Source organism: Sorex araneus, chromosome X (assembly GCF_027595985.1).
Source record: "Sorex araneus isolate mSorAra2 chromosome X, mSorAra2.pri, whole genome shotgun sequence".
NCBI classification, from domain to species: Eukaryota; Metazoa; Chordata; class Mammalia; order Eulipotyphla; family Soricidae; genus Sorex; species Sorex araneus.
Genome location: NC_073313.1, coordinates 42,638,042 through 42,782,220, shown reverse-complemented (window position 1 = coordinate 42,782,220; position 144,179 = coordinate 42,638,042). Strand labels below are relative to the sequence as shown.

General features: G+C 41.7%; 1 protein-coding gene across 7 annotated transcripts; it reads right to left on the bottom strand.

Moving 5' to 3' along the window:
- Window positions 1–28,534: 28,534 nt before the first annotated feature.
- Window positions 28,535–133,761, bottom strand: USP9X (ubiquitin specific peptidase 9 X-linked). 7 transcript variants are annotated; one of them, XM_055119687.1, is made up of 46 exons: window positions 133,495–133,761; window positions 107,640–107,893; window positions 106,091–106,236; window positions 103,741–103,820; window positions 101,061–101,173; window positions 99,813–100,031; window positions 97,177–97,292; window positions 96,583–96,834; window positions 96,366–96,504; window positions 95,794–95,946; window positions 94,897–95,001; window positions 91,504–91,710; window positions 90,256–90,392; window positions 88,383–88,531; window positions 77,744–77,831; window positions 75,586–75,928; window positions 73,528–73,623; window positions 72,897–73,108; window positions 70,970–71,210; window positions 70,511–70,660; window positions 68,648–68,768; window positions 64,376–64,506; window positions 63,934–64,212; window positions 62,610–62,735; window positions 61,419–61,544; window positions 60,188–60,354; window positions 57,293–57,401; window positions 56,823–56,969; window positions 56,150–56,296; window positions 54,011–54,233; window positions 51,914–52,134; window positions 50,316–50,411; window positions 49,588–49,778; window positions 47,930–48,103; window positions 46,235–46,376; window positions 44,230–44,983; window positions 43,790–43,913; window positions 42,347–42,572; window positions 41,810–41,939; window positions 39,508–39,693; window positions 38,363–38,583; window positions 38,186–38,274; window positions 36,056–36,212; window positions 35,655–35,897; window positions 35,076–35,171; window positions 28,535–34,801 (listed from the first exon to the last, which is right to left on the bottom strand). In XM_055119687.1, the coding sequence occupies exons 2-46, from the start codon at window positions 107,733–107,735 to the stop codon at window positions 34,664–34,666; spliced, it is 7,806 nt and encodes a 2,601-aa protein (XP_054975662.1). In that variant the 5' UTR covers window positions 107,736–107,893; window positions 133,495–133,761; the 3' UTR covers window positions 28,535–34,663. The 7 variants fall into 7 exon arrangements, with proteins under 7 accessions (XP_054975662.1, XP_054975663.1, XP_054975664.1 ...); XM_055119688.1 differs by having other exon boundaries at window positions 88,383–88,516; XM_055119689.1 differs by having other exon boundaries at window positions 35,685–35,897; window positions 133,495–133,758.
- Window positions 133,762–144,179: the final 10,418 nt, after the last annotated feature.

Sequence of the window (144,179 nt, the reverse complement as noted above, 5' to 3'; positions counted from 1 at the left end):
CCTCTTCCTAAGTCAGTGCTGGGGACCATGGGGGCGCAGGGCCTTCACATGCAGACCACGATTGAGCTCTCCCTGGGTTCTGACCCTTTCTGTTTTGGGGGCCACACCCAGCAGTGGTCAGAGCTTACTCAAAGCTCTTCTCAGGGGACCCTACCGTGTGCCGGGGATCAAATCAACTTTCCACGCTGCACTATCTCTCCAGTGGCTGTGCATGTTTTAAAACCATCCCAGGGCTGGAGCCACGTTCCCCACCAGATGAAGAAGGTAGTACAGGGGGCTGGAGTGATAGCACAGCGGGTAGGGCGTTTGCCTTGCACGCGGCCGACCTGGGTTCGAATCCCAGCATCCCATATGGTCCTCTGAGCACTGCCAGGAGTAATTCCTGAGTGCATGAGCCAGGAGTGACCCCTGTGCATCGCTGGGTGTGACCCAAAAAGCAAAAAAAAAAAAAAAAAACAAAAAAACCCAGTTCATCATATTGGCTTGTGCATTTCAACTTGCTTTTACCTTTCTTTTACTTTTTTTTTCCTGGACATTTTTTTTGAGTCAGTCCTGTTACTTCCAGTAAAGTGTCCATGGTTTCTGAGTGCTGGTGATATTGCAGGTATGTCCTCAGCAAATGGAGCCTCAGGCAATACATCCCCAGGGGATGGTTGGGCACCTGCACATCCCTGCCTCTTTCCCACCACAGCCCCCAACAGTGCGGCAATGGCCCCTCAGGAGCAGGCATGCCACCGTGCAGATAGGCCTGCAGCTTACCTGGGCCTGCGTGTCCTCCCCTCCTGCCATCCCCACTCCCAAAGGCTCCTCGCTGGGGGCTGGAGCAATAGCACAGCGGGAAGGGCATTTGCCCACCCGAGTTCAATTCCCAGCATCCCATAGGGTCCCCTGAGCACCGCCAGAAGTAATTCCTGAGTGCAAAGCCAGGAGTGACCCCTTGCATCACTGGGTGTGACCCAAAAAGCAAAAAACAACAACAAAAACCAAAGTCTCCTAGCCGACATCTGGGAAGTCCGATTTGGATTTGGGGATAATTCCCACCCGAGTCCTCCTACTGAACCAACAACATGGTTTTTGTTAAGAGTCTGGAATTGGGGTTCATGAGAGGCAGAGGGTGCAGAGGTGACTAAGCCCCCCCAAAAACACTAGGGCTAGGGCGGGGCTGGAGCGATAGCACAGTGGTAGGGCGTTTGCCTTGCACGCCGCCAACCTGGGTTCGATTCCCAGCATCTCATATAGTCCCCTGAGCACTGCCAGGAGTAATTGCTGAGTACAAAGCCAGGAGTAACCCCTGTGCATTGCCAGGTGTGACCTAAAAAGAAAACAGAAAACAAAAAACCACTAGGGTGCTGAGTCTTCATTTTTTTAAAAAAAGGATCCCTAAAGGGTCCCTAGGCCACAGCACAGCAGGTAGGGCGCTAACCTTGCACGTGGTAGACCTGGGTTCAATCCCTGGGAACCCATTTGGTCCCCCCAGCCCACCAGGAGTGATCCCTGAGTACAACTGGCTGTGGCCCAAAAACCAAAAGCAGAAAAACAAAACAAGGATCAAAAAGCATCCCTGCTCAGCAGCCTCTCTCATGTTTGGTCCCCAGTCCTTGCCAGGGGCTGCAACGTGTCCTGGGGGACAGGAAAAGGACCCTTAGAAACCTGGGCCTGATCCACGGATCCATCTTGGACTTTCCCCCCGCCCCTCACCCCAGCTCTGCATCGGTTCCCCTGGAGCCATGGTCTTTCTCTGGGGTCATCGCAGCCCTGAGAACAACTCTGTGGAGCCCAGTGATTCACTGAACTCGGAGGGGGCTTTGGGGATGTCCAATTTGGGGAATCCTAACACACAGGGCCAGGAGGGGACTCTCGGGGTCCTAGGGAACGTGCGGAGTAAGGCGGGGCGGGCTTCCCGCCTTCCCCTCCCTGCCTGCCTTGGAGGATCCAGCCGCAGCCTCTTTCCCATGCCCTTTGCCCTTTGCTCTCTCTTCAGACCTGGTAAATCATTCGTAATGTGCTGGCCCGTGTCAGGGAGCCTCTGCCCTTCCTGGCCATTCTCACCCTGCCTTTGCTTTTCCGACCAAGCGTGGCTTCCAAACGGGCGGCCCTATTCACGGACAGAAATTCCCATCACCTTGGGGAAGTTTCTAGACAGCCAGTGGGAAGTTACCTCCGAGGGGAAAGACAAGGGGTCCCACCTACCAGCAGCCAAAATAAAACAAAAGTTCGGTGTCCTTTTGGACTTTAGAGGCGACACCCCATCACCCCTTCTCCCCTCCCCTCCCCTGTGGCTCTGATCCAGGTCCAATGGAGGCAGCAGTTCTGAGGAGCCAAGAGCAAGATGGGGGGGTACTGCCAAGGCCAACGCTATGTGATCACGTGCCCTCAGGAGATGGCTCAAAGGCTAGACCATGGGGGCTGGAGCGATAGCACAGCAGGTAGAGCATTTGCCTTGCACGCAGCCGACCCGGGTTCGATTCCCAGCATCCCATATGGTCCTCTGAGCACCACCAGGAGTGATTCCTGAGTGCAGAGCCAGGAGTAAGCCCTGAGCATCGCTGCGTGTGACCCAAAAGGCAAAAAAAAAAAAAGGCTAGACCGTGTGCCTGGAATGTCCAGCACCCTGGGTTTGATCCTCAGCACCACATGGCCTCCTGAGTGCCACTGGGCATAGCTCTGGTGGTGTCCAGCACCAGGGAGGAGGCCCCTCACCAAGCCTTTGGCTCACAGGGATCCTATCCAGAGGAGAGAATCGCACACAGACATCCTGAGAGAGAGGAGCTGACAGTGTGGACACCCAGCTTTCGTTGGTGTGCATGTGGTTTGGAGCCACCCCCAGTGGTGCTCCAGGCACTGTGTAGTGCCAGGGAATCAAGCTTGGGGCTCCCTCATACTGTGTGTACTCACCCTCTGAGCTGTTTCTGGGCCGTGATACTCTTTAGCTTTGATAAGAAAATGGTTGTGGCTTTTGGGCCATACTCAGCAGTGCTCAGGGCTTACTTGTGGCTCTACACTCTGGGATCACTCCTGGCAGTGTTTGGCGACCATATCGGATGCCATAGATTGTACCAGGGTTGGCCGCATGCAAGGTAAACGTCCTGCTCACTCTACTCTCTCTCCAGGCCATATATTTTTTTAATTGAATTACAGTGTGATAGTTATAAAGTTGTTCATAATTGGGTTTGGGTCATATAATGTTCCAACACCCATCCCTTCACCAGTGTACATTACCCATCACCAATGTCCCCAGTTTTCTTGATGCCCTCCCACAGATATATTTTGAAAGAAATGGTTACAAAGGTAGCATATATATATGTATATATACATACATATATACATTTATATATATATATATATGGGGTGCCAGGATTGAGCCCGGGTTGGCTGTGTCCAAGGCAAGTTCCCTACCTACTGGATTATCTCTCTGGCCTATGTAACTATAACATTTTTTAAAAAATGATAGTATCGAGGCCAGAGTAATAGTTCAGCGGGTAGGTGCTTGTCTTGCACACAGCTGACACAGGTTCAATCTCCAGCATCCCATATGGGTTCCAGGGCCTTGTTAGGAGTGATCACTGAGTGCACAGGCAGGATTAAGCCCTGAGCACCAGTGGGTTGCAAGAAAGAAAGAAAGAAAGAAAGAAAGAAAGAAAGAAAGAAAGAAAGAAAGAAAGAAAGAAAGAAAGAAAGAAAGAAAGAAAGAAAGAAAGAAAGAAAGAAAGAAAGAAAGAAAGAAAGAAAGAAAGAAAGAAAGAAAGAAAGAAAGAAAGAAAGAAAGAAAGAAAGAAAGAGGGAGGGAGGGAGGGAGGGAGGGAGGGAGGGAGGGAGGGAGGGAGGGAGGGAGGGAGGGAGGGAGGGAAAGAAAGAAGGAAAGAAGGAAAGAGAAAGATGAAACAAGGAAGCAAGCAAGCAAGCTAGCAAGTTATCTTAGCTTGTGTGTATGTGTGCGCATTATCCAGGTATGGAACCCAGGGCCTCACACACGCTAGGCAAGAGCTGTACAGCTATGCTATGTGCATACCAACTAAGTGGACTTTCTAAGAGCTCTGAGTGCATCTTTTGCTTTTTTAGTATTAAAAATATCCATTCGCATGGCAGAGCCTGGCAAGCTCTCCGTGGCATATTCGATATGCCAAATATAGTAACAATGATGGGTGTCATTCCCCTGACCCTGAAAGAGCCTCCAATGCGACACTGCTGGGAAGAAAGAGTAAAGAGAGGCTGCTAAAATCTCAGGGCTAGGACGAGTGGAGACGTTACTGGCGCCCGTTTGAGCAAATCGATGATCAACGGATGACAGTGCTACAGTGAAAAATATCCATGAAGGGCCAGAGCAGGTAGAGCACTTATCTTGCATGTGGCCAACCCAGGTTCAGTCCTTGGCAAACCATATGTCCCCTGGGGCCCGGTCAGGAGTGATCCCCAAGTGCAGGAATAAGCCCTGAGCGCAACTGGGTATGGCCCCCCAAACAGAACAACAACAAAGAGGGAATCCGTGGAGGGCCAGCAAGATAGTATATCAAGAAGGGCACGTGCAGTACATGCAGCTGACTCAGGTTCAATCCTCAGGACCCCATATGTTCTCCTGAGCCTTTCTAAGAGTGATTCCTGAGCACGGAGCTTTTAAAAAAAAAGTACCAAAGGGGCTGGAGAGATAACACAGCGGGTAGGGTGTTTGCCTTGCATGCAGCCGACCCAGGTTCGATTCCCAGCATCCCATATGGGTCTCCTGAGCACCGCCAGGGGTAATTCCTGAGTGCATGAACTACGAATAAGCCCTGTGCATCGCCAGGTGTGACCAAAAAAGAAAAAAAAAGTATCAAAAATACGGTACGCAAAAAATAAAGTCCATTTAAAACATCGTTGGAAGACCAGCTTCTGGGAGAAATCTGTCCTCGTTGGATTGACTCATGTCCTATTTTACAGGGTGCTGGGCCACAGAGGGGCTACTCCCGGCTCTGCTGGGGGGTCCATCCTGGCAGTGCTGAGGGGACCTTGTGGTGCTGCTAGCCCAATAAGTTAGCTCTCCTGCCAGGGTGTCTATAGAATGCCTGGGGATCTAAGGCATTGCCGGGCGACCACCATCTTCGCGGGTTTTGGGTCGCTGTCTATTGTCACGTCGAGCAGGTTTATGGTTTCCCAAGGACAAGCTCTTTTTGTTCTCTTCAAAGCCACAGGAAGGACCGTTCAAGATGGCCTCCAGTGATCCCTGCTCCCGGGCTTACAGTCTCTGGAGCAGGACGGCTGAGCGAGGGCAGGACTGCACGGACAGCCAGTGACGGATACTGACGGTGTGACACGGGCGGGCGGGAGTCTGGGTCATAAAAGGCAGAGTGGCACCTTTGTGGTCCTCTCTCCCCCCCTCCCTCCCTCGCCCTTTCTCCGCGGGTCCCTCGCTCTCCCTCCCGCCCCTTCAGGCTTCCTCCTTCTCGCAGCCTCACCCCCTCACCCCCCCCTTTGTCCTCCCCTCCCCCTCGCCCTCTCTCTCCCGTCCTTTCCCCTCCCCGCCCCTCTCCTCCTTCTCCAGCTGCACCCCAGTTTAAAGAGACGGGGCTCTTCGCCTCTGCCCACCCACCGTTTTCTCTTTCCGGCCGTCTATGCCTGGCTAAGGAGAAGCTTGGCTGGCCAGCCCCTGGCGGCCGGCGTCTGTTCCCAGGCCCGGCGTCGCTGGGAACGGAGGGGGGTAGGGAGCGGGGAACGGGACGGGAGGAGGGGAGACGCACAGCTGCTGGAGCCCATCCTGCCGGGGAACAATGTGCAGGGTCGCGGGAGGGGTGCAGGCAGGGGGTGCAGGACGGACCTGAGCCGGGCCGAGGGTCTTGCGGGCTCGGGAAGGCGGCTTGCTCGCCCTGTCGCGGGAGGCGGGTGCGGCCGCTGCGGGGCGGCGGGCAGCGGGGTGGGGGTGGGGGACCCGCTTCCCCGCCCCGCAGCCGGGATCCCGCCTTCTTATGTAACTCCGCGGCAACCCGAGGGGGCTGGCTTCCCCACCCCCACCCCTCGTTCCCGGGCTGTGGTTTGCGGAGGAATTTCGTGGGCACGAAAGGAACAAAGGGCGGCGCGGGCAGATCCCCAGGCCGTCCTGGAACCGCCGCGGCCGCGTCCCGGCTCGCGGGTTTGGGGGGGAGGGGACCGGCCCCGGGGTGGCAGCATCTTCCGCTGCGGATGTGACGGCCACTGCGATCGATTCTTCTTCCTCCCTCCCTCCCCGGGCCCGCCAGTTTCCCCCCCCCCCCCGCCCCCGCTCCGCGTGCTCTGAGAAAGGGGTTTCGAGGCTGTTTCAAAAGCCGGGCAGGAAATCGACATTCTAGACGGCCACGAGGCGCTCCCCAAAGCCCGCCCCGACACACTTCCGGAGCCGCATCGGCGCCCCTTTGGGGTGCGCGTCCCTCCCGCCCGCCTCTGTCTCCCTCTCTCGGGGCTGCGGGCCCGGCGGCTTGGATCGGACGGTGCCCGACTTTCCAGTCGTCGGGGATCGGGGGGTGGGGGGTGCAGAGTTCCCCGGAGAGTGGGGCTGGGAGAAGCAGAGCTTCCGGCCCCCCGCAGCCGTAGCGTGGGCCCCTCCCTCGGGCCCCGTGGCAGGAGCGGGCTGGAACTGAGGCTCGAGAGATGCTTTCCCGCGGGACAGGCTCCGGGCCCTCCGCAGGGCTGGGCGATTTGGCCGCAGAGCCTTTCCCGCGCCTGACGCCCTCTCCCGAGGCCCCCGCCGCGCCCGCGCCGACGCGGGAAAGGAGGAAGCGGGGTGGGGGCGGGGGCCAGGCAGCCGGACCGCTCCCTGACTTTGTTCCACTCCCGCCGGGCGCGGGCACACGCGGGGGGAGGGCAGCGCCGCGGGGCCCCGCCTGGCCGGGCCAAAGGCGCCTTCCGAGACGGCTCCGGCTCCCCGGGGAAAGCGCGCGCCCCATCCTTGCTCAGTTCACCACTCGCCGGCTCCGCACCGACAATACTCCGAAGGCAGAATATGGGGAGTTAAAACACGCCTCTTTCTTTCTTTCCTTCTTTCTTTTTCTTTCTCTCTCTTTCTCTCTTTCTTTCTTTCTTTCTTTCTTTCTTTCTTTCTTTCTTTCTTTCTTTCTTTCTTTCTTTCTTTCTTTCTTTCTTTCTTTCTTTCTTTCTTTCTTTTCTCTTTCGTTCTTTCTTCCTTCCTTTCTTCCTTTCCTCTTTCTTTCGTTCTCTTTCTTTCTGTTTCGTTCGTTCGTTCGTTCTTCCTTTCCCCTTTCTCCTTTCTTTCTCTTTCTCTCTCGCTTTTTTTTTTTTTTACGGCGGATAATGTGTGTCATCGGGCTTGCTGTGATGTTATGACAAAAGAATTAAAGACAAACCATTAGGGAAGGGGTTTACTACCATTTCCCCACGCAAATCTTCTCTTTTACTTCTTACTGTGGGAAATTTGCAGCCGAGGTAAAAGTAGCTGAGTCAATAAGAAACCCCAGCTCAGCAATTAGCCAGGACGGCCCCATTTTCCTCCACCACCTCTACCCATTTAGCCTTCCTAGTTTGTAAATAAAATTAGGGGTGGGAACACCCAATTGGAGGCAGGCTGGGGTGGCGGGGAGATGGGATGGGGGGAGGGATACTGGGTTTATTGGTGATGGAGAATGGGCACTGGTGGAGGGGTGTGTTTGTGAACATTGTATGAGGGAAAAACCAGTTCTAAAATGTGTGAATCTGTATCTGTACCCTCATGGCGATTCACTAATTAAAGAATAAAATAAATTTAAAAAAAATTAGGGGTGGGATGGGGAACAGTATCTCCCGACAAAGGGTTGTGCACAGGGAGACAGGGAAGACAGAAAGTACAGGGGCCGGGAGCATTCCCCGGGTTCGCTGAACCACATGCCCCCCCTGCGTCTCAGGGTGTGTGAGCCCCCCAAGGGGATGCACGTATTTGGGGGACGCCATCCCCACTGGTGCTCTAGGGGGCCCTCTCCCTGTGGTACTAATCTAAGCCAGGGCTCCTTGAGGCAAAGCATTGCTTGCAGCCCCTTGAGCCAATTCCCTGCCCCACACCTGGAGGTCTTAATGACGCACACCTGCAACTTGTTCCATGCTAAAATGCAACTTTCCTTCAGTGAAAAGAAGGGCCATTGTTTCTAAGTGGGCCTGAGGCTGTGGCTCAGGGAATGGCCCTGCCTTGCATGCCCCAGGCTTCTACTTCTGCTCCAGCACCCCCCCCCCACACACACACCTGGCCTCATCTGGATGAGCGCCCCCCTCAGCGCTGCCCAAGTGATCCCACAAACCAAGACAAATGTGACCCCGGCATCACTATTGTGCTCCTCAGAAGACCCACAAGTGTGCAGTGATCCTCAATACTGTCAACAAGCAAGGGGCGAGGGAGGGAGGGAGGGAGGGAAGGAAGGAGAGAGAGAGTGAAAATCAAACTATTTGGAGGGGGGAGGTCAGGGAGTTGCTTAAAGAGCTTCAGCGCATAGTATAAACTATGAGAGAGCCCCAGGTTCCAGCCCAGGCACTACATAGTCCCCCGAGCACTACCAGAATCAATCCCTGAGCCCTTAGCAGAGAGTAGCCCTCAAGCACCGGCGGGGTCTGTGATAATCAAACAAGTGACTTTCGGGGGCTGGAGAGATGGCACAGCGGGTAGGGCCTTTGCCTTGCACGCTGGGTTCAACTCGCAGCATCCCATAGGGTCCCCTGAGCACCGCCGGGAGTGATTCCTGTGTGCAGAGCCAGGAGTAACCCCTGTGCATCGCTGGGTGTGACCCAAAAAGCAAAAAAACAAAACAAAACAAAAACGAAAAACAAAAAAAGAAAGTGACTTTCGTTTTTTCCCTTATTGCTTGATGGACTCAACGTCTTTTATTTTTATTTTTGGTTTTGGGGACACACCTGGTGATGCTCAGGGCTTACTCCTGGCTCTGCACTGAAGGGATCACTTCTGGTGGGCTACGAGCACCGTATGGGGTGCTGGAGATCAAACCAAGTGAGTGAGTCCTGTGTGCCGCCAATGCCCCACCTGCTCCAGCCCCTTGCTTTATTTTTAAAACCCCTCTTATTGAGGTTCCGGGATTTACAATATTGTTTCTTATACTTTTGATGGAAACGTTATTCCAACACCCATCACCAGAGCCCGCATCCCTCCACCAGTGTCCCCAGAGCCCCACTCACCCCAGCTGCCATGTAAGCTCATTTCTATAGGTAAAACTTAGTTCCGATGATTTTGACCATTTGTGGTTCCCTTACTACGTTTCTTTTTTAATCCCATATTTAGCATCTCTCTCTCTCTCTCTCTCTCTCTCTCTCTCTCTCTCTCTGAGGTGATGACTCAACCTACACATATAGGTGAATATTGCTAACCTTCTGGAACTCCACAAAATTGTGAATCAATGACAAATCAATATCTTTCCGTTTACTCTTGTTTTAATCTGTTACCGCGAGTTCAGAGGCTGCAGCCTGAGGGGAGAAGATACCTAGTCCTTGAAGGTCCAATAACATCCTTGTCAGGGGGGAGTTTCTAGCCCCACGATGGTTTTTTCCTGTCAGGCTGTACTAGAAGAAACATAAGAGGCATAAGGGTATGCCAGATGGTGCAAAATAGGGTTACAGCACCAAAATAGTGTTGTTTTTATTTAAAACTAGGCTAGTATTGAATGCCAGAAGGCGTGAAACCCAGCTCTGAGTAAGAACCGCCACATTTAGCATTAATCTTGGCCCAGCTGAACCTCCCACCAGAGGAAGCAGGGTGGACCCACCAGCCTGGCTGGAGGTGGTGTCGCTGGGCTGCCCACACAGGATCTTGAAGGACCATGGGGTGAGCCAATGGCATCCATCTTGGAAGGTCAGCTTGATACTCCACTTCCTTCCCCACTGCCCCAACCCCCATCAACCCGGAAATTTTTTGTCAGATATTTCTCACTCATCCACCTTTCCTTCTAGACTCTGATGTTCAGGAAATTAAACCTCTAAGAAGTTCTGGGCTTCTTCAGCCTCACTGAAGGGAACTCCCAAAGTTTTTTCCAAAACCATTAGCAACTGGTGTCCCTCAAGTTGTCCAGTGTCAAAGAAAACAGCATTCAAAAGGCTTTGGCTTCTTCTTCTGGGTTTTTGTGTGTGTGTGTGTGTGTGTGTGTGTGTGTGTGTGTGTGTGTGTGTGTGTGACACCTGGCGATGCACAGGGGTTACTCCTGGCTCTGCGCTCAGGAATTACTCCTGGCGATGCTCAGGGGACCATATGGGATCCTGAGAATCGAACCCAGGTCAGCCGCGTGCAAGGCAAACGCCCTAACGCTGTGCTATCGCTCCAACCCCGGCTTTAGCTTTTTTTTTTTTTTTTGCTTTTTGGGTCACACCTGGCAATGCACAGGGGTTACTCCTGGCTCTGCACTCAGGAATTACCCCTGGTGGTGCTCAGGGGACCATATGGGATGCTGGGATTCGAACCCGGGTTGGCCGAGTGCAAGGCAAATGCCCGAATATGCCACACCCGATTAAAATAATTGATAACATTCAATATTTCAGCACCACCATTACAGCTTCCCACCACTATTCTTTCAAATTTTCACACCACCACTCAAGCCTGCCCCATAGGTAGATGCAAAATAATTTATTTTTGCTTGTTATGAATAATATGAGATGTCACACAGCCACTTTTGCGGCCGCACAGTCCTAAAATTCTAACATTTTAAATAATTGGCATCCAAAGACATCTCTGCAGAGAGCTGCTCTCTTCCAAGATTCATTTGTGAGTCTCTGGAGCACGTACTAGTTTTTTCTAACTCCTCTTTCACCCCTAAATCTACTCTCAAAAGATAGCAGAGCCTTTAACAGAAGATGTAGCAAGTACTATCTGTATCTGCTTTGTTCTGTCACAAACCTATTTGGTAGTAGCTAAGTAGTTAGTTCTCTGTAACAAAATTTCTTTCTTTTGTACTGTAACACTATGATTGACAAAGTGGTTCATAATACAGTTGCTTTAGGCATTCCGTGTTCTAACACCAATCCCACCACCAGTGTGACCTTCCCTCCAGCAATGTCCCCAGCTTCCTACCCACCCCGCAGACCTACCCCCTTAGCAGACACAGATTTACTTCATATTGTTTGAAGTAAATTTACTTCACAGTGTTTTTTTTTTAAATTTTATTGAATAACTGTGATATAGTTACAAGATACTTTCATGTTTGGGTTACAATCACACAATGATCAAACACCCATCCCTCCACCAGTGCACATTCCCCACCACCAATATCCCCAGTATACCCCCCTTTTCCACGCTCCCCCTGCCTCCATGGCAGACAATATTCCCCATACTCTCTCTATACTTTTGGGCATTATAGCTTGCAACACAGACACTGAGAGGCTATCATGTTTGGTCCATTATCTACTTTCGGCACGCATCTCCCATCCCAACTGGTTCCTCCAGCCATCATTTTCTTAGTGATCCCTTCTCTATTCCATTTGCCTTCTCCCCTTCACTCATGAAGCAGGCTTCCAGCTAGGGGGCAGTCCAATGGCCCTTGTATCTACTGTCCTTGGGTGTCAGCCTCATGTGCTGTTATTCTATACTTCACAAATGAGTGCAGTCCTTCTATGTCTGTCCCTCTCTTTCTGACTCATTTCACTTAGCATGATACTCTCCATGTCTATCCATTTATAAGAAAACTTCATGACTTCATCTCCCCTAAGAGCTGCATAGTATTCCATCGTACTTCACAATGTTTACTTAAAATAAAATGCTCTGCACTCACAAGTGACTCCTGGGGTACTGGGGTGGGGGGGGAACCATCTGAGATGCTGGGAATAGAACCTGGGTTGGCTGCCTCTAAGACAAACAGCCTATTTGCTGTTCTATAGCGCTACGGCCCACAGTGGAGTTTTTGGTTTTATTGTTTCCAAGCTCACTGAGCTTGGTGATCTTCTACGAAACTTTCTTATCAAAGTTGTTGTGCTCCAGCCGCGCCGCTGGTGTAGTGGTATCATGCAAGATTCCCAAAGTTGTTGTGCTCCTCTTGGGCTGTCGGTACTGTGAAATTTGAAAGCATCCTAGGGCCACATGTGCAACCCTGCACTTCAGGAGTTACTAGAATGATTTGGTGCTTTGGCAGATTGATGAGGATCAGTTGTGGAGCTGCATCATTTATATGCCCCAGGAGTTGGGGGTGGGGGCGGGGGCTGCCGGACCTTCTGGCAAATAGGTGAATCTGCTTGTCCCCTGTTCTGAGAAAGCCCCAGCCTTGTCAGTCCACCAGACCAGTTTACCTGAGATGCTTCAGTGGCTTGGCTTTCTTTCTGAGATTAGTTCTAGAGCTGAGTGATTTCTATGCCCCTGTAACTGACTTCCTTAATCAGTCTTCCCAACAAGTGCAAAAATCAAAAAGTATTTTTTCTGCGTGGATTCATCTTCTTCTTCTCATTAGGTGCACTAGTAAACAATTCAAAAGTCCACATCCTAGTATCCCTGCTGGAAATAGATCTTTCCCTTGTTGTAAGGTGGGGCTAGACAGGCGCTATTTACTGCTCTGGGTCCGAACAGATTCTTTTGGTCACATGCTTGAGAAAGAGCAGAATTTTATAGGGAGATTGGAAATATGCTCACTGTATTATTGATAATATTCTTTGATTTTATTTTGTCAACGATGGAGGTTTGGGGCCACAGCTGGTGGTGCTTGGAGGTTGCTCCTGTCTCTATGCTCAGTGCCCTGTGAGCCATAGGGATAGGGACAGGAACCCAGGCCTTCCTCATATGAAGCAAAGTTATTTCTCCGACCCTTCAGTCACATTCAATCTATCTCTCTGGCCTCAATGATATTTTGAGGGGTATTTTTTAGGTCACATCTATCAGTGTTCATGGGCTCCTCCCAGCTGTGTGTGTGTGTGTGGGGGGGGGGGTAACTCCTGGTGGTGCTGGGGATCAAATCTGAGTCTCCTGCATGCAAAGCATATGCTTAGCCTGTTGAGTTATTGCTCTGTCTCCCCATGATATTCCTTTGCTTGTTTCTGAACCACAGTGGCTGTGTACAGGACTTCCTCCTGGCTCTGTGTTCAGGGATCACTCCTGGCAGGGCTCAGGAGACCCTATGAGGTGTTGGGCATCAAACCAGGGTCAGCTGCATCAAACTAGGGTCAGCTGCATGCAAGGCAAGCACCCTATCTGCTGTACTATCACTCGAGCACCCTGACGATATTCTTGTCAGGAATAACTTCTGTTTTGATCTGCTTACATTCCCCCTTATCTCCATGGTGGCAAGAATTTCCCACAGATTCACTCTCAGCTCTGTACTTTTCAATCCCTCTTTCTCATCCGCCTCCCACGTCGCAGCTGCTGTAATGCCCAATGTCAGGATGCCAGGTGGGCAGTGGGATTATTCCTGGAAGTTGTTTCTACCCAGGACAGCCAGTAACAATGATATATTGTTGTGAGCTAAGACAGACTGCTGCAGGATGTGCTTAAGGGACATGCTTATGAAGCTCTGATCCAAGAATGCCATTGTTTTTCATTTGTTTGGGGGCCACACTCAGCAATGCACAGGGCTTCCTCCTGGTTCTGCACTCAGGGATTACTCCTGGCAGGCTCAAGGGACCATATAGGGTGTTAGGGATTGAACCTGGGTCAGTTGCATGCAAGGCAAGCACCCTACCCACTGTACTATCCCTCCAGCCCCCAATGATGTCATGGCAGGGGGGCTTAATTCTCTCTCTCCCCCCCCCCCCGCCAGGAAATCTCAGTTGGAGAGGTGGCAGACAGCCCCACCTTCCAGCCTGAGCACCTAAAGGTCCGATTTTTTTTTCTTTTTTTCTTTTTGGGTCACACCCGGTAATGCACAGGGGTTACTCCTGGCTCTGCACTCAGGAATTACTCCTGGCGGTGCTCAGGGGACCATATGGGATGCTGGGAATCAAACCTGGGTTTGCCGCATGTAAGGCAAATGCCCTACCCGCTGTGCTGTTGCTCCAGCCCCTAAAGGTCTGATTTTGATGCCTGTATAAATGAGCCCAGCAAACCCTCTCCCCAGCTTTTTAAAAAACTTTTTTGGTGTGGGGGCATGGGTTTGGGCAATACCAGACAATCAGTGCTTGGGCTGCTCTCGGTGGTAGGTGGCACAAGCACCTTCACCCCTGTAATATCTACCCAACCCTCAAATTCCTTTTGCTCTCCATGGCAAGTGTTTTATGTTCTTCCACTGCTAGATACGGAGCCCCCCTTTCTAAAATTTATTTTTAATTTATTTTTTAGTAATTCTACCGAGAGTATCCCGCCCGCACAGCAGAGCCTGGCAAGCTACCTGTGGCGTATTCGATATGCTCAAAACAGTAACAAGTCTCACAATGGAGACGTTGCTCGAGCAAATAGATGAACAACGGGATGACAGTGCTACAGTTATTTTATAATAACTAGGGACTGGAGAGATAGTCCAGCAGATAAGGCTCTGGTGTGTTTTTTTTTTTTAACTCAAGATTTAAGGAAACATATATTTTTTTAAACCAAGTCACCATGAATTACAAAGTTATTTATGAGTTTCAGTCCTGCAATGTTCCAACACTAATCCCTTCAACAGTGTCCACTTCCCTTTATCAATGTCCCTTGTTTCCATCCCGTCCCCTCTCTGGCAACACGGAGGGCATTTTTTTTCTTTGACTTTATCTTTTTTCTTTTTGTTTCTTTCCTTTTAGGCACTGTGGTTTACAATACTGTTGCTGCTGGTATTCTGCCTGTCCTTTTCCCTCCTTCCCTATCATTGCCCTATGGGGTCCTTTCCCCCACAGTGGCAAGATTCCTACTAAGGACCAGTTCTCTCTCTCTCTGTCTCTCCTCTGTCTCTGTCTCTGTCTCTTTCTCTCCTTTCTGGGCCACACGCACTGGTTTTGTACTTACTCCTGGCTCTTCGCTCAGGGCTCATTCCTGGCTGGTTTGGGATACCAAATGGGGTGCTGGGGATGGTCTTGGAGGGCCACGTGCAAGGCAAAGACCCTACCCGATGTACTACTGGCCCGCCCCTCTTGCTCTTCCTTTCCCTTGCCTCTTTAGAGGCTCCCTCTTTAGAGAGCAGGGCTGGTTAATATTTTAGAGCTGGTTTCCCCACCCCCGGCCCTTAATTAAACTTGGTCATTTTCTCCTTAATCTCTCCTGCGTCAATTTCATTCTTTTCCAGCACCTAGAACCCAAGGACGATCTGCTTCCTCCTCAAGAATACGTAAACAAGACCCCGTTAGGTCACAATAAATGTTTTCCCCACTCGGCTTCCCCTGGGCTCCCCGAGGCCCGGGCCTCTTCCTGAGGGGAAGGGGACAGTGGGGCAGAGGTCGGCCATGTTCATCCATTCCCCGGGAAACAGCCTTTTCTTGTTTGGTTTTTTTTTTTTTTTCCCTTGTCTTGGGGCCACACCCAGTGGTGCTCAGGGGTTTCTTTGGCCGGGACTGGGCGGATCATGTGGTGCAGGGAATTGAACCAAGGTCCTCAAACAAAGTTTAGCTCCAGCGGCTGGAACCGAAGCCTTCCCTGCAGGTTGGCTCCTCGGCGTTGCGTGGGGCCCCAAAGCACTGGCGTGGTCTCCTCTCGGCGGCTGGAAGCAGCCCCTGAGCTTCCCTAGGTGTGGCCCGAAAAGCTACACAAAAGCCGAAAACCAAACAAAAAGTTTCATAAAAGGAACGGTACATTCCCCTTTGTTTTGTGTGTTCCCTTGCTTTCACTTCAGGGGATTCCCGTCTTTCTTTCTCTAGCAGTCCCTGAATTAAAGTCATTTTCACTCCCACCCCATCCCCCATCCCCCTCTCCGCGCGCGCACACAGCACGGGCGCACGCACGCGCGCGCGCGCACACACACACGCACACACACACACACACACACACAAACCGCGCGCACACACACACAAAAACTCTTCAGCAGCGTGCAGATCCTTTCGGTAACTTGTTCAAACATCTCTGACCACGTGAGCACGTTTCACACGCTCTTCCGCCCCCCCCTCCTCCCCCGGGGCTTTATGCAAACCCGCGCGTCGGCCGGGGCGTCAGTGCGAGCGGCAGCGCTCCCGGGACCGCGCGGCGCCGGGACTCCAACCCTGGCCCCCGGCTTGCCCACTCGGAGCCGCAACCCTCTCAGCTCCCCCTCCTGGCCTGCGAGGGGGCTTCTGGGGGTCCTGCTTGACATCCGGCAGCTGTCCCGGAATACCAAGGGGCCGCCTCCCCTCCGCGTCTTCCTGTGACCTTGAACAAATTGTTTATCTCTCCGCGTCCCGCTCAAGTCCGCGCCGCCGAGTTTCCAAACACGGACAAAGGTGCCCCCTAGTGCCCACCTGGTGGCCGGCCGGTGACTGCGGCGGCCGCCAGGGGGCGCTGCACTCCCGTTCCGGCGCGGGGCCGGCCGAGCCCGCCTGTCCCGGCAGGACGCGCTTCCCCGGACGTGCCACGTTGGGCGCGATCGTGTTCCGCGCGGCCCGAGAGGAGAGCGGGGAAGCCGCGGGCCTTGCGCGGGGCGGCGGGAATCGGAACGGACGTGCTCTGGCGCCGCGGGCGCCGCATGGCAGCCGGCTGCTCCCCCTAGCGATCGCGGGGCGCCCCCCTGACGTCCCCGAGAGCAACCTCGGGGCTCGGCCGCCCCTCCCGGGCACGGTGGCTTGATTTGGGGTGTCTGGGAGGGACGCTCGGTGGGATCCCGAGCCGCAAGTTGATGGTGGGGGGCATCAGCTGCCCGCCCCGCTCCAAGTCCCCAGTCAGTGGCATTGCCCCAGCAGCTGGGGAGCCAGAAATGACGGCGCCCCCAGATTAGGAACGGCCTTGTGGCACCCTGTTTGCTCAGGCAGCTGTGGAGCTAGCTCGGGTTTGTACTAGAGTTTGGCATTTTACCCTGGGTCTAGGGGCAGGAGGGTGCTCCTGTTTCCGCAGCCTGGACAGAAGGGGGGGGGGAGGGGAGGGAGGTGAGTGGGGGGTGCACATTTGCAAAGGCACATGTGTGTGTCTGCACTTTGCACACAGGTGTACGTGCAGACCGTTCAACGGCTCAGAGCTCCAGCTGGCCTGCAGGAGCTGGGGGCCACCGGAAATCACCCGAGTGGTGCTTGGTGGCTCATGTGGCAATGGGGATCAAACTCGGGGTCTCTTGCACGCACCTCCGCCCTTTGACTTCTCTACCCAGTCCCCCTTTTTTTTTCTTTTTGGGTCACACCTAGCAATGCACAGGGGTCACTCCTGGCTCATGCACTCAGGAATCACCCCTGGCGGTGCTCAGGGGACCATATGAAATGCTGGGATTTGAACCTGGGTCGGCCGCGTGCAAGGCAAATGCCCTACCCGCTGTGCTATCACTCCAGCCCCTCCACCCAGTCCCTTTTGTGAAATCCTCAATGCTGTCTACTTCCAATCCCTGGCAACCTCCGAATCTACTTTCCTGTCTGTACGGCGTTGCTTCTCCTGTGCATCTGATATAGGCGCAGTCCTCCAATCTGTGGGTCTGTGAGTTTGGTTCTCTCACTCGGCACATTCCCCACGTTCAGCCAATGCACAAAACATATGTGTGTGTGTGTGGGGGGAGGATACTGGGAACATTGATGGTGGAGAATGGGCACTGGTGGAGGGATGCGTACTTGATCATTGTATGACTGAAATGTAAACAGGAAAGCTTATAAGTCTGTATCTGTACCTCATGGTGATTCATTTAAAAATAAAAGAAATTTTTTTTAAAAAGCGCTTGTCTCTCAGTACTTGGCTGCTTTTTCTGCCTCAATAATACTCCATTTTGGGGATGTGTTGCAATGTGTTGATCACTTTATCTTTCTGGGACAGTTGGCTGTTTACGTGTGTGTGTGTGTGTGTGTGTGTGTGTGACGCAAAACAAAATATTTTTTATTTACTGATCCTTACTTAAATGCGAGGAAAGAAATACGTGTTCAAAAGAGAATATGAATTTAAAAGCAAGCAACAGAGAGACAAGCAAGATATGTGTTCAAAGGGAGGACATGGGCCTAAGGAGCAAGCCTCTACTTTTCTTTTTTTTGGGGGGGGGGTCACACCTGGCGATGCACAGGGGTTAATCCTGGCTCTGCACTCAGGAATTACTCCTGGCGGTGCTCAGGGGACCATATGGGATGCTGGGGGTAGAACCTGGGTCGGCTGCATGCAAGGCAAACACCCTACCCACTGTGCTATTGCTCCAGCCCCCTTTTCATTTTTTTTTTAAACACTAGGTCAATTTTCACTTTGTTGTCATTGCTGGGGAAAACAAATCACTGTATCACTGTATCACTGTCATCCCATTGCTCATCGATTTGCTCGAGCAGGCACCAGTAATGTCTCCATTGTGAGACTTGTCGTTACTGTTTTTGGCATATAGAATACGCCAAGGGTAGCTTGCCAGGCTCTGCCATGCAGGTGGCATATTCTTGGTAGCTTGGTGGGCTCTCCGAGAGGGACGGAGGAATCGAACCCGGGTCAGCTGTGTGCAAGGCAAACGCCCTACCTGCTGTGCTATCGCTCCAGCCCGGGGAAAAAAATAAAAATAAAACTTTCAATTTTGTTATCCCCACTTCTCTCATTCAGCCTCATTTTGACCAGACAAGTGCTCAGAGGTTAAGGTTTGAACTTTTGGGGGGATTGCTTTTGTTTTGCTGCCATACCCAGCAGTGCTCAGGAATTATTCCTGACTCTTTGCTCAGGGATCATTCCAGGCGGTGCTCAGGCGACCATATGGGGTGCTGGGGGGTTGACTGTGTGCCAGGCGAACACCCTACCCACTGAACTATTGCTAGAGCCCTAGGTTTGAACATGATTTTTAAAACAAATTATTGCAGGAGCCAAAGCAATACTACAGTGGGTAGAGCGTTTGCAAGAATTGATCCCTGACACCTCGTATGGTCCCCTAAGCCCATCAGGAGTGATCCCTGATCACAGCCAGAAGTGAGCCCTGAGCACTGCTGGATGTGGCCCCCAATACACACACACAAAATACATAAATAAATAAACACAAAAACCCGGAATAAATGTCAAACTCTAATGGGTCTATTAAATGATTCATGAATATGGTCGCTGCTATCTAGCTAATAAGCTTTCCCCAAATGGAGGGTTTTAGAGTCAGAAAAGGGGAGATTTGTTGCAAAATAAAAAAATTATTTCCTGATCACTCTGGACAAGAACTGACTGCTCTCAATGGAAATAAAGTGGTGTACATGATAACCTTTCAGTCACTATATTGTAAACTACAATGCCTAAAAGGAGAGAGAGAGAGAGAGAGAGAGAGAGAGAGAGAGAGAGAGAGAGAGAGAGAGAAGAGAAAAGTGCCTGCCTTAGAGGCAGGCTGGGGGGGCAGTGGGAGGGAAACTGGGGATATTGGTTGTGGAAAATGTGCACGGGTGAAGAGGCAGGTGTTGGAATATTGTATGTCTGAAGCCCAATCATGGACAACTTTGTAACTGTGTGTCTCATAGTGATTCAAATTTTATTTTATTTTTTTGCTTTTTGGGTCACATCTGTCGATGCACAGGGGTTACTCCTGGCTTTGCACTCAGGAATTACTCCTGGCGGTGCTCAGGGAACTATATGGGATGCTGGGAATTGAACCCGGGTCGGCCGAGTGCAAGGTAAACGCCCTACCCGCTGTGCTATCACTCCAGCCCCGTGCTTCAATTTTTTTTTAAAGATTATTTTTGGAAGAAAAGATTTCAGGCAAAGGTGCCTTCCATCAGAGGAAGGAAAGTAGATCTTCTCTGCTCTGTTCTGCAGTGCTCAGGGGGCTGCTCTCAGGGAACCTTGCAGTGCCTGGGACCGAACCTGGGCCCTCCAGAGTGAGGAACATACACCCAATCCATTGAGCGCTCTTGCCTGCTGGGCAAGAGGGATCTTCTGGTGCAGATTACCTCTCTAGTGCTCACTGGGAAACTCCAGATTTTACAATTCCACTTTTTGGAGCAGCTGAAACTGCAATTAGGTTAGCTATGACATCTTGGTGGAGCCTGGCATGAACAACTCAATTTTGGGGCCTGCTGTTTCTATTTTTACAGGGACCAGCCTGGTGTTAGGAAACACTCTCTGGATCCCTCCTGGGAATTTTCCATTTGATTCTCTTGTCTCCTAGTATTTTCCCAGTTTTTTTTTTTTAACTTTACATTGAGAGGTCAGAGAAATATCACAGGGGTTGAGGTGCCTACCTTGCATGCAGGCGACCCCCATTTGATCCCTGATCCCACATATGGTCCCCTGAGCACCACCAGGAGAAACGTCTGCATGCAGAGCCCAGAGTAAGCACCGAGCACCGCCAGAGGTAGCCCCCCACCCCAAACAAAACAATATTTTGGAATAATGTGCAAGTATAATTGTGTTTATTAAAGTGTATAACATGATGATTTGCTGCCTGCATTCATCACAGAATGATTGCTAAGATCAAGATAATGAACCTATCCATCAGCCCACACAGTTGAGTCTGTTTCGTTGTTTCATCACCACACGCTAATGAGCACATTTGCAGCGTAGTCTCCAGCTCATGGTACAGCTCCGCCATGGAACACTGCTGGGCTCTAACAACACATTCAGTTCTGCGTTTCCCCACGACTTGGATGGAATTGGCAGGCGACGGGCGAAGCAAAGGGAAGCAGAAGGGGAAGCACAAATACCTGCTCATCTCACGCCTCTGCGGAGTACAAAGAAACACGGTAAGGGGACAGACAAAGGCTTGGGAAACAAGCCCTGCGATTCAGCCAACAGAACTGAGGCTGCCAGTGGCGGGGGCGGGGGGGGGGGGGTTGCGTGGCGGGGAGGGGGGGCGGGTGGCTGTAACTGAGAAGGGTGTATTGAAACTTTTTTTTGCGATTTGGCCCCATCTTCCCCAGCCGCGGAAAGCTTAGGAGTCTCTGACCTTAGGAATGCTGCAACACACTGGCCTGACGCTTGTAGCGTGCAGAGTGCAACATTCTACCGCTCCGTGGGACAAACTGTCCTGGGTTCGGTCTCCCGGCGCTGATGGGCCCAAAGCGGAACTCGGGGAGCTCTTGCACTGATGAGGTCCCCGGGCCCCTGGTCCGACAGGACCGGCCCGTGGAGACTGCGCAGTAGAGCCCTTGCCCACCCCTCGTCTCCTTGCGTTTCGTGACCGTACTAACCATACCCCCAAGGCGTGTCTCTGTCCTTTTCTGGGCATGCATGCCATGTATGTGCCTTGTATGTTCCTCAATTGCACACGCGCGCTATTCTCCTCATGAAAATGCATGAGCTGCCTGAAAACTACTAGAATATGTATCAGCTGTGATGTCACCCTAGCTCTGTGGGAAATCAAAGCAGATCTGTGTCTCCTTGTCTTTGCTCTGTTCTCCAGTTCTGGCGGCTGGATGTCCTTCCCGGCTCAGGTGCTTTCATGCCAATGAAGGCTAGTTTGAATGCCAGACCCAGGGACAATGGTGGTGGTGGTGGGGGAGTATTGGCACATGTGGTGCAGCAACCCTGTAGAGCCTTAAACCATGAATACCATTATAACATAACACATGGTACTTCCACTTAAAAAATAATCGACTCTCAACAATGTTCAGCTCTTCAAAACCGTATTATCGACCGCCTTCATTATAATCACCATGCCTTTATATGGAAAATTTGTACCCTTTGACCTACATCACTCCATTTCCTTCTCTCCCATTCCCCCCTCCCCCCGTTTTCTGCCTCAGGCGCTCACGGGTTCTTTTTTACTAATTAGAAATTCTATTACACGCCTAGTTTCTAGAAATGTCTATTAGTGGTGAGCACCCTTAATTTTTCCCCATGAGAACCAATTGGGGCGGGGGGAAGTGATGCTTATGAACTGCGTTTATTTTCATTCCAAAATGGAAATAGCTTTAGAGTCCCATGGGGTGGGGACGAATGTATTTCCGTGCAGGGTGGAATGCCTGTGCAATCAAGTGGATTTATGCTAATGAGCAAACTGGGCTGCTTTCCAGTTACTAAAATGTTAATATTGGGCAGAGTTGACAGCGAGTCCCCTAGAAGCAGCTTGCTAATTTTTTTTTTTACCCTAAAATTAGTTGACATGCTGAAGGCACAGATAAGTAGAAAGGCACACAACCATTTATGACCGGCAGTCGACATCATTCTCTTTCTTTGATCAGTTACATTGCTTTGGGTCCTGTGCAGGAAGCCAACTTATTACGAATCCTGACTTGTCAATTTACTAAATCGCAAACTGTACATTTCAGTTAGAACTCGAATGGTTTGGAAGATTTTTTGTTGTTGTTTGGGCCATGCCGGTCATGTTCAGGGGTCACTCGTGATTCTGCACTCAGGAATAGCTCCTGGCGGGGCTCCTGAGGACCACATGGGATGTTGGGGATCGAAGCTGGGTCAACTGCGCGCAAAGGCAAGCTCCCTACCCATGTACTAGTGCTCTGACCCTGGTTTGGAAGGTTTAACTCTCAAGGTCAGTACTCAGAATAGCTGCAGTGTTGAGTCAGGGATGTAGTTTGGAGGACTGGAGGACATGCTTGGTGGGTGGCAATCCTGGACCGGATTCCCAGTACCAGTGCAGCCCCTGAGCATCACTGGGTGTGACCAAAAGTGGCCGCGGAGAGGTAGCACAAGGGCTTGGGTGAAGGAGCTATAGGCTTGATCCCTGGAACTGCATGGTACCCTGAGCACAGCTGGGAGCGACTCCTGGGAACTGAGCTGGAAGTATCCCCCGAGTGCTATGGAGTGTCTCCCCCAAACCCAGCCAAACCAACAAACCCAACTAGCAAAGGCTTCTTAAAGGGGAAGCAGAGGGACATCACAGAGATAGGGCGCTTGCCTTGCACAAGGCAGACCCGGGTTCGATCCCCGGCACCCCATGCGGTCTCCAAACATCACCAGGAGTGATCCCTGAGCATGGAGCCAGGAATAAGCCCTGGGTAAACCCACGTGTGGCCCAGACCCACCACCCACCAAAGAATGTTTTAAAAATAAGTGCCTATATGCTATCAGGCAGAATTTTATTATTATTATTATTTTGCTTTTTGGGTCACACCTGGTGACCATATGGGATGCTGGGAATCGAACCTGGGTCGGCCGCATGCAAGGCAAATGCCCTACCCGCTGTACTATCGCTCCAGCCCCTATTATTATTTTTCAATCAGGCAGAATTTGATATACAACCCGTAACTCAAATTATTGTGTGTATTAAAACACCTGTCTACTGAATCACTCAAGTCAGTCCTCAGTGATCAAAAAGCCACAATGCAGAGAGGTGATAGGCTTGTCCTGAGGCGCCATTGACAGGTGGACATGCTTGGCTTTCCTGCCAGGGTTTGAATCCTTGAGAAAATGCTGGTAAACTCATTTAGTTGCTCCTTTCTCACGCTCCACAAAAGAGAAGGACTCTGTTTGCAAGAACTGTTTCTGCAGCAGCAGTAAATACATTCAAACAAAATTTATGCAGAAAGTCACCCCTCTTTGTTTCTCCTGCTGGCTTCCTTCAGGACAACAAGCCCATTGTAAAACCTGTTACAAAGGGGACCAGAGAGATAGACCAGCATGTGTGTGTGTGTGTGTGTGTGTGTGTAGTATTTTTTTATAACGTGTGTGTGTGTGGCTGGGTGGCTTACCTTGCACACAGCTGCCAGGGGATCCAAAATGTAAGAGTGTTAAGACTGTCCCCTAGAGAATGCCCTGCCACAGAGGCAAGGTGGGGTGGTGGGGGATGGGGTGGGGGTGGTGAGAGGGACAGTGGGATCATTGGTGGAGGTGAATGGGCACTGGTGGAGGGATGGGTAAACGATCACTGTATGAGTGAAATGCAAACACAAAAGTTCTTAAGTTTGTAACTGTACATCACAGTGATTCTCTAATAAAAAAATTCTCAACTGATAAAAAAAAAAAAGACTGTTCCCTAGAAAGGGGTATGGAGGTGTTGATACTTTATTCAAAGTATCAACAATTCTAGCTATTATTTTCCTTTAAATGTGCTTAGAAAGGTCTCCCATTTTCGGGGGGCAGGGAGAGGTTTGGGGCTACACTCAGTGGTGCTCAGGGCTTATTCCTGGCTCTGAGATCAGGGATCACTCCAAGTGTGCTGGGGTTGGGGGGCACCGTATGGGATTCTGGGCATCCCACTCAGGCAAGTGCCCTACCCACTGTTCTATCGCTCTGGCTACCCAGGGGACTCCTATTAATGATACAGTGGAGGAGAAAGAGACAGAGCACACAGATCAGGGGAGAAATGAAGTGACTTAGGAACTGCTTCTCAGTTCATGTCCTCATGATTGCAGTTTCAAGCAAGGATGCTTCTTACCCTGGCAAGACTAAACAGAATTGTCTGCCAAACTTTGACTTTCAAATTGATTTTCATTGTTCCAAAAGGACTGTAAAATTCCTGCCAGTGCAGCTTTCTCTGGCACCTGCCGATCTTGAGATTTACTAGAGGTCATGAGATGTCCAGAAGCTGGACGCTTCTTTCAGTCTATGCATTTCCAGTTTACAGAATTTGATCAGATTTTTTTCTGCTTTGACATTAAATCGGAAAGCAGAAAGGGAAAAGATGACATATTTTAAAGTACCACACACTAGGGTTCAGAGTGATAGTACAGAGCGTAGGATGGCTTGCAGGTGGGTTCGATCCCTGGCATCCCCTATGATTGATCTTCAGAGCTTCTCCAGGAACGATCCCTGAGCGCAGAGCCAGAAGTAACCCCTGAGCACCACTAGGTGTGGGCCCCCAGACAAAAACAATACAACAAGTTAGGGCTGGATAGATAGTCTAGGAGGTTAGGTACTTGCCCTGCACCACATCGGGTTCCCCGAGGAACACCGAGAGATCCCTGAAGCAGAGCCTCACCCCAAACCAGCCCACCTACGAAGCAAGAAAACAACACTGTCACTGTATCACTGTCATCCCGTTGATCATCGTTTTGCTCGAGCGGGCACCAGTAATGTCTCCATTTGTCCTAGCCCTGAGATTTTAGCAGCCTCTATTTACTCCTTTCTTCCCAGCGGTGCCGCATTGGAGGCTCTTTCAGGGTCAGGGGAATGAGACCCATCATTGTTACTGTATTTGGCATATTGAATACGCCACGGAGAGCTTGCCAGACTCTGCCGTTCGGTCTCGGTACCTTGCCAGGTTCTCTGAGAGAGAGCTAGGCTATAAGAGGTTGAGGCCGCACGCTTCCAGGAGTGTTGTTTTATAGTCTCTTGATCTTGGCCGTTGATGGGATTACACGGTGCCAGGGGCAGTTTGTGGGTGTGGTTGCTTTGCTTTTTTTTTCCTTTTTGGGTCACACCCAGGGATGCTCAGGGGTTACTCTTGGCTTTGCACTCAGGAATGACTCCTGGCGGTGCTCGGGGCACCATATGGGATGCCGGGGATGGAACCCAGGTCGGCCGTGTGCAAGGCAAACACCCTACCTGCTGTGCTATCGCCCTGGCCCCAATACATTCTCTTTCATTCACCAACATCTATTGGTGATGGATTTAGCCACTGCATCTTAATGCTGTTGTCTTGGAGAACATGTATAACCTCTGTGTATAGCGGTAACCCTGTGGGGGCAGAATTAAATAGTGAAGAGTAGCCGCCAAGCTGTGAAACACTAATAATTTCAAAGAAGTCAAGCCATATCTCTGTCCTTGAACTGGACTGTGAGTTCACTGCCCAGTGTCCCGATAAACCAAGCACTTTTTTTTGTTTCTACTATAGTCAGGGGACTGATCATATTTGCTTCCTGCAAGAAGAGGATGGCTTTTATTTATTTATTTATCTATTTTTTAATTGGGGGATCCCACCTAGCAATGCTCAGGGCTTACTCCTGGCTCTGCACTCAGGAATCACTGCTGGAGGTGCATGGGGGATCCAGCCCAGGTCAGCTGTATGTTAGGTAAGCCCCCCACCAGCCGTTCGCCTATCTCTCTGGTCCTGTTTGTAACAGCTTTATACCGGGCTTGTCCAGAAAAAAAAAAAAGCAAGAGAAAACAAAGAGGAGTGAGGGGTTCTCATAAATTTTGTTCGAACGTATTTACTGCCACTGCAAAAAGCAGTTCTTACAAAGTTATTCTCTTGCAGGGAGCCAGTTTATCAATGTCAGATCTCCTCATCCCTCTTCCGCCATTTCCAGGAGCCCTGGCCCTGGCTGCCACGGCTTGCTTGAGCCGCAGTGCTGCAAGGGGAACATCTCATGATGCAATGCTGACAGAAGGCACCAGCCCTGCTCAGAAATGCTAGAGTCATTCACAGAGCCGCTTTCCAGGTTTATTTGACCAATCGTTTTTTTTGTTTTTTTTTGTTTGTTTGTTTGTTTGTTTTTTTTTGCTTTTTGGGTCATACCCAGTGATGCACAGGGGTTACTCTTCACTCAGGAATTACTCCTGGCGTTGCTCAGGGGACCATATGGGATGCTGGGATTCGAACCCGGGTCTGCCGCATGCAAAGCAAATGCCCTACCCGCTGTGCTATTGCTCCAGCCCCCTGACCAATCTTTTTTTTTTTACCACACCCAGGATGCTCAGGTCACTCCTGGCTCTGCACTCAGGAATTACTCCTGGCCATGCTCAGGGGACCATATGGGATGCTGGGAATCGAACCCTGGTCGCTGCGTGCAAGGCAAACGCCCTACCCACTGTGCTATCACTCCAGCCCCTGACCAATCATTTAATCCAAGGAAAACAATCTCTTGGGGGTTTTAGGGTTTTATTTTTTTTGATTTGTTTGTTTTTAGTTTGGGGCCACACCCAGTGATGCTCAGGGCTTACTCCTGGCTCTGTACGCAGGAATAAGCCCTGTGCGTTGGTGGTGCTCAGGGACCCTGTAAGATGCTGGGGATCAAACCAGGGCCTGCTGCGTGCAAGGCGAACATCCTACCCACTGTACTAACGCTCAGGCCCCAGAATCTCTTTTTTTCTCTCTCCCTGCTGAGCAATCCAGAAAAGCACTGATCTGAAATTACTTCACATCTAAGATGAGGTTATTGGAGTTGGAGGGGTTGGAGGGGTTAAGGAGCTTGGTTTGCATGACCGAGGTTCAATCACTGACACCACATAGGTGCCCCTGAGCCCTGTCAAGAGTGATCCTTGAGCACAGAGCTGGGAGTAATCACTGAGTACAGCCGGATGTGGACTAAACACTGTCTCTCCATCTCTCTCTCTCTCTCTCTCTCTCTCACACACACACACACACACACACACGCACACACTCCTGTCCCTCCCCAAATATGAGTATATTTCATGGACCTCTTATTATTATGAGAAAAATGAATCTGGTACTGCTTGCAGAGACCTAGATATTTTCACCTTTACAGTCAGCCCTATTCTAAAGACAAAAGAACTATGTTGTGATATCACTGAGCAAATTAATAGGGGGGAAAATGCCCCCTGAAAATTCCCAAAGCAAACAGGAAGCAAAACTAACCATGATTGACTATCCAGGAAAAGTCCCCCCCACCCCCCTCATCCCACCGCGCCAGCATTAGCAAGAATCACTTGGTGAACTAGTCAGGTCTATGTTCCAGAAGATTCTTATTGCTAATTGCAGTCGGAAAGCCCAATTTAAACAGAAAACAACCCCAAAGCTGTGACACCCCCACAATTTCTGTGTTCTTCAAAAATGGGAGAGGCGTCTCAGCAGTACCAGAGCACCCGGCATCTGTTGCTCTAAAGCAAATCACACGTTACCAAAACATCTTGGATAAAAATAGTGTTTCTTTCTCAGATGAAAATTGCTTTTGGCTGCTCTCCCAAGCATGCTTTTTGCGAAACTCTGTGCTTTGTTTTTGCTTTTTGCTGAAGCAGGTTTATAAACAGCAGAGGCAAAAGGCACCGACTTCAAACAGATGGCTTCAAGTGCTATTTCACTTGCCATTGTTCGTTCCTGGGAACAGTGCAAAGTTGGGCTGCTGGAACTGCAAACTTCCAAGGAATGATCGTGAGTAGAATCCAAGCCCTCCAGGTGCAGTGCTGGAACTCAGTCCTTGGCTTTGTTTTTGTTTTGTCTTGTTTGGTCGGGGACACGCCCCATGTTGCTCAGGGTTTACTCTTAGGCAGACATCACTCAGGGATCACTCCTAGAGCACTCAGGGGACCAAATCTGGGCCTGGTGCATGCAAGGCAAGTGCCTTCCCCACTGTACGATCCCTCTGGCCCCAACATCAATGGACTTTTACCCATGAGTAAGAAAAGGTCCCTCTTGAGAGGTGAGCCACCTGTCACTAAGTAAATACAAGTACTTCATTGTACTTCAGTCTGTTGGTTTTCTTTTTTTTTACTTTTTGGGTCACACGCAGCGATGCACAGGGGTTACTCCTGGCTCTGCACTCAGGAATTACTCCTGGCGGTGCTCGGGGGACCATAGGGGATGCTGGGAATCGAACCTGGGTCAGCCGCATGCAAGGCAAACGCCCTACCCGCTGTGCTCTCGCTCCAGCCCCCGTCTGCATCTTCTGAAGATGCCCACCTAGATAGCATACCTGATCTTCTCATTCCAAGCAATGGGTGTATGCAACCTCGCGTTTGAGCTACCAGACATGTTAGGACAGGGCCTGGGAGATGGCCCAATGAGCTGGGGCATACACCTGACATGCACAGGGCCCTGAGTTCCATCCCTGGCACTGGATGGCCTTTTTCAGTGTTGCACCTGAATTCGCCCAAACTCAGTGAGAGCCATGGAGACCACACTGGAGAGACGGACAAGCAGCTTTATTCATCTGGCCCATACACTGCACAGTGGGTTGGGCCTGGAACCCTTGACATGTGACTCAAAGACTACCATCATATTTTTCCCCTAAAACTACATTCCAGCGTGGAGTCAAACAAAGCACTGATTAAAGCATGCAAGATTTATTCAAGCCTTGGGGCTGAGTGATAGTACAGCTGGTACTTGCCTTGCATGCAGCTGACCCGTTTAGATCCCTGGCATCCCCTATGGTCCTTCAGACCCACCAGGAGTGTTCCCTGAGCACAGAGCCAAGAGTTAAGTCCTGAGCACAGCCGGTGTGGCCCCAAAACAAACAAGCTAACAATCCCCAAACAAGCAAACATCAACAAAAAATAAAGCATTCAGGACTAACTTCAAGGAAGCATTGCGCATACTCGACAAGATAGCAGGGAAGTAAGATGAGATTAATCATGTGATTGAAAAGGGAGACAAACTTCTTTCACACGGCTCAGAGTCAGAGCATATTTTCCCGTGTCTTACCAGGGAGCCTTACCAGAGTGTCTCTGGCAAACTCCAGGGGCTAGCAAGGAGCTTCAGAGTTGAGTGAGCACAGCTGGGTGCAAAGCATGTACCTTAACTTGGCCGAACAGTACGTGGACAGTATGTGGCTAGTTTTACTGTCAGCAGTCCCAAGGTTGGTGTCTAACAGGAGCACTGTCTGCTCTGGTGCAATGTAGCCCTGGGGGCCCCCAACACAAAAACAAAAAGGAAATGTGTCAGACTAAGTGTTCAGTGTGCTTCACTGCCAGTGAGGGTGGGGGGGGGAGCCGATTATTAGTTTGTTTTTGGGAGTCGCTAAGGGCTTACTCCCAGCACTCAGAAATTACTTCTGGTGGTGTCGGAGGACCATTTGGGGTGCCAGGGATCAAAACCAGGTCAGCCACATGCAAGGCAAGCCCACTGGACCATGCTCTGGCCTCTGCCTATTAGCAGTTTTAGAGTTGTTGTCCCACCTCTGATTCAAAAAAGCGGCTCCCTAGTGGGCGATCAAGCTGCCTGGCTAAGAGCTACTCTACTGGTACACAGCGTGTCCGAAAGCACAGATGGTCTGGGCTGGAGCGATAGTGGCGCAGTTAAGGCACTTGCATGCACACAGCCAACCCAAGTTCGATCCCTGCTACTCCCTATGGTCCGCTGAGCCCACCAGGAGTGATCCCTGAGCGTAGAGCCAGGAATAAGCCTTGAACACCACTGGCTATGGCCAAGTAAACAAAGCCAGAAAGAAAAGAAAAAATGAAAATGAGGTTTTTTTTTTTTGGTAGTACTTGAAGTAACCTGTAACCCAACTTGAGGCAAACACGGTTCTTACAAGGCTTTTTGAATATAGCGTCTTTTCAGCACTATAAAACAGAACACACAGTTTGCTACTTCCATTTTTAGGTAAATTCCCATTTTTCTAAATCTCTTCAAATGATGTCCTGTATTGTGTTGGTTTAGTGTGCAAGTGTCACTGCTGGGCAGTGCTTCGGGAACCATGCAGTGACCAGGACCAAACCCGGGCTCCTGCATGCAAACCATTTAGCTCCAATCCTTTGAGCTTAGTCAAATTTGGGGGTGGGCAGGGAGATTTACACACCTAGCTGTACCAAAGGCTGATCTAGAGTCGAGGGAACTACCTTAATCCCTGTACTTTCTCTGGTCCTTCCAGATCCATTTTAGACGTAAATGGACTCTTTGGAGAAACACTAAAATGTGTTTAATACATACTGGCTTTAGAACCCATAAGCAAGGTATTAGATGCGTCACATCCGGCAATGCACAGGGGCTACTCCTGGCTTTGCACTCAGGATTCACCCCTGGAGGTGTTTAGGGGGCAATATGGGATGCTGGGAATCAAACCTGGGTCAGCCGTGTGCAAGGCAAACACCCTACCCACTGTACCATCACTCCAGCCCCACAACTATTGTGTGTGTGTGTGGTCATACCTGGTGTTCAGGGATTACTCTTGGCACTGCACAGGGATCAAACCCGGGACAGCTGTAGACAAGGCAAGCGCTCTACCTGCCCTGGCCCCATCACAACTTTAGAGGGGGACCTCGGGAGCAGTGCTCGGGGCATTGGGGGACACTCTTGGCAATTCCCGAACAACCTGGCTGGCAGTTCAAAGGGCCTACGGATGTGGTGCTGTTCAGGGACTGCAGTGAGTCGGAACGCCAGGGTCACCTTGATGGTGCTAGGGTCCCTGTGCTTCCGCAGGCTGCACTAATATGGACGGGCACACGTGTGCTCGAAACCTCTATGATATCTGGCCCAAATTCAACTTTTGAATTTTGGTCTGAATATAATTTCAGATTTAAGTTTCCTTTGACCTCAATCCCACCTGTATTACCTTTATTTAGAAATTTTCTTTTAATAAACAAAAGGGGAAACCGAAATTTAATTTATTAAGTTTTATTTCTGTATATGTGCTAAATCTTAGGAACTGTGGACAATCTTCAGTCTGTTGGCTTGTAAAGGCTGAGAAGTGTATGAACTGGGTGGTGAGATTTCCATTTAGGAATCTGGGTTAAAAAAAAAAAAACCTTCCATTTCGCAATTTTTAAAACATGGTACACCTTTCCCCTTCTTCTTATAAATTTCAAGGAAAAGTGCAAACGTAAAATAGTTATAAATACAATCGGCAGCAAGTTCTTAATACATTTAGCACTTATTGGTGATTTATCACATCCCAAACCTTACTTTCAAACACTAAACACTCATTGTAGGTGCAGGACCAATTTTGGTTGAACCCTACTATGACACCAGTACTGAATGGTTAACAAAAACTGGGGGAGCAGGTGGGGGAGAGTGTTGTTTTAGTTTCTCGGCAGTACCTTCAAACAGGAGACCAACATTGGGCACTTATAATGAAAAGGCAATTTTCTTATCCAGTTATAATTCTAAATAAGGCAGGATATATCCACCAAATTAATCACAAAATTCAGCAAAGAGTTCTTATGGGAGAACATAAGCTGGAAAAATACTATTAGAAAACTAAAGAACTATTTGGAGTAGTCATCTGAATATTCACATACTGTTGCTTTCATTTACAAATGTAATTCAAATAAAAAAGGCTGCTCGTCTTTTTAGCTACTAAGACTAAGACTACTTGTTACTTGTTCACTAATAAACGTTAATCATGAAAAAAATAGAAAACATTTTAATAATAGTTCTAAATTTGTATACATAACAGCTAGAAGACACAAGGTTGGGAAATTATCGGGAAAAATCAATGACAAAAACTCCAAATGATTAGGTTCTTATATCTGCCTCTACAATGCTGAACATGAAATTTTGGTTGGTGGAGGGCTTAGAAACAGCAGCAATATGTTTTTTTGTTTTTAAAACCAACTTGTGCACTGAAATACTTAGATCCAACAGGGCAAAAGCCCTTGTTTCATACAGATTAACCATGAAAATATTTTCAGTCTTTGTTAACAGATTCTACTGTCTTCTATAGAGGAATCATGCCACTTAGAATTCTGGGGGTACTTCTTTGAAAGGAAAACTAATGATTCTGCAACCAACATTTAAAATAGGAAATATATATGGCTCAAGAAATCAGTTGAGGGAGAATTAAATAATATTTAGGCACTTTGAAGACTTGAAGTTTAAAATGTGCCATTTATGTTCAGAAAAAGACCTCAAAATCACCACTATGTTGCTCTTACAATAACATGCATTTTAAAATTTCCGGTTATACATTAATGCTTGCTTAAGAGTTAAATATAGAAAATAATTTGCACAAACAAACAGAAACAACTCTCTTCACTTTCCCCAGTTCTAGGCCACAACACAGACCGCTCTTCCTCAGGTGGAGGGGAAAATGATTCCCAAGTCCTCTGGGCACAAGAGGACTTGTCGATTCAAAGCAACCAAGGTGGGATCTCCCTCCAAGAAGAAAAATTCACAGCCTTTTAAAATGTCAAGTTTTTCACATCTAGGAAAATCATAATTTTAAAAATTAAGTACATTCTACACTTTTGTTAAGGAGCAGAAAATATAAAATCACCTCTTGGATGGAGAGGTGGTGGTATATTTTAACACAATAGCAACAAGTCCAAATAAAGTTAACTCGCTTTCCTCGATGTTGAGGAGAAGCAGCTTGTGGAATCTTAAAGTTACGATGATCAGTTGGAATTGCAAACACTGTGTAGGACTTTTGCTCACACTTAACAAATTCAGATTAATATTCTTAAAAACAGGATCTATCTGGTGCCAAATTTTCCTATATTGCAGAAAACCTAGAAGCACAGACTGCAAATAAGATACCCAAAGCTTTACCTTAAATACCTGCCCCCTTTAATCACAAAATAACGCAATTCTCAATTCTGCTTCTGCTTTTCGTTCCAACTATAGCCTTTTTGACAAAACATTTCCCTATTAACTAAATTGTAAAAAATACAACCAAGCTTGTGCTCATTAAATATACATGTATATAAAAACATACAAAAAGTACAAGATTATGTTAGGAAACTTTTACAGTGTCAACATCCTGTTTTTTCCCTACATCTTTAGAAAGGGCCAAAGGTCAAATCTTTTCTGTGCACAAAAAGCTCAATGTGACTGAACTCCTGAAATCAGTATGTCATGCCTAGGCATGCCATGCACAGAAGTTTAGTATGTAGTCCTTAAAAAACAAAAACAAACAAAAAAAAACAACCAAAAAACCCAACAGGACAGAAAGGTAACAAAACAAAGACACCACAGGACAAGTTCTTCTTAAATCAAATACTATTTGTGATTTCGGCAAAATAAAAAGCAAAGTATTTAATAGAATAGGATGGACTGTTTGCAGGAGTATTTGGTTTTTAGACAGGTTCCCAAAAAATTACACATGTTCAAATGACCAATGTCTTTTAAATACAGTATTAACTGATGAGTTCCTTATCTTTAATTAAGTGTTCATTTCAAAATGATGATCTCAATTATGACTAACCAGTAGGTTTTTGAATTAGATCCTGCTTTTGATTGTTATCATTTTTGGAATGAAAAAGGACCTAGGACAACTGTTGCTTTCAAGTAAAATTGTGAGTGAGCAGAAACTCACGAGACATCCTGGTGCAGTGGTGCTCCCAAGGACTGTGAGATTCTGATGCCTTCAATGAACTGGGATCCAGCAGAAGGAAAATTTTAGAAAATTCACCTAGTAAACTACCAAACAAAACAAGAACACCAAATACAGCTTTCTAATATGCTTCGGACATTAGCATCTCCAATTTCTGTGTATTCCTTTTAAAATTCCCAATGCTGATACTGTCCCACCCAGAGATTCAACTGTCAGACATTAGGTAAGAGCAATGGATGTGTAACTGCTTGTTCTCATCTCTCCCCTTGCTTTCTATTTTAATTCTAGGTGTAAGAAGGAAAAGCTCGAGCAACACAGCTGTCACATCGGGACAACCATAAGTCATTATGGAAATTTTTCCTCAGTGGCTACACTAACTTGGTGTGAAGCCATGCTAAATGTTACAGCATAACTACAGCTTCAAAGTGATTAACCTAATATCAGAATAAAAAGTCAATGAAAAAGATCTAGAAACAATGTTACATCACCAATTTTCCACATCAAATAATTTAAAGGTTACCAGCCTTACATTGCTCAGAGTAAAACTGACTCCAGTGGCAAAGAATTAACATGAAACTATAGGTGTGGTGACATGGATGGGCTCTGATTTGTTACTGTTGGTGTATGTTGTGGTTTTGTAAAGGAGCTGATCCAACTGCCATCAGGCAGGCAACACTGGTTGCAGAGTGCATTGAGTATAACAAGAAAATTAACTTTTGTAGTTTTTGTATATCTGTGTGTCTCATCAAGAAAAAAGGTTCTTGCTTAAGAATTAACAGTCAAACATTAATATACTATATACACCTTTGCCATTTACACATTAGCATCAGGCCATTTATTACAAAACACTATACACTTTCCACTGCAGGCGGGTTATATATTGACAGCAAACTTCTGCAGGTAAGACAGTGAATAACTTCCCACTACTCCGTGTTGATTAGGAATAGTTGTTCTAATTTTAAATATTAGCCAGACACAGAAAAAGGTGGACAGTAAGGCCTGGGTGCACAGTCTTGATGAAACCAGCTAATGATGTACATTTTCACTGATCCTTTGTCTGAGGTGGGGATACTTCTTCACTGCCTTCATAGTTCTCTTGTGCTCGTTGGCCAGTTCTCTGAGGGTTGTTCATGTGATGCGCTGCAGGGCCAGTATATGGCTGTCCATGCACGTGGTTATTCTGGGAGAGGAAGAGAGAGCTGCCTGTTAAATCACTCTGTTGTCACACTAATGATGCCCAGCACCCCATCTAGGCCCCTGAGCCCCACCCTGTGAGTGACCCCTGAGTGCAGAGCCAGGAATAAGCCCAGAGCACAGCCAGGTGTGGCTCAGAAACACCCCGGGGCCAAGTTCTATCATGGCTCATAGGATCCCACACCCGCATATCCTTTAGCTCATGTCCCTAAAGCTCGTCTACACGGTTCCTTTAGAAACTGCTTGCGACCTGCATTTACCTGCTGATACTGAGACCCAGGAGAATGGGGATACAGTGGAGCATCTTCAGGTGGAGGTGATTCGTGCTCATCTGGGGCCTCTTGGTCATCTGGCTCCTAGTTGTAGACGTTTCAAGGCAAACAATTATGTAGACAAAATCATTAATACTTTCTATTTGAAACACATTTTAAAAAATCCACAAAATTCATCAATTAACAACGTTTTAGTCTTTAACCGGAGACAAATCAAATTAAAAAAATACTACAGTAATAATATTCTCTCATTAATTAATTACGTATCAATCAGTATCTTTACTTATTTTGTTTCCGAGCCACACCTGGCATGCTCGGAGCTACCCGCCACTTTGCTCAGAATGAAACCCAAACTGTAAGCGCATGCAACTGCTGAGCCAGCTCTCGCGGCCCACAGAAATTACTTTAAAAGAACGATCCCTCATATGTAATCTCACACACAGTAAACTTAAAATCAAATATATAAACACATATGCATATATACAGTGAACATTACAACAAAACCGCAACGGAACTTTTGGGGATTTGGGGAGGGGGGGGACATTATGATTACTAGTAAAGAATTACTTTGTTCTCTTCCATTCCTTTTTTTTTTACCTCCTCAGGACAGAGCTCGCAAGCTTTTGCAAGTGTCATCCTTGCACTATGTGATCTCTCTAAAAAATAACCATTTGATGTCTCATTGCTTTGTACTGGAGGAGACCAATTATTATAAGTGTACTGAGGATTGCCAGTGTATGGTCGTCTTTCAAGTTCATCTCCAAGCCATTCCACTGCCCAGGTCCACTTTCTTTTAAGATCTCCATTACCCTTCGAAAGAAAATAAAACTAAGTGAAAAGACTCAGGATATGTTTTAAAAACTAACTTGAAACGACAACTCCAAATTCCGTTCTGCTGATTCTCTTTTTTTGAAAGCACAATCCTTAAATCAAATTCAGATTACTCTACAAAACTAAAAAGGTCTCACCTGCAGAATTTGGTAAGCAACAGGACAATTGCTGAAGAGAGCTACCATACATTTTATACACTGGTACGCTCTTTTTTGATAGTGATTCTTAGAGCGCTGGATTGTGTCAAATAGTCCATCTCGGTCATCTGGGATTCCTTTAAGTGCATTGTGGATTCTGAAAGAGAATCAGATATAAACTAAATTCCTCAGGCAAGGGATGTAGCTCAACAGTAGAGTGTTATTCTTGCATGTGAGGTCCTAGGAGTCAACCCCTGCGACGACATAGTAATCAGCCCCCAGACCCCCAAGGGCAGAAGCAGTCCCCTAAGCACTGAGCCGGGAATAGAATCTGAGTGCACCGTAGTCTCTCCAAATAAGCAGCCCCTAATCCAAGAAAGAAACAAAATTCTGACATAACACATACTATGGATTAGCCTTGAAGACATTATATTAAGTGAAATGAAATAAGGCAGAACTATGGACATATACTGTATGATACCACTCTTAAGAGGGATTAAGAACTCCCCCCACCCCTTTGGGTTGCCCAGGGTACCCAGACCACCCTGGGATGCTGGAGGCCTCTAGGGCTCAGCAGATATGCTAGAAATCAACTCCTGGGGCAGACACATGCACCCTAATTGCTGTACTATCTCTCCCCCCCCCCAGACTGTTTTTAATGTGGGGGTGGCGAAGGGAGGGCGAGAAATTCTGGAGGAAATACAAGGAACAGTAAAGCTGTGTAACCTAATTTCTAATTAAAAAAACGAAAAAGCCCAAAACAAAGCATTTTAAATTCCCTTTAAATATTTTTCATTTCATTAAAAAAAAAATACAGGGGCTAGAGTGATAGCACAGTGGGTAGGGCGTTTGCCTTGCACGCGGCCAACCTGGGTTCAAATCCCAGCATCCCATCTGGTCCCCTGAGCACCACCAAGGGTAATTCCTGAGTGCAGAGCCAGGAGTAACCCCTGTGCATCGCCAGGTGTGACCCAAAAAGAAAAAAAAAACAAAACCAAAAACAAAACCCAACATTTAAGATGCTTTAATGGTAATGTGTACAGTGCAAAGATTTTGAGTTTTATCTAATTGGCAAGTTACAAGGTGAAATGGAGCAAAGTGGTAACTGGATTCCTTTCACATCCTTCATGCTATTTGTCAGTGCCACCTTTTCTGAATTTGTGTTTTTTTTCTTTCACTGTTTAGAAAGTTGCAGTGGAGGTTAGACAGACAGTAGAGGGTAGAGTGCCTGCTGTGCACATGGCCGACCTGGGTTTGATGCCCTGAAACCCGATCATAAGTGTGCTCCTTAAGCAGATAGCCAGGAATAAGTCCCCAGCATCACCAGGTGTGGCCCATGAGGGGGGGAGAGAGGAGTGAGGGGAAAGAAAGGAAGGGGAAGAGAGTGAGGGAGGTGAAGAGAAAGACAGGAGAGTAGAGAGGAGAGAATAGTAGAGAGAGGAGAGAGGAGGGAGGGAGGGAGGGAGGAGAGAGGGCGACAGAAACCAGGGCTTGCCTTAGAGATAATGAGCTCTAAGTTTTCTTCACACAAATCATGAATTCATCGTTAGTGAACACAGAATATTAAATGAGATTCTTTAAGCAGAAAATACATAGTCATAAACCTACTTTAAAGTTAGTTACATACTGATAGGCTAGTAAAAATATAACCAGCGAGATCAGTGGTTCACTATTTCCATCATTCAGTGACTTAATAGAATCTAACATGATTAAGGGGAACAGACTTTACTTACTTACTGAAGACTTTTAATGTTATGTGATAAAATTGAAAACCACTGCAGGGAGGGATACTGGGAAAACTGATGGAGGAGAATGGGCACTGGTGGAGGGATGTAAACCAAATACAAACATGAAAGTTCTAAGTTTGTAACTGTACCACAGTGATTTACTAATAAAATAAATAAATAACGTTACTGCTAAAAAAAAAAGTAAAGAAAACCACTGCAACTTAATCCTAAACTAACCCTGGGTCATAGTTAAAGTAAAACACGTATAGAAATTAAAAATAAGACTGAAGGTCAGGGATGTCGATCGCCCTGTGTTTAACCTCTGGCACTGCAACCTAACAGTAGTGATGGGGAACTTCAGTTTTGTCTAAAACCTGGACAAAAAAAAAAAAAGGTTATCTACCTGTGAGTTTGCCAAGAGTCTTCGATCAGTAAGATTTGCAGAAGCAGATCCAAATAGGGCCGGAGTTCGTAAGTGTAGGAATACGCAACCTGCAAACAGGTAAAGACACGGTGAACAAGCATTCTGGAGGAACGAGGAATCAAATTAGACAAGATGTACAAGGTGTTTTTCTTTGACCTGCCAGAGCAGTTCACTGAGGACAGTAGATGAAAACTGAGGATTTTCCCAACAGCAAAAGCGAAGCAACTTGATGGTTTCCTCTGAGTTACTGCAGTCTTCAATAATTTTCTTCACATAACTTGTTCTTACAAATAAAATGTCAGCCACATTCTGCTGAATTGGCATTATAGGCTGTGATAAGTTTGCATCACCGAAAGGATTGGGAAGAGGAGGATTGCCTAGGAAACAGATGTGTAATAAAAAAAATGAATATGCTTCTCTATCGCAACACATACAACCTTTTACCATAGGAAATACCTGACATCTTAAATTTTAGAAAAACATTTAAAACAAAAAAGTTGCCAGAGGCCAGAGAGCTAGGTAAGGCACTTGCTTGCACTTAGTCCCCAGAAGAGCACCGGAAGTGAGCCGTGAGCACTGCCAGAGTGGCCCGAAAGCCAAAAGGAAAAAGTTGGTAACAATGGCATTCATCTATTTAAAACTCTCCAGGGCTGCAGGGACAGTGTAGTAGGTAGGGTGCTTGTCCTGCACCTAGACAACCTAGGTTTGATCCCAGCACCGCGTATGGTTCCCTGAGCACAGGAGAGAAATCTTCAGGGGCAGGAAGATGGTATAGCACGTACACAGTGCTTGCCTAGTAAACGACGGCTGCGGGCTCTATTCCTGGTACCATATACAGAGTGATGCCTGAACACAGAGCCAGGCGTTAAGTCCTAAGCGCTGATGGGTGTGCCCTAAAAACAAAAAAAGTAAAGGCGGCCAAAAAGGTAGCACAATGGGCTGAACACATGCTTCGCACAGGAGAAGTTCAGGTTTGATTCTGGCACTGTCCTGTAAGTACAGCCAGGGGTGAACCCTGATCCTGGAGTAGCCCTTAATACCATCCAGTGTAGTGTAAAAATAAAGTAGAACGTGGGCAGAGATGCAGCTCAGCCATAAAGCACCTACTTTGTATGTAGGGCCTGGGTTCAATCTAGTCAAAAAAGAAAAAAAGGGGAAGGTATGACTCAAATCACAACAAAATTCCTACGCATGAACCTTTAGACATTTTACATTCAAATTTGAAAAATTATACCAATCAAATACTATAAATGCCCAGTAGTATTCTAAAACCAATGTAAGGAATGAAACACTCTAATTACCATTGATTGAAGACTGCATTCTTGATGAGACATTGCAACAACGGATCAGCTGTGATACTACCGAGTATAATTTGCCTAATTCAGCATACTGGTATTTGATTGGAGGACCTGGACCTTCATCTAAAGACACAAGCATGAAGGTAGCAGGAACACTCAATTTTAGGAGCTGTGTCTTCTCTGCCACCCCTACAAATGAAGAAGGAAGAGGAGGGAACAAGTGGAGAATGAGAAATAATTAGGGTAGAAAGGATTTCATACAAATAGTCAAATATTTTTCTGTAATCTTTCCCTGGATTATCAAACCAATACGAATACCATCAAATCCAATTTTAGTTCTGATAATTCAAAAATAATTTCAAGAAAATACTTTTCTATTCTACTGGACATCATGTAGGATCAAACTCAGTTAGCCCAAATGAACTCAACTTTCTGCTCATTCAAGTTCTTTATTACTTTCCTCAGTCTGTTGCTCAAACATAGAAGGTCTGAGTATCTTCTTCCAGTGGTGCTCAGAGGTTGCCCCTGACTGTCCTAGGGATCACATTTGATGCTCAAGGACTAATCTGTTTGGTCTTATGCAAGGTTAAGTAACCTGACCTGTATGCTATCTCTGTGGTCCCACCCTGTCTTACTTTTCTTAAATTCAAACATACCTGAACCCCAAAGTACATCGAGGCTTAAGGATATCATATTAGGGGTGAGAAACATGGTTCAAAGAACTGGGGCACACGCTTTAAATGCAGGAGAGAGGGGAGCACAGGATTAAATCCTGGGTACCACATGGTTTCCTGAGTACTGAGCCGGGACAGGGCCCAGAGCACTGGTTTAATTCCCATTAAAGTTTATAGATTTGTTTTTAAGAGGGTAATTTTAACTGACATTACATTACGGACCAATGACTTATGCTTTGTGACCAGGGACTATTTACAAAAAGAGCTGAGTATGAATGCTTCAAGTTGGCAGTTCTAAGTTTGAAATGCATTTCAACTAAAGCTTGTTAGTATAATAATAATAATAACAATAATAATTTCCTTCTCAACTACAAACAAGAAGCATGTCCAACATGGAAAAGGAAAAAGACAAATTTAAAGTGGAATGTTTCTTATTAAATAAAGGTTCATAGATGTATCAGTGATTAATCAGTATGTTAAAGGCCCATTTGATCAATCAGTACACACACACGTAAGGAGTAATAGTGTATATTTGGCTACAAAACCTTAAAAAAAAAAACCCAAAGCAACTTTATAGATGTTTAAAACAAAGTCTGAGTTCCTAATATGGTCAAGTGAGCAATCATTACTACGGTTCTAAATGGACTGTCAGAAACTTAAGTTAGGAACTGGAGAGATAGTATAGCAGATGGGGCTTGCAAGGTATTACCTTGCCAACAGCTGACCCAGGTTTGGCCCAGCGTTCCATATGGTCCCCAGAGACTGCTGTGTGTGATCCCTGAGTGCAGAACCAGGAGTAAGCCTGAGGACTGCTAGGTGTGCACCCCCCCACCAGCACTAAACAAAACCAAAAACAACAACAAAACTACACAATCACTGATTAGTGCTGTAACACCTGATTAACATGCAGTCTAACCCTAAAGTCAATTAACAAACACCAAAATGACAACAGAAGATTTCTGATGATCTTCATAACAATCCACCTATTCAATCAACAAACATTTATTCAGCACTATTATACAAAGATCAGATCTTTGCCATCTAGTCGGGGAAAACACCACAAAACTTTCAACATTATTAAATGAGCAGAACAGGTGATCTTAGAAAGAGCAGGATACTTTGAGAAGGAGAGTGAGATTATATAGGTCTTATAGTAATGATAGGGTAATTTAAATCCTTGAATATTTTTATTATCCCCAGTTCCAATTTTAGTTTGCTTGGACAAAAGCTTATATACAGACCAAATCCTTTACCCAAACTTCATTAGCAGCACAATCATCTAGTAAGATTTTGAAAATTCCTTGTGCTAGATTTGAGTTCAATGAGTGTGGGATGGGTATAGCAGTAAGTATTTTTTTTTTTAAATACAGGTATGGAGGAACCAGTGTTTTAGGAAATAAAGACATAATTAAGGTAAGATTCTGACCTGTGCCTACAATAGAGGTAAGACACATGCACAATTATCATAAAGTACAAGGTGTAAAACAGTTTACAAAAAAATTTCAGATTAAATTCACAATAGATTTTATGGAATACTGTTTCTATTTTAGACCAGGTCATAGCTCATTACTAAATGTAAATAACTTCATCACTCAATATATTAAAACAAAAATAGGAAAACAAATTCTTACCTAAATTGGCATACATTACAAACAGGTTGAAATACTGCTGTAAATGACGCCCATGCTCAGAAACTTCCCTTCTCAAAAGATTTAGTACTGCTCTTAGTAAGTGATCGCTCAGGCTTAAGTTGTCATAAGCCTGTAAAGGATAAAACATTGGCTATTTTTTGGCAACAAGGTGCAGCTACATACAATTTTATTTGCCTATAAAAGGGACATGCACACATATGTTGAATAAAGGCAGGAATTTATGGAAGTACTAATCACACAAGAAACTATTAAAAAGGGTTTCTTCTTAGGAAAGGGACAAAAGAGGTGGGTTTCATTTTAGAGCCTACAAATTGTAATTTTTTAAGATGGAAGTCCATTTTTATAGACTTAAAGTGGAACTTGTAAAACTGAAGACATCAGAATTTGTGGTATGTATGCATGTATACACACATTAGATAAACAAATCAAACAAATATACATAGATTTACGTTACGACTTCAACTTCAGGAAATACATTTATAAGCATCTAATCATTAAGAAAGCTCTGTAAATTACCTGGCTGGAAGGTCCAGGAGAAGCAAAAGGTGAAGGACACGGCCCATCTTGTAAGGAAAAATGTGCAATAAAAACTATAAGTTTTGCAAATGCACCCCTTACTTCTGCACTTGGGCACTCCAGAAGGTATTCAGAAAAGCGATTTGAAACATTAAAGAGGACATTATGTGCAAACCAAAAACGCACGTTCTTGCTGTGACGAAGGAGGATACATAATGCATCATACCTAAAAGAAAACAAATCCGTGAATATAATTTCAGTGGCAGGTTTCTTAGAGAACAACAGATCTCTGACCCAAATAAAAAGCAAAGGTATTAAACAAAACCTGAAAGTACTGGACAGAAGAACCCAAAAATGGCTGATTCTAGAATGATTAGTAAAACTAATAGTACTTGGTCGATTCTCAGAGGGGCATGAGAGAATATCTATCAATGATGGGTTAAGACATGGGTCAGAGGCTCAACTCCCTGCCCTACAAGCTGAAGTTTGATTCCTGCAAGCCATTTTCAACATGATGTACCACTAACGAGTGCAATCTTGGTCAAGTACGTGAGCACCGTAACCAAGTGTTCCATATATGGGGATGGGGATTAATATAATCAAAACAGCCATTTTACCATAGCAATGCAGAGATTTCGACTACCAAATTGATTCTTGGTTCAAGGACAAAATACTTCCCCTATGGTAACTTTTCAAATTAGAAGCTTCTGAAACTCAATTTTACATTTTCCTTCCATTTGAATTTATAACAGAATTTAACCCAGAATTAAACTTAGTAGTTCATGATTCAAAAATCAATGTAAGGGGCTTAAGAGCTAATACAGCAGATAGGGTGCTTGCTTTGCTGGCAGCAGACCTGAGTTTGATCCTGTTCTCCCCCATTATGGTCTCTGAGCACTGGCAGGTGTCATCTAAAACAAATAGCTGACTTAAATGTCCTCTTGCTGTACTGTGTGGGGCCTGGGAGACTGACTGCTCAGAGTATACAAAGTGAACAAGCATGCTGGACATGCAATACATTTTAGCCCTTTGAGATAGGTCTCTTCCCGACCTTGAAACTGTATCACTGTATCAATGTCATCCCGTTGCTCATTGATTTCCTTGAGCAGCTGAGTAACATCTCCATGTGAGACTTTTTGTTACTGTTTTTGGTATATCTAATGCCATGAGGAGCTTGTCAGGCTCTGCCATGCGGGGCGGAAGAATCGAACCCGGGTCGGCCGCGTGCAAGGCAAACGCCTTACCTGCTGTGCTATCGCTCCAGCCCACCTTGAAACTAAGAATTATTTTTAGTAATTTCTCTCTATTGGAACTGGGAATATTATTTTTAAACTCTGCATTTCAAATGTGACACGAGATCACCACTGGTTTGAAAAATAAAATGAAGCAGCACAGTAATTACATATTAGTACAGGAATGAAAATTAAAGCAATGTATACGAACCAATCACTGGCAGAGCCACGGACTATTTTCTTGGTATGAAATCCTGTGGTAAAAAGGAACCGAGCAGCAAGCTGAATACTTATCATGGTGATTTCTTCTGCTTCAGGCAACAGATGATCCTGTCCTATAGATAAAATGAGAAAAAAAAGTTGGAACAGATGTCTATGTCTGATCCCCATTTTCAAACAAGAATTTCCCTTCTGCTAAGTTTTCAAATGTCCCTTTACAACCCTAAGAATACTTGTAAAATAGAAGCTACTTCACTATTTTACTGAAGTTACTGACTAGTTCACTAAAGTACATTTCAAACTAATGTTTGAATCCAAATAAAGCTCCCTGATCCAAAGGCACTCTATACTGTTCAAATGAATATCAAAAGTAAAAACAAAATAAAACCACACACTGCTTGCTAACGACATTGCAAGTAAAATTATGCTTACCCGGAGGAGGATTTAAGTATACACCATTGCATGTTAGCAGTTTTTTCATAAACTGAAAATATTCCAAACTATACTGCATTCGGTTATGCATGAACTGCACATTCTGTTTCCGTACACTTCTTTCAATGGCTGACGGCATAGTTATCTGATGGGGTCTTGCGGAGACGGCAAGCTCTGATATGTATCTGATCAATTCATCACCTTGGTCTATTGTGTCCAATCGTTCATAGAAAAGAATATAAGCATTCCACCACCTTTTCTGACGTCTGTAGGACATACGCTTCATCATATGATCAAATACTTCTCCCATGTACTCTCCACCAAAACACTGGTTTTTCATTTCTTCGTCATCATCCATTTTACACTCTGTCACATCTCCATCATCAAATTTATACCAGCGATTTCTCTCACCATCTCCACCATTCCTTTGAATAATGTAAGAATAGTAATGTCCTCCACTTGCTTGACCACTGTGGACGAGCACACCTACAAGTCTGTACTTTGTGCTTCCTGCTGCCTCACTCTCAGACTGCTCATTCTGTTGTATGAGCTGACTCTCAGGGTTTACATTATCTCCTTCCAGTTTTGCAACACCTGCAACTGTGTATGGTTCCATGTCTAGCTCTCGAGGAAATTCAAAATAATCATTGAACTTGATTGCACATTCTCTTTCCCAGTCATAATCAAATCGTTTAAGTTGAATAGCAAGAACAGGAGGCAACTTTTTAATTAGCAAGCGCTTTACAGTATCAACCTAAAAGAGACACAACAAATTATTGGATGGTCTTTAGTAATGTAATAAACTCAAAAGTTTTATTAAATTCTCTCTAAAGGGAAACTTACAAGTATAATCACACAATAACGAAGATAATATAATTCTATATTTTTCAAAATATCAATCAAAATAGTATGACAGTGGCTTGTACCACTTATTGCAAACTGCAAAGATGTGTGGTAGAAACTACTCACAACTAGTTTTGACATAGCCACTATTATTCAACCATTACTACTTGTTTTAGTTTATTGTTACTTTAAATTTAAATTTACTTATTTTTAGACTTGGGGCCAACCTGGTGGTGCTCAGGGCTTACACCTGCTCTGCACTCAGGGTTTGGCTGACCATAAAATTATGGGGGATCACTTGAAACCAGGTAGGCAGCTTGCAAGTCAAGTGCCCTACCCACTGTACTGTATCTCTCCAGCTGCTTGTTAAATGACAGTTTTGAAAAGGTAGACTGCCAAGAGCACACTGAAAAAACGAAGTAGCATATAAAATAGTCAGGCAATCAAGTAGCCAGGTAATAAGCTAACACTAGCCCAAGTAGTAAATTTATAAACAACCTATCGAACAGTTTTAACTGAATCTCAAAATTAAGGATTAGTAACTTGCCTCAAGTACTTATCTCTGGACTAATGTGTAAGTGGTATGCAAAGTCAAAGCAATATAGGTGTGTAGGACCCAAGGAAGATGAGCATTATTTAATGCACATGTGATATACATGTAAATTGTTTCTTACAAAGAGTTAAGAAAGTGCAAACATGACTGGGGATGAAGGGGAAAAAATCTGATTCACACGGCTTTTTGGGGGGGGGTTTTGGGCCATACCTGGCAGTGCCTACAGGGTGTCAGGATAAAACCAGGGTCAGCTATGTGCAGGTTAAACATGCACCTTAACTTCTCTAAGTATCTCTCTAGCCCCCAAAGTCCTGGTTTTGGCAAGTAATTTTGGAAATAAGTAATCTTTTCTCTTATTCTTTCACATTGAAGAGTCCAACGGTATGTTATTATGACTTCCAAAATGATTCACTTTACCTGATTTACCCTGTTTTTTCCTAGTCTGTCTGACTGACTGACACTATTTGTTTCTAACCGCACAAAGACTTTCAGATACTACCTGTTACCAGTATAACAAAGAAGGGAAGGAAATACATTAAGTGTAGTAATTATTTTATTTATTTTTTTAAAGTGTAGTAATTATTCTAAACAAAACTGGACAATCCATACCTTTTTGTTGCATTTTTCACAATGATATGCATTTGCACCTTCTAATAAATCTCCTTTGACATATTGTTCCAAAGAATCAAGAAGATTTTGGTGATTTCTAATGTCTACATTCAAAGTCGTAAAAGATTCTTCACATTCGTATCTGAAGATATTATTTAAGAAATGGTCAAAAATAATTTATTCCTTAGTTTCCTGCACATTCTAGTCATACACTTAAAAGTAAGACTACAATTGCAATATTTATAATAGAACAAACATTAAGTTACAGGAGGCTACTGATAAATGACAGTTATCATTTACTAGTTGCTTACTGTATGATGGGCCTTTATTATAGTTACACATTGCATATACTAGGCAACTCTCCCCGGCTCTGTCATTACTTCTGGTGGGATTCGGGGGACCATATGGGGTGCTTGGAATCGAACCCGGGGCTCAGTCATGTGCAAGGCAAGTGCCCTTCCCTCTGGACTATCTCTGGTTACACACTAGTCCTTTTTGTCATCATTATACACCTGAGAAGCATCACTATTATTTACTTCAGATTTGAAGGAAATAGGGTACAGAAAAGTTAACTGGCTCAAGTTTACTAGACAAAATATCCTAAAATCAGTCTCTTTGGCTTCTCAGCTTAAGCTCTACTTACATAGTCTAACTATGGAGCTATTTCCAGTATTAGCCACTTAGAAATTCACAACAACCAAAAGCATGCACTCATTATTATTTAAATAATGACTCATTTACAACTATTTAACATAGTTGTAAAAAGGATTATTTACAACTATGAATGGTCTGGATTTTCTGTAAATTTGAACACACAAGTAAGTAGGGGATAAGCAATCTGAGTAGGAATCAAGAATCTCATGTTGTTTGGTTGAACCAAGGGAATTTTCATATTCTTAACAAGACACCCGTAATTTTAAACACCGAATGTATGGAAAATAACATTCGCAAGCATCAAATTAACTCAGTAACTGTTGAGAGTAACTTTCATGTGTAAGCTAACGAAGTATATTCAATATTTAAAATAGTCCCTCAATTTAAATAGGGAGAAAAAGATATGAAACATTCAAAGATGGTAGCCAATAGTTCTTCTGTAAAAGGTAGGATAATATACTCTCATCCACAATGATTTAGCCTTATGACAATTTCTCATTTCTGTATTATCACCTCTCTCCTAATAATACCCCTAGGTTTAAAACCCAATTGTGTCCAAGCAACTACGTAAGAACCATCATTATATCTAAGACAGCCTACACTGCAGAGCGATGCTTCGGCTAAATGGGATTACAAACCAACACTGACAATATACAAGTGAAACTGCAAAGTCACCTTCAATGATACTAAATGCACTCGACAGCATTTTGCAATGCTTTACATTCTATGATTAGGAGAAATTTTAAGTTAACATCTGAGTTATACGCAAATTGCCATTTCACTCTGAAATGACCACACACAAAAGAATGTGAAGGAGAATAAGATTCTAAGAGACTAAGCGGGTGAAAGAAACCAAAAGTTGACAAAAGAACCCCCTTCACCCCCCGAAAGTCTCTCCCCGTTGAGACTCTAATAAAAAGTGTTAGTATATATACTAACATTAGGTAGTTATTGGTGGTCTATTCCATTTATGAACGTGATGAGTGAAAAATTATTTTAGCAAATTGATGTGCACACTCTAAATATCTAGTTAGCACTTACCTGTGTGGGCAGCCTTGACAAATCTTTTGATCAGCAAAGGAACCTCCTAAGACTTTACTCAGCATAGCTGGATGCCCTAAGGCTTTCAAAGCTTCATCTAAACTATCGACCAACGAATTAAAGAATTCTAAAGCATCATGTTGCTCACGCAGATTAACAGGTTCACCCCAAAGCCTAGTAAATAAAATAAAACACAGTTTTTGAAATTTCAAGAACACGTACACATGCGGCCGACCGGAGTTCGATTCCTCCGTCCCTCTCAGAGAGCCTGGCAAGCTCCCGTGGCGAATTCAATATGCCAAAAACAGTAACAAGTCTCACAATGGAGACATTACTGGTGCCCGCTCGAGCAAGGCGGGACGACAGTGCTACCGTGCTACAAAGAGGCAGTGTAGCAGTCGGAGAGATAGTACCATAGATAAGGCTTTTGTCTTGCTAGTTAGTGGCCAACCCTGACTACTGAGCCTGGCACTCCATCCACATGGTCCCAGGCCACATCAGGCTCAGAGTGAGGAATAAACCCCAAGCACAGACACATGTGACCCCCAAACAAAACATTCTAGGTAGCCAACAATTTTATTCAACTACATTAGGGTATGAGTAGAAGTTAATGAATAGAATGAGTAGACAAGAACGTGGAGGCTCAAAGTAAAAGTGCCACTCCACTCAGAATTACAAGTTGTGTAGGTTATGGACATTATGGCTTCAAGAAGGATAGTTGCTTTAGGTGGTATGAACGCATTTTGAATCCAACTGAAGATGCTATAAAAATGGGGTGTGTAGGTATCATATTACTCTTATGTAGATTCTATTACATATTTTTCCCAACGGAAAAGATGGTTTTGATGCATTTGGAATGGATGTCTTTTAATAACCCGATGACATAAATTAAGCAAATCAATCCTGGAAAAACAAACTCAATTCTGTATATGATAAAATGAGAACTGATACTGCTAAAACCTAGGCACTGCTGGGAATGATCAATGTATAGTTTTGTATTTTCTGGGTGGCATGGGAAATAGAAGTGTTCATTCTTTTCCCTCCCTTCCAACCCCATTCCTGGTTTTTTTGAGCCCCAGAGGGAACCATATGTGGTGCTAAGGATTCGAACCAGTGTCAATGGACTGCAAAGCAAGCATGTCAACTGCTGTACTACTATCTCTCAGGCTGGCCCTCTGTATTTTTTTTTTTAATTCAAAACAAACCTAACAAACCTATTAATATCTCTAGAGACTAAAGAACGCTGCTACTCTTTTTGCTTTTGGGGGGTCACACCCGGCGATGCACAGGGGTTACTCCTGGCTCGTGCACTCAGGAATTACTCCTGGCGGTGCTCGGGGACCATATGGGATGCTGGGAATCGAACCTGGGTCAGCTGCATGCAAGGCAAACGCCCTACCCGCTGTGCTATTGCTCCAGCCCCCATTGCTACTTCTTGCTGTGACACTTTTTACCTCTTCCTTTTAGGGGACAGTGAAGAGAAACTCCCCACAAAAAGGGAAAAACCTGAGTAAAATGAGGAATAAAAGTTCGAATATCACCACAAGAATTAAACATAAGAAAGGCCTTCTAAGATATATCTTAGAAGTTTAAAGTTAGTGTGTTAAGATGCAGTTTAAACAGCTACCCCTATGACTATCCATCCACCCATACTTTACCTAAACTGTTTCCAAAATCCTCTCGGCACATAGTACTGTAGTCGAGAAGCAGCTAAATGTCCAAAAATGACCTGAAGGTGTCTAAGAACTCCAATATTATATTCTTTTCTATCTTCTGTTTTACTTAATGCCGGTTTGTCTTCAAATTGTTGAGGATACCCAAACACATCATCTCTGGGATCAACATTGCTCTAGAACCAACAAACAAAAGTGAGTGAATAACCTATACTTTTATTTATGAAGCACTCCATTTTCAATATACAAATTTTAACTTACAGTTAAAAGTATTTATCATCACCATTTCATGTAACGGTTGTCATAAAATAACTACGTAACACAGGTATATAACATAGAATAATTAGAATGATTGGACACAGAGGCTATGTGACTTAAACACAAGTTATCTACAGTATATAAAATTACTTAACCTTTCTAAATTTTGCCTCATGTGTAAATGGCAACAACCAGTCTTTTTCTAGCTTTTAAGAATTATGAGATAATAATTACAAGAATTATATACACAAAGCACACAAAACTATAATCATTCAATAAAATACACATAAGAATAGTAGGGTGCCGTGAATGTGCTTCAAGTGACAGAGCACAAGTCTTGCATACGTGAGGCCAGGGGTTTGATCCCCGGCACCAACAGGTATGGAACTCACAACATTAAGAGTATTATTCTTCTTCGTGGGCCAGAGCGATAGTATAGAGGATAGGGCGCTTGCCTTGCATACGGCCGACCCGGGTTCTGTCCCCAGCATCCCATTTGGTCCCCGAGAACCACCAGGAGTAATTCCTGAGTGTAGAGCCAGGAGTAACCCCTGAGCATTGCCAGGTGTGGCCCCAAAACAAAAAACAAAAAAAGAGTATTATTCTTCAATAAAAAGCACTGGAAAAACTAGACATCCACATGCAAAAAGAATTAAACTGGATTTTTAACACTGTATACAAAATTCACACAATGTGAATGCAAGAGCAGGAAAATGCATTACAATACTGGATCTGGCAATTATGACACCAAGGAAACAGGAAATGAAAGACAAGACAGACCTATTAAACCTAATGCAAACGAAAGACTTGCGTAAACAAATCGGAACCCTTGTGCATTGTTGGTGGGAATGTGAACTGTCTTGCTTCTCATCCCCAGACATATGTCATCACAACGGTGCAAGCATTATGGAAAACTCCCTCACAACATTCAAGTAAAATTCAGACATGATACAGCAATTCCAACACCCAAAGAAATAGAGAAAGGTCTCAGAGAGTTATTTGCATACTCATGTTCACAGCAATGAATGCATTCGACATAGAAAAAAGGTCAAATCAACCCAGGTGTTCATTAATGAATAAGAAAAATGTCATATATGCCTACAATGATTATTCATTAGTCTGAAAAAGGAAGGCAATCTGGACACATCCTAAGACAAGATAAACCTTGAGGATATTATGTAAAATGGAATACAGATTACAAAAAAGGGGGGATATAATTCCACTTATGAGTAGTCCAATTCACAAAAATGGAAAGGAAAAGGTGGCTGAAGAATTTTCAGCCCTGTGATACAGAAACAAACAATAACCACCTCACGAAAAACCTATCACCTAAGGAAATAAATAAGAAATCTACTCCTGGCCCCGCAACCCCCTCCCCACAACCCAGCAAAATCCCCACTGATTATAGAGGGGTGACAATATAACTAAGTTGAGACACTTATTTGAAATATGATTCTGTGTGCCTCATTCTTGCCACAGTACAATTAATTATGTATTTGTACTTAATAGAACATTCCAGAAGGGAAACTACAAAGCTAGAATTTAAACAACAAATAGGGAAGAGAAAAATAAGTCTGTTTCCTAAGCAGGAGCGGCGATCTAGATAAACAGATGAACAAGCACAAATATAAAACAGGCATATTATTAAAAAAATGGAGCTATTGACATTAGCAATACAAGTGAAAATTCTAGAATATACAAAAACCTTGACACCCTCCTCCCCCATAGCACCATATTATGTGAAGAGGTAGCAATTCCAGCTGTGAAATTCTGATTCTTTAATTTTCTGGGGGCAGTGGCAGGGCACGGTGACTTTGGGCTACCAGGCTGGGATTAGGGCTTGTTCACTGCTTTGGGCTTAGGCATCACTCTTGGTGGTGGTGCTGGGGATCGAACCAGGACTGGTCACGTGTAAGGCGAGCAGCTTAATCCCTGTAATATCTATCTCTCTGACCCCACTAGTTTTATTTTTTAAGATGTACGTAAGTTTAATGAAAGCACAGCATTTTCTAGAACAATTGGTGTAAGTTGAAACACAGAAAACAACAATTACCTCGCTGTCTTGCTTCTCATCCCCAGACATATCATCATCAACGTCACTACCTGTGCCCTCAATTGCAAGAATACCATTCCTGATGGATGGAATCATGTAGAGTTGCTGTATCACAGAATTCATGTAACAAGTAGCACCAGCATTTTTCAGACCCACAAAACCCTTCGGTGGGCGGGGTCCAACAGGAGGCAGGTATTCCCACTCAGTAAGTGCTTCACAGGCTGAGTAAAAATGAAAGATTCGTGTAGTACGAATACAATTATTTTGCCCACAACTAGCCCCAGTAGGCTAGTTAATTAACACAAAATTTCCACATTTCTATAGGCACCTGAAGCAGTGCTCACCATCAAAAACCTAATGCACAGAGCAAAATATACCACTACAGATTCTTACCCTTCTTACCCTTATCCACAAGCCCATAGTTAATCTGATGTTGCTTTTGCACCTTGAAAGTATTCACACAAGATAAAACAATGGTAATTTCAGTGTGAACCTTTAAGCTTCTTATATTTTTAGCTTTACTGCTGCAATGAACTGTGCATTACACTTCCAGTTAGTAAGCAATGTAAATAAAATTGTTGAGGGCAGAGCTTCTTAAAACTTTTTCTGTAAGTGACCCATTTATGTCCAGGAAATGTTTATGTGATCCTAGGCAGGCATGCACGCACACAGAGGAATAATTTACTAATAAAACATTCATAATTTTCTTTTAATTTTAAAAAGGCTATGTGAGCCCATATGGGATCATGAAGCTAGGCTCTAGGGGAATAGTTTAAAACCACCATTTCCCAAAACTATCACGGTGGCCACTATTATCAGTGTTTCTCAAAGTGAACTGTACCGTCCCTTTCCCTTTGAGGGGTGGGGGTATTGAATGATCCAGGTGAGACAGTAGTAGCCTGAGGTGCCATTGAGGCACACAGAGTATTTTTTCTCTGTAAAGGAGTCCTTAGGTCAAACAAGTCTGGGAACTTCTGCATCTCCCGATCTAAGTGTGATAAGAAGCCGTAAGTTTGACCTGGACCTGAAGAAAATCTCAGCAGAAAGCCAAGGTCTGAAGGCCAGTAGGTAAAAACTCATCTAGGGACTGATTAAATAATTTACAGTACACTAAAGTGAAATAGCCAATGTATGTCTAGGGGAAAGTGAACAAAATGAACATTTTGAATAGTAAATGCAAAATTCAAAATAACAAAATTCTCTAAAAACCATTAAAACCCTGCCTTATTACATAGGTAAAAGACTAATCTTTTAAGCACGTTAACTCATTGAGGCAGGTGTGTGCCACTGGTGGCTCACACTTTAATGTGGTTTAAAACATTTTGTAGCGCTGGAGTTAGGAGTATGAACAGCTTCTAAAAATATTTCAAGTTTTCTTATATCCTGAAACACAACATTTCAAAAAACCATTGGACATTCTTTTAAATATTTACTATAATAATGGTCTTAAGCATTCTAGATCAACAAAAGCCTCTGCTGTATTTGTATAGTATCTGCTGTACCACTTCTCTGGCCCCAAATCTCTGCTTTTTATACCATTGCCTCACCTCTTTGAAGCTTCAGTAAGATCTAGAGTCTATAATATATTTGATGGGCTTCATGGAAGTACTGAGGTGTACTAAAAAAAGACTAAAATGTTACATTTCTCATTCTAACCCTTTAAAACCCTATTTTCTTAAAGTTCACATGAAAAAAGTTTCACTAGGGCATTAAAGGATTTTTCATAAGCATATTACTTCAAAGTTTAATTGTGACATTTTAACTATTACTCAAGTTTCAGTTTTGTTCCTGACTTGAATATTATATACTTGTACCATTTATAGAAGACCTCTAACAAAAATTTGAAATATTTTCTAATTTTAAGGTTATCTGTTTAAATGGCTTTAAGTTGTACATCCATTTTCTAAAAATGTTAAAGCAGGAAAATTTAATTTGAAAACAATCTGTCAAAAATACTAGGGGCTGGGCATGAAGGCAGCTCAAATGGTAAAGCGTGTATTTCACATGTGTGAGGCTTTGGGTTTGATTCCTGGCATCACACGCTCCCCCCACATCTCAGTACCATGGTCAGTAAAAAAGTGTGAGAGAAATACTTACTAGTTATTGCTGTGCCAATATAATACATTTCAGTCAAAGAATCTACTATCTGTTTGAGATTCCTCACACAGCCAACAGCTAATGCTACAAGTAACTCAAAACCAGCATTAATGGTAGCTGGTGAACCACAAACAGGAATGGCCTGTTCTGCAGGCAGTTCTCCATTTCTCATATATTGCAGGTAAACATTAGATGCAGGGAAGATGAAATCATCAATCAATTCCTACAAGAGTAGAAAAAAAAGGATTAAACATTAGTACACGGTGTAACTTGGGAGGGGGTTGGGGGTTGGGTAGTACTGAGGCACACTCCTGATGGGGCTTGGGGGGCAATATGGGGTGCCAGGGTTGGAACCCAAATCGGTCCCATGCAAGCACCCTGCCTGCTGTACTATCGCTCCAGTCCCATTTTACACACTATGTATTACATCACCACCACCCCCCCCCCGCCCGCCATCCTGACAGGACAGTGGGCAGGGCATTTGCCTTGCACGCAACCATCCCTCTTGGAGAGCCCAGCAAGCTACTGAGAGTATCCCACCTGCAGGGCAGAGCCTGGAAAGCTCCAGTGCATTCGATATACCAAAAACAGTAACAAGTCTCACAACGGAGATGTTACTGGTGCCCGCTCCAGCAAACGAACAAGAAGATGACAGTGTTGCAGTGTTACATGTATTACATATGAAATACTACTTAAAAAATACTTGGAATTTGAAGTTAAAAATACCTCACTTTTATTTCTTTTTGCTTTTTGGGTCACACCTGGCAATGCACAGGGGTTCCTCCTGGCTCTGCACTCAGGAATCAACCCTGGGGGTGCTCAGGGGACCATATGGGATGCTGGGAATCGAACCTGGGTCGGCCGCATACAAGGCAAACGCCCTACCCGCTGTGCTATCGCTCCAGCCCCTAAAATACCTCACTTTTTGATAAAAGACTTCACTTTAGGGACTGGAGAGGATGCTTGACTTGCATGCAGCTAAGCCAGGTTAAAACCCCCAAGCACAATGTATGATCCCCACCTCCTCTCCCCCAGGGTTTTTTTTCCTGAGCACAGAACCAAGAATAGTCCCTAAAAATTATCACACACACACACACACACACACACACACACACACAAAGAAAAAAAAACCCCGAAAAAAGATCTTGCTTAGAACTCTATTAACTAAAAATTTAAATATCAAGAGCAACTAAGCACAGTATTTTATAAAATCTGTTCTTTAAATAAGCTTACTCTTGCTATTAACCTCAGGTTTCTCAAAACTCATTTTAAATAAAAATTAGATGTATTAAAATATTTTTCTTGGGGCTGAAATGACAGCACAGCAGATAGGGCGTTTGCCTTGCATGTGGCCAACATGGGTTTGATTCCCAGCATCCCATATGGTCCCTCGAGTACCGCCAGGAGTGATTCCTGAGTGCAGAGCCAGGAGTAACCCCTGTGCATCACCTGACGTAACCCCAAAAGCAAAAAAACAAAAACAAAAACAAAACACAAAAAACAAAAAACAATTTTTTTCTTTACTTACTACATAAAGGGCAGAGGAGATGGAGGCATAAAGGACTCGAGAACATTATTTGTTTGCAGATTCAACCCTCATTCCCACCCCCCAAATATATTTATGACCCATGCCAATTAAGTCATTAAAGAGAAAAAACAAAATCCAAGGCCAAAGTGCTGTGCATTTGAGAGCCCTACAGTGGATTCCTGTCATTAACAGCCCTCTCTCTACCCCCAATCCACCACAGCACCCCAGGTTGCAAACAAAACAAACAAAAATGTAGACAATAGAATATCACATCTTAAATAGTGTAAAGTGGAAATTACAGATATTCTAAATAGAAAAATATTTTATTTGAAAAAGCTTGGGGTTTTTATTCATACAAAAAATTGAATAAGCTACTTGCAAAAGTCACTATGGTAAGCCCTGTGCTAATTCTCAGAGCCAAGTGCATGCCCTTCATGTAGGAGACCTAGGTTCTATCCCTGTTTCTAGGGCAGAAAAATAAAAATAAAAATAAAAAAGGAGGAAACAGCAATGGCCATGAGAAGACTTGATATTGTATTGTTAACCAGATTTGCTCATAAACATTTAAAAGGTTCTAAGATCTACTTTAGGAACAAGAGGTCAGAACTTACTTTAATGAGATTAGCACCTCCTTTTTCACAACCAATATGATACTTTTTCTCAGGAGTTTGAAAGGCCAGTAACTCTTTTGTTACCCCAAGGTGGCCTTCCAAGATTGTCTCTTCAACACCTGTTTCACCTGTTCTTTTAACATCATCCTAAAAAACAGATGAATACAATCTAAACTCAAATGTCAAATTTACAAAGGAAAGCTGGAGAACACAAGAGAAATGCTGGACAGAAATAAGGCAATTTCATCAAATCTTTCCATTTCAAACAATGTTAATTTCTTTTTAGAACTTTCTAGATGTTAAAATTTCTAGAATTTATATAAATTTCTTCATAAATATATTTACACATAACAGTTAATATTAAGATCTAGAGTTAAATGCTAATCAGACTCACTTATTATTAAAACAGTCCAAGAAGACGACTAGCAAAAATTCCCCCAATTCTACAATAATAGATGCTAAAAAATCAATATCCCTGGTATCAGATAAAGTATTTTACAAAACTAGTTATGTACTATCTGGATAATGGGCAACACTAACAAATACCCAACAACAGTAGGTCCCTGGGGTCCCTATTCACAGTTTTTGGTTCTTTTTGGTGTTCATTTGATGAAAATGCTCAAAACTATGTAACAAGGCATGGTTTTCTGACATAATGTTAAATATAACTTACCCTAATTCTCTTAAGCCAATCAATTTCATTATTGAGAAGAACTTCAGCATTGGGCATGTTAATATTACTATTGTAGGCATAATTGAGAAGGTGTCTGAGAAGAGTGAAGTAGTCGCCTGAATGTTTAGCTCTCTCTTTGGCTGTACTCTGAAACAATAAGGCATAATCATTTTAATTTATACGGTCACACCCAAAATCTACTTTTAAGAAAACCCCGGAATTAACTAGAGTAATAAATGAAACAGCAAGGAAAATTGCTAGTAGTTTATTAAGTATCAATTGATCTATCGTTATTTTCAGTGGCAGAGTTCAAACCCAGGGCGTCATACATGCAATAAAGCATTGATTTATCTATCACTAAGCTACATCCCCTGGGTTATGCAAACTGCTAAAATATATGCCAAAACCCATCCTGAACATTTGCTTAAAGAATGCATCAATTGATAAAACATATTTAAAAAAAGTCTCACCCCCAAAACGGTAAAGAGCAGAGTAATGAAGAATAGCAGAGGCCTGTGTCCCATGCAACATCTGGTGCACATTAGAAAGAACTGCTCCTGGGCCACCTGGCGAACAGTTCTGAAAGAGAAATGTTTGACATTTAATATATTATTTTCATGCAGGAAGATAAATTCCAACACCGGTTTCTCTGGGAATGGAGAGAGAAAGAGTAGGTAAATTAATGGTAAAAATAACATTAACAGTCCCTTAAGCCAGCAACATTTACTAGATTAATTTAGGCAGTGTGTTGAAAGCCACAAGATCAAAGTGTCACTGAAGGATTTTGAGGAATAAATCCTAATAGCCAACTTTCTTAGACTGGCATGCTCCTCTGATGTAAGATGTTTTACATTGAAATTTATTTTATTTTTTAATTTTTATTGAATCACTGTGAGATAGTTACAAGCTTTCATGTTTGGTGTACAATCACACAATGATCAATCAAATATTCCCCATACTCTCTCTACTTTTGGGCATTATGGCTTGCAACAGACACTGAGAGGTCACCATGTTTGGTCCATTATCTACTTTCGGCACGCATCTCCCATCGCGACTGACTGCACCAGCCATCATTTCCTTAGTGATCCCTTCTCTATTCCATCTGCCTTCTCCCCTCCACTCATGAAGCAGTCTTCCAGCTATGGGCCAATCCTCCTGGCCCTTGTATCTACTGTCCTTGGGTGTCAGCCTCATGTTATTTTATACTCCACAAATGAGTGCAGTCCTTCTATGTCTGTCCCTCTCTTTCTGACTCATTTCACTTAGCATGATACTCTCCATGCCTATCCATTTATAAGCAAAAATTTCATGACTTCATCTCTCCTAACAGCTGCATAGTATTCCATTGTGTAGATGTACCAAAGTTTCTTTAACCAGTCATCTGTTCCAGGGCCCTTGGGTTGTTTCCAGATTTTGGCTATTGTGAACAGTACTGCAATGAACTTTAAAACCTTTCACTGAACTTACATCCAATTGTGCTTTGGAGCAAGTACTTGCAATTACAACAGGGAAACTTTCTGTTCTTATTTTAGACTAGTGACTCCCAAAGCATCCCAGAGAGGTTAAAATAAGAAAAAATGGAGGTCAGGCCTAGCAAGTTGTGTTCTAGTGTGTCAAAGATTGAGAACAATACTGGGTTATACAGTATTCTCTGTGATAACCAAGAGAAAAAAACACGTCTTTAGGCCCAGTACTAAGAACTTACTTCATCACAATGGATTCTGAAACACATGGCACACCCACCCCCAAATTTCAGTGGAATAAATGCTGAGACAAAAGATATCATCTAGGGGCCGGAGCGATAGCACAGTGGGTAGGGCATTCGCCTTGCACGCGGCTGACCCGGGTTCAATCCCCAGCATGCCATATGGTCCCCCGAGCACCGCCAGGAGCAATTCCTGAGTGCAAAGCCAGGAGTAACCCCTGAGCATCGCTGGGTGTGACCCAAAAAGCAAAAAAAAAAAAAAATAATCATCTATTCAGTTCGCCACTATGCCTACAGAACTTAGTGCCTGGGTTATGGGACATGCCAAGTACCAGATACGTCAGGACATTTACATCTGCTCCTTCTGCTTCAAACATACTTCTCTATTATATAATTCTTTCAGAGTATTGTCTCAAGACCACCTTTTTTAGGGAGTCAGTCTCTGAACATCCTATATAAAATACCACTGACAAGCCCCACTCTCTTTCCTTCTCTTCCTGTCTGCACCAATTGAATATACTACACGTTGCCCTGTTTCCCTTTGCCAGTCTCCATTGCTATTAGTGGACAGATCTTAAGAAAGCTAAAATTTTCTTTTAGTTTAGATTTATCCCTAGAATAGTGTAGTATAGGTACTTGACAAATTTATTAATGAAATTGCCTGTCAGTTTACCATCAAAGACTTTGTGTAAAATGATTCCTACTAGTATCTTTTCATTATTTTACTCCCTCACTTGTACACACTAACCAGACTAGTCAGTTCTGCCATGAAAGCACTATACCAGGTCTGGCCTCCAAATGCCCCCATGAATCAGTTAATGACAAAGAGCATAAAAGCAACACATGCTGGTTTAAGTTAAAAACACATACCCACCTAAATAAAAACTTGAAATACAACAGTATATGATAACAAGATTAGTATTGTGGTATGGAAGAAAAAGAGACTACTAAGAAGAGGTCTGGGAGGCCGAGTGTAAGGAGCAAGGAAAATTCACCATCAAATCAATTCTGAAAATAAGGGCTTAACAATGACTTTTTACTCTTTATTCATATTTGATCAAGAAATTCATAATTAAAACCTGGCACCTCAGTATGCCAGACAGGAGGTTAATGTCCCATTTAATCTACACACAAATACTAGATATTTTAAAACAACCAAGCAGGAGGTATACAACACATGAGGTTCTCTCTCAGAGAAAACCTAATTCTGTAAATTAAAAAAATCAGTACTGGGCTGGAGTGATAGCACAGCGGGTAGGGCATTTGCCTTGCACGTGGCCGACCCGGGCTCGACTCCCAGCGTCCCATATGGTCCCCCAGCACCGCCAGGAGTGAGTGTAGAGCCAGGAGTAACCCCTGTGCATCGCTGTGTGTGACCCAAAAAGCAAAAACAAAACAAAACAGTACTCTGAAAATTAGTATGCTGGAGTTCTGCAGAAACTAACCCAAACAAGTCTGTTTTCTTGGCAAAATACGGTTAAATCAAAATTTCCTAAATATCAATAAATATTTGATTTCTGAGATGGATTATTTTTTTCTATTGACAAAAATATAGATTTACTGTTGGAACAATATATGTCTGAAACGCAATCACAAATACCATTGTAATTTTGTAACTCAGAGTGATTCAATTAAAAAATAAAGAAAAATATATACTTACTTGCTATGACAGTGCAACAGTAAATCAATAATGAATGTTTGCCATGCCTTTTCTTTGCTAAGAGCATCTAAGGCTGTCGGAATCAAGGCAAAACATAATGTCATCACTTCCAAAGCTTCACAGCAAACTTGCTCATCTTCCAAGTCTGGTTCATTGCCTGCATTGGTCTGTAAAATTTTAGTTAAGAGAAAATTATCTAGAAATGCATTTAAGTGAAGTCACATAATTTCTATGTAGAGCTCAATCTACTCACCCAAACCACTTGGCTTAAAGTCATTTCTCCCCAAGAACCACTACAGCACCATGGTTAGGAACTTCTGACTAGTTCTATTAAGGAGCTTAACTAATAGTTACATTTAGTCTAAAGCAATTTCCTTGAAACAAGTTTTTAGGTAAGTTTTAACAACCTAAAATGTGCTGTAGGAAAGTGGTTGATAAACTTAAAAAGTTAAATGCAGGGACCAGAGATACTGTATATGTTAAGGCATTTATTGACCCAGTTTGGACCCCCAGTACTGCCAGAGGCGACTCCTGCGCAGAGCCAGAAAGGCCCATGAACACACTGAGTGTGGTACCAGTTCGGCCCCAGAACAACAAAAGTAAGTGTTTCAAACTTGGTCTCTATTCTGTCAGGATAGTGATGATGCCTAATTGGCTAATACACTCAACTTTGAGAATTGCTTTTAGAGAATAAAAAAAAAAAAAAAAAAAAAGAAATATCACAGTACAAGTTGCTAAAATTAAAACACAAGAACAGATGATAAAAAAAATATAATACTAGAAAAAACAAAATTTAGTCTGAGGAAATTGTATTTGACTCCAGTGAATAGGAAAAAAAACTTTTAAGTTTCGTATTTTAAAAGCAGTCTTGGGGCCAGAGCAATAGTACAGCAGATAGGACACTTGTTTTGTGTGTGGCCAACCCAGATTCAATCATATTGTCCCCTGAGATCTGCCAGGAGTAACGCCATAGCCAGGAGTAACCCCTGAGGACTTCCAGGTATGCCCAGAAACAAAAACAAAAAAGCACGATTATCGATTATGGTAGAATCTGCAATGACATTTTCAAAGTACAATTTTACCATTTTTATCTTAATGTTACCAGTTAAATTTTTGGCCCCTAAAGTTATGATTGAACTTCAACCGACAGCAGACTGAATCAGCCTGTTTCATGCACAATTAAACATTTATTTGAAAGGATTAGTAAGTAAACTTCTGTGACAATTCTTACCTTCTCATAAATTTTAGTGATTTCTTCATTTGGGCTAAATACAAGCTGTAATGCCCCACATCCTGATGCCCAGATAATTTTCTGTATAGCTCTAATTACACATATATCAGGCATATATTTTGAAGCCTGTAAGACATGAGTAATAGAAACTGTTGTTAGAACTATGAGTAATTTCTGAGAAAAATGTGTGTTGTTATAAAGGAAATAGGAATGATCATGTAGCAGTTTAATAGCTCAGATTCCCAACCTGGTTTCACCTCCCTTTCTGTCTTTAATAGCGATATTACAAAATAACCTCCTCATGCTATGAATTGGCCCTAAGTTACTTTCATAAGAAAATGAAAAAAAGACTATGAAAAGATACTCAACCTCTCCACTCCTGCTTTTTACCTGAGAAATACAAACTATGGTATCTATGCCAACTCACAGCAGCTTTATTCACAGCCATACAAGTGAAGAAGGGGCGGAGAAAGAGTATAGAGCTTGCACATCCCCGACACTGGTTCAGTCCCCAGTACCACATATGGTCCTCCAAGCACCACCAGGAGTGATGCCGAAGTCAGGAGTCAGCTCACATTTGGCAGTGTGGTCCAAAGTACCAAAAACCAAATAAGTCAAGAAATTTTAAGAAGTGTTTTGCTAAGTAGAAAATTAACAACGAAATACTCACTAGGGGACTGAACTCAGGAATAAAAAAACAAAAAACCAAACAACAAAACAAAACAAAACAAAACCAAAACAAAACCCCCTACCAATCCAAAACAGGTAATTTTCAAAGTCATTATTCTGGCTGACTGTACTGTACTATGTACTGTAGTGTACTATGCAGTGATTGAGGTCAAGGGTTGAGAGACAAGAAAGGATTGTGAATTGGCATAAAGAACGAGTGATAAAAATACATCTTGAGTACAGCAATTTTACATACACACATTTGTAAAAAATCCACAAAATTACACATATTTTAAAGGGTGCAACTTATTATATATGAAGAAAAAAATTAAGAGCAGAAATTGCTAACTAGTACTTTTACAAGTAAAATTTATATTACAGGAACTTTAAAATGTCATTAGAGTGAATGACAAACCAAGTAAACCAAGTATCAAATTGCCAGTATTATTTCTAAATTGCCAGTGTCAAAGGAGGAAGAAAATATTCTTAAAGAACTTATAGCTTTAAACATTCAATACTAACCTCATCAGATATTTGCTGAGCAAGGCGAATTGACACATTTCTAAGCATGCACTCAGATGATGGATTAGGAATGGTCTGAAGGGCATTTTGTAGCACCACAGCTTGATCATGAGTAACTTGGGTGACCTGAAAAGAGTTAACAGTTTTACCTGGAGTGACAATTTGCATGTAACCATTTATTCACCACCACCTCAAGGTGACCTTCTATTACAGACATTGTGGAACTCTTGGTGGTCTTACATAAACATTAATTCACATTGCCAACAAAGTGGATTTTCTTTTTTTTCTATTGTGCATTAACTGTAACAACTTTCTTCTAACAGCATAACTTATAAGGAATAAATGATAAGTCAAACCAACTGGCTCCATCCCTATCTAATTCCATCTCTGTTTAAGAGACTCTTAAAGCACAATAGCATATTATGTATATTCATGCTTTTGGTCAGACACTCCTGAGTATTATTAATCCCCCTCAGTATTACATTTTTTGAAAAGTAAAAAAGTGAATTTTGCACAACAGTGTAACTTTATCCACAAGATAAAAATGCACTTTACTCAATATTCCAATTTCCCTGCTCAAGACCTAAGTCACTTTCATACCAAAAAACCTAACCCCAAATGTTTTATCTTCTATTAGTCATTTATATGAATTATCACTTATGGGACATACAAAAAAATTCTAACTTTCGTCAAAATGAACACAAAGGCTGACCTCACATAAACATCAAATGCTGGAACTGTTTTAAGAATTTTGGATTAAGGATGCCACCAAGGCAAAGACAGAGCAAGAATAAGCTCAAAGTAGGACGTCAATTAAAGCCTATCACACAGGAAGGGAGGCTGGCAAGAGGCTAACTCAATTACAACTACATCTCTCATTACCAAATATGTTTTTGTATTATCTGCCAACTTTGAGTTTATAAGGTTTTTTGTTTGGGGGCATAGCTGGCTGCGCTAGGGATCACTCCTGGTGGGGCTCAGGCGGACATATGCAGTGCTGGGACTGAACACGGGTAGGCTGCATATAAGGCAAGCACCTTACTCTGCTGTACCAAGTTTTAAAATTATCTGGAATTTTAAAATCAGGCTGAAAATAACTGAAACTCCAAGAGGAAGTAAGGGATCAGAAAGGAACTCTCTTCTCAAGTTAGTAGTATCATCAGTGAGCATTTATGCTTTTAAAACAAGAGGAATTTAATAGAAGAAAGGCTCTAAAATTAGGTTCTAAATAAAACAAAACTTTAAGCATTCTGAATCAACTTTCAAACAGTGGGACATGCCATCAAAATTACTGATATCAAAATGCTTTAAAAGTCAGTATTACCGATGTCAAAGAATTCACGCCTTCTACACCTGGCTGACACGCTTCTGCCACAGCTCGAACATGGCCATAGCCAATAGCAGTGAGCAATAATTTGGCTATTTTGAGAGCATTGAGGTAGGCACCCCTTCGAGTTTCCATGTCGGCATTTGGTAAAAAGTTATTTCTGGTTAGCATACTCAGGACAAGGGGTAAGCCACCACTTTTCAAGAAGTGAAATTGAAAATCAGACGGCTCATCAGCTAGAGGTGCACCAGCAGGCATTAACAAGGCATAGACAACCTGGCAGGGAAAAAGAAAAAGACAGAACAGTATTAAAAAGAGAGCTGTTACTTCCATTTTTGCTATCACCAAAACGAAGAACTTCTTGACCATTTCAAAAATATTTTACTGTAATTGTAAGTTAAATTTAAGAAAATGTAAATTCAAAAGGGAAAAAACTAACCTCTGTTAGATATAGCACTTGTGAGGCTGAAGGGCCGAAGAAAAGTGAATCAAGAGATGGGCTAAGGCTGCTTTCTCCAAGTTTGGCATGATCTAAACAAATAGCTCTGAGTTTTTCTATTGTTGTGCTATCTGTAAGGCAAAGAGACACGGTGTAAAGCAAAACATAATACATTGCTCATAACCTTTCATTTTTGGTAATGTTAAGATCACAAAATAATAGTTTAGTATAATTGTATACAGACTTTAAAAGGGAAAACTGATTTGAGAAAAAGTCAAAATCAGGATGCTTTAATCAATGAACCCAAACATGAAAATGACAGTTTATTCAGATTTCAATCATACACAAGTATGAAAAGAAGAGCAGAAAAAAAAAAATGCCACATCCCCCACACCAATTTCTTCAGCACTGATTTTTTGGTCAAGATATTCAAAGATGAACTGATTTTCTGTACCATGTTTAAAAGACAGTCTAAGAACACCACTTAATAAAGTTACTAAATGGACACAGTGACACCTTTTAATTATTTTACAGCAAAACTGTGGGATGGAGTCCCAAGTGAAGGATGAAGGCAAAAGTAGGAAAAATTAATCAAGAACTCTAAAGCTAGAAAACTGGGGAGAAACTCAAAGACTAGAGTTTCATGTTCAATCCCTTGAGCCATAAAGCAATGAACTAAGAGCAACTAAGAGTAGCATCATGCCAGGTATGGCCTAAAACCCAAAAAAGCCCTCCGTTCTAATTAAAACTTTAAGAAAGCAGCAAATACCGAGTAGATATTTACGTATAGTGTATTCATTTGAGGGATATAAGCAAATGTTCATCAACAGTCATCCCTGTTCTAACCTTTGCAAACCTAAATGAGTTTAGGGCCCTTAAATTAAAAAGATGCTAATCTTTATCAGGAAAAAAATTTAAACCATTCATATTTCCACTGAGATATACTCAAGATTCTAATTACTATATATCCTTTTAAAAAGATGCACAGGCTAGGAAGATAGCTCTAATACTAGAGCACATTCTTTTTTTATCTTTTATTACTTTTTTTGCTTTTTGGGTCACACTCGGTGATGCATAGGGGTTATTACTGGCTCATGCAATCAGGAATTACTCCGGGTGGTGCTGGGGAGACCATATGGGATGCTGGGAATCGAAACCAAGCCGCCCTGTGCAAGGCAAACGCCCTGCCCGCTGTGCTATAGCTCCGGCCCCTACACTTTAAAAAAAAAAAAAAAGTTCTTTTGGGTCACATGTGGTGGTGCTCAAGGCTTACTACTCCTAGAGGGGTTCAGGGGACCATGTGGGGTGCTGGGGACTGAGTCTGTGTCACCAAATGCAAACCAATCACCCTATCTGCTGTACTACTGCTCTGGCCCTGGGGCACATGTTTTGAAGCTACAAGTCACCACCCTTATCACAAAAATAGCAATAACAAAGGTATAGGGGGGTGTGTGTGTGTATGGGGGGAGGGGGCTGGGGAAGAGCTATCTAATTTTCTTATAGTCCTTAATTCTTTTTTCAAAGATACAACCAGAGTGACAAAACTAGGTTGGCATCTCTTGAACACTAAATATTTGTTTCCCGTCTATCACCCCACCTTCTTTTTTTTTTTCCATTTTGGGTCAGACCCAGCTATGCACAGGGGTTACTCCTGGATTTGCACTCAGGAATTACTCCTGGCAGTGCTCAAGGGACCATATGGGATGCTGGGCATCGAACCCGGGTCGGCCATGTGCAAGGCAAACTCCTTACTTGCTATACTATTGCTCCAGCCCCCTCACCCCACTTTTAAGTCCTGAAATTCTATGAAATAGTTAATAGCTCATTTTACTGAAGCACTGTAGCACTGTCATCCCATTGTTCATCGATTTGGGAAATTGGAAAACTAAGAAAATGTAGGTCTATGGCCACGTAGTTACAAACAGAAGAAATAGTATTTAGATTCAAGTTCATTTGCACCCAAAGCTTATGATTTGTGCACTGTTAATAAAATCACTACCAGCTTTTTCTAAATTGGAATACTATATGCTAAATAACTAAAAATGAATAAAACCCCCTATTTTGTTTTCTGCTTGAGCTTCCTGGCAAAAGCTCATGCTTGCCCTCTGGTGGCTTTATGCTGCAATGACAAATTTAAGAATTCTGAAGTAGACTTGTTTAAAAATGTGATTGTTCAATTTGTATACACAAAGTAACAGATATTATGCATATATAGTAAATGAAAATAAATTCTAAATGCAACATATAATAAAGATCAAATCATTGAGAAGCCTAAGCTAAGTATCTAATATTTCTACTAATTATGTTTTATAGGAATCAAGATAGGAAAGGTGAACAAGTTATTTTCTTTAAAAAGATTGAGTAATGAAAACACAAGATTCCTAAAAAATATATCTAGTTTATCCCAACTGCTGCAAATCCAGAAAGTTCGATTTTGGACCCTGCCTGCACTTGGTACTGGAATTCCTACTGAAATGCACAACTATGAGGACTGGGAAATACACAATGGCTTTTGCATATGTCACATAATTAATCACTGCAGCTCATTTTTATTTATTTATTTATTTATTTATTTATTTATTTATTTATTTATTTATTTATTTATTTATTTTTGCTTTTTTTGGGTCACACTTGGCAATGCACAGGGGTTACTCCTGGCTCTGCACTCAGGAATTACTCCTGGCGGTGCTCAGGGGACCATATGGGATGCTGGGATTAGAACCCGGGTCGGCCGCGTGCAAGGCAAACGCCCTACCCGCTGTGCTATCGCTCCAGCCCCCAGCATTTTTATTGTTTAAATCACTGTGAGATAGAGCATTACAAAATTGCTCACGACTGTATCAGTCATATAATGTCCCAACACCCATGCCTCCACTGCTATAATTTCCCAGCACCAGTGTCCTCAGTTTCCCTCCCACCCCTTCAAGCCACCACCCACTAGATACAGGGTTTTTTTCTTTTTTTCAATACAGTTCTTTAACAGCAAGTGGTTCCTCAGTTTTTATCTAAGAGCTTAATGAAATAGAAAAACTTTTTCATTTTTTTTAAGATAAATTGTTGTTGACTATCTTTCCATGGGTTTATCTATCTCCTGCTGTCTATGTGCATGTTATCCATTTTAATACTTATCTTTTTATTTTAAAGGAGATTAATCTTTATTCTAAAAGAGATTAGAAAATCTTGAACAAGAATTGTGAATCCAGTAATTAGTAGATGTCCTGATTTAGACAGTTTTATTTTGGTTATATATAAAATTTCAACATTTATGGTACACAACAGATGACAATGAGACCAATAAATTATTCTCAACTGATCAAAAAAATCATCTTGAACTATACATGCATACATCCAAACTCTTCTGTCAAGTTCAGCATCTCATTTATTTTTTGGGGGGAGCACTACACAGCAATGCTCAAAGGTTACTCCTGGTTTTGTTCTCAGTAGAACACATGGGATGCCATAAAGGGGATAGAACCTGGGTCAGCCGTGGGCAAGGCAAGCATCCAGCCCCCGTGTTTTAAATTTTTAAAAGTTGCATAGGATTCAATGGTATGAACCCAGATCCTTTCTCCACAAGCTGCTTTTTTTTAAAAAAGTGTATTCATTCTTGTAGGGTATTAGATTTTAGAAGAAATCATGCATATTTCAGTAGGAACAAGCGTATTCATGAAAACACAAAATCCAACAGAAAGAATACTATCACCTGGAAAAAAAAATCTTGAAAAATTTAACACTAGGATATCTGGGGCAAAAGCTAAGACAACCCAAAATGGGAATGTAATTGAGAGAAAAGAAGAAAATCAGATTTACTATTAAAAGTCACAATAGTAGCCAATGCAATGACAGAGAGCTTCCAGGGACTAAACTGGAGGGCGCCATCAGTGTGTAAAGCAAGCACCTTACCCTGTACTATCTCTGAGGCCCCTATCTATTCATTTCTATATTCCTTAAAAAACACTTTTAGGAACATGAGCTCAGAGTCAAGGGCAAGCCATGAGCATTGCCAGGTGTGGCCCAAGGCCTACCCCCAAATCAACAATGCAAAAGATGATACATGATCACAAACAGTATAGAAGCTGGCAAATTATTTTCTATAGTATCACCAGAATTAAGTATTTAGGTTTTGCAGTCTATATGCTGTTTGATACAACTATGGAAAACTGCTGTTGTATGACAAAAGAAGACAGTATGTAAATGAGAAATAACACAACTTTGTTATGGATCTAAAATTTTTATGATTTTCTTATTTTTTAATTTACATGATTTTCTTACCTGGTGGCATAAGTTTCATAAGTACTCTTGCTCCATCTCGAAGAGGTGGCATATTTAGGCTGCTACCCAAATCTGCAACTTGCCAAAGGAAAGAGATGTATCGGGGATGCAGTGACATTATCTAGAACACAAAATTCACAAAATTTTATTTGTAAATTGTATTCCCTCAAAGATAAAACACACACTTTGCTAATCTCTGCTTTGGCCGACATCATAAATACTCTAAAACATCTTTCTCAACTTTATAAACACAGGATCAAAACAATATCCAAACCACCTCATTGATTTCTGAGCCACAGCTCCCCTTCAATATTCTGAAAAATGGTTTCTCTGATACATGTGAGGTGGAATCTGTACATATGAAAGGATCTCATACTACTAAACTGAAGATTTTTTACTGCAGCCTAGATTATAGAATTGAAAAGGGCAAGGAAGGAAAGAAACTAGAAGTAGGAAAGAAGCTGAAAGTAGTAGGAGGCAGGTGGGAGCTAACAGGGGCAGGGAGCAAGGGCCGTGGACGTATCAGTAGTACAGAGGTGTGGTATTTCTATTTATCTGAACTACAAAACCAGTAGAGTTGAAAGTATGAGACTCAAACTACAACAAAAGTGTGCCCGTCAAGTTGGTTGGTGGGAAGGAACTGGGGGACAATGGCGGAGGAAGCTCATACCTGTGATGGTACTAGTGTTGGAATACTGTATGCCTGAAATTCTGAACAACTTTATAATTATCAGTGCGCCTCAATAAAAAAGTTTAAATGATAAAATTCTTCTTTTTTTTGCTTTTTTTTCTTGGGGGGGGGTCACACCCGGCGATGCACAGGGGTCATTCCTGGCTCTGAACTCAGGAATTACCCCTGGCAGTGCTCAGGGGACCATATGGGATGCTGGGAATCGAACCCAGGTCGGCTGCGTGCAAGGCAAACACCCTACCCGCTTTGCTATCGCTCCAGCCCCTAAATAATAAAATTCTTATGGAGATGCATAGCAGAATAAGCCAAGTGAGTAGTGTCTGTTTCTTTAGATAAAAGATATTATTGACAATCTGAAAGACTATATACATTTTCCAAGACCATTTTGAAGGATTAGTATCTGTGGTACAAGCCACAGTGCTATTTTTCTAAATATATATTCAAGTTATAATCAATAATGTATACAATAAACTAACCTTACATCACCATAATATTCCCCAAAGTGGGCCATACTGCCCGACGCTCCCCACCCCAGGGTTGAGTAGCAGTCTGAGGAGCAGTTGGGGACAGATATCAGTTTGTTTAAAGGAGATGTATTTTAAAGGTTTCGACTTATTTATTAAATAGTTATTTGTTGAAATACAAGTCATTTGTAGGTTTGGGTTTTTTTTTTTTTTGGCTTTTTGGGTCACACTCAGCAATGCCCAGGGGTTACTCCTGGCTCATACACTCAGGAATTACTCCTGGCGGTGCTCAGGGGACCCTATGGGATGCTGGCAATCGAACCCGGGTCAGCTTCGTGTAAGGCAAACTTCCTAACCACTGTGCTATCGCTCCAGCCCCAACAGGTCATTTGTTTTTTTGCTTTTTGGGTCACACTTGGCAAAATACAGGGGTTACTACTGGCTCTGCACTCAGGAATTATTCCTGGTGGTGCTCAGGGGACCATATGGGATGCTGGGAATCGAACCCAGCGTGCAAGGTAAACTCCCTACCCGCCGTGCTATTGCTCCAGCCCCTATAAGTCATTTGTTAAGTTACCTCAATTCAACTGTAAACTCCTTAAGGAAAAAAGGGAAACCAACCCCAAACCCAAACTATTCTATATATGTTTATCTCCTAAGAATCTAATTCAATGCCTTGAATTCAGTAGCTTAAAACTATCTACTCACCACTCCGGGCAAACAGCTTTCCACTTCTGGATTGGGACCATCACTGTAATGATTACCATGGTTTCCAGGAGATCCAGTTGAGGAATCAGAAGAACTATCAGGGCTTGAAGGCATATTGGAACTTATCTGTGTAAGTTTGGCTGTAATTAGCTACAAAAAGAGATACACAGTTATTATCGAAGGTAAGAAAAAACACAACACTGTTTTAGAAGCAAAAATCTGTACTTATAGAAACAAATTATCTAACACAACCACAATTTTAATTTTCAGATTACCTTGTTGCAAAGTCCTTAATAAGAAAATAGATCAGTAAAACAAGTAACATGCTATGTAATAATAACTAAATATCTAATATGGAACTTTATACACTTACGAGATTCTCAATTAACTTTACTGAATGAAATGTTTACTTAAAAAGTTTAAGATTTGATTGTCTTGAGAATTTTAAGTTATACTCACCGATTTATCTTTTAGGTTTAATTGTCCAATCAATTTTCTGTCATCTGCAGGATCTATCAATTCACCACCCACAAAGAGCTCAATTTTGGTATGAGCTACATTGGCTTTGATACGATTGAGAATACATCTTCGTACAGAACCAATTGTATCATTGGTATGAGACCATACATCCAAGTCATCAACCTGTCTGCCCTGGTTTGGGAATCTAACTAGAAAAGACAGGTGTTTACCACGAAAAGCTCTGAGGAAGAAAAAAAAGGAAAAAGGAAAAAAATTATTCAGTAATCTTTGTAATCTTGTGAAGAAAATAAATCTAAGTAAATCTAAGGATACTTATTGATTTTAGAATTTTAAAAAAGTCATCCCTTAAGCTATAAATATCTTCAAAACAATGCATTTTTGTTGCACGAATCAAGGTGTCTAATTATAAGAAATTAAGAGAAGGGTACACCTATGAAAGGTCCATCTCCTGTATATTTATCTCTTTGAGGAGACTACTAGCTCTGATGGCAGTATCATTATTACTCTGAATCACAACCTAGATTCAAAGAAAGTACTTATAAACATGAAAGGTAAACTATAGCTTGAGACTATCACCAAAAATATTAAGATATATTTTTTCCCTAAATTTCTCAGAAGGTATTTATATACTCTAGCAGTGTAAGACAATAAAGTCATGTTCAAGGATGAATTTTTACAACTTTCTGGATAAGCAAAAATAATTCATTAAAAATAGGTATCACCAGGAGTAATTCCTGAGTGCAAAGCCAGAAGTAATTCTTGGTGTATCGCTGGGTATGACCCAAAAACCGGGGAAAAAAAAAAAGGGTCATCAACGGCCCTCATTCTAACAATTCTTCTATTTTATTTTTCACATTATTTATAGCCATCTGTATTTATTTATCATATATATATTTTGGGGGGAGGTTACACCCAGCGATGCTCAAGAGTTACTCCTGGCCATTCACTCAGGAATTATTGCTGGCGGTGCTTGGGACCACACCCCGGTCGGCTGCATGCAAGGAAAACGCCCTATCCAACTGTACTCTGGCTCCTGTAGCCATATTTAACAATGATATCCACAAAATAAATAGCATGCCATCAAAAGCCATTTCAAGGGAAAACTTTACTTTTGCATGTTGGCTGGCTTATTATTTTTTCTCCTCTACGTTATAAATAGTATGACTCACACTTAAATAATTAAATGGTCAAGACAAAGGGAAATGTTAACTATTCAATAAGCTTTGCTTTCTAAAAAAAAAAAAAATCTAAAGACCATACACAGTGGTACTCAATGGGAACTACTATGCTTCTTTGTTTTGGGGTTGTGCCACACGTGGCTTTGCTGGGGGTACAATACATGGTATATCTAATCAGAGTCTGTCCATGCAAGGAAAGTGCCTTAACCCCTGTTCTAGCTCTCTGACCCTCTGACAGTATTTTTAACAGTGTAAAGAAATAAATGCCATCAAAATATTCTTGCCCAGGGATGGGGCAAATGATAACGGGAAGTATTAAACTGGGAGGATGAGGTGATGCTAAGAGGTATTAAAGTATTATATATGAAACCCTATCTGCAACAGTACTGTAAACTGTATTGCAAAAACATATACATATGTGTGTGCAAGTACACATACACACAAAAGCGTCTCTCCTAGAAGACTGGTGGCTGGGGTGGGGTGGGGTAAAGGGAAGTGAATACTAGTGAAAGGACTGGTGTTGAAAGACTATATTCCTAAAACCAATCATGAACAACTTTGTAATTTCACAGTTAAATTAATATATGAAATAGTAATAATATATGTAACCCACCATCATTTGGTAATAAAATAACCCCCCAAAAGGATAAAAATTCCTCTTTTCCTCTGTACATAACTTAAAAAAAAATAGAAAAATAGCAATTAAGTACATTAGTAGATCCACAAACCTTGACATAGGTAGAATTGTTCTTTCCTCATGATAATCACTGTCACATTCATTTATGTATTCTCTTAAGACAGTTAATACTCGAACCATTCGAACAGCTTCCTGTCTTGCACAATTAATACTGTCTTTGTCACCATCCAAAACACACAGTGTGTCATAAGAGGCTTTCAAACGATCAAAGCAAGACTGAATGAAGTCTTCATGGATCACCACCTATAATTAATGGGTCAAATAAAAATAGACAAGTTGCTTTAAAAAATAAAAATTACACATATTAAATCCTGTAAGATATCTACACATACACTTGCACATAAAATAATCCAACCAAAGGTGGAAGCAATCGAAGTTAAAGGTTGCTCTAAACCACAAAATGACTCAATTGGCATTAAAAACCCTTAATTTTATCTTAGATACTAAAAAAATGAACTTATAAATGGCTTGTCATTTTTACAATGACCACTACTCAAATCATCTCAATTATATTCATTTACATAGTTTCATACAAGAGAAATATACTGTTAAAGGTTTATTTTTAGAATTAAAATTTCAGTTAATGCTAAATTTAAAAGCTCTTACAAATTCTTCAATCAGAATTCTGATTAATGGAAGTGTTAATGCATATCAATCTTTACCTGATTGACCTGCAGCCTTGGTCCAAGATTTGTATATATCTCTTTGAGGAGATCTATAGCTCTGCTGGCAATATCATCATTACTCTGAATTACAACCTAGATTCAAAGATTCAAAAAGATCTCATCTTATTTTTTCAGTCGAGAAATTAAATTCAAAACTCATCCTCATACTATTTAATACAGTACTCATAATTTAAGGTCGCAGATCATGCTTATGATATAATTTAGTGAAAGTGTGAAAAAAATCAAAAGAAAACTATATGCAAAACTATTTTGTTAATGAATAATTCAAGAATGTAAGACACAGTATTCAAATGATGAAAAATGCTTTCACCAGTACTTTTTAACCCTGCAATTCAACACCTTTGAAACAAGTCCTGAGACATCAGACAGTCTAAAGGAAATAAAAATTGCAAAAAATACAGTTTGGCAAAAACGGTTACACAACCCACCCCATTTCTACACATTTTTATCCTTCATTTGTTTCTGACACTTGGTTCTACTACATGAAAAACTCTAGGGTTTTAAGGAAGTAAGCACAGGCACCTATAAGACCTGAGAAGGTAGTCTGCAGTAAAACACAGGCAGACAGATCAAAGAGGGGTGAAAGGAAAGAAAGCACTGTTTCAATAGTAAATACATTCAGTATCTTAATCTAGAGTTTACCAAAAAAAAAAAAAAATACTGCATGTTCATGAAATAGTATAAACTACTGTGAACAGAACATTAATAAATTCTTGTCATAAGGAAAAACCCATAGCCATGTATAGTGATGTTAATACTTTGTGGTGATCTAAACTTACAGTTATCATTTCAGAGATGTACATATGTAAAAAAAAAATTTTTTTTTTCTTTTTGGGTCACACCCGGCAATGCTCAGGAGTTACTTCTGGTTCTGCACTTAGGAATTATTCCTGGTGATGCTTGGGGGACTGTATGGGATGCTGGGGATTGAACCTGGGTAGGCTGCCTGCAAGGCAAACGTCCTACCCGCTGTACTATCGCTCCAGCCCCTGTAAAATTTTATTGTTAATACACCCACATGTTATATAAATTCAACTAATTAAAAAATACATAAATAAGGCAGAAAAATTAGCCTTAAATACAGGACATTTTATTTTCATTAATTTTGCTTTCTGGGGTCACACCCAGTGATGTACAGGGGTTAGTCCTGGCTCATACACTCAGGAATTACTCTTGGTGGTGCTTTGGGGAACATATGGGATGCTGGGAATCAACCCGGGTCAGCAGCGTGCAAGGCAAACGCCCTACCCGATGTGATATTGCTCCAGCCCCAAATGAGGACATTTTATAACTACAGATTTTTTTTTTTTTTTGCTTTTTGGGTCGTACCTGGCGATGCACAGGGATTACTCCTGGCTGTGCACTCAGGAACCACCCCTGGCAGTGCTCAGGGGACCATATGGGATGCTGGGATTCAAACCCGGGTCAGCTGTGTGCAAGGCAAATGCCCTACCGCTGTGCTATCACTCCAGCCCCACTACAGATATTTTTAAAAATATCACTAATTTAAGAATGCTGGTGAAGTTGTAATTCCTTCAAAATCAAGTTTACTTCTTGGTCCACTATTTCAGTTTTTTTTTTTTCGGGGGGGGGGAGGGCCCGGCAGTGCTCAGGGCTTACTGGCTCTGCACTCAAGGAGCACTCTTGGTGGTGTTCATGGGACCATATGGGGTGCTGGGGATCAATCAGAGAACTGCCCGCTGCCCACAATGCTATTGCTCCAGGCCCTCCCCATTTCAGTATTACACAAATAATCTAAAATTAAAATTGAAGGGGAAGAAATAAATCTACATAAAGTGATATGGTGGAGAGCAATTCTAAGTCATGGAGAGGCAGAAAAGACCTGTATGATTAGTTTTATCCAAACACAATGGTAGCAGTTTCTAAACCAGGACAAAAGGAACATCATTTGGGGGCAGGAATGAAGGAAGAAGAGAAAAAAAACCTCAGTGGACAAAGACAAAGATGACATGCATCTGCACAGCCTTAAAGGCAAATTATAACCCTCAAATAGACGGACAAATTTTTACCTACCCTCCAAAGGTAGTCTAATCCTATTAATTCCAAATCATCCATCATATATGCTCTCCGTTTTGCTACTAATTTTCCTTCTCGACAATTTACAGCCTTGAAGAATCGCTCAAAGCATTTCATTCCATTTTCCGTTAAGAGGGAAGGATCAAGCTGAAGAACATTACTTTCAAAGAAGTCCTTATTAATATCAGGATCCAAATCTGGCTCATCCCCCATCAGCTTTGAATACCACTTAAAACAGGCTTCCCGATCACAAAGGTAAACTGCATTCTCTGCTAAGCATTTCCATATTTGTTTGGCCTGAGGAGCACATAGCCATAGTTGGCCGTCCTTCAGTAAAAATCTTGGGGGAAAAAAAAAGAGCAATTAGGCATACATTTATATTTACCATGTTATCTATATGAAACAGTCCATTTATGACAGCTATACTTTCACAGGTAACTTATTTTAAGAAGTAAAACTGCTAAACTTTCAATAGTTTTTGAATATCTAACAATCATCTCAAAGCATCTGGCAGCATTAAACAGAGTAAATTAACAGTGGTGCCCTCTAGAGTATTTTTAGTTTTGTGACTCAATTTGGTCATTCAAATCAAACAGAAAAGGAAAATTCATCTTTTCCTCTAGGCAGCTTTCAATTCCTTTTAGCATTCATCTAAACACCGTGCAGACCACATTTATAAATGATAGTACCTTGATTTTGAATGCTAACACTGATGTTTAGCTAACATAATGGCAGGCCCACATAATACCATATCCTCTGACCCTTGCAATGAACTATAAGCTCTAAAACCACTAGATTACTAGGAGAACACCTCCGCACCCCATCAAATCTTGGAGGAAAGTGCTCAGAACCCCCAAGGTTCCAAGGTAAGTTTGAAATTCACCAATCTTTAAAAAAAATGACAAAGTCAGAAATAGTGTAGTACAATATCATTATTTACTGGCTGTGCAACAAGCTAACCCATTTGAACCTCAGTTTTCTTAATTGTGAATAACATCCGTCTGCATTGTTCTAAGGCTTAAATGAAAAAGACAAATATGCAGTGGGTAAGAAATGGTCCTGATATCAAAACTCTGTATGGCAAAAAAAGGCTCAGATGAATGAAACATGAAAGATCACACATCGATTACAAAAAATCACTATGGCACTAATTTGATAGGGTGATGCCGGGGGTGGGGAGGTGTTCTAGGAATCTAGTGACTTTACAGCTAGTAGCTCACTGCAAGGGTCTGAGGATAGATACGGTGTTCCTGGGGCCAGCCATTATGTTAGCTAAACATCAGTGTTAACGTTCAAGGAACCTAGGAAGACAGACTCTTCTAAGACACACACACTCTACACTTTAAATGAATGTTAAATTTCCTAAAACCTGGTTGCTAAAGATTTTCAGATTCAAATCTTATCCTTACTCTTACTTAAAATTTCCCCTAGTAACATACAAATGATTTTCTGCAATAAGGAAAATCATCATCTCCTTTATCACATTCTCATCCGCTTAGATCTAAACAAGAAACCGCTCACCATCAAAATCTTTAAAGGCTTTAAATTTGTACAATCATTGTATTCTACATAAACCATAAAAAACGAAATATTACTGAGAAATCCAGCCTTGATCTACATTTAGATTTGGTTTAAGAAAATACACTTGTTCTTTTCATGCCCCTAAAAATGTTATGACTTCAAGCTGCCTGTGTCACCCTTTACTAGGACTACGCAGCAGAGGACTCAAACCATTCTTCAGGTGCTTGATGGTCTGGCAGCCTTGTCTGTGTCCATTGCTATCATTAAGGACAGTATGATTCTTCAGCTGCTTATGCTGCAAGATGAAAACTTGCTCATCAAAAATAAACCTATTTCAAAGAACAGAAGTCTAGACAGGAGTACCCTCAGTTAAGAGAAGTTAGAACTCTGTTATTTTAAAAGATAAAATAGTGAATGAACGCTGAGGGTAGGATCCTATTTTTTTTGGTGGGGTGCTCAGGAATCACTCCATATAGAGTGCCGGGTTGGCCATGTGGCCCTTGTCCAGTGGCTTTCAAGATGATATACACGGGCAAATAAAGGTGTAAGGGGATGTCACCTAATGAAGACCTAGTCATAGCGCATCTTAACTGTCATTTGTGAAATAGAGAAACACTAATTGTTTAAAACAAACCTAAGGAAGTTAAGTCGTTCTTGGACTTCTTGAACGTGACTGTATCTACTGCCCAGCCTCACAGTTTGTGGATCATAAACTTCATGGTCTGAAAATTTAAAAAAAAGCAGGCATTATAAACATGAATATTCAAGTGACTGCTGACTTTAACAACAACAACAAAAAGACATAAAACCGTCCTTAAATCCTTTATCACAAATGCTGATTTACTGGTAATTTCTACTTAAATTTTCCCCACAAAATAAACTTTCCTGTTATTAAAAAAATTCATTTGTTACAAGTGCTATCAAAAATCATGTTTCACCTAATTACATTTCACCTTCTCCTAAAAAGCTATTTGTGCTTTTTAAAAAGCAGCTAACAACTAACCCGAGTGATCTGTGAACATTAAGCACCAAAACATTTTTCCATCTCCTTCCTGCTATATTGAAAACTGTCCTGATGCAGAAAAATTTTTTGCTACTAAGCAATCATATGGCTATTTTTCATCTAGGCAGTTAAAGATTAACAAGAAGATGTTCCTATGTATAATAAAACTATCATGGCAGTTATCACCATCAGCAAATTATACACACCTACAGTCTCAAAGAAATTCAAGAAAACCTACCCTTGTATCATGGCTATAGGTTAGTGACCATCACGAAGCTTAAGCAGATTTTTACTTTGATTATAGTATAGAATGTTTGAAAGTCTATAGTTTTTAAAAAGACATGTTTTTTGTTTTAAACGAGAAAACCGTAACTGGAAAGTCAAGCTGAATTATTTAAAAAGAAAGCCAAAATATGTGCTTTGATAACTTGTCAACAACACAGGAAGAGAAATATGGTAGAATAACAAATTCAGTTTCCATTAACATTAGACAATATTTCCATAGTGTATACATACTGGACCTTATGATGTATGTGCTAGTCCGTAAGAATTATAACCGTGTTAGACCCTTTGAAAATAACAAAGGTGATCAAAAGTCCTCAAAAACAGGGTATTCTCTGAACAAAATCTTGACATTTAATGATGGATACACCAGATAGACTAATAGACCCTGTTCCCCTGAAGCCTCCAAATAACCTACTAAATCTATACAAACAAAAGGGTTCTACTACTGGATAGTGGGGATAACTCTTGTGTATTATGATTAGTTGCTTCCTACTTCAATGTATGTCCATTTACCAAAGTCCTAAACAAACTGTCTATTTTAATGATTTCCATCATGAACCAGACATAAGGTCTGGTTATAAAAAAGCTGAAAAAGTTTTATCAAGACACAGGATTTGACATACATAAAACATCTTCTTACAAGGTTTTCTCAATATAATTCTATGCATAAATTTCTTTTGCTCATGATTCCTCAACGAACTGAATACACAAGGACTTCAGCTGCTTGCCTTAATGAGGTGTGCAATACTTTGTTTACTTGGTAGGGTTTTAGAGGCAATGTGATACTTTTTAATTGACAGTTCCCTTATAATCCTAATATTCAACCAACTTTTTTTTTGCATTTTTGCCCTATATGAATCATTGATTGCCACATAAATGTGTGCATATGTACATTTTTCTAAACCATTTCCTAGTAAGAGACACTTCCCTTTATTCCTAAATACTTCAATAACTATTTCCAATTAACAAGGACATCTTGTTACACAATCATAGTAGAGTTAACACTGGAGCCAGAGATGTGGCTCCTGTGGCCGTTTTTTTTTTTTTGCTTTTTTTTTTTTTGGGTCACACCCAGTGATGCTCAGGGGTTACTCCTGGCTCTGCACTCAGGAATTACTCCTGGCGTGCTTGGGGGACCATATGGGATGCCGGAGATTGAACCCAGGTCGGCCGCGTCCAAGGCAAACGCCCTACCCACTGTGCTATCACTCAGGCCCCCTGTGGTCAAGTTTAATGTCTGGCACTGCATGGTCCCCTTTGCATCGCTGGGTGTGGCTCCATTATTAAAACACAAAATGTTTTAATCCTAACTCAAAGTTTCTCAATAGCACACACACTGTAACACCTGGAGTTGGCTAATTCTGAAGCTGTGTTGAAGTGCTCTTAGTATTGAGGGGCTGTCCTAGGCTCCTACCCACCAGATTCCTGTAACATCTTTGCAAAAATCCACTCTCCCTTCCCCAAATAACTATAAATGACACTAATTTTTACAGTGTGTATTTATGCGTCTTTTTTCCTCCAAATCCAAAGTTAAATATGCAAAGCACTTAGTTGTCATACCTTTTCATTCTTCTTTAATCTGGAGAATTCATCATCCTTTGTGTTTCTTGACCCTTTATAGAACTATGAGGCAATTTTGTGATATGTGTTGTTTAATTTGGGCTTCTCTGATGTTTCCTCATGATTCAGGCTATGCATTTTGGCAATGAATACCACAGAAGTGACCCAATGTCCTCCCCATCAGTGTATCACCAGGAGGAACACTGTATCACTTTGTGTAAGTGTTCATAATGTTAACTTGGACCACGTGGTTAAGGTAGTTTCCACCATGTTTCTCCACTGCAAAGTTACTATTTTTCTCTTCATAATTAGTGGGAAGATAATGAGACTATGTAAATATTCTGTTATCCAGGGGCTGGAGCGATAGCACAGCAGGTAGGGAGGGCATTTGCCTTGCACGCGGCCAACCCGAGTTCGAATCCCAGCATCCCATATGGTCCCCTGAGCACCGCCAGGGATAATTCCTGAGTGCATGAGCCAGGAATGACCCCTGTGCATTGCCGGGTGTGACCCAAAAAGCAAAAAAAAAAAAAAAAAAAATATTCTGTTATCCAAACTTTGACCCCTGGCTTTAGCATACCCCTTTTATAAATTTAGGGTGTGAACATTTTAACAAGAAATGGGACTTTGCATTTATTTAATGAAAGTCAAAGATCAAGAGAAGAAAAAAAGATCCCTCTGGGCTAATAAGTAATGGAGAGCCTTACAGACATTTCTAGAGAAGATTTCTGACTTGTTAAAAGATGGTCAGTGTTTTTTACCATGAACATTCAGTTCCAAACAAATTCCATGATTAGTTGGCAAATAATGAGGGTAATCCCTTTTTATGAGGGCTGGTGGAGTGATGAGCAAGAGAGACTAGAGCCAATGGTGCTCAGGGGATTAACGTGGTGGCAGGAATTTAACCTAGTGCTCCACTATGCACAGCATGCATTCCAGCCCTCGGGACAGCTCCACGTGCCACTGGGCCAGCTATAAAGCACGGATGCGTTAAAAGAAAGGAAGAAAGAAAGAGAAATCAAGATAGAAAAATGAAGAAAACCCACTGATAAGAGCAAGAGAATCTATTAGATAAATGTAATCAAAAGTATCTACCAAAAAAAAAAATCACCTCTAAAGCTAACTGCTTTGTGCTATGTTTGTAGTTATTTCAGAACTTATGACAAATTTGGGAAAAAAACCTGAAAAGCATCTTGAAGCTTTATTCAAACTCCACAAAGTTCATCAGTTTAAAATGCACAATGGTTTTAAGTATCATTAATGTGGTGTAACCACTATTAATCATGTTAAGTTCACAATTTTTTTTAAAAAAAACATCAAAAAGGACCCCTACAGCCATAGCCTCAATTCCCAGAACCAGTCATGTTATATAAATGTAATTATACATTAAGTGGTCCCTTCTGACATCGGTTTTCTACTCATGTTTTCAGGGTTTGTCAATACTGTTGCATTCTTTTTATTACTGAATAGCAGAAGGCAGTTATGTTTACATACACTGTAAACATAAGCTTAACATAAACATAAGTTCACTTTTTATTCTGGTAACAGATAAATATATAAATTCTGTATTTACCATTTTGAGAACTGCCAACCTGTTTAACAAGGTGGTTGCACCACTTTACAGTCCAAAGCAAAAACGCATGAAAGCTCTAATTTATCCACCTCCTTGCCAACACTTGTCTCTCCTATTATGCTCTTTTTTTTTTTCTTTTTGGGTTACACCCAGCAATGCTCAGGGGCCACTCCTGGCGGTGCCTGGGGGAACCATATAGGATGCCGGGGATCAAACCCGGGTCGGCTGCGTGCAAGGCAAACACCCTACCCGCTGTGCTATTGCTCCGGACCCTCTCGTATTATGCTCTAAGTGTGAAGTAGTAGCTCACTGTGGTTTTGTTTTGCATTTCCCTAATAACTAGTAAGTATATTTGTGTGTCCCTAAGAAAACTAGTCATAAAATCTTCTGCCCATTTCTTAATGGGTTATCTTTTGAGTATTGAATAGAGAGAACCGTTTAATATTCTGGATAAAAGTCCTAATTAGATACATGACATACAAATCTTTTCAGTCAATGTAATGAACCTTTTCACACAATATTAGGCTGTCATTTTACTTTACTGATGGTTATGTTTGCAGTTAAATTTGGATGCAATGTAATTATGACCCTTTTTTGCTTGACAAGTTGGCTTAACCCTCATGGCGTTGTGGGGGGAGAAAAATAGGTATTTTCCTGAGAGCTTTCACATCCATCTTGAGTTGTTGTTTTCATGAAGGAAATATAACTGCACCCTTTTATATTCAGACATCTAGCTTTCACAGCAATATTCAAGAGACTATTTCTTAGCAAATACTCTTGGTATTACCACATTACTTTGATTAGTTATTCTTAAGTTATTTTATTCTTTAAAAAATTTTTACTATAAATTGAATTATCTTAACTGAATGCCCATTGTACACTGCTACTATATAGAATGAATCTACATGTGAATTTCTATAATTTCACCCATTTATTAGTTTTAATAGATTTTAGTCAATTGTTTAAGTTTCCTGTATATAGGATGGTATATTTGTAATTGGACAGTGTTTTATTTCAACATATATTTTTCTTGATAAGTTGCACTGGTTTAGAATTTCCAGCAGACATAAAATCAGAAGTGATCAGAATTGAGATTTCTATTTCCATTGATAATTCTAGGGAGAAAACCAAGCAGTCCTTTATTATCAAGTGTATTATTAAGTATATTGCCTGAAAGCTTTTTTAAATTCCTTTATCATGTTGAGGTCTTTTTGTTATTTTGGGTGTTTATGTGTTTCACACTCTGTGGCACTTGATGGAATATGTGGTGCCAGGCTTAAATCCAGGGCTTCACAAATGCCAGTCAAGTGCCAGCTACTACCTTGGCCCAAGTTCAAGATTTTATTCTTTGCTGAATGTTTTTTATAATGCATGTGAACCTTTAAGATGAAATTTGGGGTCACAGAGGTAGTACAGTGGATAAGGTGCTTGCCCTGCATGAGGCTGACCTGTGTTTGACCCCCAGCATTCCATAAGATCCCCCAAGCCCCATCAGGGGTGATTCCTGAGTGCAGAGTCTGGACTAAGCCCTGAGCATCTTCAATCTGATTCAAAAAACAAGCGAATGGCATTTAATTTTATTTTTCAGTATCAAATGAACATTGTATTCCATCCTGGGACATATTCCATTTGATCAGAATGCATATTCCTTTCAATAGGTTGCTGAATTTGTTGCGCTTGCCTTTTTTTTTTTTTTGCCTCCTTTTTGAGGATTTTTGGTTTATTTTCAAAAGTGATTTTGATCTACATTTCTCTTCTGATGTCTTTTCCTCTGGTATCAAGGTAATAAAAGCCACCCAGATTAGGATGTGTTCCACGAGGACATTCTATTTTCAAAATTCAATCTTCTTATCTGTTACAAGTCTATTTTCATTTTCAACTTTATTCATCTAGTAAATTAGCATCCTCAACATTTTGCAAATTTTTTAGGATGGTACTGATAGTCTCATTTTCAATTTTTAGAACCATTATTTTCATAAAAAGCCAAAAGGGTTTGTTCAAATTTTTCCAAAGAATGGACTTAATTACCTCTATTTTAAAATTTAATTCATTTCTTCTTTCTTTGGTCTACTAGTTTCTAAAAATTAAAGGTTATTGGTCTTGCTATCCTCCTTAATGTGTGCATACGTTATTTCCTGAACCATTGGTTTAGCAGCACTATAAATTGTGACATGATCTTTTTTTGAAATCTCAGTGCTCAATTCCTTACTACTTCTTTGACCCAGTGGCTAGTAGTTTAATTAACACTTATTTGTGAAATTCCTAACTTCCTGCTTTAATTCTAATTCATCTGTGGACAAAACCCCCATTTATGATTTGAATGCTCTTAAGTGAGATTGTTTATGGTTTCGAGGGCAAAAAATTTTATATCTAAGAATATGCAGTTATCGTGGGGTAGAATGTTTTAGAAATATGTTAATAGTGTATGCATTTTATTGTAAGTTACCCATTTCATTTTACTCTTGTTTTGAACTGTGTACTGCAACTCACTTTCAGCCTAATTATTTCCCTTAGTACAGCAATCAACAAAATTTGTACCTGTTTACTGTTTATGTAGTAATATCTTCAGTTGCTCATCTTACCAAATAAATCATTTAGTTAACATAAAAAATTTGAGAATCAGGGCCACCCCCTATCCTAGACCTCAACTTATCTTACTTCATCCTGGTATCTCATTTTCAGATACAAGAATTAATGTAACCGGGGTTTCTAGCTCATGAGAGTTATTTGCCTCTTGCTACCTTTTCATCTTTTGAATTGTTTCGGTTTCCGGGCCAGCCCTGTCTTGCCTTCTGCAGACCACATCAAGGGCTGAGGATCAAAACCAGGTCGGCCGTATGAAAGGCAAGCACCTACCAGCACCTACCAGCTCCACTACTGCTCTGGTCCCACTGCGACCAGTCTCTTTGACTACTAGGTGTCTGAATCTTGGCTCTCTATATTTGATTTACTTGAACTTTTCTGAATGTCCTGTGTGTAAAGGTTGATACTTTAGCAAATTTGGAAAATCTTCAATTAATTCTTTTCCTCTTCTTTTTTCTATTCCATAATTTTTTTGTGCTTCCATTATATGTACACTGGTACTTTCAGAAGTGTCCACGAGTGTCCACAATTCTCTAAGGTTCTATGGAATGCTAATGCTAATCTCTAAGGGGAAATCATATGCCAGACCACCAAGTAAGAGAGCAAGTTGTAGCTCATATGCTATAGGTTTATAAGATTTTGTAGATTTCTCCAGAATGTTTGTTTGCCGTCTCCTTAGGACAATTCATAGAACTGATTAATAATTTTCTCCACTTAAATGATTGTTAAATAATTTTGTACAACTTGCCCCCGCTATTTAAGAAGTTAAATTTCCTATCCCTTCATTTATTTTCAAGTTCTGTATCTGTTCTTCTCATTTAGTATAGTACTCATGTTTTATTTAGTGGGTTTAGTTATTTTCATTATTCTGATTCAATTTTGGCCAGTGACAGCTAGCTCCTATCTTTTTGATACCTGAAGATGATGATTTATTTATTTTCTGAAATAAGATGCTAAGAATTATCTCATGCACTCTGTAGCTAGAAACGTGATAAAATTAAACCCACTCAACCTTTTTCATACCACAAAGAACCAACATAAACTTAACCATACTACATGTCTGCTAGGTAGGGAAGAGTCAGAGATACTCAGAAAAAAACCCAGGACCTGCACCCTAAGAGAGTACTGTTTGTGAATGATGCTCAGTAAGTAGCTTTTTTGGGAAAGGTCAAAAAATAAAAACCTGCCAGTATTATATGCAAGAGAGTGGAAAGAGGTAATTCTAAATGGCAGGTCTTAGAAAACATAACCTCAACTATATCAAAAAACCTTTCCAAAGTGTTCAAATCGATACAATGACAATCCTCCCAATAAACTAGCACTAGGGTGATAACAAAGCCAGAGTCATACATCTTTAAAAACAATTTGTTTAGGTCAGTAAGTGGGGAAAAAAAATAAAAACACAACCAAGTACTATGAACAGAACATAATTTATATATACTGGAAACAAAAGAAAGTATTGGCTGACTATACTTTTTCTGGGGGGAGATCACACCTGGCAATGCTCAGGGGTTACTCATGGTGGTGCTTGGGGACTATATGGGATGCTGGGGATAGAAACCAGGTCGGCTGTGTGCAAGGCAAACGCCCTACACCTGTCTGTACTATTGCTCCAGCCCCAACTCTTACTTTTTTTAAAAATGAAATTTACTGAAATGTGATGGGAGACAATGAGAGAAAGTGTTTAAGAGAACATGAGTGGAGAAGACAAAGAGTGACAAACAAGCCAACTAACTGTACTTCTTTGGGAATATTTTTTCCCCCCAAAGTTAAAAATTCTAGATGAAATATGGACAGGACAAGTATTTTAACACTGGTTAATATTTATCAGCAACTGAGCATATCAGCCGTCTGTGGAAGTCTGATGTTAGGCTGCTTCATGTCTTGTATCTAATGGGAACCATAGCAACACATTACACAGAAGCAAAACCTGCACTGTAGCACTATTGTCCTGTTGTTCAACGATTTCCTCGAGGGGACACCAGTAACGTCTCCATTGTGAGACTTGTTACTGTTTTTGGCATATCGAATACGCCACGGGGAGCTTACCAGGCTCTGCCGTGCGGGCAGTATATTCTGGGTCACCTGGGTCACCCGTGTGCAAGACAAATGCCCTACCCGCTATGCTAACGCTCCAGTAATTGCTTCTTCTCGAGGCAAAACCTAAAAATAATAAATTAAGAAGGGGTAATTGACAATCATAGCAGAATTGAGTTAATGTTTTAGATTTTTCGGTATCATCCAAGTGGTGCTCAGGACTTACTCCTGGCTCTGCACTCAGGGATTGCTCCTGGAGGGGCTTGAGGAGATCATACGGGGTGCTGGAGATTGAACCTGGGTCAACCATGTGCAACACTACCTGCTGTACTACTGCTCTCACCTGCATATTTTTAATGGGAGAATTTTTACTATCTTTAAGATTCTGTGCCCAGTCAATATTAAACATAATAGTACTACAATAAAGAAGGAAGAACTATCAAAGCTTGAGAAACCGATGGCATGGTTGTATTCAGGGGAAGATACTAATAACATATACTGCAATTTTAACTGTGCTGGGAATTGTTTAATGTTAAGTAGCCAGCTAACATTATGGGTCATGTTTCAAATCTAGTCAACAGGACTACACAGGTTCCTATCTTCTACTTTGTGGAGATAGAAGCAAGAAGAATGAGAAGCTAAAGAATGAAAACACTATTATAACCATAAGTTGAAATAAGGTAATGATTACTGCCTGAAATAGAATCTGACTAAAGCTGAACAGTGACCAAAGAAAACCCTGAGGTATATGCTCCATTTCCCGACTACCTTGAGAGCAGGACTTCCAACTTCTGACAACAAAACTAAATAAAACGCCAACTTCCTGCAAGTTAATAAAAAAAAAAAAAACCTATCATGTGACTTAAATGAACTCACTCTAGGGGAAAGCCTGCACTGGCATCAGCTGAGTGCTTTGAACCAGCCAGAGATGACATCATAACAAAAAATCTGAGTTATGTTAAAGCCCAAATGCTTGAGAGTGCTTGGGTGTACTACAAACAAATCTCGTCTCTCAGATTTTGGTTGATTTTGGTACAGAATGTGGTTGCAGACCGATTACCCTGTTTGATCATGCTGCTTAAAAAGACAGAGTTGCAATATCAGACAATCATTTCTAGGTGTCTGCCAGCTGCCTGATGCTTAGACTGCTTATGTAGCTCTTTGCTAGGAAGAGCCAGCGGGCCCAGTGTAAGTAAAAAACAAAAACCAAAAATGGACACTCAATCACACTTGTAGGAATATGAAAGATGTGTTTTTCAACTATGCTTTTTTTTTTTAATACAGAACACATATGTTGTATAAAATGCTCATTATTTTTTAATGAGTACGTGATATTTTGTTCCAAAATTTTATTTTATTCCAAAAGTCCACCCTTCATATACTGAGCATAAGAAACACTCTCATTTTAATGTGTGCTATAGGTTTTTGTATATTCTATTACAGAGTATTAAATGAGTGATACAGAGTTAGTAACCATTAAGTTCAAGTCGATCTCTAATACTGGCAATACAAAGCATTCTTTCAGTGGTTCTGGGAACAAATCTGTTGGGAAGAGATTATAAATTTGGTGTTTACTCCAACACACATACAGATACAACTATCAGAGGGCAAAACGTAATTAGCAGAGCTCCACAAATGACAGGTTAATTAAAAGCTGGCTGTAGAAATCACAGGAAATTGTACCCCAACAAATTTAAACAATTTCTCACTTTTAAAAACAGATGTAAATATCTGGATTCTTCTGGCTTTCCTGGTTTTACTTGATAAAGTACTACGCACTTATAAAAAGGATTGTGAAAGGACATATAGTTATAAATACAAAATAACCTGTCTTGAAAAGATAAAGGTGGCATTACTAAGAAACAAAGGTTCAAAATTAGTCAGGTACATACCTATGGAGTTATCAATTGTAGAACAGGCAGAGTTCCCAGGCTCAGGGTGGGGGTGGGTGGGATAGGGGGTAGGGAAAGAAATCAATTTAACAAGAGAGCAGAGGAATGCAAGCACTTAGCGAAGAACCTTGAAATGCTGGTCTGGGATTTAGAGCGCATTAAAGTTAGTAGTAAAAATGGATCATAAGTCCACGAGAATATAACTGGCAAAAACCAATTATCATATTGTAAATTTACTGTCTTATCTAATTAATGCCCCCCCAAAAAAGGGCAAGGAAAACCCATTTGCAAGGGAAGTTGCTGTTATTTCCCCAAATCCATATTAGCTAACAATACATACCTCTAGCATACAGTCTCATGCTTTCCATATAAGTTGCAAGGTTCTCTGCTACCAAAGTAACTAGGGCATGATTGTGCTGAAGTTGATTGATTAAATCATGGCGATAAAATACATGGGGACTTCGCTGTGTTTGACTGAAACGAGAAGAACTTAACAATATAATTAGGAAATTAAGTTCTGTTATAATCAAAGAGCTTAATTATTTACTATACATTTATTTATATTTTGGGGACTATCCTGGCAATGCTCAGGTATTTCTCCTGGCTCTGCTTAGGGGACCATTTGGCATGCTCGGGACTGAACCCGGGTTGGCCGAGTACAAAGTAAGTTAAGTGCCCTACCTGCTGCCGTATCTATACGACCCATATATTGAATTTTAAAAAATGGTTTAAACTTTGACCACTTCTATCACTTAATGACAGTGTCAAACAATTTAGATAAGTTTCTTTTCACCACCTCTAACTAGGTAAAAATTGTGAAAAGTAACTTTGATAGTGTCAAACAATTTAAAGGAAAATAATCCTGACTCCCTGCATATCTGTGTTGCAAAGGGCTTAATCCCCGTTCTGTGCTAAGAGGGATAGCTGTTTCTGTTGAGGAAAACATAGAGTGAGGGATCAAACTGGGGTCAGTCATGTGCACAGAAAGCACCTTTAACCCCTGCACTATCATCTGGCCAATGGTTTAGTTTTCCTGTTTGTTCCTCACTCCAAATGTATCAAGTATTTTGAGTGAAAGACAAGAGTCATATAACTTTGATTATATTAGACAGTCATAAATGTTTTACCCTTGAAAGGCATATTAATCCCTTACTATACCTATTAAAATTAAACTCTATCAAAGTATGTATAGAAAAAAACGTCGTGTTTAGCATTTAATGGAGATCATGAACATTAACATAATGTTTTGAACATATATATATATATATATACACCCCCCACAAATAACCATGGAAGTATATACTTAAGTATTCCATTCCCCTGCCGTATTTTTTTTATTGGGGGGATGCCATACCCAGCAGTCATCAGGGATCAATCCTCGTGGGCTCAGGGGACCATAAGGGGTGCTGGATTGGCTGCATACAAGGCAAGCGCCCTATGCACTGTACTGTATCTCTGGACTCTGTTTGATTTCTACTCACATACTCTAGTAGTACCAAAGCATCTATAAAGTTTGACATGACTACTTCCAGAACAGTCAAATACAAACATTCTTTTAAAGATAGGCAACACAAAGATTAAGCTGTAAATTACACTTAAGAATTAAATCAAAGAAAAAAATTGAATTTATTTCCAATTATAATAGTCACCTTTGTTACGAAGCATAATTTTTTTTAAAATGTAGTATTTTAGTAACAGGAAGATGGCTCCAAGGGACAGAGCACATACTTTTAAGCAGGAGCCCGGCTAACAATTCTGGGTTATCACATGGTCCCACAGCACCACCAGGTGTCACCCCCAACCAACCCTCATTATTCCTTCTATCTTTCCAAGTTATTCTTTTTACAGAAACAAAACAGTATGTAAAAGAGCCTTCCCCATTATAAAATCTTTTACGGCAAACTTCCCACCTCGCTCCAAAGGAATACTTTCAGTGAAATTTTAGTGTATGCACATTTTAGAATAGTTCTTTTGTAGTCAGCTCTGTCCACAGTTTATCACAATATTATTTCTTTCTGTCTTTTCGAAAACCCTCATTTATCAGCTTCATCAAAAGAAGTGAATATGTCATCAGGGAAACTTGTTTTGTTCCAAACAAACCCATCTCATAGCATCTAGCCATCCTACTCAACTCTTGCTTGTGAATGGATATACTGCTTTTTTACAACTAAATACATGAATGAAAATGCTGAAAATTTCTATTAGAACATTACCTTAAGTTTTGAGGTGCTTCACCAAATAAGCTACAAATTTCTCTGATTTGTTTCAATGCAGGTATAACCCATTTGTCATTTGTGCGAAGTTCTTCAATGAAACGATCTATCCACTGAATCTTCTGTGTGTCACGATCCTGAAACAAACAATTTCAGTGTTTGATATACAGGAAGCCTCAGAAATTATGCCTTCATATTATTTTGACAATTAAAACATAGAAAAATTAGCATTATAATGATGTAGATACTGACTCATTTTGCTTTTACTAACAAAATGTCAAAATACTAAAAAAGCTCAGTATTTCATAAACTTATCTATATACAAAAGTATGTCATGTTATACATATTGAAAGAGATTTTCTTTCAATCACTTTTTAAAATTCGCAGAAAGGGGGCTGGAGAGATCACGTGGGGCACTTGACTTGCATATGGTCCAACTGGGTCATATCCCGGGCACCAAGTATGGTCCCCCAGCCCTTGCCAGGAACAATACCTAAGTACAAAGACAGTGCACTGCTGGATGCTGCCCAACAAACACAAACCCAGTAGTTTTTAAAAGAAAAATTTACTGAAATTATCATTATGCTATGGTTTCAGAGGCTCTAAACCTATGTTACTATGTCAGTAACAACCCCAATTATTCACATGGTGAAAAATATATTTACTGAGAAAATAATGGCATAGCAACAAAGTTTTAAAAAATTCACCAAGAGGGGCTGGAGCAATAGCACAGCGGGTAGGGCGTTTGCCTTGCATGCGGCCGACCCGGGATCGATTCCCAGCATCCCATATGGTCCCCCAAGCACCGCGAGGAGTAATTCCTGAGTGCAAAGCCAGGAGTAACCCCTGTGCATTGCCGGGCGTGATCAAGAGAAAAAAAAAGTTCCCCAAGACACAGTGAAAGGAAGCGCAGACACTCTGGCGTAGGGTGTGATATTGGAACATTGTTGTTTGCATGAAAATCTATCAATAATACTTTCAAAAAAGCCTCAAAAGAAAGTAAAACTAAACAAAAATTGAGGACATCCACACACTCAAGCACTTAAAAAAAATTAAGAGTTTACCTTCCTAGTATAGAGACATAGCTGAGCATATATGCTTTGCCACATACTGCTAGGAGTTCCCTACAGGTGCCTGGGCAGCCAATCAATCCCCAAAAAATGATGTAAAACTAACATGGAAATTCTGTAACTAAGCCATTTGAATCATGAGGGTTCAGAAAACAACACAAAAAGCAAAGGTGCTTACCTGGGAGCAACTATAGTCTAGTATTTTGATGTGAGCACTGAGTGCCAGGTCCATGATGTCGACAGGAACATCATCACTGTGGGCCAGATTCCACAGCAGATTCAACACTTTGTGTGCCATCACACCATCTTTATCATCTTCTGCAAGACGACGTATCAGTTCAAGTAGCTTTTCACGTTGTTTTTTACTTGCATTTGTCCAACTGGCCTAGAAAAACAATTCAAATGACATCATAACATTACTCAGTTGTCACCGTTGAAACTGCCATTCAATTAACTAACCAGAAACACCACGTAAGCTAGGCATAGACCTGTTCAAGACATCTAGGAGATGAGCCAGAGAACACAGGACTTAAGGCACTTGCCTCCATACAGCCAACCCAGGTTTGACCCCCTGACACAACATATGGTCCTCTGAGCTCCAAGAGTGATCCCTGAGAAGAGCCAGGAATAAGTACTGAGCACTGCCAGGTTTGGCCCAAGCTCACACCAGCCTACCACCCCAAAATAATGAAATCTGCTCATCTAAAGCTACCTTACTACTAGGTGGGAGAAACTATTTACAACCTTTCAAATTAGAAGAACATTTGTACTGTTCAACAATTTTTATGGATTAAGAAAGATATTAACAACCCATTGGGCAAAAAAAAAAAATCGACAAAACCTGAATGGTCTAACCACAATATAAAATAAGACAATAGAAATATGAAAAGACCTTCTATCTTGTTGATAATCGAGAATAGAAACAGAAAAAGCACAAGAAGTCAATGTCTCACACCAAGCAGAATGTCAAATATTCAGAATGCTAAAAAAAAAAAAAACTCCTAGCAAGCATTTAAAGTCTTTGATCGGACTCTAAATTTAAATTGGTCTAACTACTTTCAAGAACAAAGATTTACTTAGAAGTCAAACATCTAAAAACTAAGCTAGCAAATACGCAAATAAAGCCTAATCAAAAGAGCTAGAGTGATAGTACAGTGGGTAGAGCAAATGCCTTGCACGTGGCTGACCTGGGTTCGATACCTGGCATTTTATACAGTCCCCCTCGTACTTCTGGGGAACAATTTCTGAAAAATGAGTGTGGCCCAAAACCCAAAACTCTCACCAACATGGTTGTAATCATTAGTTTGCAGTCTAGAAAGAACTGCAAGGGAACTGAGGATCTGGACTTAGTAAAAGGATAGGGAATTGTCATATTTAGAATACAAATGCATTTATAACCACCAGAGAGGAGGGGGGTACCCAAGGCAAGTCCAGGTTAATGTACTAGAAAAAAACCCACTTCTTTCCTGCTCCAATCATGAACATTATCTGTCATGTACCATCATTTAAGAAATTATTTCCAGATTAAAAGAGACAAATATTTTAAAATACCCAGGGTAACTATTATTTACTCATTTGCCTTTAATATACTTCAATGGATTAAGAAGTTTTTCAAGTTTTATCTTTAACGGAGTACTAAAAACGTGGATAAAAAGGTTGCATCAACATTTTGCTCACCTCAAAATAAAATTTGATTCACAACTTAAGTGTGCCTCTGACTCATCTGAGAATATTGCGAAAAGACCTCCCCATATCTACCAAATCTAATTTAGTCTGGAGTACAGAAGCCAGTAGTTGTTTTCTTGTGTGTGTGTATGTGTGTGTCTGTATATATATAAAGACATATACATATCAAAAAAGGTATAGATAATACACTGTATTACAGTACATAATGTATATACATAGTTATTACAATGGTCAAGAGTAACACATGGTACACAGTACTCTAGAAATTCAGCTGGGTCCATTTCTAAAGCTAATGCTAAATGAAATCTAGATACAAAGTCTTCTGTGTGACTGCAATCCTCCTTTTTGTTCATCACACTTGCGTGTGGAGTGATACTAACATTTATTCATTCTATATAAAGAAGTATTCCATTACATGAAAGTTCAGTAATTTATCCACCATACATAGCATTTTTTTTTCAGGGTGGGGGCCACATCAGACAGTGCTTGGGACTTACTTGCTCATGGTTCTGTTCTTAAGGATCACCACTGGTGGGCCTGGGAAACTATATGGGGTGCCAGTGATCAAATCTGGGTCAGCCGCATGTAAAGTAAGCAAACTACCTGTAGCACTGTCGTCCCTGTTCATCGATTTGCTCGAGCAGGCATCAGTAACGTCTCCACTGTGAGACTTGTTACTGTTATTGGCATATCGAATACGCCACAGGTAGCTTGCCAGGCTCTGCCATGTGGGCGGGGTATTCGCGGTACCTTGCTGGGCTCTCCGAGAGGGACGGAGGAATCGAACCCGGGTCGGCCTCGTGCAAGGCAAACGCCCTACCTGCTGTGCTATCGCTCCAGTCCAAGCACACTACCTGCTGTAGTATATTACTTGACCCCAAAGCAGCATTTTGCCATTACAAAAGATTCTTCTAAGTCTATCCTGATATATGTGTAACTTTCATATTATAATATTCATATGCATACATATAAATAATAGTATACTCAAAAATCAAACCGATAAGCTGTGAAAATCTCAAAATTTTCAGGAAGTGATCTCTAAAGTAATTGCAGTGAATACAGCAATGTATTTTCTCACTGGCACTGGCACGCTGGTGTCTCCAGAATAATAGAACACCTCGTGAAGACTGCCATTAGGTCTTCCAGGACTTCATCCACAAATGCCTCTCTCTAATCTGGCTTATAAAACTCAACACTAGCAATGGCACACCAACAACATGCCTTAGAAAGAAAATGCTGGCATCATCCAAATATGCTTATAGGAGCTCATGGATGCTACAACTTATGAATTCCATTTCCATTTTGCCTGTGCATATCACCCCCAGAATACTAAGATTATTTGGTAATGTCCTGCTGTCAACTCTTTCCAATGCATTACTCAGATATCCCAAAAGTCCCCTAGATTTCTCCTAACCCACAGTATAAAAATTACTAGGGGAAATTATTGTATAGATGAAGAATTTTGAAGCTATTACTGGAAAATTAAACAATGGCTAATATGTGATAAAATTTAATTTCTGTATTTATTGTTCAAGAACAACTGAGAACTAAAGAACTGCATTGAGGGGGCTGGAGCAATACCACAGCGGGTAGGGTGTTTGCCTTGCACGCAACCGACCCAGGTTCGATTCCCAGGATCCCATACGGTCCCCTGAGCACCACCAGGGGTGATTCCTGAGTGCAGAGCCAGGAGTAACCCCTGTGCACCGCTGGGTGTGACCCAAAAAGCAAAAAGAACTGCATTGAACATGAAATGGTTAGGCTAGAAAGATATTTCAATCAACTGGAGGACAGACTGTGCATTCAGGAAGAACTAAGCCGGACAACACAACAAGGAAAGTAAAGGAAAGGAAAAAGGTAACACTTTACTGTGAACTATTTTTACCTTAAAGCAATCAAAAAGATGATCAAGTTGTTCAGGAGAAAAATCCCATGCCAATTTTGCCAGAAGATCATGTACATTCTTCACAATTGCTTCATGCTTTCCCGCCTATTGAAAAAACAAAACCAATGAAAATCATCATCAAGAGGACTTCTCCTTGAGCCTAGTGAGACATGGCCCAAAAAACAAAAAGATATATAATCACAGCTTCAGTTCTGAAAGTGAAAATGTTTATTCTTCTGAAAAGTATTGAATTATTTGTATTATAATTTCATGATCTTCCAATCTCACAAATTTCCTGAATTCGTGTCATTTATGAACGAAGGAATTATAGATGTCTGTTTTAAGAGCTATACCCACTATTTTGTGCTTTAAAGTACTAATAAATTTGCCAACCTTTTCCAAATGATGAACTTTTTATTTTATTTTGGTCTTTGGACCACACCTGGCTGTGTTCAGAGCTTCCTCCTAGCGGGGTTCAGAGGACCATGTTGGGTGCCAGGAATTGAATCCCAGTTGGTCGCATGTAAGGCAAAAAAAGATCCTACCTGCTATTCTATCTGGTACAACCTTAAAGAACACTTTTATTTTTAAAACATTGCACGCTATTTCAGAAAGAATCCTCACAGGATTATCTGTAAATTACAAGCACTTAAGGGCTGGGGGGATGAAGCAAAGGACTGAATTTCAGGCTTTACATGAGGCAATCCTGGGTTCTAAGCCTAATATCTCACGGTACATTGAAAACCAAAGGGAATAGAGGGAGTAGGGTATATGATGATACAAAAGCATGAATATACTATAACTCAAAAAAAGTCAATTTCATGTTAACTAATATATTTATTTGACTTTCAGTATCTTTCTTTTAAAACCAAGTAGCCACTATTTTAAATTCCTTACCTGTGCTGCCCAGATATTATCAAGATCTTGTAAGGTCAATGCTTTTTCTTTGATGACGAAACGAAGAATCTTCTCTAGCTTTTCTACATATTGAGGCTGATGAAGACTATCTCGCAGGACTATGGATAAGATATTGTTCTGCTGTATCCATTCCTAAATATAATTAAAAAACTTGTTTTAAAGAAGAAACAGACTTCTGAACCTATGTGATACTATTCACTTTTAAACAGAAACAAATTTTTAAATGCTCAAAGATAAGAGGACCATGTTGCTTTAAGGCATTTTTTAAAATGTCAATTACTTGGAACTAAATTTTGCACATAAATTATTCCATAAAATTAAGATACCGAACTAAAATCCTATTCCAACAATTTACTCAGCACTCTTGATGGTTTAGATATCACCACCACATAATAAATTGTTACTATCAAAAATTCGCAAAAGAAACAGCCATAATTAATCTAAACACCTTTTGATTTCTCCTAAAATGTTAGCATTACTAAATTTCATTAATGCAATTCTAAATTTTGTCTCAGATAAATTTTTATTAATTAAGACTCAAGAGAACTTACAGCCATTCGTTCAGCTGTGAGCCATTCTTCCTCCTCAGGGTTACCATGCCGGTGGGTGTAGTATGATACACTTGATATCACCTTATTAACTTCATTCAATGCATTCATCTTTCCATTGAAAGAAGATATCTGCAACAATCTACGGGAGAAATTCAGAGTTAAATACAACTCTTAACATACTTAAAGAAGTAGTTATCTGGAAAAATAAACAGCTTACCTGAGTATCATTTTTAGCCGAAATATTTCTAAATTTTTTACAGTTTCTTCTTGTCCTGGAACTCTCGAAGCTAAATTCTTCAATGACTTAATAATCATTGAAAGAGCATCATTTTTAGCTTCATTCTTTGCTTCTTTTTTCAATTCTTCGTCAGTTAAGTTTTCCAAAAACTGTGGAACCATTTCTATTACTGGAAGGAAGTATTTTTTCACTGTATGAAGAGTGAGAAACTCATAGCACTGTCCAAATGGTCTGAAAAAGAAAAATACAATATTACAGTATTCTCAATATAACTAAAACAGAATTGTTTACTTAAAAAAAAAAAAAATCCAAGCTACCAGTTTAAGAGAAAAACAAGAAACTCAGAGGCTGGAGCGATAGCACAGCGGGTAGAGCGTTTGCCTTGCATGCAGCCGACCCGGGTTCGATTCCCAGCATTCCATATGGTCCCCCGAGCACTGCCAGGGGTGATTCCTGAGTGCAGAGCCAGGAGTAACCCTGTGCATCGCTGGGTGTGACCCAAAAAGCAAAACAAAACAAAACAGCTTTTATCAAGCAATTTCTCATGCACCAAAGACACATTTTAAAACTTACTTAATAAGGGCTGCAATTATCTGAACATTTAATGCCGATCCATTAATGAAACGATCATGCAGTATCTGGAAGCCGTTTAAAGTGCCGAATTTGTTCAGAAGATCCACTAGCCAACCCTGAAACAAGATGAATTAAAAAAGTAAACTTCATGCTTTTAAAGAAAACTTGTACTAGATTATCTAAGGCCATTTTTAAAATTGAATTTTGCTAGAAAATTCAATGGCATTATTCTAATGTGTGTGTATACATACACACAGGAATATATACTGGAGTATATATATAAGCATATAACATCAAAGTATTAAGTACCATTAACAATACTGAAAGATGTAAGTAGCATTAAAACTGGCTATTCTAGAATCACCAGGGCATAATTGTTTGTACCAAATATAGTTGGAGAACTGGAATTAGAAGGCATGTTTCTATTTCAGGTACCATCCTGAGAATACCTTATCTAGAAATTATTTAAAAAATTTTAAGCGGGCCCTCGTGGAAAAAAAAAAATTGGTGACCTTATCAATGTTTAGATTAATTTCTTGTTATTACTGTGGCTAACTAAAATATCCTCATGAATACAATAAATTAAAGCCCAAGAGTTATTAATTAAAAGTTAACTCATTTTATTATTATCTACCGCTCCAAACTAGAATGAACATTCTGGCTGATGCTTTTACTGACTTGTGAATGTACCTCTATTATCACCTATCAGAGCTACCACAATGCAATATGGATTGTCATTCAATCTTTTATCTAAGGGACAGTAATAACTCAACAAAGTTTTTACAGAAAAAACATTTGTGGAGTTAAAACAATGTTTCTATGTACTAACTTAAAATGAAGTTATATAGAGCAAAGAATCTAAAAAACTTAGTGTACTCAAGTCAAATATTTATACCTTGCCTTCTTGAAAGGCCACATTTTCAAATACTAGAAAAACAAGGAGGTTGGGGTGTTAAGAGACAATTTCTCAACTAACTTTTAGGCCACACCCAGTGATGCTCAGGGGTAACTCCTGGCTCTGTGCTTAGGAACCACTCCTCGCCATACACAGGGGAACATACAGGATGCTGGAGAGTGAACCTTGGTTGGCTGCATAGAAGGCAAGCTCCCTACCTGATCTCTAAAGCTCCGAAACTTTTCTACCTTTTTAACAACTATAAACATCTTAGGCATTAATTCACTATGTCACTTCTGGTATTTAGCAATTTTGAGTACTCAATTGTAGTATATTTTAAATTCTCCACTAAATGAAGAGACTGAAATACTTAACATAAAATAGTACACATGCACCAAGTAAAAAATCAGGCCAAAGTTAACAATCATCTCATCTGGTGACTTTTGCAACAAGGCACGTTTAAGCAATTAGGAACACTCAGTAATTAGTGATACCTAAAATGAACTAGGCTTCAAAGGATGATATAAAAATACCTTCACCTCGAAGCGATCTTAAATAGCTATTCCCTGAATTTACAGATTATTGACCTACAAAGCAAAAAATAAACACATCTCATAGAGATGGTCACTATTAATATATGTAATTTACCCAAACAAAAATAGGGCATCAAGGGGCAAGAATATGAATTTTGAAGACATCAGAAAAATAACAGAATATGCCAGAGAAATAAATTTAAACACATTTTAATGATGCTAGTTTTTAACCGAATGAAAGCATTGTATGTATAAACTCAAATTTTCCTGGCTTGATTTTTAAGATCCACAATATTATACAAGCCCCCCCCCCTTTCTAAAACCTGTATCACAATTTATCTAATGAAAGTAGCATTATCTAGGTATATGGTTTTGAAAGTACATTCTGAAAAGTGGGTTCTAAACTTTATATTTTAGAACTTTTCTATTTATAGCACATACACTGAACTCCTATATGGGTTTTTTTGTTGGTAAAATAAACTAATTTCACTTTTATGCCCTACATTAGGTATTTTTGTCATATACGAATTTTGGAATCTAAATCTTATAGTTTAGAATCATCATGGCCTGAATCAAAGAAGTAGTCTTGAAAAACGGGGAATGGAGAGATAGCTCAAGTGTCACGGGTGTAGGCCTGGAGTGTACTGGAACGGGACTTCAAATCCCTTCACTGTATGCTCTCTGTCCAGCACTTCTGACCCAAGCAGCATCTAGTCAACCAGGATCAAGCCTAGAGCCATCACCAGTTGGTACAGCATAGCTGGGAGGTCCCCACAGCACTGGCTTGGGGGCCATAAGAAAAACACTGAAGAAACAAAGTGTGAAGGAAAAAAAGACATGTTTCATACTTTACTCGAATTATGACTACTTCCCAAGAGGCCACGTACTAACTACATAAGCAAAGTTGTTTATCTTTCCAAACAAAACAATGCAGAAGCCGAAGAGACAGTGTAGTAAGAGGCTAAGAGGCTTGCACTTCACGGGGCTGGCCCTAGTTTGATAGACAGCAACACATATGGTTGGTCCCTTGAACACCATCACAAATGATTCCTGAGCATGCCCAGATATGCCGCCCCAAGAAAAAACACAAAACAATGCATAGCCACTTTAAGAATATCATTCTCCCCACGTTCACAAGAAATACACATCATTTAAAGTAATGTGAACAAGCAAAACAGGCTAATTTTGAAAATAACAAACCAACACACTTTTGGTGATCGAGGGTCCGGAGAACGAGCAAAGAGTTCATCTTCAGGCAACTGAACATTGGAAGAAACAGATTCACATGGACGAGTACCATTGTAGATATGAAATTTGCAATGAGGATTTAAGGCCATTGAGAGAAGTTCTAGCAGTGGAAACCAATCTTGGGACAACTTGGCCACACATAGCTCCACCAGGCGATGAGTATTGTTGATAATACACCTCTGTTTTATACAAGGCAAAAGTGATTTTTAAGATATACACTGACAACTCCAAACAAAACATATTCCTATCATATCTCCGTAATGACCTCTAAATTTTTCTATACTGATCACTTGAAATGTTTAGTTTCACCAATGAGATACAAACAATAAATCAAATACAAAACTACTATTTATTCTAGACCTTACACAGTGCCTACGTCCAATGACTTAAAAAATGATGTAGGCTTTACATTAACAGACAAGCACAAATTGTCACTGCAAAGAGAAATTAACCTTTCTTTTTGTAATCTTTTACTAGATTACAAAATTTACTAGATTACTTTACTTTTTGTAATCTAATACTAGAAGCAATTAAAAAATCTATAAACAATGGACCAATTACCCAAGAAAATTTGCTATGCTTCAACACAAAGCATGTGTAACACTACTTGCAAAGTTTCAAACCTCACAAAGTTTCATACTGAATAAGAAGCTATTGGGATTTTTAACTATGGTTGTATTTGGGAAATAGTTCAGAGCACTCAAGTATCTGCTTACCATTTCTATAACACAGATATCTAAAACAAAGTAATGATTAACATTTCTGTCAACAGAGGATGCATATGCTTTTACTTTTTAAGAAATCTAGAATCTGACAATATTCAACAAAGTGGGTATTTGCTTAGATTGAAGGTGTTTAGAGAACTTGTTTTCTTTTGACAGTAACTTTGGGAATCACCCACTTTAGACCATATAAAAGTCTCTATGAAGAATCTATCACAATTACAGTAAGAATTCACCCATGAAACTTCATTTTTACTTATGAAGAAATTTCTCCATTCCTCACGGCCAGGTGTCAGTTACTGCAGTGTTGTTTCTTTTTTAATGTAAGTATTATTTTCTCTCTATAGTCAAGGATTTTCTCTCTTTCCTAGTACACAACTAGTTCTGGGTCAAATACATTACCTGTACATTTAACGCATGTGAAAATAATCAGAAAAATCAGTATGTAAAATGATTCTTAAGATTTTTAATGCCAAAAAGACTTACGTGAATTTCAAACTTCCAGCCACTCACTGCCTCATCGGTAAGAATCTTAGTGAATGATATTGTTAATCCATCTCGAAAAAATCGCTGACAAGCTTCACTTTTAACATCCAGGCCTAAGATCAAGGAAGAAACTTAATGTAAGCAAATTACCTGGCAGTTTGACAATATCAAATAAAAGGTAAGAAATATTTATAAGCTACTCACTTATAAATATTTAAAGGTAGCACATGAAGGCTACCTTTGAGGGAGAAAAACATTATCACAGACGGTCACAAAGATGTGTTTTGATTTGGGGACTCCGTCTGGCAGTGTTTAGGCCTTAACCCTCCTGGTTCTATGCTCAGGAATCACCCTTGGAGGACTCGGGGGACCATATGGGAATGCTGGGGATTGAACTAGGTCAACTGCGTGCAAACCAAGTGCCCTACCCACTTTACTATCACTTTGGTGCTCAAAAAAATAATACTCCAAGTGTTACGAGTGTTCCTGGGTCCAAAGGGCAATCTCAAAGAATTTAAAAACCACTTCAAGTTTATAGAGTTGACAATAATTCCAAATTATGATGCTAGATCTAAAGACAAAGTATTTATAGTAAATATAAATATTTCAAAGCATTATGAACTTTAAAACTTAAAAAATTGGGAGTCCCAGAAAAGTAGCACCAGCGGTGGGAATTTCATGTCTTACATGATAAGCCCTAATCCCTGGCACGTGACTCTCTGAGCACAATTAGGAACACTGGGCCTGAGCAGTCTCTGGTTTGGCTGGCTAAGTTCACCCGGCTCCTGAATCCCTGAGCACTGCTTAGAACACCACTCAGGGCTGGGGACAGAATGATTTTTTAAAAAGACATTTCAGGTGCCCAAGAGACCTGCAGGCCAGGCTCTTGCTTGCCTCGTGCAAGGCAGCCAACAGGGTTCAATCCCCAATGCCACATGTGGTCCCCAGGCCCCAAGCTCAGCCAGTATTGGTACCTGAGCACAGAGGCAGGATTAAGACCTGAGCACCCTCCACAACCAAAACAAAAGGGCACTTCATAACCGTCTGGTTGCAAGTTAAATGCTTGGTATAAATATCGTTTTATGATTCTAGATAAGTATTAAATAAAAATTATTTTGTTTTCCTATGAGTCTCTCACTATCTTACCATCTATGCCTCATTACATCTTAATTTTATCTTACTTTGGCATATGGCAACAAAACCATATGCCTCCAAAGACAGTCTTTAACTCTTGATGACAAAGATACCATTGGGTTTGGTCCAAAAGCAAAACAAAAAAACAGAAAGAAGCAAAGTTAGTTATTTGAACATAAGTTACCTGGATTTTGTTCTAAACAAAGAGGATATTTAAACCCAGTAATATGGGACAAAGAGCAGGGTTTAAGGCACTTGCCTTGCACACAGCCAAACTCAGTTCAAGTTCTACATGGCATATGGTCCTCAAGAGCACTGCCATATGTGGTCCCCAAAACAAAACAAATTAAAACTTTATTTTTAAAAACCAGTAATATACTTGCAATAGTGTGAGGCGTACATGACACATGTCCACTGAACATGAACAATACCAAACAAGTTTTTACAGTTTATTTTTAGAAGATTTACAAATCATAAAGACATGTTTTGTGTATATATGCCACTTTTGGCAACGCTCAAGGGCTACTCTTGGCTTAATACTCATGGACACGCAGTGCTAAGGACTGAACCCAGGGCACCTGTATATAAATTATGCACTTAAGCCCTTTAAACCATCTCCCCAAACACATTCTCAATGAGAGATAATTAATCTAATATAAGAAAATTCAGTCTTGCCATGGGTTAAGTTTCAAGCAAGGAACTCTAAATATTAATTTTTACAGCAATCAATTTCAATTGTGTTAATATCTATTGTTAAATTTTGAGAATGACAGGGAATACTGTTTATTTCTAAGAGGAGTCATTCGGTAGTTTTACCACAACTAGATTGATCACTAGAAAAAAAACCCCACAGGATCTCACCTTTTAAGCCATCCTTTTAGAGAACATTCAAACCTTTTCTGTACATTAAAAAATCAATCAGGAATGGAAAATAGTGCAGCAGTCAGGGCACATGCCTAGCATGTACCTGAGCTGGGTTAGAATCGCAGCATCACACGATCCTGAGCAACACTCAAGTGCGAGCCTCCCTTAGGAGTTCCCCAGAACGTCTAGGGTGGCCTGAGCAGCGTCATATCCTTGAGCCCTTGCATTAAATAGTCAGTGATCAAGACTGGCAAGTGGAATCCAGGGACTTCCTGAGCACTGTTTGGGAGCCTCCCCCTCCAAATAATATTAACATACAAATTACTGTATTTTAAATGTACTATACTTTAAATGTACTGTACTTAATAAGTAAATGCACTTTATATATAAATGTATATAAATATAATAAATGTACCTAATAAATAAATGTACTTTAAATGTACTGTACTTTAAATGTGCACACACTAATTTCTTAGTAACTTCTAAGAGTTCACAAATACCCTTGTAGATAGAGATGAATCCTTATTCTAAGTCATAAGCCAGAGCAAGAAAGCTCCTTAGATGCTCTAGTTCAGGGTTACTCGGAGTTTATTACGGAAGAAAACAAAGTTTTGAGAGAAGTGAAACGTGTATCTAGTAGCACTGCAAATATCGCAGAAAGCACAGTAACATCTGAACTTACCTTTTTTACTAAGATCAATTGCAGCTTCTAAAAGCACTTCTAATTCCCCTTTCGGCAAAACTGGAACCACCCATCGAGGCCTATAAATTTTAACAGAACGATGTTTATTAAATGTATATGACAAGAAGCACTATAAATAAGTTACTAACTTTAGACACTTAGCTCACCATAAAAACGTTAGTTATTAACATGTTAAAGTAGTAAGAAAGTATGGCTGGCAGAATAACTTCTTCGTGGACTAAGCACCATGTATTGTCTCAAATGAACCATATAACTGGGGCCAAAGAGATGGTACAATGGGTAAGGCGCCTTGAACTTGGCAAATCTGGTTTGATCTTCAGTACTCTATATGGTCCCCTGAGCACTGCCAAGAGTAAGGCCTGAGCATAGAGCTAGGAAGAGTAAGCCCTGACCACAGCAAGGTGTGGCCCAAAAACAAACAAAAAGGAGCCATTAAAATATACATCAATGAGACATGGGGAAATTATTTTACTAATAATATAAAACTACAATAATAATCAAGTATCAATTAAATTGATTTAATTACAGCTCACATTAAATGTTCTTTCATGATTCAGGTTTAGAGCAAATACTATGATGAATCCTTTAATTCTCTTCAACTCACCCCACAAATTTGGAAATGTAGCAACAAACACCTGAAAGGTAAGTGAGCTGCTGTATCTTCAAGTTACATTCATAGGCAAAGATGCGACTTCCACCCAACAAGGTACTCTCTCTATTCCAGTGGCAGCCCCAACTATTTAAGAGTGTATCCTTGGGGCCAGAGACAGTGGAGGGGGCAGGGCGCTTGCCTTGCACACAGGCGACCCACGTTCAATCCCTGGCACCCGATATGGTTCCCTGAGCCCCACAAGTAATCCCTGACTGACAGAGCCAAGAGTAAGCCTGAGCACCACCAGTTGTGGCCCCCAAACCAAGACTCCATCTTTTCCCCACCTGTTCCTCCTCTTCACAGCCAACTCAGCCACTGCTCCCAGAATGTTTAAATTAAAAAATTTTTAATTAAATTAAAAAATCAAACTAGAAATCAGTTATTTACTAAAAGGAAATATTTACTTTTCCCTCAGCATCATTAACTAATACACAACTTCATTCTTTAGTTTACATAATAAATTCACTTTACTAACAAGTCAACAACCACCAAGAAACAGAAAAGTAATAAAAATCTATTAGTTCCTTTGCTATGGGGTCCCTGATACAAAGTGGATAGGACAGGAACCACTACAATTGCAGAAATTTGCTGTGGTTTTAAGTCGCTTAAATTGCAATTAATCATGATTGGGTTTCAGGCATACAATATTCCAACACCAATCCCTTCAGTGGTGTCCACTTTCCACCACAATTTTTTCTCTCCCATTCACCAGTCTGCCTCTATCACAGGCATATTTGTAAAAAATAATTTTGAGGCACTGTGGTTTATAGTACTGTGACTGATAGGGCTTGATGCATAACAAAAAGTTTATACAAGTTTTATTTGCTTATAATCCATCAGATAACCATAACTAGAAAGCATTTACTACTTCACATTTAAAAACACAAGTTTAACTTTCACTCTGTGTCTTCCTCCAAATAATCAGCATGTATGTGATGATGCATGTATGTGATGATGTGTGGAAGGGGATGAAAAGAAAGAAATGCTTGTACAAGTATGAAAAATTATTCTTTTAACTGTCTGCAAGACAAAGATTAAGAAAAAGCTAAGATGAAGATGATTAAGTACACCAAATTAGTCAAGAATTCACAGAGCAGGTGCTAAAAAACTCAATCCCCTTTTGAATTGCAACCCACATATAAGGATATGCAATCAACACATCAATAAAAGTCTTCATAAACTCTGATATCAAACAGTTCTACTTCAGAAACAACAGCTAGGTCCAAAACTATTCGAAAATTTCACTGACATTCTAAAAAGTCCATTAATAATTAGAGGGTGGAGGGTGCAGTTTAGCAGCATTGTATTCCTGAAACATTAACAGTATTATAAATTACAGTGCCTAAAAATAAATAAAATTCTAAGTTAAAAAAAGAGCTTGGCAAAGAATGAAATGTTAAGGCTTCTAAGTGTGGTTAATGTCAAAGTGCAGATCATTCTTGTCTTATCCACTAATAACATTACTGACAAAAATGATGGTTTTCCTGGTGTTACAAGCATCGTAAAACAAAACAAAACAAGGTTCCACGCATGTAGCCAACCCATGTTCGACCCTGGCACCACACATGGTTCCCTGAATCTCACCAGGAGCGATCCCTAAGCACAGAAACAGAAGTCTAAGCCCTGAGTACTATTGGATTGTGCGCTCCCCACCCAACAAAACAAAAATTAACTCACCTATTAATCATGTCATCCAACTTTGCTAGGTCAGTATGTGGAAATGCAGGTTCCTCATCTTCAAGCTGTGGTGGAGCATCTCCCTGACCTTGCTCATCTGGAGGAGTTGCCGGGGAATTTTCATTTGAAGAATCAGGTGATGAGGTCTAATTAAAAAATAAATAGTCTACATCTAAAAGTCTGCAATATGTAAGGGCTAGAAAGATAGTACAGTAGGTAAAGGTCTTGCCTTGCCCATGGCCAACCTGGGTTCCACCCCCCTGCACACCATATGGTCTCCAGAGCCTGCCAGGACTCATCTCTGAGCACAGAGCCAGAAAGAAGCCCTGAACACTGTTGGGGTTTATAATGTGTATATAGCACCTAGTAATTCAAACACCAGCATAGATTACATTAACCTTTCAAAACACAGTCATAGAAAACTTACGTTTCTGCGCAACGGTGCTTTAAAAAATAATTAATCCTCTAAACCTTAAGAAAGTTGGGGTTTTTTTGTTTTTTTTTTTTTGCTTTTTGGGTCACACCCGGCGATACACAGGGGCTACTCCTGGCTCTGCACTCAGGAATTACCCCTGGCAGTGTCAGGGGACCATATGGGATGCTGGGAATCAAACCCGGGTCGCCTTCGTGCAAGGCAAATGCCCTACCCACTGTGCTACCACTCCAGTCCCTTCAGAAAGTTTTATATTGGAAATGAAAAAATGTATTAAAATAAGAAGTCAGTCCAACGTAACACAGCTCAAATTCTGTGGTCAGAATTCAACTCCATTATCTAATTCAGCAGTTTGTGTTCTTAACTATACTGCCTCTGCGTTTATTCCCTATTATTTGAGTCCTGTCATAATAAAAATTATTGTGGAAGTACAATATAACCTTTTATTTTTTTTTAACAGATTAAAGAAGTTTCTGACATAACTTTCATTCTTAATTTGAGGGAGAAATTTACTCCGTAATTTTCTTAGCTTGAAATACTATCCAGCATTTAAATCCTCCTGATAGTTTCCAAGTAAGTCACATCACTTTCAATGAATGCAGCCAATTTTATGCTCTACTTATTCTTCATCTTAGCTCACCTATTTCCTCCCCACTTTAGTTATGCATCACGCAACTAAAGAAGTTTTTATGAACATCATTCTTTTGGTGGAGAGGAGTGGAAGCAGCAAAAGCAGTGTACAGGAAGCCTTCATGACACTTCCAGATATACTCAGCCAACTGGACGGAACTGTTCAGTGCTAGAGCCCAGGGGGCAATCAGAGTTGTTTGGGGTGGGGGAACCATGTGATGAACCAAGGGTTCAAACTTGGGGACCAATACCTGGCTTACAAATAAGCTATCTCCCCAGCCCTGAACAGGATTAATTTTATAGAGCAGACACAGTGAGCTGGGACGTGGCTCACGTATACACAACTTCATTTGGGGCCACTGATACATTCCAGCAAGTTTGTATCCTCCCAGCAGCACATAAGAACATTCAGAAGATACTTAATCTTTAATAGCCCTTATTAGACATTTCATGCATTTTAACTAATTATCTTAATGAACATTGTACCTGATTCTGTTGAAGGGGGGGCTGAGACTGTCCATCAGGAGCCTGGCCCTGGTTGTCATTCCCCCCTACTGGAGAGCCACGAGTCGTGGCTGTCATACTCGATACAGGGCAGATCTTTGCAATTTTGTCTGCTTATGTAGTAGTCTTGAAAAAAGAAATTATAGTCCACTTATAGAAGGTGAAGTACCAGCATTTGTTAGTCTTGAAAAGGTCCAATTCAAGAAGAAAACATCCTGCAGAGACCATTGCATAACCTATAAGGAAAAAAAAAACCATTTTATTACATATAAAAAGATGTAATTTGAGGAACGGTTCCATTAGCAGCAAATCCAGTCCGAGAAAGCTATAAAAGCAGCAGTGTTAATAAAAACCTGTGAATGATTTAAAAAAAAAAAAAGCTCGTGTTATTTAACAAACTGGTAATGGTACATTTGTTTAGTCTATCCAAAAACCCCTAAACCCAAACCAACCATGAGTACAATCTAAAAGATCTGTTTTCTCTGTTGATTGTAACACATTACCTAGATATTTAGCTACCATTTTAGAAATAGAGAATGGCTGGCAAAAAAAAAGAATCTACAACTTGCCAATTCTTTAATTACAAAGTAAAACGTGTACACTACACACAAAGCAGGTAAAATCTGATTAAGAACGTACGGAGCAATTAATTATTACTATGCAAGGGCATTATAAATGACTTTTCAAAAACAAAAAGTGATGGGGGGGAGGGACTTCTGGACCACACCCAGCAGTGCTCAGGGCTTACACCTGGTGGGGCTGAGGGACCATACAGGGCACCAGAGACTCACATCAGCGGAGTGCAAGGCAAGAGTCCTACCTGCTATCATTCTGGTCTCCTTACAAATTGATTTTTAACTAAAAAATTTGGAATTATTTTTTCTTTGGAGTTCAAACTACACACATACGCCCGCGCTCGCACACACACACACACACACACACACACACACACATATTTCAATATAACCAAATGTCAAGTGACCTTGACTTTCACATTTGGCAAGTTTTTGGCCACAGGAATCCCCAGGGCCATAATAGAGCTATAGACCACAAGTGTTTTACAGTAGAATTCTTCTTTGGTACCAGACTATCAAAGGCTACTGAAAATAACATTAAACTGGTCTTTGTTCATTAAACCAACGGGTACCATCAACAGTTACAGAGCAAAATCGTCAGAAGTACTTTGACAAACATTGCTGTCTAAGTCCTTCTCCAGATTGTGTAAACTTCAATACTTGGAAATCAGTTTAAAGTACCAGGTCTTAAAAACAAAAAGCCCTCATTACATATTCTAATGTACTACTAAATTGAGAACATCAGCTGAAGGCTCCTATTTGATTTTAACTAAGGCAACAAACAACACTTTCCATTTTGTCTAGAAGAGCCTACCACAAATATAATAATTCAAATGCAACGATGGGGTTGTATGTAACAAGACTGTTTCACTAATCAAACTGGCCTAACAGAAAAGTTTAAGAATGGTCTGAGTACAGCTGAACCTAAAAAAAAATAGGGGGAAAAAAAAATCTTGAATGTGATAAAAACAAAATACAACAAAATTAAACAGCCTTCCTCTTTTGTTATTTGCACATACCTATATTAAAGAAACTTTTATGCAAAGGCAATTTTTAAAAGCTGAATAAACTTGCTAGCATTTTGGGTGTGCTAAAAATTATTTGACTCTTTTTATTTTATTTTTGCTTTTAGGGTCACACCAAGCAATGCTCAGGGGTTACTTCTGGCAGTACTTGGAGGACCGTATGGGATGCAGGGAATCAAACCCAGGTCGGCCACATGCAAGGCAAACACCCTACCCACTGTTATTGCTCCAGCCTTTATTTGATTCTTTTAAGTCACTCAAAAGAATCAAATAGCCAATTTAACTCATTCTTTACTTCCAATTTACTCCAATTTCTTCCTGGGTTCAGGTTCATGATCAGGTTACACTCTCCCTCAAATGATGATGCTCCAGTCATCTTCCCCCCACACCCCAACCCTCAATCTTGGTTTATGTAATCCCGAGCTCCAGGTTTTCTTTCCTTCCTACTTTTCAAGGGGGCATGAGTTTGGGAAAAGAAAGGGGGCCATATAGTGATTATCGGTGACTGAGGTTCACTGTTCCATAAGAAAACAATCACTAGACTCTAGGTCTGTAAAGGAAGAAAAGTTGGGAAATAGTGAACACAGAACTATCACAGAAGTATGGAGATAACATATTAGTATCATCTAGGGATTTTCCATCTCCTTACCCCCGCCTCCTGAAATAAGAAGGGGTGACAGTCTTGGAGTTGGGGGGAGAGAAAACAGTGTAATATTCGTGTGGGGCAAGTTGGGGTGGGGAGACAAACCTTGAGGCATACCAAAGAGAAATAATTTCTGGGGGCTCATGGATGGGGATGTGACTAAAGCAGCAGAGCACATGCCTTGCTGGGTTTGATCCCTGGAATAGCATGGACACCCAGCATTGGGAGTGCCTATCTTAGAGAGAGATAGCATCTGGAGTGCCCGTAGTCCCTCAAGCTCCACTCCCCATAACTTAAAAAAAAAAAAAGGTAAAACAATTGGGGACTGGAGAGATTATACATTTGGCTTGCCATAAGAATCACTTTTGTTCCTTATTAAAACTGAACCTGTATTCTGGACCCACTCCCCCTTTTATACAAAACACACTTAAACCTTCTAAAAATCGCATATATATGACTAGTACAATTGAGTTCTTGCTCTTTCCAAACTCTTTTAGTAAAGTTTAAATAAAAGTAAATAAAATATAAAACTAAGGGAGCTGGGGGTTTGACTCAAGTGATGGAGCACAAGTTGAAGGCCCTGGGTTCAATTTGCATCCCCCAGCAATTTTTTTTTTGGGGGGGAAGAGGAAAAGTTAGTGACTTAAGAAATGTGTTGGGCCAGATCGAAGAGTACAGCCACTTGATTTGCAGGCAGCCAAACTGTTTGATATGGCAGTAGACAAATTTTCTCTGTTCTTGTGGAACTATCTGAAGACCAAAATACTTTATTTTGCTCATTTTGGGGGGTTGGTGGTGTTTTCCTGGGAGGGGAGAGGGTGAAGAGTACGCATACCTGGAGTTTCAGCACAGAGCTCCTGAGTCATCTCCCAGCCCCCAAAAGAATGCTTGTAAGATCACGAGGATCTCAAGCACAAACTCCAGGCTCGAGTTTTAACTACCACAATACTCAAAAGTCCTAACTCCAGTTCAATTTGCAGCTTAAGGAAAAAAAAAAGTAAGGGCCATTCTGGTCAGGTCTGGCCCTCTACAACTTGAGCTGTCTCCCCAGTGCTTGCCCTACTCTGCTTTCTTTTTGTTGTTGTTGTTGTTGTTTGGGGGCCATCTGGTGACGCTCAGGGAACCATATAAAACACCAGGGATCAAAATCAGGTAGGCGGCATGCAAGGCAAGTGCAAGGCAAGTGGCCGAACCATTGTACTCTCTCTCTGGTCCCCTAGTCTGCATTCTTGTTTCTTCAAAATGAATTCCTTTATGTGGCCTCTGGGGCTCTTGCACAAGCTCTCTTAGTTTTGAACACACTGACTCACAAAGTCTTAACTCTCCCAACTTGAACAATTCAAATACTCCTTTTATCCAATGCTCTCAGTGAGTACACTCTCAATAGCATCCGTGTTATGATCGCTCTCCCTATCAAAGCATATACGGTTTCTAAGGGCAGAAGCTATATGATCTTTGTTTATCACTCAGTTCAAAAGATTTCACTGGTATACTCAAAACTAAAATGAGGACTGGAGGATCAGTGCAGCAGGCAAGGCACTTGCCTCACACATAGAAGACCAGGAGTTGAGCACTGACAGGACAGATGCCTGAGCACAGAACCAAGACTAAGCCTGAGGACAGCTGGGCATTGCTCAAAACACAATCAAGAGTAAAATGGAGGCCCAGAGAGACCGTAGAGCAGCACGAGGCAGATCTGAGTTTGATCCCTGGCACTCCATATGGTCCCCTGAGCCCTCCAGGAATGATCCCTGAGTAAGCCCTGAGTCTGGCCAGATATGGTTCCTCCCCTGCCCCCAACATTCTCTTTAGGGGCCAGAGTGATAGTACAGTGTTCTCACTGTGCATGTTGTGGCCAAGGCGGGTTCAATCCCCAATTCCACATATGGTCCTGAGCCCTACCAGGAGCGATCCCTGAGCACAGAGCCAAGAGTAAACCCTGAGAACTGCTGGGTGTGGCCCATAAAGAAAAAAATAAAGTAAAATGGGGGAGTTAGTTATTAGAAAGCACTAAGTCAAACTCTCTCCATTCCCTTCTCCCATTTCCTATTTATGTGTCCCATGTTATCTTCAACTCCCCCTCTAGCAAACTCCAATTTTCACAGCAGCCTAACTGACCTCCACACTTTTAATCTGTTTGGTTTATTAATGCTAAATTAATCTCCCAATGCTTTCAAGTCGCTTACATCTCATAGATCCTCTCAACCAGTTACATAATAACCTGTTATTCTCGGGGGCTGGAGCACAGCGGGTAGGGAATTTGCCTTGCACGCGGCTGATCCGGGTTCAATTCCCAGCATCCCATAAGGTCCCCTGAGCACTGCCAGGGGTAATTCCTGAGTACAGAGCCAGGAGTAACCCCTGAGCATTGCCAGGTGTGACCCAAAAAGTAAAAAAAAAAAGAGCCTGTTATTCTCAAGATCATTCATGATCAGCACTAACTTATTTTTCCAGCATTGTTTCTTGTTGCCCAATTTCAACTACCACAATCAGGCTGAGTACCACAGATTTTACGTAAAAAATGTTAACTGTGGTTATGGGTTGGGGGACATATATGGGACCAGGGAGAAAGCAAAGGTTAATTTGCACACTTTAGACCAGGTTCAATACCCAGACCCACATGGTTCTCCAAATACAATCAGGCTTAGTTGCTAGGCATGTGAATAACACACTTCGTTATGCATATATGCATTAAAAATATATGAATGGATTTATTAGAAAATCATGGGGCTGGAGAGATAGTACAAGAGATAAGGCTACATGTAGCCACAGTGACTGTGACCCGGTCCAAATCCTCATAAGGGCCTCTGAACACCGTCACTTCTGAGTGTATGGGGAATCAAACCAGGGCTTACAAAGCCCTTTGCCCCTTATACTATCTCTCCCAACTCTATTTTCACCTGTATAGAAAATTGCCATGGTATCTCCCCAGAGGAGGAAGGCTGTTAGCATCTCTCATCACCCCCAACTTTTCTTTCAAGTTTCAAAGAGGTTATATTGCCAGCAAGAGCAGTCAAAAGGTCTGGGGCTCTTCATCCAGGTCCCATCCAACTCCAAGTTCAGCAAGCCAAAAAGAAGAATGTGCACCCAACGATCCTCAATCCATCTCTCTCATAAGGCCAAGCTTCCAGCCATACACGGAGAAGAGACAGACTTGGGGAAAATTCCTAGCACCCTGCTCCATGGAACAGGGGTGTCACTCAGCAGTGTCATAGTTCTGAATAATATAAAGCAGATATATTTTTCCCAAAATCCTATTTGGCTTACTACCACATTTTGGGGGGCAGAGGGAAGGGTCACTCAGTGATTGGCCTCTCTCCCCTCTTCCCACAACCAAACACCAAAATCTACCTTTGAGCAAGGAACAGAGCTCCCCAACTGCCCTTTTGGGAAACACGGGTGTCAAGTTTTGCTCAGGGGGAGAGGCAGGCTATAAGGCAAGTGTTCCAAGTTCTCTCAAAGTAAACTGACTTTATTTGGAACACAGTATAGGGGAGTTCATGCCTGAGGATGCACTGGAAAACAATGGAGACAAAGGCAATAAACAATCAAGAGCTGATTCCTCCATAGAGCAACAAGCTAAAAAAAATTTATTTTTTAGAGCAAGCTAGATTTTAAACTATTTAGCAATTTACTAGAAAGAGGTAGAGGAAGACAGCTAAGTGTCAGCTTTGTTCCTCAGTGTCAGAGCAAACCCCAAAGACTAACCTTAAAGATTACTCCCTACCCAACCAAAGACACTAAAAAATTTAACTGGGATTATGAAACAACTATGAAGGTATCACCTAAAACAAAAGCAATCCGTCAAAAATTAGGAGACTAACATTTACGTAGGATACCAACAGAGGGAGACAGCTTAACAAAGAAGTAAACACAGTCACTGAAAGCCTTGTCATCCCAAGGAGACTGCATGACTAAGGCTGTGTGTCCTCGGCAGAGCAAAATCACAGGCTGTATATTATGAGGGGAAATACTTTCATAATGTAATCCAGAGTCAGTCGCTATGTAAACAGACAAGCAAACAGTTCTGGGGGTTGGGAGAAGGAATCAGAACCAAAAATTACTACTATATTATTTTTAATCCCAATCCCCCCCAAACCGTAAGATGTGCAAAGCAGCAGGAGGCAGGTGTGAGGGTAGGGGGTATACGGCGATAAGCAGGAAGAAACTGTCTACAGCCAGTTAAGTTTCAAAGTACTAAAGAAAATTATGCTTAAAACCAGTAAAGGAAAACAGGAAAATGTTTAAAAATTGAAAAGATTGAAATAAAGATTTCAAAAGATTGAAAGACTGAAAATATTACCAGTAAGAATAAGAAGAATCTAGATTCAAAATTTCTAGAATCATAAACACTATCATTAAAATGAAAGACTTACTAAAGTCGTTCAATTAAAGGACCTGAGCTTTAAACAAAGAATCGCAAACGTGGAACCAGAGATAATATAGTGGGCGGAACCTGACTTGCACACAGCCAACCCCATTTCTGGCACAGCATATGGTTCCCTGAGCACCACCAAGAGAGATCTCTGAGCACAGAGCAGGACTATGCCCTAAGCACCCCCAGGTGTGGTCCAAAAATAAAAAAGATGGTGCGGGAGGAAGAGTACAGTGGGTAGTACATTTGCCATGCATGTGGCCTACCCAGGTCTGATACCCAGCATCCCATAAGGTCCCCCCAGCACCACCTGGAGTAATTTCTGAGTGCAGAGTCTTCCTGGGTGTGACCCCCAAACAAAACAGATCAGCAAACTTGGAAGGCAGATCTCGACAGATCCACAAAAGATTAAGCAATCTAATAGGTTTCAAAGAAATACAGAACACAACTAAGCATAACAACATATGTGTAAAAGAGAACTGAGAAAAGAAACAAGGATTATTTATAGAAAGTATGTCCCAAACTCCTCCAGACTCAGGGTAAAACATTCCTGTAATCTACAGTCACGAAAATAAACAAACTCCAGGTAAAATAAATGAAGTCAGAGAATCAAAATGGTCAAGAGCTACACAAAAAGGGGGGACATTACAAAAACTTTAGGCAATTAAAGAGTCAAACCATCACATATTAACAGCTGATCTCGCATCAGAAAACATGGAGCCCAGAAGGCAGTGGGATGGCATACTCAAAAGTACTGCATTGGTTGGGGGAAAAGGGGAAACCCTGTCAAAATCAGTTTTAAAATGCTGTCAGAGACTTATTTCAACAGTGTTGGGACTTAGTTGGCACACCCAATCCCCAGTGAAAAAATTACTGGTATTGTAAAACCACAATTTGGGATGCTGGAGATCCAAATTGTGAACCTGGATCAGCCACACTGCACTCTTCTTCCAGTGCCATTTTTTTGTTTATTTTTGGACCACACCCAGGTTAGACTCTAACTTTCCTATATACATCACCGATATATTAGGTGTTAAGTTATTATGATGTATACTCATACTTAGTCATCTTATAATTGGAATTTTGTATCTTGGCTTCTATCACCTAAATGACTCCCAATCCGTCACCTCTGCTAACCACAAATCTAATCTCTGAATTTGCAATCGCTTTGCCCTTTATTTAGGTTCTACTTAAGTGAGATAACAAAAGTCTATGTCTTTGCAATTTTTCATTTAGCATTAATGTATCCCATTGGTAGCTCTTTTTTTTCTTTTATTCCTGGTTCTGCTTAGGAATCATTCCTGATGGTGCCCATGGGACCATGTGATGCCAGGGACTGAATTTCGGCCAGCCACATACAAAGTAAGTAGTGCCTTACCCACTGTACCCCAGGCCTCAAGTTAAAAAAAAAAACTGTAAAGTGCTCATGAATACTTATCTTTTATGAATTTTCAAAGTATTAAATAAGGTAATACAACGGGATGTCTTTTGTGGGTTTTTTTGGGGGGGGAGTCACACCCGGTGATGCACAGGGGTTACTCCTGGTTTTGCACTCAGGAATTACTCCTGATGGTGCTCAGGGGACCATATGGGATGCTGGGAATCGAACCTGGGTCGGCCGTGTACAAGGTAAATAGCAAACGCCCTACCCACTGTGCTATCATTCCAGCCCCAACAACGGGATGTTTTAAATGATGTTTACTAGGCCCATGATAACTACCTGGTAAATATTAACTGTTACTTCTTGCTCCTGTCCTATTACTTCTCTCACTTCCCATTTGGTTATTTTTCTGTCCTAATTCCCAACTATTCTCCTAATTTCTCCCCTATCTCCCTAATTTATATTCCTATCATTAATTTGAAATAAATTAAATGTAGAAAGGGATGCTCAACATCAGTATTCATCACTGTTTGGGATTGTGTATATTCAGATGCTATTTACTGAGTGAGACAATTAAAAAAGTAGTGGTTTCTGAGTACTAATAGTGGAGCAGACAATGTCGGTATGCTATTTTGTTTTTATCCATTTATATCCTTAAGTTTCTTTTCTATGCACATTTTAAAAATCTGAGAAAAAGTGACAATTCAGCGACAAGATCGTGCTTTTGTTTTGACATTAGGGAGAAAATTCACAATTTTTAAATTGTAGAAAGATTTCATGTCATGAAAATCAACTAACTTAAGAACTAGTAAGTGGATCGATTATGATGCCAAAATAAATGTGCTTGATTTCCACCTATTTGTAAATTTCTCAAATTTCCTTTGGTTGAATTCTAATTTTATTCCATCATGTTCAAAGAACATACTTTAATTTTCAGTCCCAAAAGTCTATTGAGAATTTACAGTCTAACAAAGGATATCTCCTAGAGAATGCTAATGTGTTCTCAGCAAGAATGTTGTGTTGTTAGTTTTCCCTTTATTTTTGCATCATTGCTTTAGCCATTACTTTTTTTAAGGGGGGGAGAGGTTTTCTAGTCATTATTGAAAGTGGGGAGATGTTCAAATCTTACTGAATTTTCTATTTTCTTCTTCATTCCTGTCATTTTGGGGACTTGATACATTTTTAGACTATATGTTCATTGTAAAGATATTTGTAATTGTTACAGTAACGAACGGGCTCATTATAGTGTTCCCCACATCATGAAATAATATAGGTGTACACAGACAAGTATTCAGTTGCAATAAAATGAACTCCTGGGCCAGAGAGGTAGTACAGCAGGAAGGGCACTTGTGTTGCAAATGGCCAACCGAGGTTGGATCCCTGGAACCCCATATGGTCCCTTATGCACTGCCAGGAGTGATTCCTGAGCAGAGTCAGGGTTGTAAAAGTGAGCCCTGAGCACCAGAGGGAGTGCCCCAGAGCCAAGCCAAACCAAACAAACTCTAACACACAAAGGTCATTTCAACTCGAGACAGTGATGCCAAAAGTTCAGTCTATCACTTCCTATGCACATCACTATTTTTTTATTTGTATTATCAAAAGGGAAACCACATGAACAGATCACTTCATCAATCTATTGTTAGTCAACTACTACTCATTAAAAGCCTGAGAAACCAACTCAAATTTCTACTTTACATTTACTATATGGTCGATGAAGGACCAGAGAGATAGCTAATGGCGTGGGTTAGGTCCCTGCACCCCACATGGTCCCACAGTCCTGCCAGGAACAATCTCTGAATGAAAAGCCAGGAGTAAGCCCCAAACACAGGCCTGCTCTGCTACAATATGGTTTTGTTCTGGTATTTAGCTTACTGATAAATGTCAGTAAACACACCTGCAAGCCATATTAATTCATAAGCAATTTTCCTCTCAACACATTAATGTTTAGCACCAAGTAACAGCAGCCAAATGTAGTACTGAGAGATCTGAATTCAATGGTTCATATATCACATGAAATTATTCATGGCCCAGTCTGGTCACATGTTCTGCTTTGGAAATATTTGTGGAGGTCTTCTTGACCCTTGTGCATTTTATTTCAGTCCTTCCAAATTATGTTTTAATTTTGATGTTCTGTATTTACTATAATCATCAAGAAAACAAGAGCTGGCTATTTCTCCCTTAAAATGTTAAGATTACTCTTAAATCTCAAATTATGGTTACACTTACTTTTTATTTTTGAGCCTTCCCAAAGTCCTAAGAATATTACCTCCAGATCAATCAAAGAGAACATATTCTCCCAATTCTATGCTCTTAGGATAGTTGTCATATTCCTTGGGTTGATCTTTATTAAAAATAAATTAACAGCCTCAGGCTTATTAGCATGGCTGTTTTTTTGAATGGGTTGGTCTGGGGCCATCCTTGGCAATGCTGAGGGCTATTCCCAAGGTGCCAGGGATAAGCCCTAGGGTTTCCACGCAAAGCATACACTCCAGCCCTTTGAACTATCTTGCCAGACCTTAAAATGCCTCTTTTTATATCCAACTATACTAACAGAAAATACTACCTGTATTTCAAATTTGTTTTGAACCAGAGATACCTTAGATCACCTGCAATAATATGCAATAATCTTATCAGAATTTGTGCTGCCCTTTTTAAAAAGTGACAAGATGAAGAGACCAAAGAAACCAGTTATCTGGCCAGAAAGAGAGCCTAAAGGGCTGGAGTTCACGCGTGGCAGACACAGGGCCCTGAGTCAACCCCCAACACAACACTGACCTGAACAGTGTGAAGGGTTTACAATGACTGCGTCCTATCACCAAAAACAACAAAGTAACAGTAATAATAATTAAAACGCACCAAAACTATATGGTGCTATGTAACCTGTAAATTGTATTTTGGGTAAGGCAGTGAACAAATCCTCCACTCTTTTAGGTAGAAATGTTAATAGGAAAATAATCTAGTAAACATGGAACTGAAGTTCAGTAACCTAAGCACTAGGTTTCTAGCACTAATACTAAGCTGGCTCAAATTTGTTCATTCTGGCTCTACCTTAACAGAATTCTTAAACACCAAATCACTTTATTTTAAATCAGCTTTAAAAATCTGCAAAGGGGGCTGGAGCAATAGTAGAGTGGGTAGGACCGTTTGTTTTGCACATGGCCGACCCAGGTTTGATTCCCAGCATCCCATATGGTTCCCCGAGCACCACCAAGAGTAACCTCTGAGCATTGCCAGGTGTGACCCAAAGAAGCAAAAAGAAAGGGGGAAAAAAATCTGCAAAAATGAAATTATCACAAAAAAGCCTTATGCATTTTTTAAATATAAAAAACCTTACAAATTGAACACAGAACTATTAACAATATAGTATGAACAGATAACAAGTATTGACTGCTATGTTACAGGTTCCTTCGAGTTTTGCACGGCAATACCACTACCATCACATACCCGAGGGAAACTAAGCTCTCCTAATAACCTGTATTTTGTATTTTGACTTCAATACAAAAGAGCTCCAAAGAGATATTTGGAAGACGGGACACTTGCAGGGGGGTAGTAAAGACTGTTAAGATTTGGAAACCAACTGCTTCCACTGTAAAAAATTCTTCATCTAATCTCCCTTTGAAGTTTTCTGTTGTAACACTTTTAAAACAGCAAGGATAATCTTTTATTCAAGTGTCCTTTATCCTTGTTGCTGTTACCTATTGGTTATAGTTTTGCACACTAGAAACAGAAACTTAATATTTACCATTTTCTATATTATAATCCTTCAAAATACTGAGCTCTGTAGTGTGGACACATTGCCACATGTTTTATTAAAGATACTTTTCAGGCCCAGAGAGACAGTACAGCTTAACTGAAATGCATGCAGTCGACCCAGACTTGATCCCTGGCACTGCTGTTAGTGATCCTAGCACCAGGAATAAGCACTGAGTTAGTGATCCCAGCACCAGGAATAAACTGCTGGTTTATTCCTGGTGCTGGCTGTGGGGAGGGAGGGAAGGACAGAGAAGTGAGAGACCGTTCATTCAATTATTCTTTTACTATTAATTCCTTACAAGGGCATATGGTCCCAATAAATTGCAATTCCTCAACAAACCAACCTGTTAACAAAAGCAAGTGAGCTTTGGACTTTTAAGATTGTCACAAACCAACTAGACAGTTAACACAGGACAGTTAACACACCCAATGTCACAAAATGTATGAGACTACTTACCAGTCTTTGCTTTAATAACAGAGTCAGATAACTCGAGTCACCTGTTAATAGCTATTACCAGCCCTTCGTCAATATTAGTTTACACTTCAGAAGTCACCTATTCTATCATGAAATGCTGACCCAACACACTTAGAAATAAAGACCTCATTTCATTTAGTCAACATTTTGAGTAAGGCATTAATTACCTGTTCGATCTCCATCCAGTTGGTAAAGTTTTTGCTTGAATCTTCCTCAGCTAAACTTAGCTACATGACTAAATTAATTTAAGGAGGAAAACAGATTTTTAAGTTCTTTTTATCATTGAAATTATCCTCAGTGTACTTAAAATTACACATAGGTATTTAAAGAAACTCATGAACCCTATAAAATAACCCACTTAAAACTCCATCATTCAGTGGCTTTAGTTTATTCAGAGTTGTATGGTCATCATCACAATGCTAGAGTATCTGACTTCTGAAAAATAGAAACCCTATGCCTATAGGTAACAGTCACTTCCATTCCCTTATTCCCCCCTACCAGCCCCAAACTAATATAACATGCAAAATTCAGAATAACAAGTCTCATTAAATTTGTGCTTTTTCTGCTTTTGGGTCACACCCAATGATACTAGGGGCTTTTAATTTAGTATCTGCATCCAAATTCAATACCTATAGCTTACAATACAGAAGGGTAATAAAAGTACCACAGAAAAACATCTAAAGTAAGACTGGGATATACTGGAATAGTCTAGGTTCCCCCAAAGAAGTAGGATCACAAGTAAAATTTTGTTTTTAAAGAAGGTGGTCTAATTTTTTTCCTTCCCTCTTACTTGCAGGATTATACACAGGCCTGGTTGTGGTCCTAACATATTTTTGGCTCTGATACCTGCCAAAGATTACGTATCAGTTTATGTTACTCACACCTAGGTTTGTACTCATTTAGGTACGGTGTTTGCACACGCCCTCACCAGGATTCTTACCCTTAGCTGAGGCATGAAGACAAGAGTTATATATCTATAGATAATATGTATATACAAGAGTTATATACACAATAGATTAAGGCCAGAAGCTGAGAGAATCCAATGGCATTCCAAACCTACTATGTAAGTATTTATAATAGTTACATTATGTATATGTAGTAATCTATATGTGTATAATTCTTAACCATCAGTATACAGGCCAATCAATAACTCACAAGTATTACTTCCAGCAAAAAATGAACAAAATTAAAAGGACTATAAAGAGAAACTGTTAATAAGAAGAACATGAACTACTTTTCTTGGTAGAATCCTTAACTGGTGCAACAAACTAGCCATACACTGAGAACAGTCTACACGCACAGCAGTGCATGTTCCAAAAGGCTCAAACATATAACCTAAGTATGCATCACCTAATGACATACTTCTCAGAACACAGTCCTGTCATTAACGGACACATGACTTCAGTTTGGCAGATCAACTAAAAGCTAAACATTCATATATGTATAGTAAATCTATCGGCATTCTAAAGACCACCAAAATGCATATTCTAAAAGAACATGACATTACATCAGTAAAAATGCTGCAAAACAACCCAAAAGTCCACCAACATAATAAATCATAGCTTATTTCCTACAAAGACATACTACACAGTAATGAAAATGAAATTATTCACTTGTATGATAAAGCAAAAGAAGCCAAACTCAACTATGCAGCATTGATATATTATGTTTAGGGGTTACAGGGCTTGCCTTGTATGCAGCGACTCAGATTCAACCCCAAACAACGCAAATAATCTCCCAGAACTGCCAAGTGTGCCCTTAGAAATGCCAGCCACCACTAGATATAGTCCAAAACCAAAAACTGTTTACACATTTGACCATACACAAGCTATACCTCAATTTAAAAAACAGTTAATTAGTAAGCCACTCCAAAAGAACAATGAACTTCTCCTGGAAGTTCCTAATGTATTAGTTCTCAAAAATATATTTTAGGAGAGCCAGGAAGTTACAATTATTTTCATAACATACTACTTGCCATTCTTACTGCCCCCTGCTAGCTCTACAGTAGAAGTTTTCCAGAGCTTACTTGGTGTACTATTACATCACAATAGATTAAAGCCAGAGGCAGAGGGGAGCCAATGGGCTTCCAGACCAGATAGAGGCAGTCACAGTACATTAACATGGGGGTGTGTTTTTGCTTGCCTGTTCTCTAGGCCAGGGATGGAACCCAGGGATATAGGAGATTTGTATTCTATCACTAAGCTAACACACCCGCAGCACCAATAAGTTGTTTTAAATGCAAAAATACTTCTAAATCTCTTCATTTCTTACATAGTAGATGTACGAATGAATATAACCCCACATAAACAAAAGCTCTTTTTGGTTCTTGATAATTACAAAAGGTTCTGAGACCAGTAAATTTGAGAATGACTGGTGTAATGACATACAATAAGCTTCCTTTTCTACTAAGATTCCGATATTTTTCTCTGAGACCATCTGTGCCAGAACAACAACAACAAATCACTACCACTCTGTGCAGTTTTTTTCCCTCAAATTGGAAAAAAACTTTCCCCTGAATATTATTTTCTATACAAAGATACATGATTTAAAGGCAGTAATAGTTTTCATTTCTCCATTTTTATTTAGGGATTGTTAGTTACAATACGATTAACTATACTCTCAACACAGCAGTATTGTTAAAGCTTAGCTGAGCTTCAGATGAAAATTTAACTAGGGGCTGGAGCGATCACACAGTGAGTAGGGCGTTTGCCTTGCACGCGGCCAACCCAGGTTCAAATCCCAGCATCCCATATGGTCCCGCCAGCACCGCCAGGAGTAATTCGTGAGTGCAGAGCCAGGAGTAAGTAAACCCTGTGCATTGCTGGGTGTGACCCAAAAAGAAAATAAAAATTTAACTAAACTTGAAACTGCTCTGACAGCAATTATGATATACCTTTAATATTGGAGAGGGCTGGGGCGTATGTTTTGCATGCAGCAGGAGGATCAGAACTGATCCCTAGGGCCACACAGTTCACCCAGCACTGTTGGGTGTGCCCCCAGCCCCACATGCACAAAACCATACCCCAAGCTACCAAATCAAAGGTCCCCAAATTTACACTAGGAACTGCTGACCAAGAACAATTAATTCATGAGATTGTAAATAAAATACATCCCTACAGACGGGTATTGGAACATTCTATGACTTAAACTCAATCATGAACAACTTTGTAACTGCGAATCTCATGGTGATTAAATTTTAAAAATTAAAAACAAAGAGGCTGGAGCAATAGCACAGCGGGTAGGGCGTTTGCCTTGCACGCGGCCAATCCGGGTTCGATCCCCGGCATCCCATATGGCCCCCCAAGTACCACTAGGAGTAATTCCTGAGTGCAAAGCCAGGAGTAACCCCTGAGCATCGCTGGGTGTGACCCAAAAAGCAAAAAAATAAAATAAAATAAAATAAAATAAAATAAAAACAAAAAAGAAATCCCTACTGACAAAGGTGAAAATGATAGAAAAATTCTAAACATTATTCTCTCACACTTGTCAATCCAGCAGGCTCCTAACCTATTCTCCCTTTTTACCTTTATAAAGGAAGAGGTGTGTTCCACATTTCTATAAACTTTTTTTTATTAAAACATACACAAATAAGTCATTACTGTCCAACATCTTGACTTTACAATAGTGAGGGTTGTTAAATGGGGAACTAACTAGAACTAAAACACACTGCAGCTGATACTGGGTCAATTACCCTCTACTTTTCTTGCCTGTGGCTGACCCTGCAGCTTGCCACATAAATCCCCCTCAAAAAAATTAAGGAAAGAAAAAATAATAGCTACACCTTCTTTGCTCAAAATACAATTATCTTAAAAACAATTTTTTAGGACTGGAGCCAGGAATGACCCCTGAGCACCACCGGATTTGGCCCCAAAATAAAAACAAGAAAACATTTTAAAAACCCTCCAAAATAATGAAATTACAGCTATTTTAACTGCAAAGTGATTCACCTATTTTGATTTAACTCTAGTCACCCAGTGCAAATCCTTTATAATTTCAAGATTAAATAATTTGCTTCCTAGGTAGTAGACTGGTTATAATTGTTTCTCCAAAAACTCTGGACTAAGATCAAAACTCATTACTACCAGCAGTGCTCAAGGAACAGGAACTAACAAGGGACCACATACCCTTGAGTCCTTTGAGCTATCGTCCGAATTCTGGATCCACTTGTTTTAAAGGTGTTTTCCAACACTATAAAATCCCTAGTTATACCTCACTTTCACATGTAAGTTTTTATATTTATCATGCTGCCTGTTCCATTCTAATTACAGTATTCTCACTTATAATGCACAAGTTTTAAACAAAACTACATATAATACAAACAGGTCTGTTCAACATCAGTCAGGAATAAGCCTTCGCCCCTCATAAACATTACAATTCTGAACAGAATCAACTGATATAGTCAATAAGCAATACCTAACCCATATACATATTGAGATAATCTCAACACGGTAGAGCATATGCTTTGTATGGAGAAGGCGTGGGTTCAATCCTTTGGCACCACAAGGTCCTCCAAATACCTGAGAATGAACTTCCTAGTTAGAAGCAGCACCCCCCCCCTAAAATTTTCAATCCTAATTGAGTTCTCTAACTCAAAGTCAGTGTTTGAGCCCTCCAATGAATGCATCTTTGTTTCCCAATTCAATTTTTTTTGGGGGGGCGGGGGAATCACATCCGGCAGTGCTCAGGGCTTACTGCTTTATTCGGTTATCACTCATGGTGATGGTGGGAAAACGGGAGGATTGACACAGTATCACCATATGTGGTGCAAGAGATTGAACGAGGGTTGGCCACAGGGAGTAGAAGCCTTAACCTCTCTACCTCACCAGCCTAGTAATATGTTTTAATAAGCCCTCCATGTCTCAGAACCACTGCTCTAAATCACAACTAGCCAACTACTGGCACATGCCAAACAAAGCCTATTTTTTTACAGGTCACAGCTGAGAATGGAGTTCATAAAGGAACTCCTATGATCAATGTGATGACAAGGTACACTTTTAATTTCAATTAGGCAAAATACAATACAATTACTCCTCACCCATCCAAGTTCTCTTCTCAACAAGCCTGATCTACAGTTGTTTAAGCGGATTTATCAACAGAAAACTTACCTTGCATTTATTTTTCAGATTACGAAGCCTAGAATGTTTACTATTTAACCTGTTAAGAATTTTGCTGATCCGGGGTCTGGAGTGATAGCATAGCGGGTAGTGCGTCTGCCTTGCACGCAGCCCACCCGGGTTCTATTCCCAGCATCCTATATGGTCCCCCGAGCACTGCCAGGGGCAATTCCTGAGTGCAGAGCCACGAGTAACCCAAGATCTACAAAACACTCTCAAAGTCCAACAACAACAAACAATAACAATGTTGTGACCATGTGCATCGCCAGGTGTGACCCAAACTACAAATATAATAATAATAATAATAATAATAATAATAATAATAATAATAAATTTAGGGGCTGGAATGATAGCATAGCGGGTAGGGCGTTTGCCTTGCACACAGCTGACCCGGGTTCGATTCCCAGCATCCCATATGGTCCCCTGAGCACCACCAGGAGTAATTCCTGAGTGCAGAGCCAGGAGTAACACCTGTGCATTGCCAGGTGTGACCCAAAAAGCAAAAAGAATGAAATAGGAACAGATTAAAAAAAAAAAAGAAGAATTTTGCTGATCCATGGTCTGAATTCAGGAGGTATTACTAAACACAACTCTCTTTGACCTTGATCAGACACAAAATACTGTTACATAGTATATGGGTCTAATACCAGATGCAACTCCCATAGTATGTTCTCTGACAACCAAGTTTAATTCAGACTTGAAGTTCTATGTAATAAGCTGCAGAGACAAAACTCTTATATAAAACAATCTAAATTTATAAACTGGAACTACCAAAGCCAGAAGGGTTAAGTTAGATAGGAAAGAGAGGCTTCTCCTGTTCATTTCCTTTCTTCCTATTTTACTGGTTCTTTGGCTAAGTTCAGAACCAAAATAACCAGCTCAAAATCATCCCAAGGAAAATTATTCCTTTGATACTGGTTAGTCATTATGGATGTAATGTGTTCAAAGCTTAGGTGACTAAAGATTAAACGGAAAAGGGCCATAATAGGTTAATAAGCTGTAAAACCAATTCTAGTCATTTGGGAGTAAAATATTCACCTGTATTTTGCATTGGGACAATAAGCAGTTATTATAATGTGCTCTGTTAATAGGACAAGGTAAAGAACAGAATCCCTCATCTTATCCCTTACCAGGTAGTTGTGTGAAATTTGGGTGCTGGTGATCCCTACAGACCTCTAGGGATCACTTCCAGGTTACAGTTCACAAATGATTACTCCAGCCCTTTTGAGCTACCTCCTTGGCCCTTGGGTGTGAATTTTAATGAGAATTTCAAAGGTAAGGAAATACAAATAATTGAATGTTGTATAAATATTCTTAGTGGTGACGAAAGCTTCACTGGGCTGGGGATGTGGCACAATGGTAGTGAACTTGTGTTGCATGAGAGTGGAGGTCCTGGGTTCAATTCCCAGCACCACATGGTCTCCTGAGCACTGCTAATAATACTGCTGGAACAGAGGCAAGGTGTAACCGCCCCTTCTTCCCCTCTTCCCCCCAAAATAAGCCTCATGCAAAAGGCAGTGATGTATCAGTGTTTGGGATGGGGGTTTGATGCATCCTGCAATACTCTTTGTCAACAGGCTGAGCAGTTCTGTGCCAGGACCAAGGATACAATGCTGCTCTGGCCCCGTGGCACCAGAGCACACCCTGCTTTGTCAGAGACCACCAGGGTCAAGTGACAGTGCTTGAAGGACTCAGGGCTCTATCTGAGGGAACGTGGAGGCCAAGTGGTGCTAGGGATCGAATCTAGGTCAGGTGCATACTGTACCATCTCCCCAGCACGGCTTTCAAACTTCACACCTGCCAACCTGCGGTCTGAGGACAGGTAACTGAAAAATCAATTCGTTCCTTGACTCTTGGAGCCATACTCCTCCTCTGAACAAAGTAAGTTTGACTAGATCTAAGAGTGCTGGAGTGCTCATCATAAAAGGTTTAGGTTAAGTCAAATGACTCCAAGTAATGCAGACAGACAATAAAAATGTGCAACACAAAACTCTGTAAACCCCTAGACCATATGGTGAATTGGCTATTCATCAACAAGTTGTTACTCAATCGCTTATGTGCCAGGCACTTTCTAAACATTACCAGTTAACTTGGGGATTTTTCTTAAATTTTTAAGTTTTATTACTAGATTCCGTAGTGCCAGAACTCAAACCTCAGGACATCACACTTGTGCAGCACGTGCCCTACCCACTGAGTCACATCCCAAGCCCCTTCCCTTTTCTGAAATACGGGCTACACCGTGCAGTACTGAGAAGTGTGTGTATTCAATGCCAGGGATCAAACTGAGGACCTGGCACATGCCAGGTATGTGCTCCAGCACCTCAGCCACCTCTCTGGCCCTAATTTTGGGATATTGAGTGTGACCAAATGGAGGCCACCAACTTAAAAGACAGAATTTGAGGTCAAAAGAAAGATACACTATAACTGTCAGACACAAAAAATATGAGCAGGTAAGTTTTGAACAAAAATTTTAAGCATCTGGAGACTAAAAATGATAGTATAGAAGGCAAAAAGTACTTGCCTTGCGCATGGCTAACCTGAGATAGATCCCTGATACCCCATATGGTCTCCCAGCCCCTGCCAGGAATGATCCTTTAACACAAAGCCAGGAGTAAGCCTGCGCACTGCCAGGTGTGGCCTGCAAACCAAAAATAAATAAGGGCATCAACCAAAAATAAATAAGAGCATCATAAATAGAGCTATCCCTAAAGCTAAATAAACGAACGCGAAATAATCAATTTCTATTGTACTTGACAGCTGGGCTTATGGGGGGGAAGGGGAATTAAGCATGAATTTCTATTTCACCTAATCGGTAAAATGAAATTGACATGGCTTTTTACCTTAAAAGGTGTTATTTTTGAAGGCCAGAGCCATAGCACCAGTGGGTAGGGCGTTTGCCTTGCACGTGGCCGACCCGGGTTCAATCCCCGGCATCCCATATGGTCCCCTGAGCACTCAGGAATTACTCAGGAGTAATTACAAATTACACATAAACACTCTGAGTGCAGAACCAGGAGTAACCCCTGAGCATTGCCAAGTGTGACCCCAAAAAAGCAAAAAAAAAAAAAAAGTGTTTCTTTTTTTTAAAAAAATTAGAGATAGGGAGGATTTTGGGGCTGGGAGGCAGCAGTCACACCCTGCAGTGCTCAGAGGCCATTTCTGACTTGTTTGCTGGGGTGAGAGGGTGGCTATGGATCAAACCCAGGCCTTACATAGGAATCACAAACTCCAGCCCACCAGCCATTGAGCTCTCTGGCCCCAAAACCTTAAAAAAAAAAAAAGAGAGAGAGAGAGAGAGAGAGAGAGGCCACACTTGGCACTACTGAGTGAGGGAGGACCTGGGATCACTAATGGCTTCTGCTCTGGCCAGCAGTTGGTAGGGAGATGATCAAACTCGGTGGCTCCAACATGCTGAGCAACAGTTGTACCACTTAAGTTATATCCCACACCCTAAGGAAGGAGTTAAGAGAGCAATTAACTAGTCCAATGCCCCACACGTCATACATGTATGTTTATAGGTCCCACATGTATGTTTATAGGTACAATAATCTCTTGTGTCTGGATCACAGTATTATGATACATACACACACACACACACATAAAATGACATTGTCTGGCCCAATTAGTATTTGCAGAATAGATTTTAAATATCTTACAAGTATTATTAATTTGAACCAAAACTCCTAAGTACAAGATAAGGCACAATTGAATCCATACAAATATATACACACAAAATACAAGGAACCTCAGTTTCTCCCAATTAACAACCTAGCGTCTGTATTTCTTGATGGTGTAAACTCAACTACAAACGCTGAAGGCAAGATAGCCGATGATAGGATACAAGAATATCCTCTCCCATTTCCCTAAATTACAAAAACCTTAGTTACACAGCAGAATCATCTGTTGAGGTTTTTCTTAATGCTCAATTTCCACCCCAAACCCACATAATCTCCGGAGACTTAGGCCTAAGCAAATGTATTACGAAAAGGTTCCAAAGTTGATTCTAATGTAAAACAAAGTAGAAAACAACTGTTAGATAGTAACTGAAAAACAGAAAGCCACTGCTGCAGAATACATGTACTGTGTTCACTGTGCATTTGCACATGTGCAACACACTGAATCCCAGACACATTAGAAAAATACATTTCAGCAAGACACTGTCATAAACACTATCTAATTTACATCTTATTCCTTAAAAATGTATTACATATATGTACACCTCAACAATAACAATGGATTTAAACTTTAATGCATTAATATTAAAAAATTTATGAATTTTCCTCCTTATAATTAAGATTTTAAAGATCAGTATGGTAACAGACTAAAGACCAATGATTTTCTATCCTTTGTCAGAAAGAATGTGCATGGAGGGACCAGAGATAATATAGCCTGTAAGGTGCTTGCTTTACATGCGACTCACCTGGGCTTGATTGATCTCTGACACCACATTTGATCCCCCCAAGCACCACCAATTGTGATTCCTGAGCATAGAGGCAGGAGTAAGCCCTGAGCACCACCAAGTGTGCCCTCCCTCCCACATAGATTCTATGTGCATAGCAGCCGCAACTCCCACACATTTCTCAATATAGAATTTAGTCCGATGGACTAAGAGAATTAAAGTACCAAGGAACTTTTATTGCTATTCCATAAAATTACAACCAACAGTAGAAAAAAAAATGTTACTTCTTTAATTTTGCAGGGCTTGAAAACTATTTTGTGAAATACTGATCTTAGGCTCTGGAGATACCCATAAATAAATTTACCTTTAAGGTAAAACTCAGAATGGTGGCAGTCATTAATGGGATGAGCAATTTAAGTAAAATACTGGAAGACGAATGCCTAGATTTTCCATGTTTTAAGGATGTCAGATGCAGGGGCTGGAGAGAGAGCACAGCCAGTAGGGTGCTTGCCTTGAACCTGGGTTCAATCCCTGGTATCCCATAAGGTCCCCCGAGTGCAGCCAGAAGTGATACAGTATTATTTTAACCACAAATACCACTCACCAATTCAATTAGTATCATCCTGAACATGCTCAAAGCTTTAGCATGTTTCTTGACCAATCAACAGTATTATTTCCCAAATTATGACTATTATTTTTTAATATTTTACTCTAAATCCATTCTAGTACTAGAAACCAAAGTTTCAGATATTGTTCTTATGAAAGTAATCAATGTTATTTCACTAATGTGGCCTAGTGAAACCCAAACACCACTAGTTGAGTGTGTGAGGCAGCCTCAATACCTCATCTGTATAATGGAACTCAAACTACTTAAGATCCAGTGGCAAATGCTTAACAAAGAACTGTCACATAATTTATGTCCAATAAATGACAATTAGGTTGCTACTTGAGGAAAAAAAAAAGGCAGGATAGTAGAGAAATTAAGGTGTTTGTCTTGCAGGCAGCTGAACCCAGCACTACATATTGGTGATGAGCACCTTCAGGAGTGAGCCCTGAGGAGAACCAAGAGCCACCCCTGGGTGCCAAAAGGTATGGCTCAAACACCCCACCCCCTCAGGAAAATAATCCACCTTATGTATCTGCTTCAAAGTTCAATAAAAATATGCTGAAAGTGGTAAGTCACTTTCAAATAACAGTCACTTTCATCGGACTGCACATGAAAACCATCCACAGTGCTTTTAAAATGTATTTTTTTTTTTGGATCTCAGTGAACAAATGAAGAAAAAAGTGTTTTTGTCCAAGGACCCACAAAATACTAGTTAATCAGTTTCTGGGAGTAGGGCAGTTTTTTTTTTAAGCTCTCCCCAAGAGTAAATTATGCAATTAGGGTTAAGGGCTACTAGCCCTTTCCTGTGTTAAGACCCTGTATTAAAATAAGAACTTGGCAATAATTACGATGAATTTCAAAAATATAAGTAAAAAGCAAAAAATGTTTTTCAGGTTTTGGAAAATAATTTTAAAGACTCAAAATATGTCAGCAAGAAGGCAAATACAATAGAAGCTATTTTAATAATCTTTACTTTGAGAAACTTAAAAAAAAAACAACTAACTAGCTCCATAGCCAAGAAGGTAAGATTTTTTTCCCCCTCAAGACTTACAAGGGCTCTGTAACACACTCTTCTGGATATTCCAAATTACTTGGGGGCCCCCAGCCCTAATAAAGTGGGTAGGGCGCTTGCCTTGCACAAGGGGAACGCAGGTTGGATCCCTGACATTTCATATGGTCCCCCAAACCTGGTGGAGAGTAAAGCCGAAGTGCAGAGCCAGGAATAAATCCTGAACATCATGGCTGGGTGTGACCCCCAAACAAACAAAAACAAAATAACTTTCTTTAACCTGATTTAAACAGTAGGTTTCAATCAATAGTAAACTCTAAAACGAATGTATAAGAGCCATCTTAAAACTGCCCTTTTGAAATATTAAAGAGGCTGGGGATGTGGCTCAGCAATAGAGAACATGCCTTGCATATGTGAGGCCCTGCATGGATCCCTAGCATTACAAAATAAACATGATCATATTCTCGACCAAACCTAGAAGAAAGATCACTTGTGTCTAATAAGTTGATGACTAGCAAAGTCATGGCCAATATCCACATTAACAAAATTATAAGCAGCTTATATTAATACCATATCCAGGAAAAATTATCTTTGGGGAGACAGCGACAAAATCTCATCTTCTTGCGATGTCACTGTATTTCAAGAACCTGGAAAAATAAGATCCAAAATAAATCTTGAGAGCATTTCCTTGATAAAACAAAAGATCTGTGGACGGCCAACAGATTCTAGTAATTCAGTAAAAACATAAAATCTGCTCTTCCAACTTACTTTTTTATATACTAGTCTTGCTCTTTAGATTCTCTAGATATTTTCTGTCAAACAACCAACAGCAGTAAACAAAAGAAAGGCCATCACGAGAACATTAAATCAATTACACAGGTTAAATATCCGTGCAAAAATGTATAAAGAGTACGGGGGGGGGGAATCGTACAGTAAGTACAAGCGTCTATTTTTTAATTGAGAAAGCCAAATAGCCCAAGATATGAAAAATGTTAATTTGAGTTCACCTTTGGTCTTCACTCCAAACACCGGGGCGATACGGCTTTAGGATTATTAAAGTTAGCAGTATTATTATAAAACACGGGAGAGTTGAAATGGAGAAAACGAAAGTTGGCTTATTTCTCCGTTAAATATATAAATCTTTAAGAATTTGGACGGCATTTGCTGAAATCAAAATGGCAGCCCACGGAGTCAGTAGAGCAGTGAGCTCGAAAGGACAGTGTGTAGCCTTCATTTTTAAGTTCCAGTGCATGAAGCCCCGGCTCGGCAGGGTTAATGCACAGATACTGGCGTTCGAAAGGAGTTCCGAGGCAGGGTTAAGCGACTGCGCAAAAGTTTTCTCATCAATGCATCCCAAATTCTCCCCCGAAAGGAAGGTACACCAACGTTAGGCAGACGGAGAGGGCTCGGAGTTTCCATATTAAAAAAGAAAAAAAAAAAAAAGCTGCACGTACCTCCCCCGCCCCCCCCCCCAAAATTTTGAACGCACGAATATTGCACCCACATCTGCAACTCGCTCCGTGCCACTCGGAGAGCGTCTGGCGTCACGACACACCTGTAAACTGCACCCGGGGAGGCCCCGATTTGCGGGGCGAACCGGAGAACTTTCCCCCCAACCCCCCCCCCCGCCGGCCGCTTTCCAGCGGGTTCCGTCGGGGACCTCGCCCGCCCGCCGTGCAAGTTCCCGAGGCCCCGGCGGGCCGCGGCGATATTCTACAACACCTGGCCCTTTTGCAACCCCAACTTCGGGGGCCCGCCGTGAACGGCCAGAAACCCGTCGTCGTTCCCGAAGCCCCCCGCCCCCACCCCCCACCCGCTGCGGCTCACATTTGGGGCGCAAGCGGTTAAAAATAGCCAGGTGGCGGGGTCCAAGTTCGCCAGCGAGCGATTTCTGCGGCTGCCCACAGCCGCGTTCCGGGATCGGGCAAAATGCAGGGGGGGGGTGGTGGTGGTGGGGTGTCAGATAACCGGCCCCGCCGCGCCCACCCAGCGCCCCGAAGCTGCGGCTTCTTGCGGGGGAGGGGGCGGCCCCTTCGGCGGGGCGCTTGCCAGCCCGGCGGGAGCCGCGGCCCTAGGCCCCGGCTCCAATCACTCCACCTCAATAATGGCGTTTGGTGTCAAGTGGAACCAGACTGGGGAGCGCGGTCGCCGGCGCGCCCCGCTCTACGCCGCGGGGGCTGCACGGCGCGCCCCAGAGCCTCCAGCCTCCGCCTGCGTCCCAGACAGGACGGGCAGGGGGAGGAGGGGAGGGCCGGAGCCGTCAGCCATTTTCCCTTGCAGTCCAAAACACACTCGCGCTCCCGGGACCCCGGCGCCCCGCACCCCGGCCCCCGCAGGCCCGCGCCGCCCCGGGGGAGGGGGGCGCGAGCGGGGCCGCCCCGGGGCCGCGCGCGCCCCGCTTTGCACGCACACCCCCCTCGCCCTGCTCCCGCCGCCCCGCTCCCAGCTGTCCGCCCCGGCCCAGCGCGGCGGGCAACTCACCACTCGGCTCGGGCGTCTTCGAAGCGGGGCGCGCGGAGGCGGCCGGCGGGGAGGCTCGGTCCCGGGCACGTCCGAGGCGGCCGGGCTCCCGGGAGCGGCGCGGGGCTGCAGCCGCCGGGCTCGCCGCTGCAGGACGCCGACGGCCGCCCTCTTCCCCCGACTCCCCTCGAGCAGGGGCTCGCGCGGGGCACTCAGACGGGCTCCGGGCGGTGCGTCTCTCCTGCGTCACCTCCTCCTGCTCCTCCTCCCCCAAAGGCGCCTTCACCTTCCCCTGGTCACCGCCTGGGTCTCCGCGGCCCGTCCAGCCGCGCGGCGGCGGGCTCGCTGCGCGCGCGGGGCGCGGACCCAAGCCCCCGGGCGCTGGGGCAGCGCAGGCTTCCCGCGAGGCCCCGGAGCCCAGAGAGGCGGGGAGGGGCTGCGCTCGGCACGGCCCGGGCGGGCCGGCTGCGGGGACGCTGCGGCTCCGACGGCGGCGGAGACTAGCTTCCGCAGCCGCAGACAGCCGTCCTCGTCAATATGGCCGACCCGACAACCCCCCCCCCCAAAGGAAAAAAAAAAAGGTGCTGGGCCAGTGGCGGCGGCGATAGCAGCAGCGGCGGCGGCGGCGGCAGCAGCAGCAGTGGCGGTGGCGGCGGCAGCAAGGCGGCGCAGACTCCCACTAGCCCAGCGCCGCCCCGGGCTCCTGCGGCCCCGCCCCCGGAGAGCCCCGCCCCGCCGAGGGCCCGCCCCCTCGGCCCTCCGCCTCCTCCCCCGCCGGCTCCCCGGCGCCCTCCGCTCCCCGCTTTCCTCCGACGGGCCCGCTGGAGGAGCGAGTGGCTCGGGGAGAGTGGGGCCCGGCCGGAGAGGCCCGGATCGTCGCACGTCGGGCGGGGGAGGGGAAGACAATGCGGTACAGAACGTTCCCGCGGCCCCGCTTCGCGCGCCGGGCCCAATCAGAGGCGCGCCACGCTCGGGACCCAAGTTCTGTGCATTCCACGACTCCGAACGGGGGAGGGGGCAGGGCTGGCTCAAGGACGGGCCGACGTGGGCACGGGCGAGCCGAAAGAAAGGGGGGGGGTGCAAAAGACGCCGGCGAAGGAGGCGGGAGGGGGGGCGCCTGGGCACGACGGGGTTAAGCGAGCGAGCCGCAGAGCGCGTCGCTCCGAGTTTGTGGGGCTGCTTGTTTTTGTTCCATTGTGAACCGTGGCCCCGCCGGCTAGTGCCCGGATGATGACGTCACCAGCCTCCCCCTTTTCCGGGATCGCGGGGGGGAGGGGCGGCGGAAAAAGAGATCCCGAGACCACGAGCGGGGCGTTCGCAAACCCGGTGCCTGGGGGTCCCGACGGCTGCAGCGCCAACCCGCGTCACGCCTGTGGGCCGAACCAGACCCGCGGGGCGGGGGCCTTGGGGGGCGCAGCGAAGCCAGGTCCCGAGATCCCGGCCACCTGCTCGGCGCCGATAGGGGGAGGGTGCGGCTATCTCAGGCAGCGTCGAGGGGAGGAGGGAGTGTGGGAGGCCTTCCCCCCACCAATGAAGGAGGGCGCTGTGAGAAATTCATTCACATGATCCTGCAGCATCACTGTGTGAACGCTTCTCGGCTCCCACAGCCACACTGACTGTGACCGACCGCCCATTGCTTATAGGAGCCTTAAAACTGAGCAGGAGGCAAAAATAAAGAGCCTTGCACCACCTAACAACCAGGGAACACTAAATGTAGCAAGTTTAGCTGCTGTTGCCAAATCTGCAGCACAAGTCAATGCACTATGTCATGGGGTATTTTCTACATAGTTATATTACAAAGTAAAGCCTAAACCGCTAATCTCAAATAAATGGGTTGCTTGGAACAAATCTACAATCTAACTTGAATGCCCAATGAAGAGAAACAAGTGTTTTCTAATTGACCACAGATTTCCTTTTGAATTAAAAACGCTGTGGGACGCCAAATTGTATGCAAAATCATAGCAAAACTCTAAAACCCCAAACGAAATTTTTTTCAGGGCAGGGTTGAATTTAGTTATGCTCTAATTATGTTGATTTGTTATAAAACGCTGTTAAAATGGAACCCAAATTGAGGATGACAGGTTGAGAGCTAATAATTTTTAAAATCATTTCTCTATACAACTCTAGTCTGGACCAAGCTTAACGTGCCTATTAAGGTTTCGAAAACACAAACTCCTAGCCCTAAGAATTCACAGCAAATTTTATCTTGTTTTTGTGATTTTTTCCTTAAGTGGCTTGGCTTCTCCACTGACTTAGGAGTTTACGTGGGTACTTTAAAGAAGTATCCATGTAAACCATAGGTTTGCAAAGTGCATTGTGGTTTTTATTTAATCCTTAGAGCTCAATGAGGTAGCCAGAATGTATACTGCTACACTGATTTTAGATAAGAAAATAGAAAGGTAAATTATTTGCCCAAGATCACAAGACAGGATTGGAAAGTGTTGAACACAGGTTTTTAAAACCCTATCAAAAGTGCGCCTTTAATAAGGAAGATTTGACATTGTACTTGTGATTCAAGCCAGGGCAAGAAAATGAACTAAAAGCAAGCAGGTAAGTAAGGAACAATTAAACTGCCTCTACTTGCAGATGACACCATCTTATATATGGAAAATCCTGGGAAATCTACTCTTAAAACCATTAGAGGTAATAAACAAGTTTAGCAAGGTTGCAGGATGTAAGATCAATATTTAAAATCAATTTTACTTTTATATACTAGCCATAAACATTCCAAAAATGAAAACAATTCCATTTGCAACAGCACCAAAAAGAATACTTATAATAAATTTAAAAGTACAAAAATTTGCAGTGTAAATTATAAAGCTTTTTTGAAAGAAATTTTAAAATGACCAGAGTAAATAGAAAAATAGCTCATGTTCAAGGATTAAAAAACTTAATATCGTTTTTTTGTTTTGTTTTGTTTGGGGGCCACACCCAGCGGTGCTCTGGGCTTACTCCTAGCTCTGCACTCGGAAATTACTCCTGGTTGTGCTCAGGGAACCGTATAGGATCCTGGGGATCAAACCCGGGTTGGCCATGTGCAAGTACCTGCTGTACTATCGCTTTGGCCTCAAAACTTAATATTGTTAAGACAGCAAGTTACCAAACTTTTAGGGTCAACCCAATCCCTAACAAAATCCCAGCCAGCTTTTTGGATTCTAAGCACATGAAAAGATGCTCAACATCACTAGTCATTAAGGAAATGCAAATCAAACCAAGAGTAACCACTACATACCCATGGGATAGCTATTATCAAAAAAAAAAAAAAAAGGAAAATGGGGTCAGAGATGTAGCTTTGTGGTAAAGCTACATGCGCTGCACGTATGAGGCAGCAGTAATCCTGGGATTTATCCTGGCAGTGCAAAAGTAAAGAAAGAGAGCTGAGAGGAAGAGAGCAGGGGGAAAGAGGGGAAGGAAGGAGTAACACCTGCTAGCAGGGATACCGAGAAGCTGGAATTCTTGTAATTCGCCAGTGGGAATGTAAAATGGTGCAGCTACAGTGGAAAAGAAGTTTAGCAGTTCCTCAAAATGCTAAATAGAAAATGATCAAATAACCTAGAAACTTCACTCCTAAATATATACCCACAAGAAATAAAAATCAGGAACACAAATTCTTAGTGTCCCATGTTAAGAACACGGTTCACAACAGCTAAGTGAGAAAAGCAAATATAAAAGGTCACACAATGTATGATTTCACTTTCATATAAGACAGATGCATTGAGACAAATAGAACAGAGGATACCAAAGGAGGAGGTAAGGTAAAGTCGCTGATTAATAAGTACTACTGTATTTCTTTCTAGGATAATGAAAAAGCTCTAGTAATGGAAAGTGCCGATACTCAAACAACATTGTGAATATACTTCAAATCAAAATGGTACATTTAAAAATGGGCGACAAGGTCAATGTTGTTGTGCCATTATACACTATATACGTGTGCACATGTATGTATGTATGTATGTATAAAACCACAATTCTTTTAAGGTGAAGAAAAAAATTCATATGGTTTAGTAAACTATAGTCCCATTATCTGGTTGAGGGAAATGTAGCCGATCAAATTAAACTCACCAGGAATTCTCTCCTCATGCTCTGTCTGCTCCCAGGGGTAAGATGTAGCCTACAACACCCCTGATTGACAGGACCCCATCTGACAGTTCACTTTCCTTCAGCTAATGCCGCAGCAAACAGTCTGGGCTAAAACCATAAGTTCTGTCCGCCGTGCAGTTCCTTTAAATCCATAAAGTCAGCATCTTCCTTCGCATTTCCTTTGTTTTGGTTTCTCTTTTATAACATCTGTCCTTTCGATTCAAAAAGAATTTTTCACTTCCTGGTTCTACACTAGCAGGGCAAACCCTGCTTATATTACATTTCCTCATAAAACTTCTCATTGTTACCACTCATTTTTCACCCAGAAATACTTGATTCCTAAAGTCAAGTTTTAGAACACTTAAAGAACAGACAGAGTTTCCTAATTGATTGATATTATTTAAACCTTTCAGGGCTACCAGTTTCAAAGGCGTTCTACAACGGGTTAAATGCTTCGTACCGCTAGCAAGGTCTTCTGAGCTGGTGGACAAGCTCAACGAAGCAGAGGGAACTTTGATGAACGTAGTTGAGAGAAGACTTTGAGATTTGAATGGAATTAGGAACGCTCATAGCTGCTTAGGTTTTTAAAAACGCTTTTGTTGTTAGCAGTGCTGGGGATGGAGCCCAGGGTCTCACACATACAAGGCCTGTCCTCTACCGCTAAGTCACATCCCTGTTGCCAACAGTGACTTAGTTTGTGATTTAGGGTTTTGGTGGGTTGGTTTGGTTTTGCTTTTTTCGGTTGTCGGTTTATTGGGGTTTGGTTTTCGTTTTCTTGGGGGGCAGGGCGGTGCAAGGAACTGAACCCAAGGTCTCCCACACACAAGAAGAGTGCTCTGCCACTGAATTACATCCCTGGTCCCTGGCTTGACATCAAATCTTTAATATAAAAATCAGTGTTCCTCTTTGGAACCCCCCACCCCCACCCCAATGCCTCCCCTGCAATCCTATGTGTATGGCAATGTCTTTGCTCCTTTCCTTTTCCCTTAAATAACATCCCTCCCCCACCTTTAACTTCAGCTGGGTGCTTGCTTCCTTTACCTTTTTTAGTAAATGCTTGCTTTGAATTGAAATTTTTTAAACTGAAAATCTATGTATATGGCCCGTTTCATATCCCTTCATGACATCTGGCAGAGGACAGAGAGAACAAGGCATTACAATCTAAGGCTTGCAGCTGACATGCTATTCCTCAGGGCGATTCAAGAGAATTTCAAGTGAATTTTAGATACCTACGCAGACAAGCCTGAAACTATCCATTCTGTTCTAGAAGAAGCTCTCTGAAATTGACCTGTTCCTAACAAGGGTCTGTTTTTCTCCACTTTGCTACAATTTGAGGGATTCTCTTACAGAATTTTACATAAACCACCTGTGCAAAATAATCTGATGCTTTTTTTCTCTTTTTGGGTCACACCTGGCGATGCACAGGGGTTACTCCTGGCTCTGCACTCAGGAATCACCCCTGGCGGTGCTCAGGGGACCAAATGGGATGCTGGGAATAGAACTCAGGTCGGCCACGTGCAAGGCAAACGCCCTACCAGCTGTGCTATTGTTCCAGTCCCTAATCTGATACTTTAAATTTGTTTTTAGTAACAGTTCTGCATACATGGTGCAGGCTTTAAAAGCCCTGTTGATCCTTTCCCAGCTGGGGTGTCCCAGGGATGCCTCCTGGCCTGGTTTATGGTGCAGGTAAATTGCCTCTGCAGGATTTCAGGTCACTCCTGACCCTGCACTGGGTCTAGTAAACTTGAACTGGTAAAGCTCAGCTCCGTCCATGTGTCTATCCAGAAACTTCCAAAATTTCTACGTACCTAGCTAAAATATAAGTCTCATGACTTTCACTGCAGTCTTTCTATGTGGTTGCAGCTTCATCCCCATCTTGCTTTCTTTGTACTTTGGTCTTTTTTTTTAAGACTCACTTCTTTCTTCTTGGCCCACCTGGACACTTTTATAAAGACGAATTTTCAACCCACTTTTCCTTTGGTCACAGTCTCTTGAATGTTTATTCTAATTTGGAAATACTACTGCTGGGGGGGGAGAGTAAATGAATGCTTTTTAAGCTCAAGAACAAACATACTCATTTGCTAATTCTTTCAAATCATTCATTTGGATCTCACTATAGAACATGCTCCTCATGACAGAAACTGTCTGGGATTTTATGCCTGTCACTGGGGGAAACAGGAGAGGGGAATTATAAACAAAATTTGAGAACCAACCACAATTTACTCTCTTAATACAATTGTCTTGAACATTTTAGGGGGAAAAAGTTGTTGAAATACTAAACTTCTACATTATTCTTAGTCATTAAAAATAGCTTCCCTAAAGGTCCTTGAACCATTAAAGGAATTACCTGCCAGTCTGGTTCACAAAGAACTCTCCAGATCCAGAGAGAAAGTTAAATGAGTGCCCCCCAGGTAACTCTAGTGCTGGTTGGTTACAAATGTTTCAAGTTTAAAACTGATCTCTTTAGGACTTTCCAAGAGAGAATTCGCCTGCCCATTTCACTGCGTGTATGTAACATTTAACATTCAGAACAAAATGTTCTATCTCAAAATATATGCTACACTTCAAATTTTTCACAAACACAAACAGGTTTGCTTTTTACCAAACGTGCTAAGGTTTTTCTGGATTTTTTTTACTGTCTGCTGGAGGCAGGGATTGAACCCAGGGCCTCTACATAGGACATAAACTCTCCTACCTCTGAGCCACATCCCAGCTACTTTTTTTTTGTTTACTTTAAGCATTACATTCTTCTTTTGGAGGGGGTGGGCGGCTGACTCCTGGCTCTGGGTTCAGGGAGCTCTTCCCATTTCTTGCAGGACTGTAAGCAGTGGCTAGGCTGGAAGCAGGGTTCGCTGACTGTGAGGCAACTGTTTGTACCCCCTGGACTATCTTAACAGCCCCATCCATGACTGCATTCTTGCATTGATTGCTAGAAATAACTATTCTTTCTTGCCTCTAAGGTTTACTTCTTGCACACACACACACCCCCGCCACCAATTCTTTCAGATAAAATGTATTGCCTTTAAAATAAATAAATGAAATAAAAGTCGTGGTGAAAATGGCAAAAACAAACAAAAAATAAACCATAAGGCTGTCAATTCACTAGTTCCAAGTCTCTCCCTTAATTATGTGTTGGGGCTCATTCCTTATGCTGAAAAGACCTTGGTAGTGTCCGAGGTTTGCAGACTGAAGTGATTGTTTGCAGAGGATACAATTTGTAGCTGCGTGCCTCAGAGTTCCTCAACACTGGAGAAAAACTAGTTTGCAAATCAGCAATCTTTTCTAGTTAACACAGGCTAAAAAATAAAAAGCATGGAATTGCCTATCACAACAGTTTTTAAACGTGCTGTAACTCTAAGCGCGAATGGCTGTATAACTGGTAGAGTAGGCCTTCGCCAAACACCGTTCTGTAACAGGTCTCTTTCACTTAGTTGTTTGCCTAATCTGAACAACACAGAAGCTTTAACCATACCAAAATCTGCATGTGTCTCGAAAATGAAACTTACTGTAAATAGGATGCCATTACAAAATATCTGGCTAAGAGGGCAGAAATGTCCCTTACTTCCAATAACAAAATCGATAGCACCTTTTTGTGTACTTGCATCCACACTTTTTTTTTTTGCATAAAGACAGCCCTTTAAAAAGTATTAGAAGCAATACAAGCAAACTAAGGAAGTCTGGAAAACCCAGAAACAATTTTTTAAAAAACACTCCCATTGCACTTAAGATGTAACTGCTAATATTTCGGTGTTTTTTACTAACCTTCAAAAGTTACATTTTATTTGTCCTGAAGAACAAATAGGTTTTGCATCCTTTAAACAAACAATAATTCCAAACAACATCCAAGGAAATGTTAGCTTGTTCATTGTTTTCCTGCACACTGCACAACAAAAAAAGCAAGGTCTTTTTGACTGCATAGTACTCCGTTGAATGGAAGCAGTGTAATTTACATAGCTGGCCCTTCACTAATGCACATTTAGCATATTTTTAATCTTCTGCCCCTACAAGAAAATGCTGACTTCCAGTTTCCAGTCCAACATGTAAGAAACTTGGAAGTCATCACTCCCGTTCTCACAACAATAAAAAAAGACTCAACAAACTGCAAATCAATAACTCCTCTTAGATCCATCAGAAAATTGAGGTCATGGGGCTAACCGCGGCCCCTCCAAATTGGAGAGCCCAGCAAATGCTGAGACTCTCTCTGCTAGGTGAAACAGAAACTTTGGAACTGAGAGTTGCAGCTGGAGCTAGCATCAGAAGGAAAACTGAAGCTGTGCTGGATGAAGGGCTGGAGGCTCAGGGCGAACAAGCCGGGTGAAACTCTAGGAGATGCCCAATCTTAGGAGGTACCCCCATAAATTTCAAGTTTTATCCCCCAGAAGCTCTTACCATGCCTAGGGTGTAGACTGAAGATCGGCCATCCCACCAGGTACACGGAACAATTTGCAAATCAGTCTGAACCGTTCAGTTCCAAACAAAGGACTGCCCCGAAGGGAAACTATTTTACCAAGGCCAAACAACGCGGAGTGTTACCATTGTGCAATCTACCTGGGGGAGGGGCTTCCCGCTGGTCAGCCCATAAGGGAAGGGAAATAGCAAACTCCTGCCCTCTCTTGCTCTGGGCTCATCTCAGGATGACGAGGGACAGGATGAGAAGCACAGGGGAAGGTCTGAGCCTGGGGGTCCCAGACACAGTAAAGGCCTAATCCTAGAATAACAGAAAGGTTCCCATCCCACCCACCCCCCAGCCCCAAACTAAAGACCTCAGGGGAGGACCGTTTATTAACATGGCTTCTTTTCCCCAATGTAGCTAGTATCTTATTCCTCCAAAAGTTGCAAGGCAAAAAACAAAAAATGGAATTAGAAAACTCTGAGCAAGCATCAGAACTCCACTTACAGAAGTCAGCAACATTGGAATTCTCAAGCAAAAAGTTTTTTTTTTTAATTTTTATTAGTGAATCACCATGAGGTACAGTTACAAATGTATGAACTTTCATGTTTACATTTGGTTTACATCCCTCCACCAGTGCCCATTCTCCTCCACCAATGTTCCCAGTATCCCTCCCACCACCCCAACCCCCACCACCCCACCCTTCCTCTGCGGCAGGGCATTCCCTTTTGTTCTCTCTCCCATTGGGAGTTGTAGTTTGCAACAGAAGTATTGAGTGGCCATCATGTTCGGTCTATAGTCTACTTTTGGTAGGCAGCTTTCAACCCGAGTGGGTCCTCCCGACATTCTCTACTAGGTGTTCCCTTCTCTGTCTCTGCTGCCTTTTCCCCCAGCATCTGAGGTCTGTTTCCAAGCTGTGGGGCAGACCTCCTGGTTCTTACCTCTACTACTCTTGGGTGTACGTGTCCCATTCTGCTACTTTTTATTCCGCATATGAGTGCGATTCAAGCAAGGAGTTTTTTTAGATCTATGATTAATATGTTAAGAGTTCTAAGAGGAAAAAAGTGAACATGTAATGTTACCAGAAAAATTGGAATTTCTATTAAAGAATCCAAAAGGAAATGCTACAAATAAAAGCCGAGAGGAAAGAGTTAAGACTCTTGTCTTTTTTTTTTTTTTTTTGCTTTTTTTTGGGTCACACCTGGCACTGCACAGGAATTACTCCTGGCTCTGCACTCAGGAATTACTCCTGGCGGTCTGGCGGTGCTCGGGGAACCATATGGGATGCTGGGAATTGAACCCACGTTGGCCCCGTGCAAGGTGTACCCGCTGTGCTATAGCTCCAGCCCCAAGACTCTTGTTTTATACATAACCTACCCTGCTTTGAAAACGGCCAGTCCCCTCCACCCATACTGCCAGGAGTGATCCCTGAGCACAGCCTGGTGTGACCTACCCTCCCCCAACCAAAAACAAAAAAACCCTAACGGAAATGAATGCCTTTGGTAGACTCATCAGATGACCAGTCAAGGAAAAATGAATTTTAATATGTCATACAGAAACTTTCAAAACAGACATACAAATAGGAAAAAAGAAAAATTAAATCCAACAACTACAGGACAATTACAAAAAGTATGACATACATAATGGGAATAACAGAAGTAAGAGAAAATGGAACAAAAATATTTGAAGTAATAATGGCTGATAATTTTCCAGTATCAGTGAGACACCAAACCATAGGCCTGGAAAGCCAACTAGAATAAGCGCCAAATTCTATACTTCAGCTTACTGTACTCCTACTGCAGAAAATAAAAAACAATTGTGGGGGGAAAGCCAGAGAAAAGCACTTGTTATTTAAAAACAAAAAAAAATGGGGCTGGAGCAATAGCACAGCAGGTAGGGCATTTGCCTTGCACGCGGCTGACCAGGGTTCGATTCCCAGCATCCCATACGGTCCCCCGAGCACCGCCAGGAGTAATTCCTGAGTGCAGAGCCAGGAGTAACCCTTGAGCATCTCTGGGTGTGACCCAAAGAGTGAAAAACAAAAAACAAAAACAAAAAAGAACGAAACTATGGGGCTTTAGAGAGAGAACAGCTTTTAAGGTGTTTGCCTTGCCAGCGGCCAACCCAGGTCAATCCTGGCATGCCATATGGTCTCTGAGCACCACCAGGAGTGATCAATGAGCACAGAGCCTGGAGTAAGCCCTGAATACCCCTGGATGTGTCCCCCCAGAAAAGG

Coding starts and splice junctions, on each gene's coding strand:
- USP9X (XM_055119687.1), bottom strand. CDS start 107,735: ATGACAGCCACGACTCGTGGCTCTCCAGTAGGGGGGAATGACAACCAG. Junction 75,929..77,743: donor GAACGACTTAACTTCCTTAG/GTTTGTTTTAAA, acceptor TTTTCCCCCAAG/ATTTTTACTGAAGGACGGCC. Junction 46,377..47,929: donor TGTCAAGGCTGCCCACACAG/GTAAGTGCTAAC, acceptor TAATATCTTCAG/ATACGAATGTGAAGAATCTT.